The 137,207-nt window shown below is 44.5% G+C and overlaps 4 protein-coding genes across 6 annotated transcripts; 2 read left to right on the top strand and 2 right to left on the bottom strand.

Moving 5' to 3' along the window:
- Positions 1-38,204: 38,204 nt before the first annotated feature.
- CHRNB4 (cholinergic receptor nicotinic beta 4 subunit) lies at positions 38,205-58,301 on the top strand. The gene is made up of 6 exons (XM_019984060.2): positions 38,205-38,409; positions 43,362-43,510; positions 50,046-50,090; positions 50,194-50,303; positions 51,091-52,081; positions 57,056-58,301. The coding sequence occupies exons 1-6, from the start codon at positions 38,355-38,357 to the stop codon at positions 57,194-57,196; spliced, it is 1,491 nt and encodes a 496-aa protein (XP_019839619.2). The 5' UTR covers positions 38,205-38,354; the 3' UTR covers positions 57,197-58,301.
- A 2,960-nt stretch (positions 58,302-61,261) lies between these two features.
- Positions 61,262-80,530, top strand: CHRNA3 (cholinergic receptor nicotinic alpha 3 subunit). Of its 3 annotated transcripts, XM_070775316.1 has the most exons (7): positions 62,918-63,126; positions 63,196-63,335; positions 63,449-63,493; positions 64,596-64,705; positions 69,770-70,781; positions 75,881-76,005; positions 80,256-80,530. In XM_070775316.1, the coding sequence occupies exons 1-7, from the start codon at positions 63,009-63,011 to the stop codon at positions 80,257-80,259; spliced, it is 1,554 nt and encodes a 517-aa protein (XP_070631417.1). In that variant the 5' UTR covers positions 62,918-63,008; the 3' UTR covers positions 80,260-80,530. The 3 variants fall into 3 exon arrangements, with proteins under 3 accessions (XP_019839418.2, XP_070631418.1, XP_070631417.1); XM_019983859.2 differs by lacking the exon at positions 62,918-63,126 and adding an exon at positions 61,262-61,602 and having other exon boundaries at positions 75,881-80,530; XM_070775317.1 differs by lacking the exon at positions 62,918-63,126 and adding an exon at positions 62,362-62,484 and having other exon boundaries at positions 75,881-80,530.
- Positions 77,611-108,029, bottom strand: CHRNA5 (cholinergic receptor nicotinic alpha 5 subunit). Its single transcript, XM_019983860.2, has 6 exons — positions 107,743-108,029; positions 92,353-92,504; positions 88,015-88,059; positions 86,266-86,375; positions 83,520-84,351; positions 77,611-80,362 (listed from the first exon to the last, which is right to left on the bottom strand). Exons 1-6 carry the CDS (start codon positions 107,867-107,869, stop codon positions 80,201-80,203), a joined length of 1,428 nt encoding a protein of 475 aa, XP_019839419.2. The 5' UTR covers positions 107,870-108,029; the 3' UTR covers positions 77,611-80,200.
- Positions 108,030-125,194: 17,165 nt separating this feature from the next.
- Positions 125,195-133,586, bottom strand: PSMA4 (proteasome 20S subunit alpha 4). The gene is made up of 9 exons (XM_019983796.2): positions 133,451-133,586; positions 131,433-131,459; positions 130,889-130,931; positions 130,472-130,634; positions 129,135-129,212; positions 128,678-128,766; positions 128,081-128,211; positions 127,468-127,591; positions 125,195-126,078 (listed from the first exon to the last, which is right to left on the bottom strand). The coding sequence occupies exons 2-9, from the start codon at positions 131,433-131,435 to the stop codon at positions 125,924-125,926; spliced, it is 786 nt and encodes a 261-aa protein (XP_019839355.1). The 5' UTR covers positions 131,436-131,459; positions 133,451-133,586; the 3' UTR covers positions 125,195-125,923.
- Between the last annotated feature and the right edge of the window lie 3,621 nt (positions 133,587-137,207).

Raw genomic sequence — 137,207 nt, 5'->3', positions numbered from 1 at the left:
AATGGCCACCAACTGAGTGGCTCAAAGCAACAGAAATATACTCACAGTTCTGGAAGCCAGAAGTCTGAAACCAAGATGCCAGCAGGGTCATGTTCCCTCCTGAGATAATAGGGGGAAAAAAAATATATATATATATATTAGTTTCTGTTTCCAGCTCCTGACACTCTTGTAATTTCCTAAGTGATAATAGCACTAGAAACATCTTTCGTTCCAATATTTAGTCTCTTCCCCTGGTTCCTGACACAGAGATCCTGAAACCTTTGTAATTTCCTGGGTAATAGGAGCTTCTTTTGTTCCAGTGGGGCTCCTGGATGGCTTCCTGATGAGGGGTGGTCACAAGAAAGAACACGCCTTAATTAGAAGCTTGGAATTTTCAGCCCTGCCCCCTCCTCAGGAGAAGACAGACGGTGATGGATGTTGAACTCCATCCCACCTACGTGATGAAGGCTCCATACCAAATCCCCAAAGGGTGAGGTCTGGAGAGCTTGTGGGCTGGTGATCACACAGAGGTGCTGGGAGAGTGGTGCCCAGTGAGGGCATAGATGCTCTGTGCCCCTTCTCACATCCCCTGCCTGTGTATCCATCTACCTGGGGTGATGCCCCCAACTCCATGTGCTCAGTACCCAGGTGTCAAGCTATGAATCTCTTCACCTGGCTTTTCATCTGTGTTCTTTAACATATCCTTTGGTAAACTGGTAAAAGTACCTAAGGGGCTTCCCTGGTGGCTCAGCAATAAAGAATCTGCCTGCAGTGAAGGAGATGCAGAAGATGCTGGTTCGATCCCTAAGTCAGGAAGATTCCCCTGGAGGACGCATGGCAACCCACTCCAGTACTCTTGCCTGCAGAATCCCATGGACAGAGGAACCTGGTGGGCTGCAGTCCATGGGGTTGCAAAGAGTCAGACAAGACTGAAGTGACTGAGCACACTCACAAAGGTACTCAAATGTCTCCCAGAGCTCTGTGAGCCGCTCTAGGGAATCATCAAGTCCAACAGGGAGGAGGTCCCAGGGACCCCCGATTTGTAGCCATGTTGGACGGAAGTTGCAGGTAACTTATCACTGGCATCTGAAGTGAGGTGGAAGCAATCTCGCTCTCACCTCATTTGGTGAAGACCAAGATCTTAACCCATAGGAACTGAGTTAAACTGTAGGACACCCAGCTGGTGTTGCAAAGATTTGCTTGGTGTGGGAAAAACGCTAACCCTAATCCTAACAGATAACATTCACTGAAGGCTTACTAAGTACTGGGCACCATGATAAGCCCTAAATATGTATTAACTCATTTCATTGTCACCCCAACGCTTTGAGGTGTGTCCTCTGATCTCCAGGTTACAGGTGAGAAGCCTGAGGGTCACAAAGGAGCATGTTGTTGGTAACAGGTTGATACAGAGCTCAACTCCCAAACTCCCTGAGGCAAGAGCAGACCCCAAAACAGAGACAGAGAGGTTACCCCCAGGGCCGGAAATCATGAGGACCCCAGGGAGGTGATGGAGGGGTTCTGGCGGGCCCAGCTCTGCCCTTCTGGCTGTGTTACTCCCTGACGTCTCTGAGCCTCTGTTGAGCGAGGTGTGGAGTGGACTCTTCCTGGCTCAGCCAGCCATGGCTCAAGGACACTGGTCTTAACCCTGGATGCACAAGAAGGTCCTTGGGAGTTTTTAAAAGTCCTGATGTCTAGGCCACACCCCAGCCAAATAAAGCAGCATCTCTGGGGATGGGATCCAGGCCCAACTGACTTTTAAAGCTCCCCAGGTGATTCCTATGGAGAAGGCAATGGCACCCCACTCCAGCAGTCTTGCCTGGAAAATCCCATGGACAGAGGAGCCTGGTGGGCTGCAGTCCATGGGGTCGCTAATAGTCAGACAAGACTCAGCGACTTCCCTTTCACTTTTCACTTTCATGCATTGGAGAAGGAAATGGCAATCCACTCCAGCGTTCTTGGCTGAAGAATCCCAGGGATGGGGGAGCCTGGTGGGCTGCCGTCTATGGGGTCACACAGAGTCGGACCCAACTGAAGCGACTTAGCAGCAGCAGCAGCAGGTGATTCCACTGTGCCATCCAGGCTGAGAATGGCCATGCCAGGCTGTCCCTTCTCTCCCTGGTTCGTCGTGTCCAGCAGGGAAGTAGGGGCTACCTGCCCCCCAGCTCACTCACCTGATTGCTGCAGATGTGTGTGCAGTGCCAGGAGAATGGGAAATGGGTCCCTGAGGGTGGGGATGGCACTGCCAGACCACCGATGTGAGCTCAGCCTCTGCAGGCCTTCTGGGCCTCATGCCAGGAGGGGGCAGCCTGAAGTCTCATGCCCAACAAGTCTGAGGGCAGGATCCGGGGACACCTCCATGTGACCTCTGGGACAAAGGGCCAGCAGCAAACAGATGGAGGATTAATGCCAAACAGGTGCAGCTCTGGGGGAGCTGTCAGGACCACGGGGATGCCGGTGGGGGCATTGTCCTGCGGGGCCTGTGTACCATAGCCCTGGCAGCTGGGTGGTAGACCCACATCCAGGAAGGGCTGCTGAGGGGAGAGAGGGTCAGGCCAGCAGAGGTGGCTGATCAGCCAGTCAAAGCCTGGAATTCTGTGCCTGGTGATAGAGAAAGCAACTGAGAAGCAGCAAGGACAAAAACCCACGTTCCCTCTTTCCTAAGAATGAGGAGATGTGGGCATTCTCTGATCATTTGGGAACTGGGTTTTGAGCCCAGGTTAGGAACTCTACTGGATTAAAAATACAAAGCAAAACAAAACTCTAAGGTTGCTTGTCACTAACAGGTAATAAAATTCCAACGTTAAAAAAAGGTACTGCTTGTCTTCCTGCCTTAGGGTCTTTCTTCCATTTGTCCCCTGGAGAACATACTAGATCTTTCCATTTCCCATCCTTCTGAACCAAAATATCACTTCCTCTCCATCTGCGTCCATCCTCCCCTAATCTCTCTGATTGGCCTCCACCTTTCTGCGGCTCTGTCTGTCTGTCTGTCCATCTGACTCTCACGGGCCCTCTCTGCCTTCTGGGTGTGTGTGTCTGCCTCAGTTTCCCCTCTCCCCTCAGGATGCTCATTTGGGGCAGACACTACTTTGCAGTTAAATTTTGACTTCAGTCTCTTTCCCTCTCTCAATTTCTCTTCCTATCTCTTTCGGTTTTCTTCTCTCACTGTCTTGCTCTGTTTAAATGTCTTTGTCCTTTCTTTCTCTGCTATTCTTTTTCCATTTGTTTTCTTTTTCTAAACTAATTGTCACTGGAGTATCATTGCTTTACAATGTTGTGTTAGTTTCTACTGTACAACCAAGTGAATCAGCTATCTGCATACATATATCCCCTCTTTTTCTCTGGTCTTTTTCTCTTTTCCTGTTTCTCAGCATTTTTTTTTTTAATGTCTTATTGTGTTTCTCTGTTTCAGTCCCTCTCTCATTCTGAGTTTTCTGACTCTTTCTGTTCTTCCTAATCTATAAGACAGCCATAGAACAAGAATTAGTGTTGGAGACACACACACACACACTCAGGTCCACTCCTAGAGTAGCTGATACATATGTGGACACCAGAGGCCTGGACCTCTGGATGTCCAAGCTGTGCTTTTTCCCCTAACACTAAACCACCACCCATGACACTATGTGGACCGGTGATGCCCAGTTGCTGGCAGAGGACAGTGCCAGACACAGGGCCCACACTACACAGGGCCCTGCCCTCCCAGCCAGAGAAGAGCTCTCTAGGCCCACAACTCAGGCCTTGTAAGTCTTGTTTCTGGGAAGCCAGATTGAATTAGCTGTGGGCCCATCTGGCCAGCCCTTACCCTAATACCGTCTGGCAGCTCATGCCTCAATGCCAACCTCAGCCCTGTGGCCTCACAGCCAGAAATCCAATTTGCCACAGCCTAATTGAGCCCTGGACTCCCAGGGGCATTGGCCCTCGGGCCCTCCTGCCCAGCCAGCAGCAGATTTCCCGGTGATTAGGACAAGGAGGAAAAAACAGCAGGAGCCAAGTTAATTTCAATTACCCTCATTTTCTCCCTGGAGCAGCTCAACACTGCTCACTAAGTGCGGCTTTGTGTCAACTGCGGTGGACGCTGATAAGTATTAAGTATTTGGAGCACTGGGGGTACCCCAGACACCTTGCATTTATCTGCAAGACCTTGTATTTATCTGTGGGCCCTCAGCATTTAGTCCTATTTTACTGAGTCTGGAGAAGATGCTCAGAGAGGCTCTCAAAGCCATGTTGCCATAGATGGAATCAAAGATGGGCTCCAACAAGGTTTTATGAAGAGAGTCACCCATCTGTTCCCCATTGCCCACTCCCCACCATCCTGGAAGCTCAGCTGGAACAGCCGGCTCCACTGAGATGCTGGCCTTATAACTGTGGCCTCCTGCAGAGGACTAGCTCAGTAGGAGGCAGTCACCTTTCTCACACCTGGAGATGCTAGGTCCAGACTGTGTTTAGAGCCTCACCCCGTCCAGACCCAAAAAAATACCTGCATCAGTCCTTAGGGATGATCAAGTCCAACAGTAAGGCCCAGAGACAGGAGGACACGTGTTCAAGGCTACACAGCCCGTCAGTGCCGAGGCTGGAGCAGGTCTGCAGTCATATAAGCCTCAGTCTGGGGGCCTTTGCCATCTGACTGGGTGGGTCCCCCCACCCCCGACTGAGCACTCCCACTCACCAGTCTCTGGGAGGTGGGGTCTGAGCAGGGGCAGCTCTGGGTCAGGCGAGTCGAAACATCCAGGCACTTGGCTGGATTCACGAACTCACGAGCTAAAAGGAACCCCACATGTGGTTGTAGAGCCACAATTTCCACACAGGTGCTTGCTGTCTGCCAGGACCGCCCTCCTGGCTCTTGACGCAACGGCAATACCAGGAGCCCTCAGCAGGCCTTGGAGACAGTTCCCCAAGTGCTGCTCGTGTGACAGGGAGACGCCCTCAGGGCTGCAGCACAAGGGTCCAAGTCCCAGGGTCATCGGGGGTCCCCCTGGGGGTCCTCCAAGCTCCCCTTGCCTCCTTCCGGCCCCCAGAACTGCCCTGCTGGGAGGTTGGGGGGGCAGATGACTGTTCTGGGTGCTGCCTCCTGGGATGGGGAGGCGGCGGGGACTCAGGGAAGGAGCCTGAGGGAAGAAGGGCTCTGCTGGGAGCAGGCCCAAAGCTGCGGAAAGTGGTCAGACCTGGCAACAGCCTTGGGGCAGGAGAAGGAGATGACCTGCCCTTTTACCACAGGCATCTGTGGATTTCTCCCCACTGTGAGCTCTGGTGAGAGGCTGATGGGTTGGCATGAAATCTGTCCCATGTTTGAACCTTCCAGAACAGGATCAGGCTGCTCCCTGGTCTAGACAATAGGCCGGGGAGTCTCAAAGCACAAGCATCAGGTGGGCCCGGCTGGAGCCTCCTCCCCACAGCCGGGTGTCCTGACAGCCTCTGCTGAGAGCCCCGAGGCTATCTGTCACTCCCTCAGGAAGGAGGCCCTGGCCGTTTCATGCCGTCCTGGTGGACCCTGGCACAACAGACCAAAAGCCAAGCCTCCTGTCTGTGGTACCTTGGTGGCGGAAGTGCCATTTGCATCCACCCCACCCCACTGTCTCCATCCTCTACTGGACTTATGTAGGTTTGGGGGTTCACACCGGGCCTCGGGACCCTAAAGGTTCCCCTAGGTCAGCCCTTCACAAGCTCTTTGATCTTGGGGCCCCTTTGCACTTTTAAAAATTATCAAGAACCCCACGGATTCCTGGAGAAGGAAATGGCAACCCACTCCAGTATTCTTGCCTGGAAAATCCCATGGACAGGAGCCTGGCGGGCTACAGTGCATGGTATTACAAAGAGTCAGATGCAACTCAGCACACACACACAGCACAAGGATTCCGAGGGGTCTTTGTCTCTATATGAGTTATATCTAATTGCTATTTAGCATTTTAGAACTTAAAACTGAGAAATGTTTTAAAATATTTAGTTTGAAATAACAATAAGCCATGACATATTAACCGAAAATATATTTTTAGGTAAAATAGATGTGTTTTTCAAAATGAAGTTCAATGAGAAGGGTGGCATTGTTTCCACTTTGCAAGTCTCTTTGATGTCTGGCTTTAATAGAAGACATCTGGGTTCTCATAGCTGCTTCTGCAATCAATCTATTGCAATGTGTTGTTTGGCTGAAGCATATGAAGAAAAGATGACTTCACAGAGATGTGCAGTAGGAAAGGGGAGGAGTGTCTTGAAATTCTTTTCAGATGATTGTGGATATTCTTCTTAAGCAATGCATTAAGAATCAACAAGTGGTAGCTTTCTAAAACTTAGTTGCAACATGGAATCAGAAGCCCATCACTGAAAATTTGGTGCTCTGTTACATTAAAATCCATTAGTCTGTCTTGACTTTCAATGAATCTTTTACCCAGGCCTGATTTGTGTCAGACTCTTTGCAACCCCATGGAGTGTAGCCTCCCAGGTTCCTCTCTTTAAGGGATTCTCCAGGCAAGAATACTGGAGTGGGTAGATATTCCCTTCTCCAGGTGATCTTCCTGACCCAGGGATCAAACTCATGTCTCCTGCATTGGCAGGTGGATTCTTTACCATCTGAGCCACCAAGGAAGCCCTACATTAAAATCCATTAGTCTGTCTTGACTTTGAATGAATCTTTTACCCAGGCATGATTTTGTAACTTGCAAAATTGGTTGTGTAAACATTGGTTCCCTGCCACTGTCTTGATGTGCTGTAGGGCACAGCAGTTTTCCCCTAAAAGGAAAAACTCTCCATTTTCCTTCTCCTCACTTACTTCTGGCTGCCAAAATATATGGGGAGTTTTCTCACACCAGGCAGTTCCCGGACACCACCTGGGGGTCCTACAATTCAACTTGCTTCTGACATTTTCTGCCTGGGGGTAGTGTCAGATGCCATAGGGCTCATTCCCACAGGATTGTCCCCACTTCAGACACCCATCACAAGTTCAGATTGTTGCCTGTGCTTCTGTTGACCCTCCCCCTGTGTGTGTATGCTCAGTTGCTCAGTCATGTCTGACTCTTTGCAACCCCATGGAGTTTAGCACACCAGCCTCCTCTGTCCATGGAATTTTCCATGTAAGAATATTGGGGTGGGTTGCCATTTCCTACTCCAGGACATCTTCCTGTCCCAGGGGTCAAACCTTCATCTCTTGCATCTCCTGAACTGGCAGGGACAGCACCACCTGGCAAATTGGACCCTCTCCCTAGGTTTGATAATTTGCTACAGCAGATGGAAGAGACTCATATGGGAAAAGGATGTGGAGCCTCATACCCTCCCTGGTGTGTCCCAGCACCTCCGCATGTTCACCAACCCAAAGCTCTCTGAACCCCACACTTCAGAGATTTTTATGGAGGCTTCATTATATAGGCATAATTGATAAATCATTGACCATTGGTAATTAAGTTAATCCCACGCTCCTCTTTCCTCCCAGGAAGTTAGAAGTCAGGGATGAAAGTGCCAACCCTTTAATCACATGATTGATTCTCCTGGCAGCCAGCCCACCAACCTTAAGAGCTTTGAAAATGTCACTGCATTAATATAAACTCAGGTGTGGTTGAAAGGGGCTTGTTACAAATAACAAAGGCGCTCCTTTAGCCTCTGTCTTATCACTTAGGAAATGGTAAGGGTTTAGAAGCTGTGTGTCAGGAACTGTGAATGAAGAACAATATATCTGTTTCTTACATCACAATATCCCAACCCCCATTGCTTTTGCATTATCAGTGCAAAAGGCAAACATTATTGTATATTATGAAAATGATGTGGACCCTGTAGGTCTCCTAAGAAGATTGAGGAGACTGGAGTTTCATGGGCCCCACTTTGAACATCTGCCCTCAAGTGCTGCTGATTAAACTTCCACATGCATAACAGTCACCTGGAGAGCTTATAAATACTGATTCCTAGGCCTTCTCTCTCACATTCTGAATCTAGGATGGGGCCTAGGCTTCTGTATTTCACTTATTCATTCATTCATTTATATGACTGGATCGGGTCTTCACTGTAGCACACGGACTCAGTAGTCCTGGTGCGCGGGCTTGGTAGCTCCACAGCATGTGGGTTCTTGGTGCCCCAACCAGGGATTGAACCCACATCCCCTGCGTTGCAAAGTGGATTCTTAACTACTGGACCACCAGGGAAGTCCCACATCTGCATTTCTAATGAGCTCCCAAGTGATGCTGATGCTGCAGGACCACAAAGCAAGCTTGGAGGGAAAAAAACTCAAGAAGACAACAGCAAATATATTCAGAGGATCTTAGCAAGTGTTCCCCCTGAAAGCATTCTGTGGCCAAAGACATCTGGGAAATGCCAAGTTATTAAAAATAAACAAGTTTCTTTGCTATACGATGCGTTAGATCAGTCATTAATAATAAGCCAATGTATGTTGAAAATATCCACGAGATGTATGGTGTGCAGAGTTCCAAATTGTTTTTTCAGTGGGGGGGCCTTACTCACTGTGATCCTCTAAGCATGCCCTCCGGAGCGCTTTTGCAGTGGTTGGTTTGTGCATCACTTCCGGGGTGTGGGTGGAGACAGCCCCAAGCCTCTCTTCCTCCTCTCTCCATCCCCGGCCAGCTCCAAGCAGACCTCTTGCCTTATCCATTTCCCGGGAGAGGGTCTCCACTACAGCCGAGGGGGCTGCCGCCTCAGCGGCACTTGGCACGGGGTTTCATTTGTTTTTAATCTCTCACTCTGTGGCAGATCTATTTCAGACACAGATCACCACAATACAGGCGGATCTGTTCCCTATGAACCTGGTGTGTGTTCTTTCAGGGTGTTTTGTTTTTATGTTTCCACACAAATGAGTGCTCTACATCTCTTTACAAGGCATGTGTGTGGTTGCAGAGATCACAAAAACCTTTCTCTGAAGAAGATATGGGCTTGAAGGAGGAACAAACAGAAGTTCAGGGCTCACGCAGAACAATTCAGATGTGTTCTGGGACACGGGAGATTGGGAAGCCTTCCTCTGGTGATGTGACTCCAGGCATCCAGAGTCTTGGGGACAAAGTCCCATCTGAGCGAGGAAGCTGGTACGAGGGAGCCCTGCTGACCAGCCTTCCTTGGCCTTGCGTGGATGGGCAGGAAGGGAGAATGCCAAGAGGATTTAGGACTTGCCAGCCACCTGGGAACAGACACTGCTGCCTCCGAACCGAATGGCAAGGGATGAGCTACTTAGCTGGGAGGGAGCTGAATGTACAGGACATTGTACATGGAGGGGAAAAACTGAACCTAGCCTGGCAGTCACCAAGGCTTTCTGGACAAGGTGACCCTGGAGCGCCCAAGGGGCTGTGGGTAGTAAGGCGATAGCAGTCCAGGACTATTACAGTAACGTATGTCCTTCCATATGGAAGGAAGCAACAAGATGGGGCATAAAGGTCCCTCCCCCAGCAGATGGATTTGAACCATCTAGGAACAGAGGGGTGAAGGGGTGTTCCTGGAAGAGGGACCAGCATGGACCAAGGCTGGGATGCATCCAGTGGAGCGTGACTCACCAAGAAACTATAGATACATGTGACTGGAGACACAGTCCAGCTCAAAAAGAAGACTTGAATGTCATGCTAAGGATCCCGGTTTTGATCCTGCTAGCTCTAGAGGTCAAGCAGGGAAGTGCCATGCTCAGATCTCGGAATTTGGAAGGTGGCTCTGGCTATGGCCATATGTGCTGGGGAGGGGATGCTGGAGGCGGCAGTTCCATGATGAGCTGGCAGGACAGTGAGGCTGAGTTAGGGCAGCAGATGTGGCAGTGGAAGGGAGAGAGGCAAGGAGCTCCACAGGGGGAGTCCCAGGTGAGGAGCAGAACAGGGAGGCCAGGACCTCACCCAGGTATAAAGAACCCCGGAACAGCTGGGCATCTCTGTGTGTGTGTGTGTGTGTGTGTGTGTGTGTGTGCGTGCGCACGCGCACGCGCATGGTGCCGGGGTGTGCAGAGTGTCTCACAGAGTAGCCTGGAGATCGGGTATTCAAGGGCTCAAAGCCAAGGCTGGCATTGATTCCATCCCTGCGATGATTAGGCAAGTGGTTGGGCCTCAGGACAAGCAGAGTCCAGTTCAAGACAGGAACTAAGAGGCACTTTCGTATCCTCTGCTTCATTCAAGCGATGGATCAGTGAGCGAAAGGTCTAGAGTAGCACAGCAAAGACGACGGAAGGGGGTTCTGGAAGATGGAAAGGAGGAAGAGACCTTTGGAGGAGGGAGCAAAAGCCCAGAAAATATACGAAGGGGCTGGAGCCAGGGGGCTCACCCACTTGCCAGCGAAATCTCAGGGCACCTGCAGACATGAGGGCAGGTATCACGGAAGGCAGAGTGAGAAGTGGGGCTGGAACAGGCAGAGCCGGTGAAGCTCCACGTGCGAGTACTCCAGGCTCTTTCTGCCAAGTCATGAAAGCAGGCAGGCACCTACCTAACTGGGGAAAATCAGTTTCTCCTCTAAAGACAATTGTACGAGCAGCCTGGTGAGAGTGCGTGCTGCTAGCATGGTCGTCAGTACTCCTGAGTGAGTCCCCTTGTTCCAGAGCTTAGTGGCTCCCCATCTGTTCACTCTGAGCTCTGCCCATGTGCACATTTCCCCAGGTCAGCCTACTTAAATATGAAAAGATGCCAGGGAGCCCCACATATTTTGACAAGCGCTATCAACAAGGCTGTATATTGTCACCCTGCTTATTTAACTTATATGCAGAGTACATCATGAGAAATGCTGGACTGGAAGAAACACAAGCTGGAATCAAGATTGCCGGGAGAAATATCAATAACCTCAGATATGCAGATGACACCACCCTTATGGCAGAAAGTGAAGAGGAACTAAACAGCCTCTTGATGAAAGTGAAAGAGGAGAGTGAAAAAGTTGGCTTAAAGCTCAACATTCAGAAAACGAAGATCATGGCATCCGGTCCCATCACTTCATGGTAAATAGATGGGGAAACAGTGGAAACCGTGTCAGACTTTATTTTTCTGGGCTCCAAAATCACTGCAGATGGTGACTGCAGCCATGAAATTAAAAGACGCTTACTCTTTGGAAGAAAAGTTATGACCAACCTAGATAGCATATTCAAAAGCAGAGACATTACTTTGCCAACAAAGGTCTGTCTAGTCAAGGCTATGGTTTTTCCTGTGGTCATGTATGGATGTGAGAGTTGGACTGTGAAGAAGGCTGAGCGCTGAAGAATTGATGCTTTTGAACTGTGGTGTTGGAGAAGACTCTTGAGAGTCCCTTGGACTGAAAGGAGATCCAACAAGTCCATTCTGAAGGAGATCAGCCCTGGGATTTCTTTGGAAGGAATGATGCTGAAGCTGAAACTCCAGTACTTTGGCCACCTCATGCGAAGAGTAGACTCATTGGAAAAGACTCTGATGCTGAGAGGGATTGGGGGCAAGAGAAGGGGACGACAGAGGATGAGATGGCTGGATGGCATCACTGACTCGATGGACGTGAGTCTGAGCGAACTCTGGGAATTGGTGATGGACAGGGAGGCCTGGCGTGCTGCGGTTCATGGGGTCGCAAAGAGTCGGACATGACTGAGCGACTGATTTGATCTGATCTGATCTTATCAACATGAAGAGCAAAGGAAATCCTCAGAGAAAATTCAGAGAATAAAAGACAACTTTAAAAAGAAAGAGGGTAGAGAAAAGGGAACCATCATACACTGTGGATAGGAATGTAAACTGGTGCAGGCACTATGGAGAATAGTATGGAGGTTCCTTAAAAAACTAAAAGTAGAATTACCATATGACCCGGTAATCCCACTCCTGGGTGTATTATCTGGAAAAGATGAAAACTAACTCAGAAAGAGACATGTACCCAATGTTCACAGCAGTGGTATTTACAATAGCCAAGACATGGAGCCAAGCTAAATGCTCATCAACAGATGAACGGATAAAGAAGATGTGTGATATAGATAGATAGATAGATAGATGATATTACTCAGCCATAAAAAATAAAAATAATGCCATTTGCAGCAACATGGATGGACCTAGTGATTATCATACTCGTTGAAGTAAATAAGATAAAGACAAATATCATAAGATATTACTTGAATGCAGAATCTAAACAATGATATAGGGACTTTCCTAGCGGTCCAGTGGTGAAGAATCCACCTGCCGACGGACCCAGGATCGATCCCTGGTCTGGGAAGATTTCACATGCCGGCCACAGGTCAACTAAACCCGTACACCACAACTACTGAGCCTGCGCTGTAGAGACCATGATTCGCAACTACTGAGCTCACGTGCTGTGGGGCCTGCGCTCCTCAACAAGAGGAGCCGCCACAGTGAGAAGCCCGTGCACCACAGCTGGAGGGTAGCCCCTGCTCTCCGCAACCAGAGGAAGCCCTCGCTCAGGAAGGAAGGCTCAGCGCAGCCAAAAATAAATAAATAAATAATGATACAAATGACCTTACTTATAAATCAGAAACAGACTCACAGACTCAGAAAACAAATTTACCAAAGGGGAAAGGTGGGGGAGGGAAAAATTAAGAGTTTGAGAATAACAGATAAACACTGCTGCTGCTAAGTCGTTTCAGTCGTGTCCGACTCTGTGCAACCCCATAGACTCTGCCGTCCCTGGGATTCTCCAGGCAAGAACACTGGAGTGGGTTGCCATTTCCTTCTCCAATGCATGAAAGGGAAAAGTGAAAGAGAAGTCTCTCAGTCGTGTCCGACTCTTTGCGACCCCATGGACTGCAGCCTACCAGGCTCCTCCGTCCATGAGATTTTCCAGGCAAGAGTACTGGAGTGGGGTGCCATTGCCTTCTCTGAGATAAACGCTACTGTATATGAAATAGAAACACAACAAGGATTAACAGACACACACTACTGTATATAAAATATATAACAAGGATTAACAGATACACACTATTATATATGAAATAGATAAACAAGGACCTACTGTATAGCACAGGCAACTATTGATATATTCAATATATTTTAATAACCTATAATAGAAAAGCATCTGGAAAAATATATGCCTTTATACAACCCAATCACTGTATATCTGAAACTAACATGACCCTGTAAGTCTGGTGTATTTCAATAAAAAAAGAAATAAAGGAAGGAAATGAGTACCCTAAGAAATGTTCAAGAATATACTGTATCTTAAATAAAAAGACAAGATGTTAAGAAAAAAAGAACTAGAGAAAAAGAAATAAAAACTGTGGTGAAATACACACAATATAAAATTTACTGTTGTATCCATTTCTAAGCGCACGGTCCAGTGGCATTAAGTACTTTCACACTGTTACACACCCGTAGCCACTATCCATCCCCAGAAGTTTTTTTTGTCTTGTAAAACGGAACTCTGTGCCCATCAAACACTAAGTACCCACTCCTCCCTGCCCCCAGGGCCTGGCACCTCCCATTCTACTTTCTGAGTCTATGAATTTGACTAGGTACCTCATATAAGTGAAATCATACAGTATTAAGCCATTTTGTGAATGGCTTATTTCACTTAGCATAATGTCCTTAGGCTTTATCAATGAGACTGTCGGAATTTCCTTCCTTTCTAAGGCTGAAAATTATTCCATTGGATGCACACACATTAATGGGCATTTGGGTTGTTTCTACATTATGGCTGGGCTTCCCTGGTGGCTCAGGTGGTAAAGCGTCTGCCTGCAATGCAGGAGACCCAGGTTTGATCCCTGGGTCGGGAAGATCTCATGGAGAAGGAAATGGCAACCCCCTCCAGCACTCTTGCCTGGAAAATTTCATGGACTGAGGAGTCTGGTAGGCTACAGTCCATGGGGTCGCAAAGAGTTGGACACGACTGAGCAACTTCACTACCTTATGGCTATTGTGAACAATGCTGTTATGAACACAGGTATACAAATATTAAAAAAAAATTGAAAGTGAAAAGCAAGTTAAGTATAAAAAAGCTTTTAAGAAGTGCTCTGGAAAACAAAGTTAGTGAAACCTCCAGAATGTGGAACAAAATATCAGAAATAAAAATATACAAGAGAAAATACTTAGAGAAATAGTTCAAGAAGTCCAACATCCAACTGGTTGGCATTCTGATAAGAATACAGAAAAAACAAAGGGGTAGGGGTTATCAGAGAAATAATAAAAGATAATTTCCCAGAGCCCTGGTTGGCCATGTTGAGGCCCTACTATGTGTTAAGTACTGTGTGAATCCTGGGGTTACAACTGCCATAATCCTGCTACACATCACTGAAAGTCTTGGTGGAGGGGCACAGTTACATAAATCAATATAAAAATGCAACTATAATACACATCATAGAAAAAGTGAAAGTGTCAGTCGCTCAGTTGTGTCTGACTCCTTGCAACCCCATGGACTGTATAGTCCGCTAGGCTCCTCTGTCCATGGAATTCTCCAAGCAAGAATTCTGGAGTGGGCTGCCATTCCCTTCTCCAGGGAATCTTCCCGACCCAGGGATTGAACCCATGTCTCCTGCACTGCAGGCAGGTTCTTTACCGCCTGAGCCACCAGGGAAGCCCCATATCATAGAGGAGCTATGGAAATAGGAAAGGGCTTCTGAAGTGGGACCTTGAAGTCAGGTAGGAGAGGAAGGAAGGAGTGTTTGCAGCAAAGGGAACAGCATCTGCAGATGGCATGATGAGTTGGAAAAACTGAAAGTAGACTTGTGTGGCTGGACCTGCCAAGAGGCTTCCTGGGTGATGTGGGACTTGAGGGGTGGAGCAGACCACATGGGTCTTTGAGGGCCTAAGAGCAGTAAGAAGCCAAAGCAGGTCTTAGAAATAAAAGCAGATCCCTAGGGAGACAGAAATTAAAAGACGCTTACTCCTTGGAAGGAAAGTTATGACCAACCTAGATAACATATTCAAAAGCATATTAAAAAGCAGAGACATTACTTTGACAACAAAGGTCCATCTAGTCAAGGCTATGGTTTTTCCTGTGGTCATGTATGGATGTGAGAGTTGGACTGTGAAGAAAGCTGAGCGCCGAAGAATTGATGCTTTTGAACTGTGGTGTTGGAGAAGACTCTTGAGAGTCCCCTGGACTGCAAGGAGATCCAACCAGTCCATTCTGAAGGAGATCAGCCCTGGGATTTCTTTGGAAGGAATGATGCTAAAGCTGAAACTCCAGTACTTTGGTCACCTCATGTGAAGAATTGACTCATTGGAAAAGACTCTGATGCTGGGAGGGATTGGGGGCAGGAGGAGAAGGGGACGACAGAGGATGAGATGGCTGGATGGCATCACTGACTTGATGGACGTGAGTCTGTGTGAACTCCAGGAGTTGGTGATGGACAGGGAGGCCTGGTGTGCTTCGATTCATGGGGTCGCAAAGAGTCGGACACGACTGAGCGACTGAACTGAACTGAACTGAGGGAGACAGAAAATGCTTTCTATTCCTTCTGGACACCAGAACTAAGAATCAAAGCCCTAGTTAAATCCTCGGCAGCTACCCAGTCCCCCTGCACATCCAGCTCTGCCTGGATGCGTGCATGCTCAATCGTGTCTGACTCTTCACGAGCCTTTGGACCATAACCCGCCAGGCTCCTTTGTCCATGGGATTTTCAAGGCAAGAATACTGGATCTGGTTGCCATTTCTTCCTCCAGGGGATCTTCCTGACCCAGGGATCAAACCCATGGCTCTCGAGTCTCCTGCATTGGTAGGTGGATTCTTTACCACTAAGCCACCTGGGAAGCCCCACCACCTGGTTCAGTTCAGTTCAGTTCAGTCGCTCAGTCGTGTCCTATTCTTTGTGACCTCATAAACTGCAGCACGCCAGGCCTCCCTGTCCATCACCAACTGCCGGAGTCTACCCAAACCCATGTCCATTGAGTCGGGGATGCCATCCAACCATCTCATCCTCTGTCGTCCCCTTCTCCTCCTGCCCTCAATCTTTCCCAGCATGGAGCTAAATCCAGTCCTGCCTTGTAAGCCACGAGGGGGCGCTGTGAGGCTCAACCCAGAGAAAGGGTGGGAAATGCTTGCTCTTCAGGGGAAATGTAGACCTTGGGTTGGAGGCCTTGGGTGACTGTTGGAGTGAGCTGGAGGAGAAGAGTTCAGACTCGTGGATGCATATTTAAGCAGTTTCTATTTTCCATGAGTGAGTGCCACTGTGATGCATGCACATTACTGCATTCATTTCGTGCATATAATTATTTCTTTAGGATCAATTTCTAGAAATGGAATTTCTGGCGCAAACAGATGGAAAGCTTTAAGAGCTTTCGCCCTGTGGAGCAGTTGTACCAATATACAGCCCCAGCAGCAGTAAGTGAGAGTCTGTTTGTTCAAACTCTCCCCTGTCTGTCATTTTTCAAAAAATCTCCTGATCTATGCCCATTCAGCTGGCAGAAAGAGGTACCTCATGGTTTTAGTAGCATTTGTTTTATTACTGTTATCATTGCAAATGGTTTCACATGGTTCCTGGTCATTTGCGGTTGGTCTTTTTGGCCGTGCCACGTGGCCTGTGGGATCCCAGTTCCTGGATGGAACTGTGCCCCCTGCAGTGGAAGCACAGTCTTAACCACTAGACCACCAGGGAAGTCCCCATTCATACTTACTTTTAAATCACATGTTTGTTATGCTTGGTGCCCATTTCTGTTGGGCTGATGTCTTTTCCCTATTAATTTGTAATAATATTAACCCTTCATCAGGTATATATTGAATTCCCCAATTTATTACTTGCTTATTAATTTTGTTTGTGAGATTTTTAACATGTAAGAACTTTTGCTGTCACATTTTTCCATCTTTCCTTTAGGGTTTCTGCTTTCAGTGTGAAACTTAGAGTGGTCTCCTCTGCATTGACCTTATATAAATATTTTCCTCTATTCCATTATCTTTTTGGTATCACTGTTACATTTAACTCTTTATCCCATTTGGAATTTATGGGAGTATGTGGTTCAAGGAAAAATCAAATCCTTAATTTTCTCAGCCGTATTTATCCATTGCCAACCCATTTTGAAATGCCATGTTTGTCATATTCTGAATATCTAAAGCATGTGTGGGACTTCTGGGCTTTCTATTATATTACATTGGTATATCTTTTATAAGTATCATAGCCCCACACAATGGTCTTTTATTTTTTTCCGTATTTATTTGACCATCTCCTCTCATTTACCAGTGATATTCAGAATGGATTTATCAAGTTCACTACCACTCTGCTCCCCACAAAGTAATTCCTTTAGGATCTTGCTTGGAACTTACAAATTAACTTGAAGGTAACTTCCCATTCGCAGATATTCTCTCTCTGACTCTGACGCCCTGCATAGAACATGTTGACAATGAATGGGGTCAAAGGTGGTGCAGCTGGTGGACTCTTGGTCTTGCTGGGAAGTCCAGCTTCTCCCTCCCCCCTGTCCACAGAGCTTGAGAGGTCCATTTGGAGGAGGCCATCCTCTGTCTTCATTAACTCCTGTGCCCTGCAGGCTGCACACAAGTGCTAGGAAGTAGGAAGGGCCTCTCCTCAGCTCTCCCCACCCCTCTAAGTGATGGGCTTGTTGGTGAGCAGCGGCAGACTCACTGCACTCTGGTCCCCACCCCGCGCAGGCTCCTGGAGTTAGAGCCACAGGGCTGAAGGAAGAGGGAGGAAGCTTGCCTGCCAGCTCCCTGGGGTCCATGGCAGGACAAGAATGCAGATGTCCTGATGCTCAGCTATCTCTCTCTATACTATTGATGGGTGGAGTGGAAGAGAGATGAAGAGAGGCTTCTAACAACAATTTACAAGCCTAGAAGAGAAAGAGAGGAGTGAAGTTGAGCCACTTTCCCTGCAAAGACGCCACCCCACAGCTCCCCAGACCTCAGCGCCTCCATTTCGCTCCTCTCTGCCCACCCCACCCCACTCCCACCTCTACCACTCTCTATACAGTGCAGCAGACAGGCCAGCAGCATCCACATCACCTGGGAGCCTGTTAGAAATCAGAAACTTGGCCTCACAAGGGTCCCGTGGAATCAGAATCTTCAGTTTAGCAGAACCCCAGGTGATCCATGTGCAATCACAGTCTGAGAGCCGCTCTGAAGAACCAAAGGAGGTGTGCTGCCAGGAGACTGAGACTCCCCTGAGCCAGACAGAGCTCTCAGTGACCGCTGAGATGAGGATCCACCCTGCACTCTCTCTCCTGAGCCAAGTTCAACTTCAGGGTCAGTGCCTGGGCCTGCGTCACAGCAGACAGACAAAGCTTCTCTCAGACACCAGTTAAATCAGGAACCAGCTCATTTCTGCACTGACAGCCGTGTGGAGTGAGGGACGGGCTTCAGTGTGGCACACACTGGGGTTGCGGGTGCAGGGCCCCCCGTTATAGGGGCCAGGAAACGAGTCTCACCCTGAGTCTCAGGAACTCACCGCAAAAACTGGCAACAACCATGCCCACCTTGCACACTCAATGGGCAGACAGAGGGAATGCTCATCAAATGCCCAGTAGAATGCTATTTGCCCACTCTGTGTTTATCAGAAGAAATATTCTGAGTTTCTACAAATACTGCCAACAAGTGTTTTTCCAAGCCAGGAGGATACTGTGTTCACTTCAGTCCAGGATGTGGAGTAAGTCACTAATTCATTCAACAAATATTTATTCTCTATTTGTACTGTACAGAGTATTAAAAAGCAGAGATATCACTTTGCTGACAAAGGTCCATATAGTCAAAGCTGTGGTTTTTCCAGTAGTCATGTACAGATGTGAGAGTTGGACCATAAAGAAGGCTGAGCACCAAAGAACTGATACTTTGAAACTGTGGGGCTGGAGAAGACTCTTGAGAGTCTCTCGGACAGCAAGGAGATCAAACCAGTTAATCCTATAGGAAATCAACCCTGAATATTCATTGGAAGGACTGATGCTGAGAGCTTCAATACTTTGGCCACCTGATGTAAAGAACTGACTCATTGGAAAAGACCCTGATGCTGAGAAAGATTGAGGGCAGGAGGAGAAGGGGGTGACATAGGATGAGATGACTAGATGGCACCACTGACCTCAAGAGACATGAGTTTGAGCAAACTCTGGGAGATGGTGAAGGACAGGGAAGCCTGGTGTGCTGCAGTCCATGGGGTCACACAGAGTCAGACAGGACTTAGTGACTGAACAACAGCAACTATCTGGCACTGTGCTGGGTGCTGTGGATATACAGCGTGCTAACAAAACCTGTTTCTGCCAGTATTCGTTTCCTAGTGCTGTTATAACAAAGTACCAGAAGCCGGTTGGCTTTGCAACAAAGCAGGACCCTCTGGGGCCTCCCTAGGACACACCCCTCCCCATATCCTCTGCTTCAGCTCCTCTCTGAAGTACCCAGATGAGAGCTGATGCACACTCCTGAGTTGTTTTACAGAGGTTAAAGCCATCATCAAATGGAAGACATTCACTATGTGATGATCGTGAGCCTGTGGCCCCCAGACCTGCTGGGGCGTAAGGACTGGTACTGTAACCCCTGTGACACAGTCCCATACTTCACCACGGACCAGTCATACACCCTGCGACTCCCCTCTCTCACCTGGCCTTTAAAAATACTTTCCTGAAACCCATCTGATGTTTTGAGCATTAGCTGTATGGACTCCTTGCTTGGAATCCTGCAGTTAATGCTGCTGTTTCCTTCACCACCACCTGGTATTATTACATTGGCTTTCCTGTGCCTGGTGAGTGGATGGGAGTTTGGTTTGGTAATAGCTTAAAGCAACAGAAATGTATTCTCTTGAGAGAGGTAATTTAGGCAGGTTGATAAGGAATCCAAGCCTAAGGCCCCTTTAAGGAGGAGGTAAACATTGTTTCTTTTCCATATTCTTTTGTCTTAAACTGGTAGGGCTCCACCTCCGGGCAGTTGGTGGTGGGGGGGGGGGGGGGGCGCGGGGTAGCTCAAAGGCAGCAGTATCTCTTGTTCAAGGACATGTCTTTTTTTGAGCTCAGAAAGTATGTTATGGGAGAAGGTCTGGGGTAAAACTTCCATAGCCTTGAGCTCTGGGTTAACCCATTCCTTCTGGCTAATCTTGTGCTGATGTCGTTCCAAGATATATGTTATGGGAAAGGGTCTAGACAAAATTTTCACAGCCTTAAGGTTTTGTTTTGTTTTTTCTATCCTCAGCAGCTAGCAAAAAGGTATATAATGCCCTGTTTAAACTAGCAAGACAGGTAATCTTTCTACCCTTCTGATGTCTATGTCAGAAGCTTTTACTGTTACTATCACTTTAACAAAACTTCTGCTACACAAAACTCTGAGTGCCTGAGACTGTCTTTGATCCAGAAATTAAATCTTCTCTTTGGAGACCACAAATCTGGTGGAACACTGTAAGCTTTCATCTATCATCTTGGGGGCTTGTCTGGGATCCCAAGACAAAGTGTAAGCTATCATCTTGGGGGTTAAGCCAAAGCTTTCGCTCTCTCAGCTCTGGAGGCTAGAAGTTTAGAGTCAAACTATCATGAGGAACAACTTCCTTGAGGTTCAGAAGGAGAACTGGCTCCATGTCTCTTGCCCAGCTTCTGTGATGGCTCCACTCTCTGCCTCTATCATCACATGGAATTTTCCTCGTGCCTGTCTCTGTATCTCTAGTTCCTCTTCTTATCAGGACAGCTGTCATTGGATTAGGGTCCACTCTAATTCAGCATGACATCATCTTAACATGATGACACCTGCAAAGACTCCCTTTCCCAGACATTCACAGGTTCTGGGTGTTGTCAGACATAAAGCCAGACACAGGTTAGAGTGGGAAGTGTAGACCTTGTTCAGTGCTAATCACTGCAGTGGGGAAAATTGCCCACGAACTCAACTTTGATGCGTGATGAGGTAAGTAGTCTTGTTGACCGGTACTTCTCTGAAGGAGAAGCAAACCTCTCTCTCTCTTTTTAATGCATATTTTACTTTAGATTTTTTTCATGTGGACCATTTTTCAAGTCTTTATTGAATTTTTTACAGTATTGCTTCTGTTTTATCTTTTGTTTTTTTGGCAGCAGTGAAGCAGGTGGGATCTGAGCTCCCCCACCAGGGATCACACACCCGCTGCACTGGAAGACTTCATTGGAAGTCTTAGCCACTGTATCACCAGGGAAGTCCCCAAACCTCTTTATCTTTATGACAGGCAGTAGCAGTGCAAGTTAGAATAAAGTGTGCACTGGGCTGGGAGGGAGTTATTTTTCTGAATGTTTGCATTTTGAAGAGACAGCTCTTAGGTCCTTGAGAAGTCAGATTTGGGTGGTTGAAGAGCTGTGTTCAGAGAAAAAAGATGTATGACTTCAAATTTCTAAAGTAGCTGCTTTGGAAAGGGGTTGTTTAGGGACTCTATCTTGGTTTGTTTTTATTTTCTCTCTTTTGGCCAAGGCATGTGGGATCTTAGTCCTTGAGCAGGAACAAAACCTTGCCCCCTGCAGTACAAGTGTGTAGCCTTAATTACTGCCGCGCTCCAGGGAAGTCCCTAGAGGGGCCTATCTCTTACCAGGTCTTGACTAGGAACAGAGATTCTCCTGGCAGCATTGTACTAGCTCAGGCAGATACTTTATAAGGGGGCACTAGGGTCACCTAGGGATGCGGCCTTGAGCTGTTAGAACCTTTGATAGTGTTTCTTCCAGGCCGTTGGTATAGGGCTTGGGGAGTAGACAAACCATTGTGCTGAGTCTGCCATTTTTTACAGATCAAACTTGAGTCCTAGTTGCAGAGGGCTGAGAGAAACCTGTCTAAAACTCAACAAGAATAAAGCCTTTGTCAGTTAACATGAATTTGGGGGAGACATTTTTCAACCTAGCACACTCTCTCAGTTTTCCCATTTCAGTAAGTGGTTCATCATCTACCCAGTTACTCAAGTCCAGGAGCCATCCTTGATCCTCCCTGCCCTCGTTACCCTCCCCATGCATCCAATATTCAGCCCCACCAGCAAAGCCTCCTAGCTGTGTTTCTAGTTTGTCCATCTCTCTCCATCTGCATGTTCCTACCCAGGCCTGAGCTGCCATCATCTCTAGCTTGCATTCCCAACAGTCCCTACTTGGTCCCCTGCTATAACTCTGGACCCCAGCCAGAGCAAATCAATTAAATCAGTCCCATCAGGTCACTCCCTCTCAAAACCTTTTGGAAGAAAATCTAGATCTCCTGCTTAAATGATACGTGTCCATCTTGCTCTCACTGTCTAACCACATCTTCAGCTCTTCTCCCATTGCTTCCACCCTGCCAGCCACACATGCCAAACCTGCCCCTCTCTAAAGACTTTGCCATGTCCAGTTCCCTCTGCCTGGGTTCTGGAGCTCCGTTCAGTTGGCTTCTTTTGTCACTAAGGTATCAGCAAAAACGTCACCTTCTCAGGGGGCTGGAGGACTCCTTCTCAGTCCCTGCGCACCCCACCCCTCTGTTCTGCTTTCTCCAGGGCGCTCAGCACCGCAACCAGAGGGTACACTGTCCATTCATTTCCTTGCTTGCTCATCATCTCCCACTTAGTTTCTCCCCCTTCCTCACAAAACGGATGAGAACAGAACTTTGTTTTGTTCATTGCTGTTGCTGTTGTTCAGTCACTAAGTCGTGTCTCACTCCTTGTGACCCCATGAACTGCAGCACGCCAGGCTTCTCTGTCCATCGCCATCTCCCAGAGTTTGCACAAACTCATGTCCGTTGAGTTCAGTGATGCCATCCAACCATCTCATCCTCTGTCATCCCCTTCTCCTCTTGCCCTTTATCTTTCCCAGCATCAGGATCCTTTCTTTTTTAAAAAACAAATTTATTTATTTATCTTTTAATTGAAGGATAATTGCTTTACAGAATTTTGTTGTTTTCTGTCAAAGGGTCTTTTCTAATGAGTCAGCTCTTTGCATTAGGTGGCCAAAGTATTGGAGCTTCAGCATCAGTCCTTCCAATGAATATTCAAGGTTGATTTCCTTTTGGATTGACTGGTTTGATCTCCTTGCAGTCCAAGGGACTCTCAAGAGTCTTCTCCAGCACCACAGTTCAAAAACATCAATTCGATGCTCAGCCTGCTTTGTGGTTCAACTCTCACATCCATATGTGACTACTGGAAAAACCATAGCCTAGACTATGTGGACCTTTGTCAGCAGAGTGTTGTCTCTGCTTTTAAATATGCTGTCTAGGTTTGTCATAGCTTTTCTTCCAAGGAGCAAGCATCTTTTAATTTCATGGCTGCACTCACCATCCGCAGTGATTTTGGAGCCCAAGAAAATAAAATCTGTTACTGTTTCCACTTTTTTCCTACCTATTTTTGTTCATTACTATATCCCTAAGATTTAGATAGTGGCTGTGACATAACAAATGCTCAGTAAATGTTTGCAAACAAAAAAATGAAGACAGACTTACTCTCTGTCTTCATGAGGCTTCTGTGTGGAACCTTCCTGTTGGATCTTTCCCAAGACTATCTATATAACACATCAGGCCAAAGCAGTGGTTAAAATATTGATTCCCAGGCATCACCTGCTGATGAATGAATTAGAATTTCCAAGGGAAGGCCCCAGAAATCTTTATTTGGAGATCAATGCTTTAGTTGATCAAGAATTTATTCAAGTCATGGTCCTAGGAAAAAGGCTTTTGTGTGTGTTTGTGAGTCCAAATCTTGTGGCTAACCATATGAGCTCTCAAGAGAACTTTAATAGCTTCATCCAATCTTGATTCATCCGGTATCAATGCCTGGCATGCAGGAAGCACTTAAGAACTATTAGTTGGAAGGAAAATGAAATGAAACCTGCACTTGTTTGTCACAACTGTCTTGATGCAGTGGAAAGATCACTGCTCTGGGAACCAGGGTGACAGGGATTGCACCCCAATTTTTCTGCTTCCTAGCTGGGCAGCCTCTGAGATTCAATTTTCTCTCCTATACAAAGAGAAACAGTATTTACACCATGGAGCTGTTTCATTCACTCATTTATTCATTCCTTCAAAGCATTAAGTATCTTCTGCATTTCAGGATTGAGCCAAGGCACAGGTGATATAGAAATAAATGAGATGAAGTCCTTGCAATGAAAAATGATTTTTCTGTTCCCAGGACTAAAAATTCCAGAAAAACATCTACTTCTGCTTCATTGACTACACTAAAGCTTTTGACTGTGTGGATCACAACAAACTGGAGAATTCTTCAAAAGATGGGAATACCAGACCACCTTAACTGCCTCCTGAGAAACCTCTATGCAGGTCAAGAATCTACAGTTAGAACCACATATGGAACAATGGACTGGTTCCAAATTGGGAAATGAGTACATCAAGGATGTATATTGTCACCTTGCTTATTTAATTTCTATGCAGAGTACATCATGCAAAATGCCAGACTGGATAAAGCACAAGCTGGAATCAAGATGGCAGGGAGAAATATCAACAACATCAGATATGCAGATAATACCTCCCTAATGGCAGAAAGTAAAGAGGAACTAAAGAGCCTCTTGATGAAGGTGAAAGAGGAGAGTGAAAAAACTGGATTAAAACTCAACACTCAAAAAACTAAGATCATGGTATCTAGTCCCATCACTTCATGGCAAATGGATGAGGGGGGAAATGGAAACAGTGGCAGATTTAATTTTCTTGGGCTTCAAAATCACTACAGATGGTGACTACAGCCATGAAATTAAAAGATGCTTGCTCCTTGAAAGAAAAGCTATGACAAACCTAGACAGTGTATTTAAAAGCAGAGATAGCACTTCACCAACAAAGGTCCACATAATCAAATCTGTGGTTTTTCCAGTAGTCATGTATGAATGTGAGAGTTGGACCATAAAGAAGGCTGAGCACCAAAGAATTGATGCTTTTGAACTGTGGGGCTGGAGAAAACTCTTGAGAGTCCCTTGGACAGCAAGGAGATCAAATCAGTCAATCCTAAAGGAAATCAACCTGGAATATTCATTGGAAGGACTAATGCTGAAGCTCCAATACTTCGGCCACCTGATGCAAAGAGCTGACTCATTGGAAAAGACCCAGATGCTGGGAAAGATTGAAGGCAGGAGGAGAAGGGGGTGACAGAGGATGAGATAGTTGGATGGCATCACTGACTCAATGGACATGAGCTTGAGCAAACTCTGGGAGGTGGTGAAAGACAGGGAAGCCTGGCGTGCTGCAGTCCATGGGGTCCCAAAGAGTTGGACACAACTTTGCAACTAAACAACAAAAGACCAGAAATGTCCTGCCCTCATCCTGCTTGTAGCTATGGTCTTAGTGAGGCCCAGAGTAACACAGGAGGAAGAACCAACTCTGGCATGCAGAGTCTTTTTGTTTAAATCTGGAGGTTTCCAGCATTATGAGAATATGCATGGGACTTTCCAAACCAGCTCAAAGGTGGCAACTGTCCTCAAAAATTATTTAGGATAAGATGACTTTCTGTATTGCAAATCTTCATCCACTTATCCACATAACAAGTATTTATTGGGTATTTACTTATTGCTATCCCTATTGGATATGTGCAACTAGTGGAGACTGCTATTTGAAGCAAAAGAAATATTGAATAAGAAACTGGTTTGAGGAAAGATTGTGAATTCAGTTATGGAGATGCTGAGTTTAAGAGTCCTGTGAGTGGTACATGCCTGGAGCTTAGAGGAGATGCCTGGTTTACTGTGTGTAGAAGACCTTGAAAGCATGGACCCAGGTGGCACTAGAACAGAGTGTAGAACCAGAAGAGGGCTGAGGACCTCCCATCTCTTCCCACTGCAGGATCTCCCCAACTCTCATCACCATAACAACGCACACTCCATAATAAAAAATCAGAGGCAAAATCAAGGCAAACAGGAAGAGGAAGCTTTTTATGCATTTACTTGAAGCCCCATCAGTCATTCTGCTCTTCTTCTTTCAGACTTTTGACATCTTATCTACAGCACTTGACAGTGAGCACTGCAAGAATGCCCCCTATATCTGGGTTTTCCAACACCTCTGTTAGGAAAGGAAGAATACACCATGAAAGTTCTTAGCAGAGCAATTTGAAAGCAAAATTTTAGAAATCCCATTTAGAATAGCATCAACATTTATCAAATACTTAGGAATAAATTTATAAAACCTCAACACTGAAAATGATGAAACATTGCTGAGAGTAAAGATCAAATACACAGAGAAATATGCCAGTTTTTGCATTGAGATATATGAAATGCCTAATATAGTTTCCCTCTACCTAATATAAATTCAATGAAATTCCAACCAAAATTCCAGTAGTCACTTTTTTTCTAGATTTGAAAAATCTGATTTTAAAATGTATCTGGACATTCATAGGACCTAGGGGCTTCCCTGAGCTTCTGTGGTGGCTCAGATGGTAAAGAATCTGCCGGCAATGCAGGAGACCCAGGTTCGATCTCTGAGTCAGGAAGATCCCCTGGAGAAGTGAATGGCTACCCACTCCAGTATTCTTACTTGGAGAATTCCATGAACAGAGGAGTCTGGAGGGCTATAGTCCATGGGTCAAAGAGTCAGACACAACTGAGCAACTTTCACTTTCACTTTCCAGGACAAGTAAAGCAACTTTTAAAAATAAGAACAAAATTAAAGAACTTACCCTACCTGAGTTCAGTTCAGTTCAGTCGCTCAGTTGTGTCCAACTCTTTATGACCCCATGAATCACAGGACACCAGGCCTCCCTGTCCATCACCAACTCCCGGAGTTCGCTCAGACTCATGTCCATCGAGTCAGTGATGCCATCCAGCCATCTCATCCTCTGTCATCCCCTTCTCCTCCTGCCCCCAATCCCTCTCAGCATCAGAGTCTTTTCCAATGAGTCAACTCTTCACATGAGGTGACCAAAGTACTGGAGTTTCAGCTTTAGCATCATTCCTTCCAAAGAAATCCCAGGGCTGATCTCCTTCAGAATGGACTGGTTGGATCTCCTTGCAGTCCAAGGGACTCTCAAGAGTCTTCTCCAACACCACAGTTCAAAAGCATCAATTCTTCGGCACTCAGCCTTCTTCACAGTCCAACTCTCACATCAAGGCTTCCTTAAAACTACAGTAATCAAGACCATTTGGTACTGGTAAAAAGATAGACATATGGATCAATGGAATAGAATACAGCCCAGAAACAGACCCACATGTATACGGTCAACTGTTTTTTTGACCAAAATACGAATAAATTCAATGGAAGAAGGAAAGCTTTTTTTATTTCCAACAATTGTGCTAAAATTACTGGCTATCCAGTCGGGGAGGGGCGGGGTGGGGAATGAACAATAATGCCGTATACCACATTTTACTCAAAATAGAATCAGAGACCAAAATGTAAAATGTAAAAATAAAAACTTCTTGACAAAAAAAGAAAAAAGAGGAGAATATCTTTGTAACTTTGGGATAGGCAAAGATTTCTTAGATAGAATACAAAAAGCATTTTCTTTGATTAAAAGAAAAATTATATATTAGACTTGATCAAAATAAAAAACTGTTGCTCCAAGAAAATAAATAGGCAAGCCATGTTCTGAGAAAAAATATTCATAACATATATTAGACAAGACTTATATTCATAATATGTAAAGAACTCTTACAATTCAATAAGACATGCAGCTCAGTATGAAAATGGGCAAAGGATTTGAACAGACATTTCACAGGAGAAGGTATATAGATGTCTAATAAGCACATTTTTAAAAAGCTCAACATCATTAGTTATTAGGAAAATGCAAATTATGACACAATGAGACATTGCCATGCATCCAGTATTACAGGTTCAACTTTAAAAAGTTGACTACACCAAGTGTTGGTGAGATGTGGAGCAACTGAAACTCTCAAACACTATTGGTGGGAATGGAAAAGTGTACAATCACTTTGAAAATGACTTGATAGACATTTAAAATGAAACCAACACCTACCACATGACCCATCCATTCCATTCACAGATATTTACCCAGGAGAAGAAAAAACAACTTTCCACACAGATACTTGTGTAAGGATGTTCACAGTTTTATGTGTAATAGTAAAAGAATAAAAACAATTCAAATTTTCATCAACAAGTAAATAGCTGGACTGTGGTCTAGCCATACAATGGAATAAAGGCAATAAAAGGAAGCCAATTGCTGGACACACTTGACAAAACGGAATAACCTCAGGATCACTAGAGGCAAGCGCATAATGGGCAAATTCTCTCCCCATCCTCCCCAGAGCGCACATACTGTGTGATTCCATTTACATAAGATTCTAGAAAGTACAAACTAACCTATGGGACAGAAAGCAGATCAGTGTTTGCCTGGGGAAAGAGTGGAGGGAGTGATGGATTCCGAAGGGGCACAGGAAACTTTGGGGAGTTATGCAAATATCTGCCCTCTGAATGTTGGTTTCATGAGTACATATATAAATATCAAAACTGACCAAACTGCACATTTAAAATATTTGGACGTTACTGTACTTCAGTTGTCCATGGGGTCGATAAGAGTCAGACACGACTGAGCGACTTCCCTTTCACTTTTCACTTTCATGCATTGGAGAAGGAAATGGCAACCCACTCCAGTGTTCTTGCCTGGAGAATCCCAGGGACGGAGGAGCCTGGTGGGCTGCCGTCTATGGGGTCGCACAGAGTCGGACACGACTGAAGCGACTTAGGAGGAGGAGGAGGTACTTCAGTTGTTGTGTAGTTGTTAAGTCATGTCCAACTCTTGGCCATTCCATGGACTGTATCCTGAAGCTCCTCTGCCCATGGGATTTCCCAGGCAAAAATACTGGGGTGGGTTGCCATTTCCTTCTCCAGGGGATCATCTCAACCCAGGGATTGAACCCGTGTCTCCTGCATTGGCAGGCAGGTTCTTTATCACTGAGCCACCAGGGAAGTTTCACTGTACTTCAATCAAATCTCCATAAATTTGGAATTTTTAAAAAAATATGTAAAACTAATCTATATCATTAAAAGCCAAAACAGTGGCTTCGTTTAGGGAGGGTAGTGACACAAGGGATCTTTGGGGGGCACAATGTATCTTTGAGGGCCTGGAAATATGCTGTGTCTTGCATCTCTCCCAGTGCCACACCTTGCCAGTGCTCCATCGTTGGGCTGCATGGTTTACAGACATTATGTCATTTAATCATCAGGACAGCCTTATAGCAGAGGAAAAGGAGAAACTAACTTTTTAAAAAAGGTCATGTAGGTCCCAAGTGGCAAAGCAGGATGAGAACCCTGTGTATCAACCTCACAGTCCTAACTACCACCCTAGGCTGGAAGTAGGGTAGAGAAAACTCACTCTGACCTGCTTCGTAATGGAGGAGGATTCTTTGAGGCCAGGAAAGTGTTAGGCTGGCAGCAAGCACACAAGCAGGGAGACAGTAGCAGCCCAGATGGTGAACCCTCAGAAATGCTGGGTGTGGGGCCAGCCGGAGGGGAGGGGACCAGCTGTTCTCATCTCCATCCCCTCAGGTCGGGTGTCTGCACTTGCTAGGTTTTGGCTCTGAGTCAGCTTGGCCCTTGTCTCTGAACCCAGCTGCAGAGCCATCAAAGCTGCTGCCGCAGGACCCAGGTGCCAATTAGCACCGTGGAGAGTGGGGCTTGCCTGCAGGAGAGAGGGAGCAGGTGGAGCAGGAATGGGTGTGGGAGGGGCAAGACCAGCAGGGTCAGGGAGCAAGGAATCCAAGAGGCTGAACTGGATGGAAGTCACAGCCCCACTTCCTGCCCCAGCCGTGAGCAAGTGGAGGGACAGTAGGCCCTGGTGCCTGTAGTCCAGGGTTCAAACACCAACTCCACGACTGACTTTCTCTTCATTCATAAAATGAGGCAGTAAATTCTTGTGATGACAAAATGAGAGAATTAATCAGGAAGTATCTGGCACCTTTTAGAGGCCCGGAATACCGTGGCTTCCTCCCACTTGTCCTCAGAAATGAGAACCAAAGACCCCACCCAGTCCCTGGAGTCCTTTCAGAGTAGTAAGAGGCAGACCTTTTTAACAAACAATTCTATGAGGCTGAATGAAGCAGGTCTCACTGGAGCTGCCAAGGGGGTGTAGGGAAGGCTTCTTGGAGGAAGAGGAGGAGGAGGAGCATCCTGGTAGAGTGCTTACCACTTCAAGAAGGAACTGCCCAACAAGAAGGAACAGTCAGGGTCCAATCAGGGAAGAAGCAGAACCACCACGAGCAAGAGCTGAGGGATTTATTATAGGAATTAGATGCTGCTTGATGGTGGGAGGAGCTGGGGAAGCAGAGGTGCTGGAGGATCAGAGAAGGGGTCACCATTTGTTCAATCTGAGATGCCTTGGCTGGCCACTTATGTGGAACTGCCAAGGAGATGCTCCTGGAGAAGATACTGGGCAGCTGTGCCAACCTGGAGTTCCCACATCTGTGGGTCTGCAGCTCAGCGTTGAGTGGTGGGCTGGGGCTGCTGTTGGCCAGCACCAGGAAGAAGAGCTGGACGCAGGGCAGAGAGCTGGACCCCCCAGGCATCGCTGCATCTCTCACCGCATACAACCACAGCAGCCTTTGGACAGTAACAGCTGCCTCTTCACTTTTTCCAAGATTGTTTCCAAATCTCATAAAGGTTCTTCTTTTGGCTGACTCAACCCAAAACCAAAAATGGAGTGGGAATTCTGGAAAATATTTGTTGTTGTTTTAGTTGCTAAGTTGTGCACAGCTCTTTGTGACCCCATGGACTGTAGTCCACCAGGCTCCTCTGTCATGGGATTTTCCATGTAAGAATACTGGGGTGGGTTGCCATTTCCTTCTCTAGGGGATCTTCCCAACCCAGGGATGGAACCCACATCTCCTGCATTGGCAGGTGGGTTCTCTACCACTGAGCCATCAGGAAAGCCCTCTGGAAAATACAGTTCCAATTTAACCAAGTTAACACAGCTTAAACCACCAGGAAGGATGAGTGGGAAGCAAAGACAAGGAAAAGCATCCAGGCAGAGGGAACCACACTTGTAAAGGTTCAGAGGCATGAACACTCCAAACTCTTCCCACCTTGGTTTCATCCACATTCATATACATTCCCTGTTGTTCTCTCCTGGAGTATTCAGTAGTTTTCCTCATCATACTTTGCCAATCTTTTCTTTATGTGTTTAATGTGTGTTTCTTCTACTAGAGGGTCTTCCCTGGTGGCTCAGATGGTAAAGAATCTGCCTGCAGTGCAGGAGAACTGGGTTCAATCTCTGGGTCAGGAAAATCCCCTGGAGAAGGGAATGGCTACCCACTCCAGTATTCTTGCCTGGAGAATTCCATGGACAGACGAACCTGGCAGGCTACAGTCCATGGGGTTGCAAAGAGTCAGACAGGACTGAGTGACTAACACTTTCACTTCACTTTCTTCTACTAGAGTGTTAATTCCATGAGGGCAGAGACTTTGCTTACCTATCAATTCATTTCCAAGAACAGATCCTGGTACAAAGCAGATGCTTAGGGCATAGTCTGCTACTGTACCCTAATATCCATTTTCCCCTACTTCTACCATGGTAGAATCCCCAATTATCTACTGGATTATCACCACTCAGAATAAAGACTACATTTCCCAAGCTCCTTTGGAGCCAAGTGTGAGAAAGATCTGCTGAATGGGATATAAACAGAAATGTTAAGAGGCAGTTTTCCAAGACGTTTCCTTAAAAGACAGCTGGTCTATGCTCTTAGCTTTTTCTGCTGGATTTCTTACTCCTCTGGCTAACTGGAATGCACATGTGATGGATGGAGCTTTAGCAGCCATCTTGAAACATACAGATCAAGAAATATTGCCTTAGGATCATAGAGCAGAAAGCTAGAAGGATCATGTGTCACAGGAAGTTTGGGAAATAAAGTGACCATATTAGTCCTATATTGCCAACCTCCAGGTTTCTATGTGTGAGAGAAGTAGATATCTGTCTTATTTAAACCATTATGAACAAAGCTGGAGGCATAACCCTCCCAGACTTCAGACAATACTACAAAGCTACAGTAATCAAAGCAGCATCGTGTTGGCACAAAAACAGACACATGATCAATGGAACAGAACAGAGAACCCAAAAATAAACCCACACGCCTATGGACAACTCATCTTCAACAAAGGAGGCAACAGTATGCAAGGGGGAAAAGACAGTCTCTTTAGCAAGTGATGTTGGAAAAGCTGAACAGCCACAAGCAAATCAATGAAGTTAGAACAGTCCCTCACACCACATACAAAATAAAATGGCTTAAAGACTTAAACACAAGACACCATAAAACTCCTAGAAGAAAGCATAGCCAAAACATTCTCTGACATGAATCAAAACAATGTTTTCTTAGTTCAATCTCCTAAGGCAATAGAAATAAAAGCAAAAATAAACAGATGGGATTTAATTGAACTCATAAGTTTTCACCCAGCAAAAAAACCCCATAAACAAAATGAAAATACAACCAACAGATTGGTAGGAAATATTGGGTTGGCCAAAAGGTTCATTTGGGTTTTTTTGTGAACCTTTTGGCCAACTCAATATTTGCAAGCAATGCAACTGACAAGGGCTTAATTTCCAACATATACAAACAGCTCATATAACTCAATAACAAAAAGGGAACAATCCAATCCAAAAATGGGCAGAAGAACTAAACAGATATTTCTTCAAAGAAGATGTATAGATGGCAAATAGGCATATGGAAAGATGCTCAACATCTCTAATTATTAGATAAATGCAAATAAAAACTATAGGAGCTATCACCTCACACTGGTCAGAATGGCCATAATCAAAAAGTCTACAAATAATAAATGCTGGAGAGCATTTAGTAAAAAGGGGACCCTCCTACACTGTTGGTAGAATGTAAATTGGTGTAGACACTATGGAGAACAGTATAGAGGTTCCCTCAAAACCTAAAATTAGAGTTACTATATGACCCTGCAATCCCACTCCCTGGCATATACCCAGAGAAAATTCTAATTTGCATTGGCAGGGGGTTTCTTTACCACTAGTGCCACCTGGGAAGCCCCACCACCACCCCACAAGCAATTTGGGTTTCCCGAGAAGTAGAGTCTGAGACAAGGATTTGGGTGCAAGGATTTTCTTTAGCGAGCGGTCACAGGAAGAACAGGTAAGAGTGGGGAAGCGAGGTATAAGGGAAGAAAGTCAATGGGGGTGCATTAATGAACAAGCTGGAAGACCACCTGAGCTCAGTCTCAATGGGCACTTTAGAGTTCTTCCAACCCACAGGCAAAGAAACTGGGTTATTTATAGGCTAACTCTCATTCCTCATGGACTATTTTAAAAATGTATCCAGGATTTGTTTTGATTGGGCTGCCGTCTATGGGGTCGCACAGAATTGGACACGACTGAAGCGACTTAGCAGCAGTAAGACACACAGACATGGAAATGACTGTCATAAAGGAGGAAGTTTTCAACATCATACCCACAGCTGCCTAGACACAGGAGGCATGACGGGCCATGCAGGGCCACCCTGCAAAGTCCCAAGATCAGTCAGGAGGCAGAGAGAGTGAGGGGAAACGGCACGAGCCTTTATTGTGGTTTCTGCAGGGAAAGCAAGGCAAAGTAAGTAGGCTTAGGATTGGCAGCTGCTGCTACTGCTGCTAAGTCACTTCAGTTGTGTCCAACTCTGTGCGACCCCATAGACGGCAGTCCACCAGGCTCCCCCATCCCTGGGATTCTCCAGGCAAGAACACTGGAGTGGGTTGCTATTTCCTTCTCCAATGCATGAAAGTGAAAAGTGAAAGGGAAGTCACTCAGTCATGTCCGACTCTTTGCAACCCCATGGACTGCAGCCCACCAGGCTCCTCCGTCCGTGGGATTTTCTAGTTTGAATAATTTCAGTGGCCTCTGGGACATATCAGCTATCTGCAGTTGTCAAATACTTGGCCGTAGGATGATTAAGCCAGATGGATAGTGGGCTGGAGTATAAGAGCCTGATAAGGAGTTAGTTCAGGGCTATGGGCTTTAGATAGTTGGTATGCATATGAAAGTTGCACTGGCAGGTAAGTTCTTTATTATGTCTAGAAATTGACTAAGCCCTGGAAGGGGGAGTCTCTACAGGATCAGCAAAGCCTTAGATGTCACATGAAAAGGTATGATTAATATATTAATGCTGCTCTTGGACGCATCAACTTCCTGGCATGTATGGGGTTTGTGATGCTGAAGGGTAGAGGCAGGGCACCAGTGGTGTTCGCTATGCTCTTCTTGGTCCCTTGATTTCTACTTGGACCTTACAATGCACCCAGTAAGTTCCATGAAAAATTCTACTGGGATTTGTGTGAGAATCACATCAAATTTATAGTTTAATTTAGTAATAAGTAATATAATATACCAGGTTCCTCTGTCCATGAGGTCCTCCTGTTCATAAATATTAGTATTTCCATTTTATAATTTGAGTCCTTACATTCATAAACATGTTATATATTTCCATTTAGTCAATTCTTCAAGTCCTGGAATAATTTTTACAACATAATATTCTACATGAAAGTTCTTGTGTATCTTTTGCTTGATGCCTTTTCAGATTTTTGTTGCTGTTGTAAATAGAATTTCTTTTTCTATACTTGTTATAATTTGGTACACAAATGCTAATAATTTTTAAAAAGTTGATCTTGAATTTAGTAACCTTACTCTCTTACTAGTTTTAATAATTTCTCTGTATGTTCTCTTGGATTTTCTGCACAGACAATCACATTGTCTGCACATACGGGTAGTTTTCTTTTCCAATTCTTAAATGCTATTTATTTCTTCCTTTTATAGGTTGAATCATATAAGTTGCTACTGTTGGGCAGCCTGTGACCTAAAAAAATATGGCAATTTCACATAATTTAAGCTACCACAAGAAGGTGTAGGATCTCCAATATAGTGCTGAATAGAAACTATGATAGAAGACATCCTTGTGTAAGTCTTGACTTTGATGGAAATTGCTTTTAAAGTTTTACCATTAAGTCTGATCAGTGCTACATGTTTATTAGGTTAAGGAAGCTAGTTTGCTAATAGTTTGCATTGCATGAGTAATCTGTCAGGGTGGTTTATTACATTAGTGAGTTATCTAATGTTGACTCACTCTTGGTTCTTGGAATAAACTCTACTTTGCCATGACGCAATATTTTTGTGTGTGTACACTGCTGTTTTCAACTTGGTATTATCTTGTTTAGAATTTTTGCATCTACATTCATGAAAACTAATAGGAGCTAACATTTATTAGGTGCTTTCCATGTTCCAGGCACCATTAAGGCATTTTAAATAAATTATTTCATTTCATCCTAGAAGGCCTATTGTTTTGAATGTTATTTCCTCCTCTGAAATATGAGAGAACTGAGGCACAGAGAAGTTAAGTCACTTCCCCAAGTTCACAGAGAATATTAGTAGTGACACCAGAATATAAATCCAGACTGCTTGGCTCCAGAGGCCACGCACTAACCACTAGCCCATGCCATCTCCCTGTGAAAAATACCCATAAATCACATTGGCCTATAATTCTCTGTCTTTGTCTGATTTAGTACCACAATTATACTATCCTCAACAAATAAGTTGGATAGCTTTTCTTCTTTTTATTTTCTTCCTAAAAATGTATTTTATCTGGAGTCAATTCACCAATATATTTTATTGACTTTCTTAGCCTTTGATTGCTTAAGTTTTCAAATCTCGGTCTGCAAGCTCACTTTGCTTTTTTTTAAATCTCGAATTTAGAGAAAAGTTGCAAGTATCATACAAAGAACTTTTCCCCCTTGCATCATTTTGATTACATTTACAACATAAGCTTCTGACACTTTCGTGTGCATTAGTTACAAAGATATCTTTGTAGATATAGCCAACATATAGTCATCAATATCAAGAAATTAACATTGATATAGCATTATTATCTCATCCCCAGACCCCATTCATATTTTGCCAGTTGTTCCCATAAAGTCCTGTATAGCAAAAGGATCCATTTCAGAATCACATGTTGCATTTAGCTGTGATGTCACTTGAGTCTCCTTCTATCTGAAACAGTTCCTTAGTCTCTCCTTGACTTTCACAACCTTGATACTTCTGATGATTACAGACCAATTATTTTATAGAATATCCCTTAATCTGGGTTTGTCTGATGCATCCTCATGACTAGATTCAAGTCATACATCTTTGGCAGGAATATCACAGAAGCAATCCTGTGCATTGGAACCTATCAGGTAATGTACAATTTTGATTTGCTCCATTATTCATGATGTTAATTTTGATCACTTGGTTGAGGTACTATATTGGTTTCCTAAAATTACTGTAACAAATTACCACAAATGTAGTGGCTTGAAACACATAATTTTTTTTTTCTCTTATAGGTCTGAAGATCAGCAGTCCAATATCAGTCTTATGGGGCTAATATCAAGGTACTGGCAGAACTAATCAAGGTACACAAGAACTAATTCCTTGTGGTGTTTCCAAAGGAGAATCTGTGCCTTGCCTCTTCCAGTTCTGGAGGCTGCCTTGGCATTCATTAGCTCATATCTGCATCACTCCAATCTCTGCTTCCATTTTCACATACATTCTCTGATTCCCTGCTTCCCCTTATAAGGACCTCTGTGACTATATCAGTCCCACTAGGAGAATCTCCGCATCCCAAGACCTTAAATTTAATCACACAAGCAGTTTCTTCCACCATATAAAGTGATAACCGCAGATTCCAAAATAGGGATGTGGACGTCTTTGGGGGTCATTATTCAATCTACCACGGGTGGTATCTGCAAAATTTCTCCTCCGTCAACTCTTTTACCCCTTTATAATTAATAAAAGTTTTGTGGGGAGGTATTTTGAAACTATGTTAAGTTCCTCATTTATCATCAAACTTTCATCATTTATCTACTACAATATAGTCTTAAATTTTCTCATTTTACTCAATGAATATTCATCATTATCATTATTTATTTTAATGCTAAAATTGTCCCAGATCTGGTCAATGGAACCCTTTCCCCATCATTCTCTGAGCACTTCACTTATGTTTCAGCACAAGTTAGGCTAGTTTGAATGAATAATGTATCCTCTCCCTCTCTCTCTCCCTTCCCACCCTCCCACCGTTGCTCAGCTAACTTAAGGTTTTGCGATGCCTCCAAGTCCCATGGCATTTTCAAGCTCCTGTGCTATGGTGTATGAGAGGTAATACAGATACTATGAGCTAAGGCCTCAGACAACAGATCAGCAGCAGTATCCCTCTCTAGCATCTTTCAGGGATTGGGATACAATCAAGCCCCTAGCTTCCAGCCAAGAGTCTTTTAGTCTCCTTCTATCCCTAAGCACCTGCCACTGCCTTTGACTTCCAGAGCCCAGTCGGCTCCCAATTTCAGCCCCCCCCCCATTACTTTGCTTTCCCCCCACCAAAGTTGGTTCATGAAGATCTTATATTCAGCCTGGTTGTCTTTTTGTTTGCTTTATACACTGACTTGGCCAAAAAGTTTGTTCAGCTCTTCCCATAATAGCTTACAGAAAAACCCAAATAAACTTTTTGGCCAACCCAATATTTCATTTATTTATTGCTACAGTTTGGAGAAGAGAATGCACTCAATCCTACATTCTCCAAGCCATCTTAAAAGGAAAATCAGCTCCATTTCAACAGTGTTCTTTTAAAAAGAATATATGCCAACATGTCAAATTATAGCAAAAAAGACACTGGGGAAATCCATATGATAGCAAGCCTGAGTCCTGGAGAGAAAGTGGCAAAGTTACTATCTTTAGGTGACCACTCCCCCAGACCCTGCCCTGTCCCTCCAGTTGCTAGGTCTGCCTGGTGGGGCTCAGGGAGGGGAGGAGGTGGAAAGCTTGGAATGAGGGCTACAGGAATATGCCAAACGCCCTTTAGGATCCTGGGTCGAGGCGCCACTTCTGGTCAGGTCCAAAAGTAGGGCTGCCCTGGTGTTGATGCCTGTCCTGTAAGGTCCCCCAACTCCCAAAGGAATGATACTGATTCCAACTCTAAGCAAGGATCACTTAGCTGGAGGAGGGGGTGCTTGCTCCCTTGAAGCACCAGAGCCGTCTGCGGTCAGCACAGGTTGTAAGGCTCAAGTGGGAGGACACAGTCAGTCCACTCCGGCCCTATCCTGTCCCTTCCCCAGTCACTCAATCTATTAGTATGTAAGGGGACTCTGAACCATTTAACCCTCCCCAAATCCACACACTTGCCCTAGGCACCCTTTCCCCAATGTCTGCAGATAGCTGTGCCGCACACCACCAGTCTTATTCCCCACTTCTTGCAGTGCTCCTTGCTTTCAGCAAATCCCATGGGCACAGACTGGAGATCTTTTTCTGTAAGACCTCCTGAGTCCTGACAGCAGGCAAATCCTAGAGAACTGCCGGCTAGAGTACAAGCACTTTTCGAAAAGGTAAGAGAGCGAGAGCCAGGGTCCGCCTCAGTCTCCCCAGTTGTACAAAGGGTGCAGGCGCTGTTCTGCCAGCCTCCCTTTAGGGAAAGTGGGAGGCCTGAGGAGGTCTGGAAGTACCAAGGTCAGCCCGGGGTGACGACCCTAGGAGGTTGGCTCAGAAGAGCCAGTAGCGCCCCATTGGTGCTGGCCCCGCCCATTCCCGAGTGGGTGTAGCTCACAGCTGCTGCCCCCAGCGGGGTTCAGCTGGGCTCTCCGCGGGGTCCTAGTGCCCTCCGCACCGCCACTTCATACCTCCGAGGCCGTGGGCATCCGCTCTCACTAGCCTGCTCGAGGCTGCCTGTGCCCGGGCGGTCCGACCGCTGAACTCGCTTCGGCTACCTCTCCAGCCCCTTCCCGTCATGAGAAGCGCTCTCCCTCTGGTCCTTTTCTCACTGGTTGCCCTTTGCGGGCGAGGTGAGTTCTTTTCGGGGAAGGAGGGAGGGGCGACTGAGTCTGGCATAGCCGGGCTGAACTGGCTATAGGTGGGAGGGAAGGGGGGGTGCTTATCACCCGGGGGAGTGGCCCGAGATGGTCCCCGACGAGTGGGGGCGTGGGCGGGGCTAAGCCCACTCTCCAGCAGTAGGGGAGGGGCAGGATGAATGGGTCTGCGAGTTTGGGGTGGGGACCGCGTGTCCTCTGCGTGGCCACCAGGGCCACCCTCCGAATCGAGCGCCTTTGGGCTGGGTAGCGGGGCTGAGTGGACAGGAAGGTGTGCTCAACCCCAGCGCTATTGTAGAGACAGCGAAATTTAGCTTGGGGTGGGGAGGTGGGGGTGGTACTCAACTTGCCAATCCAGGTGTGTTTGGGGGTGGATCTCCTAGGAAACACACTTCGTTGGCACCTCTGGCTCTGGTCACCCACCCCCTAGGGGTTGGCCGTCGGGACAGCCAGCTTGGCTGAGTGCAGGGCTGGTGAAGTTGGGCCTGCCACTCAGGAACCTGCAGCCTCTACCTCGAAGGGAAACCCAGTCAGCCCTGCCCAAGCAGAGTCAGGTATGGTGAGGATTGCCTGCTCTGGGCCTCAGTCTCCCCATCTGTGTTCCAAGGACTCTCAGTCCCTACCCTCCAGCCCAAGCTTATCTTTCAGGCTCTAGTCAGCCCACTAGAGGACCAGGGCTGTATCTTTCTTGGACAGAGACATACCAGGGGGTGATGGAAGAGGATGGGGGGACATGCAATTTCCTACTGGGAAGTGGAGCTCTCCCCAGAGATGATGTCTGCACTCCATGTGTGTGTCCTGGCTCTGTCACCACTTGCTCATTGACCCTCTCTGGGCCTCCGTTTCCCTGTCTGTTCTATGGGTATGATATGCCCTGACTACATACTTGGGGACTCATGTGTCAGTTGCTGCTGCTGCTGCTAAGTCACTTCAGTTGGGTCCGACTCTGTGTGACCCCATAGACGGCAGCCCACCAGGCTCCGCCATCCCTGGGATTCTCCAGGCAAGAATGGGTTGCCATTTCCTTCTCCAATGCATGAAAGCGAAAAGGGAAAGTGAAGTCGCTCAGTCGTGTCCGACTCTTAGCGACCCCATGGACTGCAGCCCACCAGCCTCCTCTGTCCATGGGATTTTCCAGGCAAGAGTACTGGAGTGGGGTGCCATCGCCTTCTCCGGTGTGTCAGTTGCAGTGTTTCTTAAATATGGTCCTAGGGCCACCTGCATCAGAAACACCCAGTACACATCCCTGGGCCCCATCCTAGGCTCACAGGGTCAGAATTTCTGGAAATGGAGCCCAGGAGTCTGCATTTATACAAGCATCCTGGTGATTCTTACACATGATTGGAGAAGCTACTGGTAATATATCATGAGCTCTTTGTAAAAGCTAAAACCCTCAACTTTTGGGGGAAAAAATCCGTAGCTGCCTTTTAATAAATGCAAATCTCTTGTTCACTTCCTCTGTTAAGGACAAACATCCTCAACTGAAAATCATTCTGCCTTTCAGATGCCCACTTGCCAAGATTCCATAAAAGTGACCCTTCACTTTCTGTGATTTGTGAAAAGAAGAAAGTGTTAGCGACCCATGGACTGTAGACTGCTAGGATTCTCTGTCCATGGGATTCTCCAGGCAAGCTTACTGGAGTGGGTTGCCATTCCCTTCTCCAGGGGCTCTTCCTGACCCAGGGATGGAACCTGCACTGCAGGCAGATTCTTTACCATCTGAGCCACCAGGGAAGCCCCAATAGCTGTGGGGCTCATATTACAAACCAATAGCTATTGCCTTTCCGTTTTTCCAATATAGCTTTTATGATAAGCTCTGCTTTTTCAAACTGTTCACACACTCACCCAGTTTAGAATTCCAGCCATGGCTTCCTCGCAGACTGTCACCCCTCTCAGACTATTAACACCTGCAGGGAAGGCCTAGGAAGACAAGGCGCTGGACCTAGGCAGGTGGGGCCCACTCCTCCTCAGAATCACTGGGTCATGACTGACCCCTAGTGGTGGCCTCTTTGTGTATCTCTGCTGGCCTCAGGGTTCCAAGGTGACCCACCCCCTCACTGTGTCTGTGAAGCTTTCACCTCTTCTGGGCCACCCCTATCATCTGGGAGTGAGAGGCCTGTTCCTTGTCTTTTAAACCTGGCAGGCCTCACAGGCATAAAGCAGCAGATTGAAAAGCCTAAACATGTATTGTTTGAAGCCCCCCTCACCTTTGCTGCCCCCCTCCCGCCCCGCCCTCTGCACGTACACAAGTACAAATGCAGGCACAGGCATGAGTACACACTCGGCCCTGGACCCCTGCATGGCTTCCGCAGGGACAGGCTCCTTAAGGGTGTGATAGAAGACCCAGGGGCTGGGGATTGGCGTGGGAGCGAGGCTCTACCTGAAAGAGCTTCCTAAACCTGGCTCTGCCTCTGACTTGCTGGGGTTCCTTGAGTAAGTTCCTCCCCCTCTTTGGTCTCAGTTTCCCCAGATAAGAAATAGAGAGTGGGATAAGTGGTCTAAGGTTTTTGGAACCGCTTTCTCTGGAACCCACAGTTGGTCCTCAAAATGGGAAGGGGTCCCTGGGGGCCAAATGAATGCCTGAGAGAAAGGACAGCCCCAAAGGTGAGCAATCTGAGCCTCCCAGGGGGCTCAGAGCTGGAATACGGGCTCCCACAGCCTGCAGAGCAGCCCTGGCCTCTTAGATACCCAGGTAAACCAGCCTCCTGGGGCTGCAGAGATGTGGGATCCAGCCCTTCAGGGGTGGGGGCCAGGAGCTACAGATTCTGACCTGAGCTGTCCCAGACATGCCAGATGGACCTGGGCAAGTCATACCCTGCTGAAATGGTGTGTCAACTTGGGGGGCTACAGACTGGCTTCCAGCAGCTGGCCTCTGGGAGGGGGTCCAGGCTGTGAGAGGCAGAGCTCAGAATGTAGGCCAGGCATCCACAGGACCCTCTGGGCAGCCTGGAGCAGTTTGGGGGAGGGAGAGTGGGCAGCAGGTGCGCCGGGAGCATCTTTCACAGGCACTAAATATTGCATCTGCTCCAGATAGGCAACGAGTTGGAAAGTGTGTGGAGCAGGCAGGGTAGTAGCTGCCCTCCGTGGCCTTGCATCCAGCCCAGCTCCCACCCAGGAGTCCACCTCAGACTTGCTCTGTTGGGCAGTTCACATTCAGGGTCCTCTGGCCACATCCAGAGATGTAATCCCAGTGCGGGGCCTGCTGAGCTAGCAGACCCACCCCCACCTCCTCAGCCTTCCTTATTCCCTCATCCTTTCCCCCTCTTTCTTGCTGCCCCACTATTTCCTCTGTACACCCTCATCTCTTCCCTTATCCCTGGGATCTCCCGCTCAGGTGTTCTTGACCTTCCTTGGAGGGTCCTTCTTTCCAAGGCCCTTTCCCCACCTACCCCTAACTGAAGTCACCAGAATGAACATGATGGAGTTCCTGAACCTCACCTTCACTTCCAGACGTGTGAGGGAGACAGGACAAAGGCACAGATGCCACGTGGCAAGAGATCTGGGGTGTGAGAAAGGGGAGCTCTGGGGCTGTGAGCGTTCAGTGGGGCTCACGACCACATCAGGCTCCTTGCAGAAGGCTGCCTTTGCTGGGTCTCAAATATGGTTGAGCCTAGACCCCTCGTTTAAGCTCCAGACCAGGAGCCAACTGCCAGTTGGACCCCTTCATTTGGTATTTCAAAGACACTTTGCTCTCTGTAGGGCAGAGTCTGAGCCCAGGAAACTGCCCCCTGGGCCAGGCCTTTTCTCTTTTAGTGAAAGCATCACCATCTCCCCAGCTCTGAACACAAATTCACGTTTGAGTAATGTCTCTCCTCCAATACACGGGAGGCTCTCTGAGGGCAGGAGCCATTTCTGGGTCTTTGCTGGCTGTTATACCCAGCACATAACGCAGTGCCTGGCATAAGAAAGACACTCAGATATTTGACGGCTGGTGGCTATTCTGGCAGAAGAGTACACTGGAAGACTTAGAAGTGAGAAGTGAAGGGCACATGGGGAAATGAAAACAGTATATATGGGTGAAATATAGAGCACCTAGGCACAGAGGTGGAGAGGTAAGGAAAGATCAGGTTGAGGAAGTGATGCTGGTGCCAGGAGCAAAGGACTCTGGATGCCAAGCTGAAACATGTGATGTGAACTCTGCCTACAGCTCTGAGAGGTTATGGGCAGGGATGGGGTCTGATCCAGTAGCTGTAGGAAGACCACTCTGGCACTGATGGGACATGGCAGCAGGGGCAGAGTTAGGGAGGGAAGACCAGCAAAGAGGCCTCCCTGGAAGAGCCCAGGGGCAGGGTAGTGAGCCAGGATCAGGGCTGGAGGGATGGAGAGAGGAGGACGGACTGAGTGACTTGGAAAGTAGAAGAGACAGAACTGGGTGGCCACTTGGATGAACCAAGAGAGGGGTCAGAAATAGATGCCCAGGTGCCATTCACTGTCAGAGTGGACAGAAGGAGGAAGATGTAGGGCAAGGGGGGAGAGAGCTGAGCTCTGTCTTAGACAGATATAATTGGAAGACCCCAAGGAGAGGCAATGGCACCCCACTCCAGTACTCTTGCCTGGAAAATCCCATGGATGGAGGAGCCTGGTAGGCTGCAGTCCATGGGGTCGCTAAGAGTTGGACCCGACTCAGCGACTTCACTTTCACTTTTCACTTTCATGCATTGGAGAAGGAAATGGCAGCCCACTCCAGTGTTCTTGCCTGGAGAATCCCGGGGACAGGGGAGCCTGGTGGGCTGCCGTCTATGGGGTCGCACAGAGTCGGACCCAACTGAAGTGACTTAGCAGTAGCAGCAAGGAGAGGCAGGCCTGGCAGCATCTTAGCTGCTCCGACCGGCCCTGAGGGCACCTGTGTTCCCTGGCCTTTGCAGCTCTCCCTTTCCTTGCCATCAGTTGGATGAGGATCCTGCAGATCTGACTGTGTGCTTTCCCAGGGGACTGCCGTGTGGCCAATGCAGAGGAGAAGCTCATGGACGACCTTCTGAACAAAACCCGCTACAACAACTTGATCCGCCCAGCCACCAGCTCCTCCCAGCTCATCTCCATCCAGCTGCAGCTCTCCCTGGCCCAGCTCATCAGCGTGGTAGGTACTGGGGGCAGACGTGCCCCAAGGTTATTCATCTGATCTTTTTCTGTGTGTGAAAATTAAGGAATTTGCCTAAACTTTGAGACCCCTGACTCGGCCTCTAAGTTACTATTTTTCTTTCCCAAACTGCCGTCTGTGTCTTTGCGCTCGCTCTTTTCTTTGCTAGAGAGGTCTTGCCCACTTTGTGCACTCTGTTCCACACTTTGGAGCCGCCTGCACGTCCATGACCCTGATACCAATTACAGTGCTTTGGCTTCAAGCATAGTTGGATGATCAACAAAGCATCCAACTATGAGTGGCTAAAACAATAAGGACATCTGTTATATCGCATAACAGGAGAGCAGGCCAGTCGTTTCAGTGTTGTCGTTAAATGTTTCAATTAATGCAGTAATTCAGTGATGTCAGGATTCTAGGTTGTTGGCAATGATGTCAGGACTGTTATTCTCTTGTTTTCTGCGCCGCCCCTCCCACCGACCCCCACCTTGATCATAAGATGGTGGCCATGGTTGCAAACATAAAATCTTCACATGACAATGTCTGTGGCAGGAAATGGCAAATCTTTTTTTTGGTACCCTTTTGAGTATGAGGAAGACTTTCCCAGAAACTTCCCCACCTCTGGGCATCCCAGTGGCCAGGGCTGCAGCTCATGCCTAAGCTTTCACTGATTGTTGGCTGGAGGAATGGAATTACCACGGTTAGCTAAGACTTAAATAATATGAGGTGGGACTTGCCTGGTGGTCCAGTGGCTAAGACTCCATGCTCCCAATGCAGGGGGCCTGAGTTCCATCCCAGGACAGGGAACTAGATCCTGCATGCTGCAACTAAAGATCTCGCATGTTGCAATGAAGACGAAGATCCTGCGTGATGAAACTAAGATCCGGCACAGCTAAATATATAATAAAGTACGTGGCGAGGAGGCCAGAGAAGGGCCCATGAAGTTCATGAGTATGCAGTATCTAACAAAGTCATAGTTTTATTAACAAAGAAGTTATAAGGGTGGAATGACCACTGAGCAGGCAGCCAACAGGCCTGCCACAGACAGATGGGCCTCCAACATGGCCATAAGCATCTCCTCCTTTTATCCTATCATCTCCCCTCTCTGTTGAACAGATGACCTCACATATCCCCTACCTATCGAGGGGAAATAGGAATCAGGGTACAGAAACCGATGGCTACAGAGGCTCAGGTGTAGGGACAGGGCCAGAGTCAGCTGCTGCCTTGGTCTAGCCAACTGGGTGAGGGTCTGGATAAATGAGGGTAGTCACTGTGGGTATGGAAATGAAGAATGGATTGTAGAGTCCACAAGTAGGGTTGTCATGTGTAGGTGCGGAACCTGGGTAGGGGTGCTGAGGTACAAGGAGCTCCCTCTCTCCCCTCTACTGTCTCTGACTTGGGGGTGCCTGAGAAAACCATGGCCCATTGTTAATCTTCCCTGTGGCCCTTTCCACATCCCCATGCACAGGTTTGGAACCCTGCCTCTGAAAGCGGCTCTGAGAAGAGCATTCACATGGGGAGTGTGTGGGGTACTGTGTCCAAGCAAGGGGAAGGAGCCGGCCAAGATGGCTGAACCTCCTCTGGTCCAGCGGCTGCCTTCTTATCCCCAGCCTCTCTCCCTAGCCCAGTCGGGCCCCACAAAGCCAGCCCCTCCAACCTATGGCCCTGGCAAAGGCTTTGGCCAAATTACTGGCTGGCTTCCTCCCCTGGGAGGAAGCACAGCTCCCAAATGGGGGAGGGGTGAAAAGCCTGTGCGCTCTGCCCATCTCCTCTCCGCAGGCCAACTGGAAGGAATAAGCGCTTCCGGCCAGGCCACTCCCAGGCTGATGTCTGAGTGTTATTGTCCAGCCAAGGGCTTTTTGCTTAATGGGGTGAGCCCAGCTGCTGCCCTAGTGAGGAAAGACAGGCAGGCAACTCTTGCCATGCTTCCAGGGTCAGGCTGCCCCTCCCAGATCTACTCTGTGGGATAACAGAAGTTACCAGAAAGAGGAGGGCACACAGCCTCCAGCTCCCACACCTGTGAGCCATCATAATCCTGAAAGCTGTGTATGGAACAGATGTGAGGTTTGGGGGCTTACTTTCCCTACTCTATTTCAGGGTTTGGTTTTCGAGAAGGGAGGATTAGGGCATAACCAGCTTAAAGATGGAAGTTTCTAGGGCGCAAACAGGGAGTTTGTGCCATGCGAAGGCCCACAGGCCTTCAGAGATTGCACTCTGGAAATGCTGGGGCTGTCTTTGGGAAGGCAGCTGCTGGGGAAGTAGAGAGGACTAAGACGTGGGACTAAAGAAGAAGAGGCCTTTCTGAGTGATAGCATTGTTCTACCTTGAAAGGAGATGGGCTACCTGGATAATGCATTGTTAAAACTGATCAAATTGTACCTCTTAAGAACTATGCCTTTCACAGTATGTAAATTGTACCTCCACTTAAAAATAATTTTTAAGGCAGATGAAGGTTTTCAGCTTCCATTATTGACAGAGTTGCTTGTTGCAGATTAACTTTCTCACAAGAATATTTAGAAAAGCCAGACAAAAATGCCTGTCCTCCCCACACTTAGTTTGAAGGTCTTGGAGAACTTCTAGGTCTAGGATTTGAGGGACCAGGACCCAGGAGGTGGCCCTGACAGTCTCTGGTGCTTTCCCCCTTATTTGATGATTGGTAAACACTGGGCTGGAGAAGGCAATGGCACCCCACTCCAATACTCTTGCCTGGAAAATCCCATGGACGGAGGAGCCTGGTGGGCTGCAGTCCATGGAGTCGCTAAGAGTCAGACACGACTGAGCGACTTCACTTTCACTTTTCACTTTCCACTTTCATGCATTGGAGAAGGAAATGGCAACCCACTCCAGTGTTCTTGCCTGGAGAATCCCAGGGATGGGGGACCCTGGTGGGCTGCTGTCTATGGGGTCGCACAGAGCCAGACACGACTGAAGCGACTTAGCAGCAGCAGCAGCAAACACTGGGCCAAGAGGCAGGGAGCTGAATCCAAAGTGGTGGCTAAGAGGTTGGGAAGCCTAGCTGAATCATTGCCACTCTTGCAGGGCTGAGATGACACAAATTGGAATTGGAGCCCCACCAAGGAGATGGGGCCTTGGTGAGAACCTTGAAAGGACCATCCCTAAGAATCAAAAGGAGTCAAGCACAGACCAGCCCTCACAAAAACTAAACCCTGCTTTGAGCCAGCTCAGTCACAGACAATGAAAATGATTTGCCCTTCCTCTGACTGCCTGCCATAAAGCCAAAGTTGGTCCTCCCTGGAGGCGGATAAAGTCAGATAAAAACCTACTAAGAAAGCAATAAGACAAGATGAAATAAGAAAAGAAAAAACAGATAAAAGAAGGGAAATACACACAGATGATTCAGATATTGAAGTCATCATACATAGACTTTAAAATAACTTGCATTATGATGGTAAAAATTGTGTTATATGTATTTTATCACTACTAAAAATAAACAAAATAAATTTCCTTAAAAAGGAAATAACATGCATTAATATGTGTAGGAAACTTAAAGTGATAGAGAATTTAAAATGTATTAGATGAGTTTAATAGAAGATTGGTCATAGCAGAAGAGAAAATAAACAGCAAGAAAGGTCAATCGAAAATATCTAGACAAATGATAGAAAAAAGGAAGGAAAACATGCAAATGAAGATAATATGGTATGTGATAAAAATGTCGGGTCTAACATGTGCATCTAGAGTTCCTGAAAGAGTGCATATCAAAATAAGACAGAAGCAATATTTGAAGTGATACTGAGAATTTTCCAAAACTGACTAAAGATATTAAGATACAGGTGCAAGAGGCTCTATGAACTCTATGTGGGATAAATACAAAGAAAATCTTACCGAGGTACATCATAGACGAACTCCTGACCACCAAAGACAAAGAAAATCTTAAAAGCAGTCAGGAAGAAACAAGTCAGAAGGAACAATAAAACTAACAGCTGAAATGGAAGCCAAAAAATTAAATGACATTTTTTAAATGCTGTAAGAAAAACCTGCAAACCTAGATGTATGCAACCAGTAAAAAAAAAAATAATTAAAACTGAAGGTTAAATAAAGATGTTTTCAGACAAAAAGAGAGAGAGAATTTAATAAAAGAAGACTCAATACCAAAAGATGTTCTTCAACCATAAGGAAAAATGATCCCAGATGGAAATACAGAAATGTAGGAAAGAATGAAGCATAACAGAAAGGGTAAATATATGGGTGAATTTGAACTGATATTGACAGTATAAAACAAAAAATATATCATGCAAGATTTTTATTATATGTAGAATTAAATACATAACAATAGCCCCAAAGTAAGGAGGGTGTGGGAGAAAGCAATGGCACCCCACTCCAGTACTCTTGCCTGGAAAATCCCATGGATGGAGTAGCCTGGTGGGCTGCAGTCCATGGGGTTGTGAAGAGTCAGACACGACTGAGCGACTTCACTTTCACTTTTCACTTTTCACTTTCATGCATTGGAGAAGGAAATGGCAACCCACTCCAGTGTTCTTGCCTGGAGAATCCCAGGGACGGGGGAGCCTGGTGGGCTGCCATCTATGGGGTCGCACAGAGTCAGACACGACTGAAGCGACTTAGCAGAAGCAGCAGCAGCAGAAGGAGGGTGTAGACGAAATGTTCTAAAGTTCTTGCCTTGTTCTAGAAGTGATAAAAGTACTAATTTATATTAGGTGCTAAAAGGTTAGGATTATGCATCTTGCAGTCTCCAGAGTAACTACTAAAAGAAGAGTCACATTAATAAGGGGAGAAATGGATAATAAAATATCCATTTTATTTAATTTTTTTTAATTTTGTTTATTTTATTTAATCCAAAATAAGGCAAGAAAAGAGAGAAAGGGAATAAACAGAAAGCAGGTAGATGGTAGGTTTAAACCCAAATATATCAGTATCTACACTAAATGTAAATGGTCTAAATACTCTAATTAAAACAAGACATTTGAGGGAAAAAGACAACTGACATGCATCTTCTCTCTCCTCTTTCCGTCTACCCTTCAAGAGCCTAGAATGTGGGTATAATGGCTGTAGCTGCAGTGGTCATTGTGGACCATGCATATGAGGACCACATTCTAGGTGTGGAAGAGAAGAAATCTGGAAGGTCCCTATTGACTTTGTAGAGCATAACTGCCATATTATGTTGGAGATACTTCAGGTTTGGTTTCAGACCGCCACAATATAGTGAATATTAAGTCACATGATTTTTTTGGTTTCCCAATACATATAAAAGGTATGTTTACACTATGCTGTATTAAGTGTGCAATAGTATTAAGCGCTAACCATCGTCTGAGTTGTAATTTTTTTGTAGTAGTAACATCAAAGATCATTGATCACAGATCACCAGAACAAATATAATAATGAAAAAGTTTTAAATGTTGCAATAATTACCAAAATGTGACATAGACACACAAAGTGAGCAACTGCGGTTGGAAAAACTGTCAATAAGATGCTCCACACAGAGTTGCCACAAACCTTGAATTCAGAAAAGATGCAGTATCTATGAAGCAAGAGATGATAGTGGCAGAGGAGATGGGCAGATCAAATCAGATCAGATCAGTCGCTCAGTCGTGTACAACTCTTTGCGACCCCATGAATCACAGCTCGCCAGTCCTCCCTGTCCATCACCAACTCCCAGAGTTCACCCAGACTCACGTCCATCGAGTCACTGATGCCATCCAGCCATCTCATCCTCTGTCGTCCCCTTTTCCTCCTGCCCTCAATCCCTCCCAGCATCAGGGTCTTTTCCAATGACTCAACTCTTTGCATGAGGTGGCCAAAGTACTGGAGTTTCAGCTTTAGCATCATTCCTTCCAAAGAAATCCCAGGGCTGATCTCAAGCAGGCAAATCTGAGACTTGTGTAGGGTCCCCAACCCCCCGGGCTGGCACTGTGGCCTGTTAGGAACTGGGCTGAACAGCAGGTGAATGGTGAGCGAGCGATCAAAGCTTCATCCATATTTACAGCTGTTCCCCATCATTCCCATGACCACCTGAGCTGTGCCTCAGGTCAGATCAGCAGGAGCATTAGATTCTCAGAGGAGCACAAATCCTAACCCTAAAGTCAAGGTGGAATATCCTGAGATTGCCACAAAATAGAAATAAAGTGCACGATAAATGTAATGTTCTTGATCATCCTGAAACCACCACCCCCACCCCGCCCCCGCCACCTCAGTCCATGGAAAAATTGTCTTCCACAAAACTGGTCCTTGGTGCCAAAATGGTTGGGAACCTGTTGATCTACAGGACTTACTGATGAATCAGAGAGCCAGGGATCAGGGACATCTGCCAGGTTTACTGGCTTGTGGAATTGTATGGCTGGGGTGCCATTCACTGAGATGGCAATGCCAGTGGAAGCCCAGGTCTGGGTGAAGATAAGGAGCTCTGTCTCAGGCACGCTGGTTATGAAATACCTCTGAGCCTTTTGCAGATGTTAGGTCAGCGGTTGGTCACATGGCCCTGAAGCTCACAGCCTTTTGCTTGATAAAGTGGGATCTGTTCACCTCCTACTTGGTGAACTGATAGCTGCATTTCCCTCCCCAGAATGAGCGAGAACAGATCATGACCACCAACATCTGGCTGAAACAGGTAAGTGCCCTGCAGGGTCCCCAGCCCAAGGAGACGTTTTCTCCAGGGCTGCCCCTTGGCAGCGAGGGACCTACAAGTGACCGGGCCTTGCCTGTCTGCTCAGGAATGGACAGACTACCGCCTGGCCTGGAACAGCTCTCGCTATGAGGGTGTGAACATCCTGAGGATCCCCGCAAATCGCGTCTGGCTGCCTGACATCGTGCTTTACAACAAGTAAGTGAAAGGTTTGGCCACGGTGGTGAGGGCCAAGCCTGGGGGTCCTCCAGTCCTGGGCTTCACCCAGACCTCCCAGCTGTCATGCTACAAGAGGAATTAGAGAAGCACAGAGCCAGCACCCTCAGTTACAGAGAGGAATTGGAGACCAAGAGATGGGAAGGATCTTAGGACTCAGGCACTGCTGGCACCAGGGCCAGCCTTCTGACCCCGAGTCCGGGGCTCTTTCTGTCCTCCATACCATCTTTTTGACTGTCAGTTGCACTGACTTGATATGCATATATATTTCTTTGTCTGTGTAGCACTGACTTGATATGCATACATATTTCAGGTAGGTGGAGGGGGCTAACAGACTTCCCAGGTCATAATTGTACTAGCAAAAGCATGAAATGATTATGAGTAGGTGGTGTAAAAACAGAAAGACCAGACTTCAAATCTTAGAGGTACTGCTTACTAGTTTTCTGAACTTGAAGACAGCTGACTTCTCTGAACCTTGGTTTTCCCGTCTGTAAAATGGGGACAATAATATTAATAATACCTACTTCATTGGACCGTTGTGAGCCTTAAATGAGCTCATCTACATAAAGCCTTTAAGCTGTTCATGGAAGGGTCTCTCTCTGCTGTGCAATTGCCAATTAAAGCAGGCCTTTCCACTGAGAGCATGGGGGGTTGGAAGAGTGACTAGTGAGAAATAATCCCACAGGGCTCTTTGGCCAGTTCTAAGAACAGCCGGACGTCATCTATGGGTTTCATGATGTTCTCCTCCGTGCCTTGCCCCTGCCTCCAGCGCCGACGGGACCTACGAGGTGTCTCTCTATACCAACGTGGTGGTCCGCTCCAATGGCAGTGTCATGTGGCTGCCCCCTGCCATCTGCAAGAGCGCCTGCAAGATCGAGGTGAAGCACTTCCCCTTCGACCAGCAGAACTGCTCCCTCAAGTTCCGCTCCTGGACATACGACCACACGGAGATTGACATGGTCCTCAAGATGCCCTCGGCCAGCATGGATGACTTCACCCCCAGTGGCGAATGGGACATTGTCGCCCTCCCTGGGCGAAGGACAGTGAACCCACAGGACCCCAGTTATGTGGACGTGACTTATGACTTCATCATCAAGCGCAAGCCGCTCTTCTATACCATCAACCTCATCATCCCCTGCGTGCTTATCACCTCCCTGGCCATCCTCGTCTTCTACCTGCCGTCCGACTGTGGCGAGAAGATGACGCTGTGCATCTCCGTGCTGCTGGCGCTCACCGTCTTCCTGCTGCTCATCTCCAAGATTGTGCCGCCCACCTCCCTCAACGTGCCGCTCATCGGCAAGTACCTCATGTTCACCATGGTGCTGGTCACCTTCTCCATCGTCACCAGCGTCTGCGTGCTCAACGTGCACCACCGCTCACCTAGCACGCACACCATGGCACCCTGGGTCAAGCGCTGCTTCCTACACAAGCTCCCCACCTTCCTCTTCATGAAGCGTCCCGACAGCAGCCCCTCTAGGGCCCCCGAGTCCAGCCTGGCTCGCCTGACCAAGTCTGAGGCTACCACCACCACCACCTTGGCCATGGGCCCCACCAGCTCATCCAATCTCTATGGGAACTCCATGTACTTTGTGAACCCTGGCTTGGCAGCTCCCAAGTCTCCAGTGGCCTCAGACTCAGCGGGTATCCCCAGAGATTTCCGGCTGAGGTCTTCTGGGAGGTTCAGGCAGGATGTGCAGGAGGCTTTAGAGGGCGTCAGCTTCATTGCCCAGCACATGAAGAGTGATGATCTGGACCAGAGTGTAAGTTGCTAGCCCAGCCCCCAACAGCCCAATGGAAGAGCTTTGGACTCTACAGTCAGTTTCCCATTTCCTGAAGTTAATTCAGGAGACAAAGGCTCTCAGATTCTTTGCTTGAATAAGAAATCCAAGAGTAAAATGAGTTTTATTTTAGTTTTGTGCATCCAGGGAGAGGAAGGAAGTACCAATGATCCTTTTTAGTTTGTTTTGGGTTCCCCAAAAGCAGAGCTCTATATAAGGACCTAGGCAGAGGTAGTTTTTTTTCTGAGAAGTGATCCCACGAAGCACATTAAGAAGTGGAGAAAGTGAGACAGGGAAAGGAGGATTGCCAGTGTGGGTATCAGTGAGCAGGATGCTGCTATGGGGTCTGGGGCATCAGAGACTCCCTGCAGAAGTGTGGGAGCATGCCTCAGAATCATCCCCTGGGAGAGAAAAGGGCATTTGCCCATCACTCCCATCCCCCACTGCTCGAGTAGCCCTGGGGCACGAACTCCCCTGCACTTCCTGGTGACACCAGCTGGCTGTGGAGCAAGCAGCTTTGGTGCGGGAGGAAGCCTGGGGGCAGAGCAGAGAGGAGAAGCAGGCAGGAAGTGGGAGGCTGTCCGTGGGCTGGAAAATGATTTTGGAGCCTTTAAGGACACAGGTGGGCCAGGGCACCCAGGATCTCCACTCCCATGCTTGTCAGGCTTGTGAAGAAGCCACGCAAACATTTATAGCTTTTAGGAGGGTAGAACTATCCATTCAAATATTATTGCTACCGGGGTAATAAATTATCAACTTGGATGACTACAATTACAGATTGCCAAAAAAGAGGTTAAGCTTACTTTCATAGGACAGAGCAATGAGTTCTAGAGCTCAGGCATCTCAATGATTCCACTGAACAAGTAATGCCTCAGAGAACAATTTTATGACAGCTAAACACAGAATGTAATGGTAACAATTAGAAATTTTCCAAACCCGGCAGGAGAACAAGTTTCAGAGTCTTGTGAATGTTCGCATCTTAACACCTTATCGGATAAGATTCTTTGAACAGATTTTTTTTTTTTAACACAACATGCAGCTTCCCCGGGGAAAAAGAGGGCATCTCCATGTTCTTACCTTCCTGCAATTCCTTTTCACCAGCCTTATTCTCAAGGGATGGTTCCGGGATTCCATTAGTTAGTGCCGAGAGAAAAGAACAGGGTGGAAAAGCTCCAAAATTACCCTGTGAGAAAGCTTTGCTAACAAGCGGAATATAGGACACAAGCTCTTCTCCACCCTTGTCCTGGGAGTGTGGTCCTTGGACCAGCTGCACCAGCCTGGCCTGGGAGCTGGTTAGAGAGCCTGCGTCTCAACTGCCTGCCCCCAGTCTTCCCACCGCCACCCTAGACCTGGTGGCTTAGCAGCTGCATTTTCACCAGATCCCCAGTGGATCCCTAGGCTCAGTCCAGTTTGAGAATCACAAAGCTCTACAGAATGATCAGATTTCACTTTCTAAAAAGTAGATTGAATTACGCTTGCTTTAGTTCAGAACCATTCAGTAGCTCAGTTCAGTTCAGTTCAGTCGCTCAGTCGTGTCCGACTCTTTTCGACCCCATGAATCGCAGCACGCCAGGCCTCCCTGTCCATCACCACCTCCTGGAGTTCACTTAAACTCAAGTCCATCGAGTTGGTGATGCCATCCAGCCATCTCATCTTCTGTCGTCCCCTTCTCCTACCCCCAATCCCTCCCAGCATCAGGGTTTTTTCCAATGAGTCAACTCTTCGCATGAGGTGGCCAAAGTACTGGAGATTCAGCTTCAGCATCAGTCCTTCCAAAGAACACCCAGGGCTGAACTCCTCTAGGATGGACTGGTTGGATCTCCTTGCAGTCCAAGGGACTCTCAAGAGTCTTCTCCAACACCACAGTTCAAAAGCATCAATTCTTCAGCGCTCAGCCTTCTTCACAGTCCAACTCTTACATCCATACATGACCACAGGAAAAACCATAGCCTTGACTAGATGGACCTTTGTTGGCAAAGTAATGTCTCTGCTTTTGAATATGCTATCTAGGTTGGTCATAACTTTCCTTCCAAGGAGTAAGCGTCTTTTAATTTCATGGCTGCAGTCACCATCTGCAGTGACTTTGGAGCCCAAAAAAATAGTCTGACACTGTTTCCACTGTTTCCCCATCTATTTCCCATGAAGTGATGGGACCGGATGCCATGATCTTCGTTTTCTGAATGTTGAGCTTTAAGCCGACTTTTTCACTCTCCTCTTTCACTTTCATCAAGAGGCTTTTTAGTCCCTCTTCACTTTTTGCCATAAGGGTGGTGTCATCTGCATATCTGAGGTTATTGATATTTCTCCCGGCAATCTTGATTCCAGCTTGTGCTTCTTCCAGCCCAGAGTTTCTCATGATGTACTCTGCATATAAGTTAAATAAGCAGGGTGACAATATACAGCCTTGACGTACTCCTTTTCCTATTTGGAACCAGTCTGTTGTTCCATGTCCAGTTCTAACTGTTGCTTCCTGACCTGCCTACAGGTTTCTCAAGAGGCAGGTCAGGTGGTCTGGTATTCCCATCGCTTTCAGAATTTTCCACAGTTTATTGTGATCCACACAGTCAAAGGCTTTGGCATAGTCAATAAAGCAGAAATAGATGTTTTTCTGGAACTCTCTTGGTTTTTCCATGATCCAGCAGATGTTGGCAATTTGATCTCTGGTTCCTCTGCCTTTTCTAAAACCAACTTGAACATCTGGAAGTTCATGTTTCCTGTATTGCTGAAGCCTGGCTTGGAGAATTTTGAGCATTACTTTACTAGCATGTGAGATGAGTGCAATTGTGCGGTAGTTTGAGCATTCTTTGGCATTGCCTTTCTTTGGGACTGGAATGAAACTGACCTATTTCAGTCCTGTGGCCCCTGCTGAGTTTTCCAAATTTGCTGGCATATTGAGTGTAGCACTTTCACAGCATCATCTTTCAGGATTTGAAATAGCTTAACTGGAATTCCATCACCTCCACTAGCTTTGTTCATAGTGATGCTTTCTAAGGCCCACTTGATTTCACATTCCAGGATGTCTGGCTCTAGGTGAGTGATCAGTAGCTGAGCATCACCTAATTCATTGACTCCCAAATGTTCATATGCAGCCTGGGGCCCTGCTGGCTAATTAGGAACCACTTGGGCAACTTTTCAAAATACAGCTTTTGGGGCCACCTGTTCTGACTGAGCCAGGACCGCTATGGGCGGCAGTCCAAGGGCCACATTTTTAACCAGATCCCTGCCAGTTCCTGTGCAGACGCAGGGTAAGAAGCTATTCTCCTGCACCCTTGGCTGAGCCGGACCCCTACCCTGAGCTCTCTCTTCTAAAGGTCTCACCACCCTCTAGCCCTTCCTGTAGACCTCCTCCAGTTTCTAACTCAATTAATTAAAAGCATCTTGTGGGAAGGAGCTAGGCATGACCCACGGTTACCATAATATAATGGCCTGTGTTCGTTGAGCTCCAACCACACATCAGGCGCTCTGCCAGGACCTGACAGACGTTACTGCTAACTCTCCCAGGAACCTATGATGTGGCATTTACTCAAACTCCCATTTTACAATAGAGAAAACTAGGTCCAGAGAGGCTCACTGACTTGCCCAAGGTCACACAGCTGGCATGGAGCAGAGCCCAGCTCCACACTCAGATCTTTCTGATGTCATTAACATTTCTTGCCCTTCCCAGTGCCTTACCCTGAACTGACACATGGTGGCCTTATTTGTTGATCAACTTTCTCGTGCCTAGCTGGAGAAAAGAGGCTTTCTTCCCTTCCAGAGCGTGCTCGCTTGCCCCTAAGCCAGCCCGGGCTGCTTCTCATCTTCAGCACTGTCACCCTCCCTGGTGATTAACGGGTCACTATAAATAGTGCAGAAATATAAAAAGAGGGGGAGAGGCATGTACACACACACAGAGTCGTTGGCAGTTAGGGCTGTCAAAAAGAAACCCAAGAGCCCCATGTGAAGAGTGTGAGGTTTCTGCAGCGGTTGTGTTTGGCTGGGGGTGTGGGACTGGGTGACCAGCTGTCCTCCTGGAGGGTAGATGCCCACTGCTGACCAGGGCTCTGAAAAATTGGGTCACTGACACCAGCCTGCCCATTGCTGCCCGAATTTCCAGCTCCAGAGCCTCTGCTGAATTTTGCTGATCCAGCCACTCTCCACCAGAGCAAGTTCACATGCAGAAGGATCCAGACAGGCTGGGCTGTGAAAGCGGAGGTGGGGGAGGAAGACCAGGAGGCTGGGGCTCTCTGGGGGCATCTCTCCCAGGCCAGGGAGGCAGGCACATCTGCAGTGGCACCTCAGGAGGCCAGCCAGGTTCTTGCCAATCCTTTATCCCACAGCTGACTCTGAGAAGAACCACATGGAGTATAGGGGTGGGGTCGGGGAGCTGGGGGAAGGGCAGCAGAGTGGAAGAGAGAAACCTAGATGATGTAGAAGAGTGGGTCTTGATTAGAGAACTAGCAGACAATCTGCTGTTAACAGAATTGAGCAAATTAAACAGCAGGATTTCCAGCTGTCCTGCAGGCCCCACTGCCCAGCCCCCATTCAGCTCGGTGTACCCCAAGTCTTCCTTTGGGTGAAGCCAGCTCAGATAGGGGGCTTGGGGTAGAAATGAGAGCAGGGGCCTTGTGATCCTCAGGTCCTGCCCCGCTTATGTGTAATCAAGTTTGGTTTTGAATCGCATATGTGGCATCAATAACCCCTTCCTCCTAACCTTTGTGTACAGCCCAGCTCCCAGTGGCTCCGTGATGCCATGGAGGAGGGGTGGATTGAGATAGGGGTGTGTAGGGGTGGGCTGAGGACCCGAGAGGCACACAGGTTCCCGGCTGAAAGACCGGCCCCAGACTCAGAACTTGCCCTCCAAGTACTAAGTGGCCTGCAGGGTCCCTGGCCAGAGAGTGGGGCCCCGACTCAGGGGGAAGAGGGAAAACAGGACCCCCCTCACTCGCACCTGTAACCGGCCCCTCTGTCTGCCCACAGGTCATCGAGGACTGGAAGTACGTGGCCATGGTGGTGGACCGGCTGTTCCTGTGGGTGTTCGTGGTGGTGTGTGTGCTCGGCACTGTGGGGCTCTTCCTACCTCCCCTTTTCCAGACTCACACGCCTTCTGAAGAACCCTAGGCTGCCCGTGTGTCTGAGGCCCCCAGGGTGTGGGCTGAGATGCTGTGAGGGCCAGGTGGGCAGTGTGCCACTTCCTTCTGGGTCACGGCAGATGAGGCCCTAAAGAAATGAGTCTATCAGCCATCAGCCCCATCCAACAGCCATAGCCATGGAGGGAGGCGGGAGAGGGGGCACGGCAAGGCTGAGGGGCCTGGACTGTCCTCTCTGAAGGCCTTGGGAAACCCCCAGCAGGAAGGTCTTTGGACACCTTAATTCTGGCCTGTCTTCCTTCCCCAGCAGACAATGCAGATAAAGATGAGCATAACACTGTCATCCAAGGTGCCACCAGGCATCTTACCTGCATCCCGGCCTACCTCTCACTCCATCTCTCTCCACTGCACCTGTCCACGAGGTCCACTGGCTTTCTTTTAGTCCCTCACGTGCTTCAGTATCTTCCCAGCTTAGAGCCCCTGCCTTTGCTGTACGTTCTACCAATATCTGCTTCTCTGGATGCCTCGAAAGCTCTCCAAACGGCTGCATCATTCAGGACTCTGCTCCACCCCATCATTTGTCCAAGGTCACCTCCCCCAGAGGCCTCCCTCAGCCCTTCATTCCAAAGCATTCTCCCCCACAGCCGTGTTACCCCACCACCTTCCTCCAGTGCTCCTCGGCACCCAAGGCTCTCATTAGAGCGTTTATTGTCCACCTCTCACCCACTAGAGTGTGAACTCCGTGAGAGCGGGGACCTAGACCTTTGTGTTTACTGCGATATCCCCACAGGACAGAGCTCAGCACACAGTAGGGGCTCAATAAATGTTTGTTGAATGAATACAAGGCTCCTATTCCTCCTTCCTGCACCCTCCTCTGAGCATTTCTGCAGTTCCCCACCTGAAAGGAATGGCTGTCTCCTCCACGCTCCCCAGCCCTGGTCACGTTGTTTTTCATCCTGCCTGGGTCAAGTGTGTCTCCTTCACTGATGCTCTGATTGGCTTCCCCCACATATTATCTTTTGCACAGTGCCTGGCATGTAGTAGGCACTCGAAATATTTGTGGAATGGAGGAGGAGCTTTTTTAAAAAAATCTATTTTAAAAACTGTACAATAAAACTGACTTTTATGTACTGTTCTGTTAATTTTAACACATGTATAGATTCATGTCTGGTGGTTCAGATGGTAAAGAATCTACCTGCAATGCAGGAGACCAGGGTTCAATCCCTGAGTCAGAAAGATCCCCTTGAGAAGGAAATGACTACCCACCCCAGTATTCTTGCCTGGAGAATTCCATGGACAGAGGAGCCTGGCAAGCTACAGTCCATGGGGTCACAAAGAATCAGACACGACTGAGCGACTAGTGCACAGAAGTCACTTCAGTCGTGGATTCAGGAATCGAACCTGCATCTCCTGCGGCTCCTGCATGGCAGGCAGGTGGCTCTTTACCACTGAGCTACCGGGGAAGCCCAACACACACACAGATTTATGTAATCAGGATACAGGAGATACTCATCACCCAAAATAGTTCCCACCTGCTACTCCTTTATGGTCATGTGTCCCTGCACCCCAACCCCCAGCAACCACTGAGCTCTTCTCCAGTACAGTTTAGTCTCTTCAAGAATCCCTTCGTCTGGAGAGTGAATTCTTTCATTCAGCATAATGCCTTTGAGATTCATCTAAGTTGGTGAAGGTACCAATAATTTGTTCTTTGCATCCATCATATGGATGTTGAAGCACATTTTAGGTTGTTATCAGTTTGGGGCAATTATCAACATCGTTACTATAAACATTCACTTATAGGATTTTGTGTGATCAAAAGTTTTCCTTTCTCTAGATAAATACTCAGGAATGTGATTCGTGGGTTACATGGGGTTGTTGTTGTTCAGTCACTAAGTTGTGTCCGACTCTTTGTGACCTCAAGGACTGTAGTACATCAGGCTCCTCTGTCCTCCACTATCTCCCAGAGTTTGGGCAAATTCATGTCCAATGAGTCGGTGATGCCATCTAACCATTTCATCCTCTGCCACCCTCTTCTCCTTCTGCCTTCGATCTTTCCCAGCAACAGGGTCTGTTCCAATGAGTCGGCTATCTTATCTAACCATTTCATCCTCTGCCACCCTCTTCTCCTTCTGCCTTCAATCTTTCCCAGCAACAGGGTCTGTTCCAATGAGTTGGCTCTTTGAATTAGGTGGCCAGAATATTGGAGCTTCAGCTTCAGCATCAGTCCTTCCAATGACTATTCAGGGCTGATTTCCTTTAGGATTGAGTGGTTTGATCTCCTTGGAGTCCAAGGGACTCTCAAGAGTCTTCTCTAGCACCAGAGTTTGAAAGCATTAGTTCTTCAGTGCTCAGCCTTCTTTATAGTTCAACTTTCGCATATGGGGAGAGTATGTTTAACTTTTACTTTGCCAATGCTAGTGATGTTTGACATCTTTTTATGAGTTTTTTGCCTTTTTTGGTCAAGTGTCTGTTTAACTCTTTTGCTCATTTTTAACACTGCATTTTAGTTTTCTTACTCCTGAGATCTTACAACTATTTAGGTATAATTTATGTATTGGGTATTCCTGGTGGCTCAGACAGTAAAGAATCTGCCTATAATGCAGGTGATCTGGGTTCAATCCCCGGGTCAGGAAGATCCCAAGGAGGAGGAAATGGCAACCCACTCTAGTATTCTTGCCTGGAGAATCCCCTGAACAGAGGAGCCTGGCGGGCTACAGTCTAAGAGTTGGAGACGACTAAGTGACTAACACTTTTACTTTACATTTTATGTATCACAAAATCCACCCATTTTAAGTGTACAATTCAATGAGTTTAATAAGTTTATCACTATAACTCAGTTTTAGAACACTGGCATCACTCTAATAAGATCCCTCATACCCGTCCATTCCTGCTTTTGAGGTTTTTTTTTTTTTTTTAATAAGGAAGATAATCTTTTTTTTTTTTTTTAAGTATTTATTGGGCTGTATCAAGTCTTAGTTGCAACACATGGGATCTTTCACTGCAGTGCACAGACTCTGATTGTGGTGCCCCGCTTAGTTGCTCCCTGATGTGGAATCTTAGTTCCCTGACCAGGGATTGAACGGCATCCCCGCATCTCAAGGTGGCTTTTTAACCACTGGACCACCAGAGAAGTCCCTCTTTTGAGTTTTGAGGCTATTTTAGATGTTCTGGATACAAGTCCTTTGTTGGATATGTGATTTGCAATATTTTTCAGATAAAGGGCTTCTTGCCAGGACAAGGAGGATGCTCTAAATGGGGGCCTCAAAGTAAGTCCCAATTCTTACAAACATTTTCTCAGTCTTGCAAAATGTTTCCTTTGGTTTGGTTTTAATGTGGGTAGGTGGACCATTGTAGAAATAATAAAGGTGACTCACCTGTCCTGTGCTAAAGCGACTGCAAGCAAGCCCGCAGCTACCCCACCGCACTGCCAGTGGGTGGTCAGACAGGCCAAGGGGCCCCAGGGCTGTCTCTTGATCACACAACCGTCCTGGAGCACTCAGGGTGCAGATGGGCCGGTGGGCAGTGGAGATTCTGCAGGGTTCCAGGGCAGGAAAGCACACTGCTCTCTATGCTGGCTCCATCTCCAAGCCTCGTTTTTGTTATTTCTTTCTCTTATTTTACTTTTTCATCAAGGGACATTGTAAACATACTCAATAGTAGAATAGGATAACAAACCCCCAGCTCAGGGCCAAAACTGTTTCAACGGACTCACACCCTCTCCCTCGTGGTAAACTATAAGGATTCTTTAAAAACACAATTACCATTATCACTCCTAAAATATTGAACAATTACTTAATAGTTTCAAAATTCTGAGCCCTCGTCTTGAAGGTACGTTAGAGTCTTCCAGGCAGACAGACGATCGTCCGTCTAGCCCGATGGTCCCCAACCCCGGGGATGGGGAAGACTCCCATTCACCCAGGAAGCCAGGGACAGAGATGCGGCCCCTATTCTTCCCCGCGGTCGGTCAAGACCTGCTCCGATTGGCCCGGCGCGGAGCCGTCTGTCCGTGGGCGGCACCGACCACAGAGCGAGGGGAGAGAGCGCTCAGCACAGCGCACTGGCGCCCTGGGGCCCATCTTCCAGGAGCGAGCGCACCTCTCTCGGGTTAGAGGCTCCGGAACCGCGCGGGGGCGGGCGGGGCGGCGCTAAGGTTGTGGGTGGGGCAGTCGGGGCTCAGCGCGCCGGGCCCCGGTCGGACTCTGAGCGGGGCGGCTGCGCTGCGCGCCTGGCCGCGCGAGTCTGTCTCCGCCACCGCCCCGCTGGCTCCGGATTGTTCGGCCCCGCTGCGCCCCGCCCGCCGCCGGCCGCCCGCCCCGTCCGCGCGGAGCCTCCGGCCCGCGGGCCGACCCGCTATGGGCGCCCACCCGCGCGGTGTTCGCTCCGCGAAGCTCTCGCCGCTCCCGGCTGCGCCGCTGCTGCTTCTGCTTCTGCTGCCAGGTACGGGCGCGGGGCAACGGAGACCCGGAGGACCGAGCCGGGACCCAGGGTCCGTAGGGGTTGCGGCCCCGAGCGCAGCGCGGAGAGGCGGGGACAAGGGCGTCGTGGCCGGGGCCCTGCACCCTGTGTGGTCTGGCTCCGACCCGGCGGCGAGGTGGGTGGGTGCGTGCGTGTTTCCCCCTCGAATCCCCCATTCTTGAGAGTCTTCTGGGCGCGGCCCGGAGGCGCGGGGAGGGCCCGCACCGGGGGCCTTTCTTCCCCAGCCCGGGGTTACAGTTTCGAGTCCCAGCCCTGCCTGTCGTCCTGCTTGGCGCACTGGCGCGCCCAGGCCGCGGGTTCCACTCTCCGCATCCCGCCCACCTCCTCGTTTTACGAATAGATGGGGAAGCTGAGGGCTAAAGGCTTGACCAAGGCCACCTGGGGGCGGAGGGGAGTCGTTTCGGGGCGCCAGCCTCTCCTCTTTGTCCTCGCCTCTCAGGCGCTGCTGGCGCCTCCCCGCCTTCCGCCAGGTTGCTTAGAGGAGCCTGTTAGGGAAACACCGGCCCAGACCCGACGACGCCAGAAAACTTTTTGAGTGTCCTGCGAGGGGTGGTAAATACGAGGGGGCGAGGGATTTGGCAGGGCTGACGGCAGTCCCTGCAGCTGGGCTGGATGTCGGTTGGGAGACGACGTTGCGACCATGCACTCAGAGCGCTGATCCTGCCTTCCGGGGCTGAGGCCCCCACTACACAGAGCGCCGTCCGCTCCACACGGAGCTCCTGACTGTGGCCCAGTCTTTATCTGCGGGGCGGAGCGGGGAGGGCAGTCAAAATCCCTGGAGAAGTTGAGCTGAACTTCACCAAGGATTCCCCTCATCCCCATCCCCAGATTTCTCCCAGAACTGTAAGCGAGAAGCAAAAGACAGCTGACTCAGAATGCCTGGGGTGTGGCCTATAAACAAAGGGGGTCGCCAGGGGTTTCAGAGAGAGAAGAGTCTTTGATCAAGATGTGAAGACATCATTCGCAGGGACCGTGGGTCACACTCTGAGATCATGGGAGCCATGTAGGCACCCGGCTTCTAAGACGTTTGGTGGCCAAACCCCTGCAAGGTCCTGGGTGGGAAGGAGGAGAGTCCCAGTCCTGGGCTGCAGTCTCCCTCTGACCCTGGGGTGCCCCTGCCTTGGGAGTGGACTGGTCATCTCTCCATTGTGGCTGTGCCCTGGCAGACTTCACTTGTATCGCCCCTGCCCTGTAATAACAGAGATGATGGTTCTTGAGCTCTTACCACATGCCAGCACTGAGAGGTCAAGCCACTTGCCTCAGTTCACATCACTGCCAGGCAGTCTGTCAGGATTTGCACCAGATCTATCCGAATTCAGAGCCTGTGCTTGTAACCTCTGTGCTTCTCACCGAATGTGTGTGATCTGATGGAATCCCTTCTGTCTTGGGCCTCAGTTTTCTCGTCTGTAAACTTGAAGGAGCGGGACTGGTCTGAAAGTCTGGAGTTCCAGAGAGTACCGCCAGCAGGTGGAGGGGAGGCTGTGGGTACGTGATGTTCCTGGGGAGGGGGAAAGTGATGACTACCCCAGGATCTGACGGGGCTACTTCCCTCAGTGGCCAGCACCTCCGACGCCGAGCATCGCCTGTTTGAGCGCCTGTTTGAAGATTACAACGAGATCATCCGGCCAGTGGCCAACGTGTCTGACCCGGTCATCATCCAGTTTGAGGTGTCCATGTCTCAGCTGGTGAAGGTGGTGAGTGTCAGAGCCACAAGCCGTGGCCGTGGGGGATGGAGCTTCTGGAAGAGCCTTTCCCAGAACCAGCCTTGTTTTTGTAATTCACCATCTACTTTAATCTCTCTTTCTAGGATGAAGTAAACCAGATCATGGAGACTAACCTGTGGCTCAAGCAAGTAAGTGACCAGACCCTGAGCACTGCTGCCCCCTGGTGGTGACTATTTTATTTGCTATCCCTGAACGAGAACAAAGGGCCTAGATGTGGACCTAGATGGGGTCCACTGACTAGCTGGTCTGTCTCTTCCTGGGCTTGGGGTCACATGCAGTGCCCTACACCCTCCTGGAAGGACTGCAGGGTCCAGCCCCTCAAGTCACAGACAAGAGACTGAAGCCTGGAAAGAGAGAGAGACCCTGCCCCGCCCCACATGCTCACACAAAATGGCGCAGACCCAGGCCTAGAGCCCTGACCTCTGACTCTAGGGTGCTGCCTGAGACACCTCTTTCCCTTTCTCTTGCTAAAAACTCATGCTTAAGTCAGAATCATATGCCGTTGTAGTTGGGAGGGTGGGAGCTGGGGTTCTGGATTTTCTTGTTCAGGTTGAGACCAAAGAAATCGGCTCCCACATGTCCTCCCCAGGGAGCTCTGTGCAGACATGGACAGATAACCCACTGACCTAAGGCTGATTCTTCCACCAGTCCAGCCAACTGGCCGGTCAGCTGAGCAGCCTTCTGTGAGCGCTCTGTGGCACAGATGCCCCTTGACCACAGCCTACGGTCCTTTCTCTCCTTAGGCACTCAGGACTCAGCTCTCCCAGCCTCTGCACCCAGATACTTCTTGGGTCCTGGTGGGATTATGGTTCCTTCCCCAGAACCCTTCAGAGGCCAACCCTGCTCAACTTGGAGATAGAAAGGGGATTCTATGTGTCATTAGCACTCTGTTATTAGGGCTTCATGGCATATCTGAGCCATTTCAGGAATGTAAACAGCAGGAGCATAAGGCATGGACCTGGGCCTAGCGCTGGAAGTGACTGGAGAAAGCCCTAATGGTCCTAACTCATTGTTGGGGGCTGAGCTTGCCCCAACCATGGAGGCAGTGGCTCCCGGCAGCCAGCACCAGCCCAGTGCTATCCCCGTGACTAGCACCCACAGGAGGAACTGGGCCAGTGTGGTCTTCACGGAGATGGCTCTGTGATGTGTGGCAGAGGTGGGAGGTCACCAAGATGGGTGGTGTCAAGAGAAGTAAAACCACGCTGGTCCTTCTCCACCTCCTCCCCCCAGATCTGGAACGACTACAAGCTGAAGTGGAACCCATCCGACTACGATGGGGCCGAGTTCATGCGCGTCCCTGCGCAGAAGATCTGGAAGCCAGACATTGTACTGTACAACAAGTAAGGTGCCGGGTGGCCCCGACCCTCTCGGGGCTGTCAGCCTGGACCGGGGTCCTTGGCCTTCTGTGCTTTACAGCCTAGGCGTCCTGAGACCTTTGCCAAGAGGGCTTCATTCATCTGATTCATTCCACAGGTGTTTATTGGGCATCTCCTATATGCCAGGTGTTACGTGGTGCCTGAGAGCCCTCTTCCCTTTCCTCATGCTAAAAACTCATCTTTAAGTCAGAATCATATCCCGTTGTTGTTGAGATAAGGTGGCACAAAACATTAATAACCACCACTCCTCTTGCCTCTAGGAGTTTGCCAGACATCAGGGAAGCCAGGCATGAGTTATAATATCAAAACATACAGTGAGAGAGAGGAAGGGCAAAGAAGGAGATACATGGGAGTGGGCATTGGTCACCAAGGCAGGAGCTGAACCTCCCTGAAAGTCAGGTCCCACCAGGCCCTATGGTTAGGGCATGGGAAAGCTTCATTCTTCTACTCAACTAACTGATGCTCCCCTCCCAGCCTGATGCTGTACGTACGCCTTTGCCCACCAGTGGCAGGAAGCCCTGCTTCTTTCTCACTTTCAAAGGTTCTTTTCCAGCTGGTCTGAACCTGTACATCCTGGCACCTCCAAAACCAGCCTCTCTTTACATGCCAACCTGACACTTTGCGCATTTAACCTCTGTTCAGTTCAGTTCAGTCGCTCAGTCGTGTCTGACTCGTTGCGACCCCATGAATCACAGCACGCCAGGTCTCCCTGTCCATCACCTACTCCCAGAGTTCACTCAGACTCATGTCCGTCCAGTCAGTGATGCCATCCAGCCATCTCAGACACACAGAATTTTAATGGATATTTTACAGTATGTACTAGTTTATTCTCTGGGTATTGCAAAACTTCATGTTTGCACCTGTGCTTATCTCTGGAGTTATAGTGTCTTGAAAAAAGCAGTGAGCATTTTTCAGCAAAACACTTGATATAGAATTAGTCGAATCTGATTTTAAAGTGTTCTATGTTTAGGTATGTCTGCCAGATTAGTACAAATTAATATGTTTTACTATTAGTATTGGGACTAGAGGAGCTGAATCCCACTTTCTAGTCATGGGCTAAAAGAACTAAAAGAAGGAGTCCTTTATCCATTCCAAAGATGCTCCATGTTTTATTTATTGCTTTCCCAAGAAAAGACAGCATTCATATTTCTTTCATGCAACTTGTAAATTGGCACTTAAAGAACTGGGACAGGGGATAAATTAACTGGTTTGCAGAATGTGAGGCATCCTACGAATCTCCTGGTCCAGAGGCTCTTAGGGAGCTGGGCAGGGTGGTGAGAATTTTTCCTGAGATAGAATTAAAGTGGGCACAGCTTTTAATCTTATGATTTGAAAGTCATAGCTGTTTTCTTGCTGGCAGTCTTGGGTGAACAGCTGGGGTGCTTTAGGGATGTATGCTTTTAACAGTAATGAGAGATGTAGTGAAATGTTTCAAAGCAGATGTGGAGAGGAACAAATATCAAAAGGAATTTCCTTGGAATCTGAAGCTGAAAATAACATTTAGAGAAAATCATCCAGCTCCTCTCTCCTAACTAAAACTTCAGTTTCTCTAAACCTCAGGTGAAAGTTTCATCTCAACACACTAGAAACACCTTTTACCTTCTTATGCCAGTTTCTTCTATGGTTTTTTGTTTTCTGAAGTTCGTTCTCTAGTAGAATCCTCAGAAATTGTTCATGGACACCATATACCCTAAGTTCTCACACGTTCAGAACTCACAGTACCCTTTTTAGGTAATATTTTTGTCATTTTGCTGATATAAAATCCTTGGTTCACATTTTCCTTCCATGAAAATCTTAAAAATGCTGACTCATGTTCTAGTATGAAGTATTGCTGTCAAAAACGATTGCCAATCTAATTTTCTTTTTCTTGTATAATCTGGTGACTTTGGGGAGAGAAAAGGGACTCTATTAATAAGTGTGCCTGGACCACAGAAATAAACCAGGGCTATCCTGAAACATTAGGATGCATAGTCAGCTGGGATGCATACCCAGCTTTTTCTTGAGTAACCCAAAGATATTTTTCATTTACCTTTAAAATCTAGTTGTTTCACTCTGTATCATATACATAATAAGACTTCTTTTATTCCAGTAAATTTTTTATGAATTAGAGTTTTTAAGATTGTTTTGTTCTATTGCTTTATCTCTCCAGGAACTCCTTTTTCACATAAATTACAACTTCTTTACCTATATTCTCTGTTATTTTTTCTCAAATTCTTTTATCTCTTTTTGATTTACATTTTTCTCCTTTCTCTTTTTGTTTCAATCACTACACTGTCCATGGTGTCTGCTTGTTGTTATGTTTTAGTCTTTATTTCTGAAATGATTTTTAAAATTTCTTTTTTCCTATTCTTTCCTGCGTTTCATCTGTTCTTTATTGAACTCCTGTCGCTTACCCAGATTCTTACCTTTTCTGTCTCTAATTTACGCTGCTCTTTCAAAGTCTCTAAAGGTTGCTTTTATAGGTTAATTTGTAATGTCAGGTTATCCGTTTCATCTGTTCTGTGGCTGTATTTTTGTGTGCTTGCATGTTATTCAATTACTTTTCATATTTTTCTTACAGTATGTTAATAAGGGGTCCAATCTATCCGTCTTTGCTGTCTTTGTTTACAGCCTTTGTGGGTAAGAGCGCAACTCTGTGTCACCCGCTTGGGAGTTCCCTCCTCCAGTAGTCCCCTTGAAGCATTAAAATGCTCTGTGTAGGGACTTCCCTGGTGGTCCAGTGGCTGAGACTCTGCAGTCCCAATGCAGGGGGCCTGAGTTCGATCCCTGGTCAGGGAACTAGATCCCACACGCCACAATCATGAGTTCACATGCAGCCCATGCAGGAACCACTGGTGGCGGTGTTTGACCCCACACTCTCACATCTGAGCTTCATAGGGTTCCACGTAACCTAGTTCTGCTGGTGATGTGGGCAGTGAGTCCTCAAGTGTGTGTCCAAAAGGCCAGACTCAAGTTCCGAGCGTTCAAGGCTCTGCCACAAACTCTGTGGGACCCTGAGCAAGCAGTCCTGCTCTCTGACCTTCCGTTTCCTTTTCAAGGAAATGAGGGGCTTAGACCGGAGCAGGGATCATCAAGATTTTCTCTGAAAGACCAGGTAGTATTTTAGGCTTTGGAGGCCTTACAGCCTCTGTCATGGCGATATAGCCCTGTCCTTGTCACTTAATATTTGCAGACAATAGGCCACAAATGTGTATGGGTGTGTGCACCAATAAAAATTTATTCACAGAAATAGGGGCCAAGCCAGTGGGCCATAGCTTGCCAACTCTCGGACTAGTGCCTGGGCTCTGAAGGTCCATTTTGTTGATCCAGGATGCCTTAAGGAAAGTTGTTCCGGAGGCTTCTGCCTTCCCAGGGGTCCTTTCAGCCCTCCATGGAGTGTAGGCCAGCCTCCCAGAGCTCCTCCCTGCCCCACGTGGTCAAGTCCACTTGGGATTGCGTGGGTCCCTACCCCCCCACTTCTCATACCCCTCCTCCTTTCTTCCTGGGGTCAGGAATCATCTTCTGGGGAATCGAGGGCCCAGTATGATAAAGTGGGGCTGAGAACATATAAACGCAGGGCACCTTTGGGACAGTCCAGCTGGAGTAAAGGGCTTAATGGATTTGACATCAAGTTCCACATGTAATGACTGTCCTGCTCAACAGAACATGGGAGGGTGGGAGGGCCAGAGACCAGCAAGGAGACAGGCCGCAGACACTTCCCTTCTGTCTTCACACAATGGTATCCAATAACAACCGGACAGGATATCTCTAAATGTTTAGGTTTGTCTTTTTTTTCCCCCCCCCAGCTTTTTGGGCAAATTGGTATGGTAGTTGTTGCCTTTAGAAGGACATGCACGCCTTCAAATGCACAACTCTAAGAAACCAGTCAAAGGCTGGCTGACCCAGGGAAACATCAAGAGCCTTCACTGGGCAAAGCCATTGTTTTGAGGACTGGCTGGCTTCACTCTCAGATGCGAGACTGGACAGGGTATTGAGTTGGTCGACAGCAAATCTTCCACTGCACAAGCCAGCTGATAAATGCCAGCAAGCCAACTCTAAGAATAATATATATCTCTGCCTAGAGAGGAAGTCAGGGTGGATGTAGCTAAGGGAGAAGGAGTGTGGGGGAGAAATGGGGAAGGATAGGGACACAGAAGGCAAAGGAACCTGCTGTGCTGGGTTTAAAAGACAAGGAATCAGAAAATGTGATTATTCTTTCTAGAACAGTGCAGGGAAGAATGGGGGAGTGTGGTGAACCGGAGAACCAGAATCCAGAGACAGGGCCTGGTAATAGACCCATCTAACAGGGCTCAGTTTAATGGGAGTGGGTGCCCACGGTGGACTCCACAGCCCTTGGAGGTCGAGGGTGTGCTCTGCATGCATGGGTGTACACATATTGCACACCCAATTGAGGACAGAAGGAGGCGGCATTACAAGGACTAAACTATAGGGACCTGAACACCTGCCTCCAAACGGCCACGTTCATTAATTTCTTTTATTAATTAAAGGAGAAAACTCCCTCGCATTTGGAGTATCTCAGTAAATATCAGGGCTTCCCAGGTGGCTCAGTGGGTAAAGAATCCACCTGTGATGCACGAGATGTGGGTTGGATCCCTGGGTCGGGAAGATCTCCAAGAGGAGGGAATGGCAACCCACTCCAGTATTCTTGCCCGGAGAATTCCATGGACAGAAGAGCCTGGCGGGCTACAGTGCACAGGGTTGCAGAGTCGAACACAACTGAAGCGACTGAGCATGCACACACTCGATAAGTTTCAAGTAGGGAGTTGTATGGTGTGGAATGAACCAGTGACATGGCCTGGGTTGGGGAGAATGATGATGAGTGTGTCAGACTGTCTGTGGGTGGGGGGTCCTGGGCCTCAGTATCCCCATTGGTAAATGGAATGGTGGCCTGGGAGACTTTTTATAGCCCTTTGAACACTTACATTCTGCAGTTTTACAAGTCGCCACTTGCTGTTTACCAGCTGGCAGTGTGAGAGGCTGGACTAGATGACCACATGTGTGCCACACACCTCCCGTTTGTTTTCACAGTGCTGTTGGGGATTTCCAAGTGGACGACAAGACCAAAGCTTTACTCAAGTACACGGGGGAAGTGACTTGGATCCCCCCAGCCATCTTTAAGAGCTCATGCAAAATCGACGTGACCTACTTCCCGTTTGATTACCAGAACTGCACCATGAAGTTCGGTTCCTGGTCCTACGACAAGGCAAAAATCGACCTGGTCCTGATCGGCTCCTCCATGAACCTCAAGGACTACTGGGAGAGCGGCGAGTGGGCCATCATCAAAGCCCCTGGCTACAAGCACGACATCAAGTACAACTGCTGCGAGGAGATCTACCCGGACATCACCTACTCGCTCTACATCCGGCGCCTGCCCCTGTTCTACACCATCAACCTCATCATCCCCTGCCTGCTCATCTCCTTCCTGACTGTGCTCGTCTTCTACCTGCCTTCCGACTGCGGTGAGAAGGTGACCCTCTGCATCTCAGTGCTCCTCTCCTTGACCGTGTTTCTCCTGGTGATCACCGAGACCATCCCGTCCACCTCACTGGTGATTCCCCTGATCGGCGAGTACCTGCTCTTCACCATGATCTTTGTAACCTTGTCCATCGTCATCACCGTCTTCGTGCTCAACGTGCACTACAGGACCCCGACCACCCACACGATGCCCGCATGGGTGAAGACCATATTCTTGAACTTGCTTCCCAGGGTCATGTTCATGACCAGGCCAGCAAGCAACGAGGGCAACACTCAGAGGCCAAGACCCTTCTATAGCGCTGAGCTCTCAAACCTGAATTGCTTCAGCCGCATAGAGTCCAAGGTCTGCAAGGAAGGCTACCCCTGCCAGGACGGGCTGTGCGGCTACTGCCACCATCGCAGGGCAAAAATCTCCAATTTCAGTGCCAACCTCACGAGAAGCTCCAGTTCTGAGTCTGTTGACGCTGTGCTGTCCCTCTCTGCTCTGTCACCGGAAATCAAAGAAGCTATCCAAAGTGTCAAGTATATTGCTGAAAATATGAAAGCACAAAATGAAGCCAAAGAGGTAAGGCTGTGTCTGTTATTACATTAGCATTCACTCATTCAACAGACATTTATTGGTTCTTTGTGGACAAGGCTTAGGGTGGGGTTAAGGAATTAGACTTAACTCACTGGCATCAGTGAGCTGTTTTCAGACCTGCTCTTCCATGTACCAGTTACATATCCCTGGATGTGTTGCCTCACTTGTGTGAGCCTGTCTTGTCTTCTGTAAAATGGGATGATAAAGGTTGTATGTAGTGCCTTGCATTTAGCTCCTGGGCTGCCAGCCGTTTAGGCCATAGGAACTCCTAATGCCAAGAGAGAATGGATTAGGAGGTAGGCTGGAAGAGGGAGTGAGACCAGATGATCTCCAATTAGTATTGATTAGCTGAGCTGACGTTTTAAACTTGACTGATTGTGTCCCCCCATCCCCCTGTAGGTGTAATTTACATAAGGTACACGTGTCTTAAGTGTGCATACAGTTCAGTGAATTATTACATTATGTGTACACTCGTGGAACCATGATCTAGATAAAGACATAGAACATTTCCAGTGCCCAGAAAGCTCCCTTGTGCCCCTCGCTCGCAGTCAGTACCCCACTCCCTCCCTCCTTAGTAGCCGCTGAGCCTGGCCTCTTTTCCATTAATTTTACCTATTCTTTAGAAAATGTTTTAAAACTTATTGGCTGCACTAGCTTTTAGTTGTGGCATACAGGATCTAGTTCCCTGACCAAGGATTGAACCTGGGCCCCCTGCATTGGGAGAGTGGACTCTTAGTCACTGGACTACCAGGCAAGTCCCTGATTTTACTTACTCTTGAAATTCATATAAGTAGCATTGCATAACCTCTTTCATATTTGACTTATTTCTTTCAACAAAATGTACAAAACGTCTGAGGTTCATCCTTTGGGCTTGTTACTGCTGTGTAGTATTCTGCAATAAGACAACACCACCTTCTGTTTATTAATTCCATCTACAATTGTTGGGTGTTTCCAGGTTGGGGCTATTGTGAATAAAGCGGCTCTAAATGTTCTTATACATATCTTTGGTGAATACATACGTTCGTTTCTCCTGGATACACACCTAAGGACGGCACTGCTGGCTCACTGCAGAGATGTATTTTCCACTTAAGTGGATACTGTCAGGTTTCCAAAATGTTTAAGCCGATTGACACACCCACTGGCGACGTTTGCGAGTCCCCAGCTGCCGCCTCTCCTCGCCAGCGGGGTGAAGTGGCATCACTTGATGTTTTAATTAGCATGTCCTGGTTGAGTAATGAATGGGTCTCCTTTTCATATGCTTATGGGCCATTTGGATATCTTCTTTTGTGAAATATCTATTCACACGCTTGCCCATGGTTTTTTCATTGGGTGGACTTCTATTTTGTCCAAAAATCTTATTTTAGAACTAGTGATAGGTATTAATGATGGGGAAGCGTTACGTGTTTGGCTGCTCCCACTCTGTTTACCCCCAAGGTTATTATGCTCTGCCTTAAGTTGCTTATTAGCAGAGAGCTAATTACTAGATAATTTCATTTCCTGATGCCCTGGAGGTAATTAATGTTGGTAGGGAATGTCTAGATCCCCTCTTTCAGCTGTGAATGGCATATTAATAGGAGTGGATGAGACAGGAGGGAGACAGAGACAGTAGCCCTATCTCCTCACCCCACCCATCCGAGCAACTCTGTGCCCATCTTGTGACTGTAACAATGCACAGCCGCCCGATGATGTCAGAAATTTAGCCAAAAGGCCAGGCCTGCCTTCAGATTCTGTTGAAGCAATTGTTGGACATTGAGTACATGATTAGTGAAAACCTCTTGTTGGTCTAACACTAAGCACTTTTGCAGATACTCTCTAACATTTATCTACTTTTAAAATCATCACTTCTTTGGAGTGATAATTGGGTGGACTTCTATTTCCTCCAAAAATCTTCGGTTAGAAATAGTGATAGGTATTAATGATGGGGAAGCTTTACACTTATGTGTTTGGCTGCTCGCAACTAGAGGCACATGGTTCATTTCATGAGGCAGCCACTGCTCACCTCTGGTCATCTGGTGATGTGGTCCCATTGTTTTTCCAGAGAATGCAGAAATCTGGACCACAGGGCAGTGGATTGCTGTTTGTGAAAGGGTGGCAGGTGTTAGAATAAAGATGCCTACTCAGTGCTCTGGGGAGTTGGGCTGTCGGAAGGATTCCTTTTTCTATCTTACTGTGTGACTGACACACTGCTGTGTACATAATTTCCCAGAGATGTTTTAATTTCCTAATTCCCCGGCTCCAACTTGGCTGGTTTTACCTGTCCTGACCTCCTAGGAATTCAAACCAAACAGGCCCAGTTCTCCCAGAGCCATCTCATGAGGGTGCTGGGAGCCCGTGAATGACTGTCCCTGGACACACCAGGCCCCACAGGGACAGGAGTGTCACCGTGTCTCCTGCCTTGGCTCTTCTCGAGCTGTGTTGGTGCCCCTTACTTGCTCACACTTGTGAGGAGTTTAACTAACACTCTAAATTCAGAGTTAAGGTAGGATTGGGTTACAAATTAGAAAACTAGTCAGGGAGCTTGTGGGTCTCCTGTTAATACTTTCGTTTGACGGTTTTGACAGCTGATCCTTCAAGACTGGTTCCATTGCATGAGTTGCTCTTGAGGTCTTGGAGGCGTGCACAGATCAGAGCCATGATCTTCTGAGCTAATAAGCCTGAGACACTTGTTTGGTTGAGATATAGATACAGAGATATATCTATAGATGTATGTATATCTGTTACTTCATTCATTCCAACCAGAGTCTGACTTTTGATCAACGATTTATTTATATGTATTGTAATTACTGATTTCCGAGGGTTAAATTTCGGGCATCTTATTTCATGTTTTGCATTTACTTTTTTTTTTGCCCCGGTTCTTGTCGTGCTTTAGAAACATGAAACTTCTTTTGCTGATTGAAAGCCGTGTGCTTTCTTTTTATTCTTCTGTCACCTTGTCCCTCAAGATCTCCTCCTCGTCCCTTTCACTCCGCTGTGGTGGTTTCATCTTTGATGTGGGGAGTGAGGCGGGACGTCTCAGGCCCCGCCAGTCAGTGGGCACCTTTTCTCCTCTCTCTTCCCAGCTCCACTTTGCTCACAAGTGGCCCCACCTGCCTGTCTGGGCCAGGAGTAGCAGGCTGGAAGGAGGCACAGGGTTGGGGGAGAAGAGCACAATCAATCCCTCTCCAGTTCTTCCTTCTAACAAGACCCTCCTCCTCCAACCCCACGCTCATGCTCACACTCACCAAGCCACACCCGTGCGTGTTTCTGACCGTCTTTACTGCAGTCTCTTTTCTGGGATATCTCCGGGGTTGGGCTGAGGGATGACACCAGGCACTTGGGCCAGGTTACCATTCTGCCTAACACGCATCTACCTGTTCACGCATCATCGGTGCCAAAGTTTCCAGAGAACAGCCAATAGCATTGTGCCGAAATACCCAGAGTCAGACATACAGTTAATTTTCCCCCAGATCTCTTTGCAGCACTATTTGTATTATGTGTAAGACCCGAGTTCACTCTTTCTTCACCAGGCTAAACCATGTGAAATGCTGTCAGAGGGAGATTTATAATGCCTCATTTTTAAAATCAGCATTAATATCAATTGGTATTATTCATTAAGGACCCTGTGCCAGGCACGTATTTCATTTAATCTTCATAACAACTCTCTGAAGTAGGTACTGTTCTTATCCCTGATTTACCAATGAGGAAACCGAGGCTAAGCGAGGTCACATATTTGAACCAGATTCTCACACCTAGAAAGCAGCAGAGCTGGGAATTGTAACAAGTCTTGCTTTTTCCACCCCACTGCTTCCTAGAGCCTTAGGAGGTTTAGCCAGTAGCGGGGTTAGTAGAAATTACAGGGTCTATTTTATACTTGAAGCTTTTACAAACCAGTCTTAGGGATTTGAATAAAGTACCTTGTGGCAAACAGGGCATTATAGTTCTAATCCTTTGACTTCTCAGTGTCATCGAGAGGATGCATTGACTCAAGTTCCTAATGGTGAAATAGAATCTTGGTCTCCCAGCCCCATCTCAGTCCACTTAATTAAATTACAAAATCACATGCTGCCTCTTTATTATGTGATTATTTCTTAAAAAATCAGTTGATTCATGGGTTCTCTTTTTCTCAATCCAATTATGGTTTCCTTGCTTTCTGAGTTGTCTAGGAGTATAATTAATGTGCAATTCTCCTTCCTATTTCAAGCCAGAATTTGAAGCTCTATTATATACAATTAGACTCGCTCTTTCTTCCATCTTTTACTTTATTGTCAGCAATTGTTTCTGACTTTGAACCTGTCCTATAATTATACAGAATTCCCTGATACTTTGGCCTTATAATTGAAGATGATAGTTGGCTAGTTGGGTATTGTGGACAGGGGGACTGTGTGAGAGAAAGAGTGATGAGGGGCTTGCCCTGGTGTGCTTGTTTCATTTTTGAAACAGATGTTAAAAGGAAATTAGAATCTAAAACTGGATAAGAGCTAGTACTTTGAAATAATGGTAAATGATGTTGGATTGCTTTAGCTATTCTAACAAGGGCCCAGAATCCTCCCACAGAAGTATAAGTCAAATAACTGGTTTAACTAACTTTATAAATTAGAATTCAATTTTGGGGGGTGGGGGAAATGGGTTATGTATATATTAAGAAATTTCTTATTTATGGGAGTTCCCTGGCGGTCCAGTGGTTAAGGCTTCACCTTCCAGGGCAGGGGGTGCAGGTTCGATCTCTGGTCAGGGACCTAAGACCCCACATGCCTCCCGGCCAGAAAACCAAAACATAAAACGGAAGCAATATTGTAACAAATCCAATAAAAACTTTAAAAATGGTTCCCATCAAAAAAAATCTTTAAAAAAAGAAATTTCTGATTTTAAAGCATTTAATATGACACTTTATTCTTGTTTCTCTAGTACATAAAGAGAAATGTGAGAAGGGAGATTTCCTCAGACTACATTAATTAGGAAAAAAAAGTTTTCTTGCATGTTGGCAGCAGAATGGTTTCTTCTCCTCTTGAAACCCATTTATTAAATATTTGTTGAAAATATGTTCAGTTTGCCTTTTCCTTCCTGCTTTATTTTTTCCTCTCATGATTTTTGTTTTTGTCTTTCAGATTCAAGACGATTGGAAATATGTTGCCATGGTGATTGATCGTATTTTTCTGTGGGTTTTTATCCTGGTGTGCATTTTAGGGACGGCAGGATTGTTTCTACAACCCTTGATGACCAGGGACGACGCGTAAGAACTAAACTGTGTGTTATTTATGAGGTTATTTGTGGGCGTTGAGGGAGAGGGGGCTCACTTTTTAGTTTTCATTGTAAAGTACACAGCATAAAATTTATCATCTAAACCACGTTTAAGTCCACAGTTCAGTGGTAAATATATTCACATTGTTATGTAACCATCACCACCATCCCACCCAACTCTAGACCAGTTAAACAATCACCCCCCATTCTCCCCTCTCCCCAGCAACCATCATAATACTTTGTCTTTATGATTTTGACTAAGCTAAGTACTCATGTAAGTGCAATCACACAATATTTGTCTTTTTGTGACTGGCCTGTTTCATGTTGCAGAATGTCCCTAAAGGTTCATCCGTGTTGTAGCATATTGCAGAATTTCCTTACTTTTTAAGGCTAAATAATACTCAGTTGCAAGTATACACATTTTATTGTCCATTTATCTGTTGATGGACACTTGGGTTGCTCCCAGGTTTTACCGGTTGTGGATAATGCTGCTACGAACATGGGTGTACAAATCTCTCTTCTGTACCTTGCTTTCAGTTCTTTTAGGGACATACCGAGAAGTGGAATTGTTCGATCATTTGTTAATTCTATTTTTAATTTTTTGAGGAACTGCCATTCTGTTTTCCACCAGGGCTGTGCCGTTTTACATTCCTATCAACAACGCACGAGTTTCTCTACATCCTCATCGTACTTATCGTTTTCTGGGTTTTTTTTTGACAATAGCAAACCTACCGGTTGTGAAGCGGTATCTTATTGTAGTTTTGATTTGCATTTCTCTAATTATTAGTAATTTTGAGCATTCTTCATGTGTTTAGTGGCCATTCTTGTGTCTGCTTCGGAGGAATGTCTCTTCAAGATCTTTGCCCATTTTTGAATTGGGTTGTTTTTTAAGTTTTAGGAGTTCTCTTTATATTCTGGATATTAATCCTTTATCAGATACATGATTTGCAAATATTTTCTCCCATTCTGTGGGTTGTCTTCATTACTGTTGATAGTATCTTCTGATGCACAAATTTTTAAAATTTTCAAGAAGTCCAATTTGTCTGTTTTTTTCATTTCTTACCTGTGCTTTTTTGTGTCATATCCAAGAAACCACTGCCAAATCTAATGTCATAAAGCATTTGTCCTGTTTTCTTCTGAGAGCTTAATTGTTTTAGGTCTTAACATGTAAGCTTTTTCTTAATAGAGGTTCCTATCATCACACTACTGGCTTTGCTTTTGGCATTTCAAAGCTTACTTATTATCCAGTTGTCTTGACTTTTGTTAAAAAAAAAAAGATTCACGCAAGAAAAATGTCAAGAGTATTATAGGTAAATGAACATTTAACCAGCCTTTGGATTAGGTAAAAAAAATGTCAAAGTATAATTCTTCTACAGTGATAAGTAGCATGCTGTGCTGTGGACCATGTAAAACTGGACTAATTACAGAAACTGTAGGGTTTTTTTTAGTGGTGGAGACATAGCTGGATGAGAAAAAAGAAAAACCTTGCTGTTCAGAAATGGGAAGAATTGTCTGGTTCAGTATCACAACAGATTTCACAATGGTTTTCTTATTTAGCTCATGATCTCCTTGAAGTTTATATCATTTCAGCAAGACCTCACTACTATCATTTCTTACCATGCACTTTTTTTTTTTATTTTTACTGTTTTTCAAGAGTCCTAGGACCATGCCCTCATTTTGGATAGCCTTATTTATCTTGCATAATTCTAAATGATTAAGAGAGATTATATCCATCCATTCCATCCTAAAGGAGATCAGTCCTGGGTGTTCATTGGAAAGGCTGATGCTGAGGCTGAAACTCCAATACTTTGGCCACCTCATGTGAAGAGTCGACTCACTGGAAAAGACCCTGATGCTGGGAGGGATTGGGGGCAGGAGGAAAAGGGGACGACAGAGGATGAGATGGCTGGATGGCATCACTGACTCGATGCACATGAGTTTGGGTGAACTCTGGGAATTGGTGATGGACAGGGAGGCCTGGCGTGCTGCGATTCATGGGGTCACAAAGAGTCGGACACGACTGAGTGACTGAACTAAACTGAACTGGAGAGAGATTATTCTTAGCCACACATTCGTTGTTAATGAGCCTTCAGAACAGGATTTCTCACCCTTAGGACTGGTAACATTTGGGGCCAGATTAATTCTGTGTTGAGGGGCAGATCTGTCCTGTACACTGTAGGATCTTTAGTAGCACGCTGGCCCCTACCCACTAGATGCCAATAACATAACCCCACCCCTTGCCAGGTACAATGACCAAAGATGTCTCCAAGGATTTTAAGTGTCCCCTCAGAGACAAAACTGCCCCTGGTTGAGAACCATTGCTTTAGATAAATTATTAAACAGAGCATATCCCATACTCTACTTCTGAATCTGAGTACTGGCAAAAGATGATGATTTACAGAGACTGTTTTAATCTTCTCACTAGTCATTATGATGTTTTTCCTATGCAAAAACAAAACTGACAAAATTGCAGCCCACCGTGACTCATGTTTCAATAAGCTAAAAGAGATTTCTATAAAATGTATTTACATGTAAATTTTTTAAGTAAGGCTTCCACGGTGGCTCAGCTGGTAAAGAATCCACCTGCAATGCAGGAGACCCCAGTTCGATTCCTGGGTCAGGAATATCCACTGGAGAAGGGATAGGGTACCACTCCAGTATTCCTGGGCTTCCTTGGTGGCTCAGCTGGTAAAGAATTCACCTGCAATGCAGGAGACCTGAGTTTGGGAAGATCCCCTGGAGAAGGGAAAGGCTACCCACTCCAGTATTCTGGCATGGAGAATCTCATGGACTGTATAGTCAGTCCACAGGGTCCCAAAGAGTCGGACACGACTGGATGACTTTCACTTTTTAAAGTAAGGGTAGTGGGGATATAAGAAGAAGGATCGGGGATATAGACAAGCTGTGACAACCAGCAGACTTATTTAAACTCATCAAATCAGGAGACTGTCACTCATTAAATAGCACTAAACACCTGCCTACAATAAAATGCAAATTAGATAGGATCCCCTCTGCCTTCCAAAGAGTGTTGACTTGAACTTAGACCTGTTGCTTACTAAAAATAAATAAGGTATCTGTTGTGTCGAGAGCTAAGAACTCTAAATTGAATGCAAGATTTCTATCAGTATTTTCCTCCTGGTCATAGCTGAATCAGGAAAAGTTAGAGATGAAATTTTAACTTGTCTACCTGCGATACATGATACTATACTGAATAAGTAGTAATAGGCTAAGACTAGATTACATCTAAAGGCCCTCACAACTCTAATATTCTACTACTGTACTGTAATTTTTGGAAGGAAAGAGGTAAAACTGAAACATCACAGGTATGTAACAGTGTGCTTATACATAATTAGAATATCACCTTTAATATTAGAAGATGGTTTTCTCACAGAACAATTCAGTACTATACACAGACGAGTTCTTAAAATGGGATTCACTTAGTTGTAGTGGACACTTCTAAGGTCAAGGATCAAAAGATGCTACCAGAATTTATATAAAAAGGTGGTCCTATTAATTGTGCAAAAAGTAGACAAGAGAATTGAAATAATGTTAGGGATATGCTATACTGCACGTCCATAGGAATTGTCTATTGTATGACCTGATAATGGAAGGTAAGCTGTAAAAATAGTTAATAATTGTTTAGTTTAAGCATCTACAAAATAAAGTAAGCCTTAAAGGAATTCCCAATTCCCATTTTTCATTTTTTAAAAATACTGGTTATAAAAAAGCTGCATCATATTCAATCATTATCATACCAAGTAGCCAGCTTACTTAAAACAACAGTATACTGTAGCTGTTATGCAGTAAATACAGGACAGAGAGAATTTTTAAATGTGTACTTTTACCAAATGAAATCAGTCTTCAAATACAACAGGATTTTCCAGCACAGTCAAAAGATGAACTTCACTGCTGATTACAAAGTAGAATTATTTGCCAGGATACAAACATTAGATTTTTATTAGTTCAGTTTAGATAATATTTTGTGCTATTATTTTTAGAAGATCAAATATTATTCACTCAGTTACTACTTCAGTCATGCAGCTAAATATTTTAATGGGCGATCTATTGAGATAAACTGATGCTGGTTGCATCAAATTTTAAACACAATTTACATTTTTGTAATTCATAGGTGCCATAAGAAATATGTGCCTTTTAACTAAATTCCTACTACAACCCCTTGGAAAGTGTCACTTATTTTCATTTCCAATATGAATTGGTACTATTATATTTGCCCATTTATAGATAACAGGAACAAAAAGCCCAAGAGATCCAACAACTGAAACCAGAAGAAAAGTCCACAGAAACATCCGATCAAGAACCTGGGCTATGAATTTCCAATCTTCAACAACCTGTACCAAAAAAAAAAAACAAAAACCAATGTTAAATAATTAAGACACAATTTGTAAATTTACACGTCAACTTATAATACAAGTGGCTTATTTTAATCGATTTTTAATAAAATATAGTACTTGCATATCTTACAATAAACTTTAAAAATATTTTTAATTCTTACTATATATAGTTATTTCTATTAATTATTCTGGCCCAGGAGTGTTTGTTTTAATTTTTAAAGACAATCCAGCCTGAAGTTAATCTCATGACAAATGAAAAGTTGGTTCAGAATAATATACATTCAACAGCTGTTAATCTTCTTCCTCGCCTCACTTGCTTTATTTAGTTCTGGATTTCCTAGGGACCATTTTAACCTAAGCTCATGAGTTCAGATCAAACCGGTCAATCCTAAAGGAAATCAACCCCGAATATTCATTGGAAGGACTGATGCTGAAGCTGAAACTACAATACTTTGGCCACCTGATGCGAAGAACTGACTCATTAGAAAAGATCCTGATACTGGGAAAGACTAAAGGCAAAAGGAGAAGGGGATGGCAGAGGATGAGATGATTGGATGGCATCACCAACTCAATGGACATGAATTTGAGCAAACTCCAGGAGATAGTGGAGGACAGAGGAGCCTGGCATTCTGCAGTCCATGGAGTCACCAAGAGTCAGACATGACTTAGCAACCGAACAACAATAACATGAGTTCAGATCTGCCAGCAGAGAGCGCATTCCCTCCCCGTTTTTGCAGCCCAAGCAGAGAGCTGGCTCAGCAGGTGTGAGTGACCTCAAGGAAAGCGCAGGCTGAGACCAGGCCCTGAGCACCAGAGGGTCCTACTCAACAGGCCATGTCCTTGACCATGGGCTTCCTTAGCCCCTGCTATGAAGCACAGAGTCTTCTATAGGAACTGTGCACCGAAGTTTCAGGATAATGTAAAATTTAGAGGATTATAAAACCCTACAGCTTCTCTACTTTCAAGTTTTTTCCTTGAAAATAAACCCCCTTTACTGGTCTCATGGAAGGTGCCCTGACCCTGCTGTACAACACTTTGCAGACACTCATTAAATACAGTCGAGGGACTTCCCTGGTGGTCCAGTGGTGAAGACTCTGAACTTCCAATGCAGGGAGTGTGGGTTTGAGTCCTGGTCGGGGATTTAAGGTCCCCCATGCTGCACTGATTGGCCAAATAAATAAATCCTATCTCAATCCATACTATTACCTAATATCTGTATTTTTTAAGACTCCTTTGATGGCTTCACCTTATAAACTAATTTAACTAGATACTTACATCAAATAGAAACTTTATGTTTCACAAGTATTAAAAGTTTATAGATTAATACAACATTGTAAATCAACTAGAGTAAAATTTTTTTTAAAGTTTATTAGAAACATATATCAATGTCCCTTTGACGGAGAGGGCTGGTATTTTACCAGATTAATTCCATCTGCTTACCACACCTGCTAGAAATTTTTCCATTTAACAAAGTTTTCGAGATTAGAATTCATATACATATTTTATGTTAGGTACTATTTTATTTTCTTTTTATTTACAATATAATATTAGTTTCAGGTGTACAATAGTCATTCAAAATTTTTATAGATTATACTCCATTTAAGTTATTGTAAAATATCAGCTAGGGACTTCTCTGGTGGCACAGTGGATAGGAATCCGTCTGCTGATGCAGGGGACAGGGGTTCAATCCCCAGTCCGGGAAGATTCACTTTCTGAGGAGCAACCAAGCCCATGCTCCACAGCTACTGAGGCAGCATGCCCTGGAGCCTGTGCTCCACAACAAAGAGCACCCCTGCTCTCCGAAACTAAGAAAGTAATGAAGACCTGGCACAGCCAAAAAGATACACATTTAAAAAAATATTTCCTGTGCTGTACAATATATCCTGATAGCATTTTTACATATAGTAACCTGTACCTCTTAATCCCCTGGCCTGCCTTGCCCCCTTTTTCCCTTTCACCACTGGTAACCTCTAGTTTGTTTTCTGTACCTGTGAGAAAATTCATATAATTTTAATGCAACTATTAAAAGTAAATTCAATTATAAAAAATTGTTATTATAGTCATACCTTTAAAAATATTACACAAGAGAAATAAAGAATAGTGACAAGACTGAAATATTTTGAAAAGAACACCAGTTCAATAACACATTAATAAAATGTATTCATAGTTTAATTCTTGCATTTTAAAAATTAAATAAGGACCTAGTGAGTTATTTTTCTATAACAATGTTTGGAGCAAATTTTGTTTTTAAGGAATTAAGCATATTATTAAATACTAGACATATATCTGATGTATAATGCATAACACCTGAGACATTATTGCTGTTAAGTTCACTAACATTCTCTTGTAAGCGAACAACAAGAGGATTCTAGAAAAATATCTTGGGTGTATTTATAAAGCCTACATTAGAGTCATTCTTTAAAAAACTAAATTCACTTTTGATAAATTACAATGCAGTTGTGCCTGCAGATGACCATAGAATTCAGAAACAAAGTTACTGAAGATCAAATTCAAACAGTTAATCCTGTTAGCCAAAGCTAACTATGCCTTAGAAAAACAGAACACCAAAAAAATAAAAAAAAGGAAAAAAAAAGAAAAACAGAACACCAGAATCACACAGCGTTACTAAAAGCATTCCAGCACAGACTTCAGGAACAGACTTGTGGACATGGTGTGGGAAGGGGAGGGTGGGGCGAATTGACAGAGTAGCATGGAAGCATATACACACCGTATGTAAAATAGAGAGCCAGTGGGAATCTGCTGTGTGACACCGGGAGCTCAGCCCAGTGCTCCGTGACAACCTGGAGGGGTGGGATGGGGTGGGAGATGGGAGGGAGGTTCAAGAGGGAGGGGACATATGTGTACCTGCGGCTGATTCATGTTGATATATGGCAGAAACCAGCACAATATTGTAAAGTAATTATCCTCCAATAAAAAAAGTCATCCAAGATGCGAATGGGGGAAAAGGAGATGTGAGATTTGTGTATATGCCACATTTTGCAGATGTTTTCACTGAAATTTTAGTAACAGTCTTTTACAAAACAGTCTGTAAATATCTCTGGCCCTCAATCTATACTTAGTCTTAAGGGTCATGCCAGGGGCCTGACTTTGAATCAAAACAGACATGGATTTGTAAATACATGTGGTCACAGACCTCACGGACATCGGTCTCCTTCATGACGTGTCTTGTGATATAGCGAACGGAATCCAGTGCAGCTTCCAGGGCGTTTATAGAAGATCTGGGTCCACGGCTGCTCCGAGCTTCCTCCTTCTGACTGAAGTACCTGTCTACGTGACTTCGCATGCAAAGCAGTTTCGGTAGCTTGTGAAGAAATATCTTGCGGACCCACGGAGCCATAGCGTCGTGCGTTGAGGAAGAACGGTGATGAATGTTGATGGCAAAGACAGTGACCATGATAGACAGTGTCACAAAAATCATCGTGAACACCAGGTACTCTCCAATCAGAGGTATGACTTTGGAAGATGAGGGTATGATCTCTTCAATAACGAGAAGGAAGACAGTCAGAGACACAAGTACTGAAGTGCAGAGACAGATCTTTTCACCTTCATTTGAAGGAAGATAGAAGACAAGTACAGTTAAAAATGAGAGCCCAATACAGGGTATAATGAGGAACAAGGTATAAAAGAGAGGCAGACGCTTAATTACAAACGAGTAAGTGATGTAAGGATACCAGCAACAGCTGTCGGTTCTGTTTCCTTTGCTCCCTGTTGCGCTGACAATTTCCCATTCTCCATTATCAAAAAAATCTCTCTTGTCTACATCTTGGTCCTCCAAAATTATATCAACCTGTGATCCATCGTAAGTCCAAGACCCAAATTTCATGGAACAGTTTTGGAGATCAAATGGGAAAAATGTGACGTCGATGGTACATGAACTTTTGTAGTTTGCCGGTGGAGTCCAGGTCACCGTGCCGTCGTACCTGACGACGGTTTTGGTACTGGCCCCTTCAAAACGTCCATCTGCACTGAAATACACACACACACAGTAACAAGGCAGAGAGTGAACAACCCGGGCGTATGTTTTACAAGCCTAATGTCTATAAGAAAGCTTACATTATAGCATGAAATATTCTTAAAATTATTACACTTGAGATATACCTACAACATGTAGGGGAATCTAGAGTCCTTAAATATCTAACTCTACTGAAGTCGAACCACTGTTTCCATGTCTACTCCAGGACCAACAGATCTGTATTTACAGAATCTAGAGATTCATGTAGTTGAAATGATTTCACTTTGATTACACACAAAAGGTAATTGGCGCTAGTGGTAAAAAACCAATGCAGGAGATGCAAGAGACACGGGTTTGAGCTCTGGGTCAGGAAGATTCCCCTGGGGAAGGAAATGGTGACCCACTCCAGCATTCTTGCCTGGAAAATCTCACGGACAGGGGAGCCTGGGGGGCTACAGTCCATGGGGTCGCAAAGAGTCAGACACGACTGAAGCGACTTAGCATGCATGCACACACAAAATATAACTAGGCTGTTTATAACAGTGGACATGCATAGAGCCAGAACCTGAATCCATATTCCTAGACCCACTCCCTCCAGTGATTGTCCCCCTCCATGACAGATACTGGACACTTCCTACAGTCATGGGGAAAGAACAACAGTCCCAAGCTGGGCAGAGCCCTGGAAAACAGCTGTCCCTCTCGAAGTCTGTTACCACGTGAACTCACACACTGGAGAAGTCTAGCGGGAAACACCACCACCAACATGAGCTATCTTTATTGTTCTCTATGTTAAAATTCATGTAGCTTTTGCACGCTCCTCTGCAATATATCCATGTTAAATATAAAACTGCAGTGACTTCGAGTAAAATGATGCTTCAGGAAGCTGCATCATGCTACCTTGCAGCTCCGTTCACTCCTTCCATGTTGAAAAGCATGGAGGTAAAGGTTTGAAAAGTGAGAAACATTTTTGCTCAGCCTTTGCTCTGTCCTCAAGCCAATGCCTTTTTGCAAATAAGATAAAGTACATTAGGATGAGCACAGATTCCCCAGTGTCCTGGAGTGGTTGGTCCTAGAAAAAAATGAAACTGGCATCCAGAAATACCCTCTCCCCTAAGTCAAAAACCATAATTGAAACACATTTAGGTAGAATACTCATTAATACGAGCTAATAATCAACCCAACATTCCTCACTGTGGGAAAATTATGACAACATAATTTTCCAAATTATTGAAACATCAAGCAAACATCTAAACATCTAAGCAAATTAAAAGGATGCGCATTTAAACATAAAGTATGACCTTAACTATTTAAAAAAAATAATACCAAAAAATCTGGAAGGCAGTCAGCAAATATGTAGGCTTGAAAATAGGAGGTAAACAGGAATGTCAGGCTGCTTTACTATGAACACCTCCACCCCCACCACCACATGTGAGCTGTGATCTTAGACAAAACATAACTACCCTTGGCCTCCATTTTCTCATCTGGCACATAAATGTAGTCATCCCTAGTTCGTGAGGTTATCTTGAGACTCAGATGGCTAAAGCACGCACGGCACTGAGCGCACTGCCAGGCAGAGTAAGCTCACTGTGCAGGTAAGCCAGCAGCTGTGGCTGGCTCCATGTGGTGGGCTCACGGGACTGATTATGTTTCCCCCAACTTCTTCATACCTTCCTGGACTTTCCAAATGGATTACAAATTTTTAAAATCCAAGGACACTTTTATGATCAGAAAATAATTCACAAGAAAAATGGAGAGAATCCACAGAACATATTTGTAGGCTCATGAAACAAAAGAACACAAGATTAAGTCATGGGACTTTACGTAGGCAAACAATGTTCAAAGGGAATAAAAAAAAAATACTGGTGCCTAATGGTGATATGATTTCTTTATTAAGAAAACATAAAATGGTATTTTGACTATAACTTACTTATCAAACAAAACGATATCTGGAGTCCAGAGAGAGTCTGAAGGGACACGTATAAGTTTTATTCCACCGTAGTCATCAGGGTTCCATCTCAACTTCACATCTATCCACTCCTTTAAAACAAAGAAACCTGAATCAATTTCAATAAAAGCAATAGCCAAAAACAGTGAAAACTCTACTCTTTTTGCCAAACTCAGATATTTTAGACACGAAGTCACCTCTACTCCCAGCAGAGAAAACTCACCTCCACATCCTTCTTATGGGCACTGGGGGACAGCCCTGTCCCCTCTTGAGGTGGCTGTAACTATGGCCCTCATGAGACAGGTGAGGACCAGAGCTGGGTGCGTTCATTGCTCTGCTCGACACCTCTTCTACCAGCTAACCATACCCAGGAGCTACAGCCTGGTCCAGGCCAGGCAAAGGTCCAGGTTCAAGGAAAACATTCTCTTTTCTAGCCGTTTTGTCATTGACTTAGCTGGACTAGGCCATGCAAAGAGCAGACAGATTTATGACACATTCCACATAGTTAAACACACCATCCCATCTCCACATCGTAATAATTCTGTGATCAGGTAAAGACTTGCACCCCAAGGAAAGCACATACGCCTTTAAAGAGTTTGGGGCTAGAGAACTGGTAGTAAGTATTAAAAATCAGGGACAGGACTTCCCTGGTAATCCAGTGGTTAAGAGTCCACCTACCAATGCAGGGGACATGGGTTCCATCTCTGGCCTGGGAAGATTCCATATTCTGCAGGGCAACTAAACCCCTGCACCATAACCACTGAAGCCCCGTGCCCCAGAGCCCATGCTCCACAACAAGAGATGCCATGACAATGGGTCTGTGCACCGCAACAAAGAGTAGCCCCCGCTCTCTGCAACTAGAGAAAGCCTGTGCGCAGTAATGAAGACCCAGTGCAATCAAAGATAAATAAAATCAGGGGTAATAAAGAACAAACAAAGGGAAGCGCTCAACAGCACTTGGGCACATATGACGGTCCAGAAACAGAAAGAAAAACTCCTTTATATAAAAGGGACAATGAAAATAAAAATAAATCATCACATTCTTGCCTGCTCCCATCTCACTCAGAGTAAAAACCAAAATCCTACAGTGGCCTAGAAGCCACTACTCATAACCTATGCTAGGAGTACCCATCGGCCTCTGGTAGCTTCACTGACCTCATCTCCCACTCCCATCCCATGGCCACTCACCCCTAGCAGCTGGCTTCTTTGCTACTCCCTCAACACACCAGGCACCTTCCAACCTCAGGGCCTTTGCACGTTTGTGTCCCTCTGCCTGGACACTCCTCCCCCAGATACTTGCATGGCTTGCTTCTTCTTCAAGTCTTTGTTCAAATCTTACCTTCTCAGTGGCACTTCTCCTGCCATCCAATTTAAAAGTCCAGTCCCCAACACTTCCTGTCTGCCTTTTCAGTATTTTTCTCCAAGCTTATCAGCTTGAAAAGTACTATACAACTTCCTATTTATCCCACTGCCCCCCATTGGAATGACGTTCCTTGAGGGCTAGACTTCTGTCTGTTTTGTTCACTGCTGCTTCCCCAGTGCCCAGAACAGTGCCTGCCAAATGCTAGGCACTCAGTATTAACTGCATGAATACAAGACTCCATCTACCTCACTTTTCTGCCTCCTGCTTGTCCACCGAGACCAAATATTCATGTCCCTTCTGTGCTACAAACTCTGTAATAACAATGGCACCAGTTAACAGTTACATGGCCCTTCAAATTCAATACATACCTGTTTCAACCAGACATTGGTTGTCATTAACTGATTTTTCTCATCCTATAAAATAAAAAAATTTAAAAGGTTGATTATTTCAATTACAGAAATGATAATTCTTTAAGAATTTTATCAGATTTTATATAAGCACTCCTCTCTATAGAATAGTACATTCTGTTCATCAATCCGGTTCTCTAGAAAAGCAGGATCTTTTTTTCCAGCCTAATCTCACATTATTCCTTCCAACATACTCTGTATTTCAGATAACCTGCCATAAAGGCCACCATTGGCATTTTCCCATTTAACGTTAATAGTCTCAAAGACTACATTTCCTTAAATCTAAGATGCAATCGAAGAAGCACAGCATTATTTTATGTACTTAGCACTAAGGAAGAAAGAAAAAGGCTGATAATGAATTGTAAGCTGTCGTTAATTATAAGACATCTTGATTTCAGAAGTACTAAAACGTGGGGAAATGTACATCCTACAATTGGTGAGATACAGTGTATGCATTCTTGAGGGGCTATAACTTGTCATTTGCTTCTGCAAAGGCACAAATGTCAATCTCTCTATGGAGCTGTTATGTAGAAAAAGTATGGAGGTCAGAGACTTGGATGTTAAATTCATAAAGCTTTTACATCCGACTTTTCTAGAGAACCAGGGGTCCTTGCCACTTAGACCTTCCTATTGTCTCATCTTTGCTTATGCCAGTCCTTCACTGAATTTTCAAGGCCTAATTAAAGTGGCAGCTCTTCCATTAAATTTTACTGAAATGTCATAGAGCCAACTGCACCACTAAAAGATCATCATGGTCATCAACCACAAACGGACCTTGTATAGGATACAATGCTCAGAGCACAGAGACCCACAGAAGCCAAGGCAGTCGCTACAGTTGGGGAAACAGGATGGGGTATAAATAGCTTAGGTGACTAGAGTATCCCCATTGCCTATCCCATCCAAACAACACATGAAAGTCCTAGGAGAAAGGAGCAGGACAGAAAAAAGCATACCCCTAGGCACAAAGGCAGCTGTTAGTCCCTACATGGAGAATGGGTCCTAGGAAACAGCATGACCATCCCGCTTATGGTGTGTTTTCCAAAGAGCAATTTTCCTCGATTAAAATACTAGCGCTGGAAAGGAACTAGAGATTTTTTCTATCATAATCCCTTCATTTTGCAAACGTGGAAACTGGCCCAATGGAAACTTGCTTAAAATCACACCACCAGTTTGTGGGTAAAATCTACTCTAGAACTCAAAACTCCCAAATTTAAACCCTACACCACCAGCTCTACTGCCCACCCCAAAGTCACACACCATCCAGAATAACTGCTGAGCCCTCTATTAGAATATGCCTTTCAGGCAGAAGTTCTAAACAGAGGCATCAAAAATTAGGGGAGTTTTGGTAAACACATAATAGGCATGCTGCATGCCAGTAGGTCATCTGTGAGACTCTGATGAAAATTATAGACCATTTCCCCAGAAAATGTGAACACACATCAATTTTACCCTGTGAGGTAGGACCTAGTCAGTACTTAGTATCTTCAACAGTAACATAGATAAAAGAATAATCCATAAATTCACAACTGCCTCAAAAGATGTGGAAGTAGCCATTGACTCAGGGGATATAGCTTATTTCAATCTCAAGTGTCTCTCGAGCATCTGTCGTGTGTTTAACCCAGTGGAGGATGCAACTGAGGAAAGAAAAGTGTAAGATGACACTCAGGAAGAAACCACAAATAAATGAAATGTTAATACTCATAAGCAAAGCAGAAAAGTTTTAGGATTAGTAGATTGATTTTAACCTGACCATAAAAATAAAATCCAAACAAGCCAACACTGAGGTTTTAAAAAGAGAGCGAGAACACAATGGAACGGGAATCTGAGGAAACTTCCAGAGCCACTAAACATGACCACAAGGTTGCAGGGCAAAGACTTCAGCGATGGAAAGGAACATAAACCTACTGAGAAGCAATTCAGTGAAATTCTGGTCTCAATGTCCAGGACCCTTGGCCCTCATCTTCCTTCACTACAGCCCCCCTACCCTCCCACTGCCATGACTGTACATTTTCTGGGCTCTTCTCTTAAGAGGCCACCCTTCCTCAACTTCTCTGCTTGGCTAACCCACCCACTTTCTATGAATGTTTTTGAAGGATCAGGCTCCTGCTCTCTCTGCTTTAAAAACGCACCAATTCAAAGCTTTTAACAATCACCCCTAGGCCAGTAATTCCAAAATGACATCCTCAGCCTTGTCTCTCACTTCAGACCCAGACTTGACCTTCCAGGGGCCTCGCCAACATTTTCTTTTGAATGCACCATGATGGCCTCATAGCAAAAGCAAATCCATCATCTTCTCTGTCCTGCCTCCATCACAACTAGGTTTTACTTTCCAATTGGTTACCCTTCTAACCATCCAGGCTTCAGAATCAGACGCCTCCCCCCATACTCAGTGGTCAAGTCCTGTTCCTTCTTATATGTGGTCTTCTAACTTGCCTCTCAAGCTTCTAATCTTTCCCTCCTCAAAGCCATGTATTTGTATTAATCTTCCTAAAGTTCTGCTTTTACCATGTCTGTTACCCATCAGATCTCTCATTCACTCAGCATTTACTCTGTGCCAGACACCATGTTAGAAGAGACACAAGGACTAAGGCTCACTCTGCCTTAGTGAGGAGGCAGCACATGAGTGCCAGTCAGTGTAACTGGATCAGAGGAGAGACTGTCTTCAGAAGTTTGGATTTCAGAGTCTGACAGACGAATTTGGCCTTGCAGGAAAAATGGCTTGTGCTGAGAAGGAAAGTCCCCCAAACAGCGACGGCGGGAGCAAAGGCACGGTGGCAGCCAGGTATCACTCGCCACCTCCTCTCCTGTCCAGTCACACCACTGATCTGAACCGCTCAACAAAAAGGCTTAGCATCACTTACGTAATCATACTGTTCCTTGTTATTAAAGTGCTTTCTTCTCTGCGTGCCAGATCCTATGCTTAGCACAAGGCCAGCTCAAGCACTCTGCCTTCTTTGATAGTCTCAGTCACCAAGATCTGAATAGCCAGATTTCTGTGACATCACGCTTTAGTACTGCAGTGTTCTACCCTTACTCCATTTACATGCTCACGATCCCAACTGGAAAGAAAGGTTGAAAGCAAGTCCTAGTAACTACATCCTACTTCCCTATTTTTAATTTATATTTAAAATCTCCCTGGATTGCCCTGCAAAGGATCAAGCACAGAATCCATATTGATTGATCTTTCTGGAAGGAATGAGGTGACCTATATTAATCAACAGACTTCAAAAACTGTATATCTTTTGATTCACCACCTTCCTTGCTTATTATGTACAAATATATTCATCATTGTCATTTATAATAGGAAAAATTGGGAACAATTTTACAAAAGTTTCTGCTATTATAAAAGAATGTTTAAAATAAATTATAAATTAAATATAGCCATTAAAAATTAATTTAAAGATTATGTATTAACATAAAAAATGTTCATCACATAACAATAGGGGAAAAAGTAGTAATCAAAATTATATCTAAAATAATATCACAATTTTATAACATACTCATAAAGAAAAAACTGGCAAGAAATACAACAAAACATGACCAGTGGTCACCTCTGGGTGGTAGAATTACAGTCAATTTTTGTTTTCTTATTTGTATTTTTTTGAACTTTCAAAACTCTTTCCAAAAACTATGCACTGCTTCTATAATCAGAAAATAAAGGCACACTTACATTATACACACCAACACACACACACACACATACTTGTCAACTATTCTGGGAACACAACAGGGAAATATTGATTAATATGATCAGAACAAGAAGAAACTAGTTTGAAAATTAGTGTGAACCTTTTAGTTTAAAATAGAAAGAATCTCTTGACAACAAAAACAAGTTTATGAAGAGAATTTACTTCCTGGTAAATCTCACATGAAACGATCTCAGAAACGTTGTAAGTGTGATACTGAAGCAATAATCTGTTGAGATCCTTTTTGGTTCTAAAAATCTACAACTCTAACTCTTGGATTTTTTCTTTTAAAATTTTGATCTTTTGGTCATATTTTTAAAACACATTTAAGGAGAAACTTCCATATAAAATATTTAATCACTTCGAATTTATTAAGAATAGGCCTATTTTAATCACCAAATGAGATAAAATGATTTCTAAACTCTACCAGATTACATAAACATACAGTATTCCTGTGTCTGCGGTGTAATCATTGTTTTTCCCTGGTGAGCTCCTTGAGGACAACGGCCGTGTTCATTCACCCGTTATCTCTGTGGCCTGGCACGGGCTTGCGTGCACAAGACGCTCTGCATAAACCTGTGTGAGACGAATACATAATGACGTGCACACCTACCACATCCACTAACTGAGATATTGCGAGGCCGAACTTTATTTTTATTCTGTCATTCAGGTGTTCCACAGGACGAACCCATCTTTCGTAGTCTTGAAATAAATCCTTAAACAAACTATCTTCGTGTTTGGCAACAACGGATGGTTCAGCTAATCCTGTACAACAAATTTTTAGAAGTTAGTGGATTGGCTTCTCACCCACGAAACACATAGACTTTTAAAAAGTTCAGCGTTACGAATGAACCAAAGGGGGCGACAGAGGATGAGATGGTTGGATGGCATCATCGACTCAAAGGACATGAGTTTGAGCAAACTCTGGGAGATAGTGAAGGACAGGGAAGCCTGCATGCTGCAGTCCATGGGGTCACAAAGAGTTGGACACGACTGAGCGACTGAACAACAACAAAGTATTATTTAGGCTATTGACATAGGAGATTTTAATATAAAATATTAATATAAATGTTTGTGATCCAGGAGGGACACTCTGGCTCAGATATATTTCTTAGTTAAATCAGATTATTCACATGGAAATATGCTGAGTTCCATAAGAAGCATTCAGTACTTAACACAGAGTAATTTAAAATCTAAGTAACAAAAGCTTTTAAATTACCAGGGCTGGGGGGTTGCTTGTCATAAAATTCCAAACCTAGAAAACAGATGTATTAAAATGTATTGGTAAACTGGTGCCAGTGGTAAAGAACCCACCTGCCAATGCAGAAGACATAAGAGACGTGCTTCAATCCCTGAGTCTGGAAGATCCCTGGAAAAGGAAATGGCAACCCACTCCAGTATTCTTGCCTGCAGAAACCCATGGACAAAGGAGCCTGGCAGGCTATAGTCCACTTGGTTGCAAAGAGTCCGATACGACTAAGCAACTTAGCATGCAGCATAAATACAAAATAAACGTGCTTTAATTTGTGGTGTTGTTCAGTCACTATATCGTATCCAACTCCTTGAGACCCCATGAACTGCATGCTTTAATTTACATGCATTTAATATATACGGACACAAAAATATTGAGTAAATTATTCAGCTTTGTCATATCTTTGCTACACATTGTATACAATTACCTTAGGGTTCAAGACTTAAAAAAAAAGACAAAATTTTAAAAGTGTGAGATGCCATAGCCAAAGATTAATTAGATTTATGGATCATAGTAATGTTTACACTTCTACTGAGTTTAAATATGTCTCTTTAAAGAAATGGGTTTTTAGTGTTTTATGGACACTGGAGTGTATCTGTTAGGAAATGTGGAATCCGTGAAATTCAAGGATGATATTTACTCAAAACTCATGATTTTACAAAGAAAAAACACTTATTTAAAACAAAATGTCAATGGCTTATTTATCATAAAGTATATATTGCAGGTTTGGAGTAGCTAGTGTTGATCTTTCTCTAACCTGAAAAAATGATTTGACAGAAAATTAGCACTTTCACAAAATCTCTTTTTGTTATGAGAGACCATGTTTTCTATGTAGAGCTATTAAAAAGTATCTAGTTATTTTAGCTAGAGGAAATCCATCCTCTGATTTTCTCTCACTGCCTATTCCTTAATTAATAGAGCAGCTCAGTCTTCAGAGTTTATGTCTTGCTTCCCTAGGCTATTTAAGATCTTTGATTTAACCTATAAATACCATAAGTTTGTGCCACGCCTCTGTAAAAGTCTCCTGCTGAAATGCACACTATTGGAGCTACTGCAATTCAATTAGAATATTATACACGAAGGAGTCATTCTCTGTAATGTTTAAAAGCTGTTAATTTCAGAGGTTAAAGTTAAAATAGCATTATTGACCAGTTTCTCCTATTCTAATTCTATTTTAAAATGTTATAGTCTCTGAAACACCAAAACTTTAAGGTTGTTTAAAAGACAGCGATAACACTCTGATGGGATTGGGTAAATATTGGATGGTCATGTATATCATGTGTATAGTGAAAACATCTATGCCAGGCACTGAATTTCTGAGAGACTTTTCAGAACCATGAGGTTTGTGTCCAGAAATGCTGTTGAGGGAAGTTCCTTTTCCATTTTAGGTTATTACAAGATACCGTGTCTAGTTCCCTGTGCTATACAGTAGGTCCTAAAAAAATTTTTTTTAATGTTTTTTAATAGCATCTAAGAAAACTTTTCTCCTTTGCTTTTCGCTTCTCTTCTTTTCACAGCTATTTGTAAGGCCTCCCCAGACAGCCATCTTGCTTTTTTGCATTTCTTTTCCATGGGGATGGTCTTGATCCCTGTCTCCTGTACAATGTCACGAACCTCATTCCATAGTTCGTCAGGCACTCTATCTATCAGATCTAGGCCCTTAAATCTATTTCTCACTTCCACTGTATAATCATAAGGGATCTGATTTAGGTCATACCTGAATGGTCTAGTGGTTTTCTCTACTTTCTTCAATTTAAGTCTGAATTTGGTAATAAGGAGTTCATGATCTGAGCCACAGTCAGCTCCTGGTCTTGTTTTGGCTGACTGTATAGAGCTTCTCCATCTTTGGCTGCAAAGAAAATAATCAATCTGATTTTGGTGTTGACCATCTGGTGATGTCCATGTGTAGAGCCTTCTCTCGTGTTGTTGGAAGAGGGTGTTTGTTATGACCAGTGCATTTTCTTGGCAAAACTCTACTAGTCTTTGTCCTGCTTCATTCCGTATTCCAAGGCCAAATTTGCCTGTCACTCCAGGTGTTTCTTGACTTCCTACTTTTGCATTCCAGTCCCCTATAATGAAAAGGACATCTTTTTTGGGTGTTAGTTCTAAAAGGTCTTGTAGGTCTTCATAGAACCGTTCAACTTCAGCTTCTTCAGCGTTACTGGTTGGGGCATAGACTTGGATTGCTGTGATATTGAATGGTTTGCCTTGGAAACGAACAGAGATCATTCTGTCATTTTTGAGATTGCATCCAAGTACTTTGTTTCGGACTCTTCTGTTGACCATGATGGCTACTCCATTTCTTCTGAGGGATTCCTGCCCACAGTAGTAGATATAATGGTCATCTGAGTTAAATTCACCCATTCCAGTCCATTTAGTTTGCTGATTCCTAGAATGTCGACATTCACTCTTGCCATCTCTTGTTTGACCACTTCCAATTTGCCTTGATTCATGGACCTGACATTCCAGGTTCCTACGCAATATTGCTCTTTACAGCATCGGACCTTGCTTCTATCACCAGTCACATCCACAGCTGGGTATTGTTTTTGCTTTGGCTCCATCCCTTCATTCTTTCTGGAGTTATTTCTCCACTGATCTCCAGTAGCATATTGGGCACCTACTGACCTGGGGAGTTCCTCTTTCAGTATCCTATCATTTTGCCTTTTCATACTGTTCATGGGGTTCTCAAGGCAAGAATACTGAAGTGTTTGCCATTCCCTTCTCCAGTGGACCACATTCTGTCCGAGTTCCAAAGAACAGCAAGAAGAGATAAGAAAGCCTTCCTCAGCGATCAATGCAAAGAAATAGAGGAAAACAACAGAATGGGAAAGACTAGAGATCTCTTCAAGAAAATTAGAGATACCAAGGGAACATTTCATGCAAAGATGGGCTCCATAAAGGACAGAAATGGTATGGACCTAACAGAAGCAGAAGATATTAAGAAGAGGTGGCAAGAATACACAGAAGAACTGTACAAAAAAGATCTACATGACCCAGATAATCATGATGGTGTGATCACTGACCTAGAGCCAGACATCCTGGAATGTGAAGTCAAGTGGGCCTTAGAAAGCATCACTACAACCAAAGCTAGTGGAGGTGATGGAATTCCAGTTGAGCTATTTCAAATACTGAAAGATGATGCTGTGAAAGTGCTGCACTCAATATGCCAGCAAATTTGGAAAACTCAGCAGTGGCCACAGGACTGGAAAAGGTCAGTTTTCATTCCAATCCCAAAGAAAGGCAATGCCAAAGAATGCTCAAACTACCGCACAATTGCACTCATCTCACATGCTAGTAAAGTAATGCTCAAAATTTCCAAGCCAGGCTTCAGCAATACATGAACCGTGAACTTCCTGACGTTCAAGCTGGTTTTAGAAAAGGCAGAGGAACTAGAGGTCAAATTGCCAACATCCGCTGGATCATGGAAAAAGCAAGAGAGTTCCATAAAAACATCTATTTCTGCTTTATTGACTATGCCAAAGCCTTTGACTGTGTGGCTCACAATAAACTGTGGAAAATTCTGAAAGAGATGGGCATACCAGACCACCTGACCTGCCTCTTGAGAAATTTGTAGGCAGGTCAGGAAGCAACAGTTAGAACTGTACATGGAACAACAGACTGGTTCCAAATAGGAAAGGGAGTACGTCAAGGCTGTATATTGCCACCGTGCTTATTTAACTTATATGCTGAGTACATCATGAGAAATGCTGGACAGGAAGAAACACAAGCTGGAATCAAGATTGCCGGGAGAAATATCAATAACCTCAGATATGCAGATGACACCACCCTTATGGCAGAAAGTGAAGAGGAACTAAAAAGCCTCTTGATGAAAGTGAAAGTGGAGAGTGAAAAAGTTGGCTTAAAGCTCAACATTCAGAAAACGAAGATCATGGCATCCGGTCCCATCACTTCATGGGAAATAGATGGGGAAACAGTGGAAACAGTGTCAGACTGTATTTTTGGGGGCTCCAAAATCACTGCAGATGGTGATTGCAGCCATGAAATTAAAAGACGCTTACTCCTCGGATGGAAGGTTATGACCAACCTAGATAGCATATTCAAAAGCAGAGACATTACTTTGCCAACAAAGGTCTGTCTGGTCAAGGCTATGGTTTTTCCTGTGGTCATGTATGGATGTGAGAGTTGGACTGTGAAGAAGGCTGAGCACTGAAGAATTGATGCTTTTGAACTGTGGTGTTGGAGAAGACTCGTGAGAGTCCCTTGGACTGCAAGGAGATCCAACTAGTCCATTCTGAAGGAGATCAGCCCTGGGATATCTTTGGAAGGAATGATGCTAAAGCTGAAACTCCACTACTTTGGTCACCTCATGTGAAGAGTTGACTCATTGGAAAAGACTCTGATGATGGGAGGGATTGGGGGCAAGAGGAGAAGGGGACGACAGAGGATGAGATGGCTGGATGGCATCACTGACTCGATGGACGTGAGTCTGGGTGAACTCCGGGAGTTGGTGATGGACAGGGAGGCCTGGTGTGCTGCGATTCATGGGGTCGCAAAGAGTTGGACACGACTGAGCAACTGGACTGAACTGAACTGAAGGAAACTTTGTCTTAGGGGAAAAAAAATACTAACTCGAATTGCCACCTTAAATTTTGTTTGAAAGAAAGTAGATAGGGTATAAATAAATAAAATGATAATCATTCTACTTAATGGGAACCCTTAAGGTGCTACCTTGTGAACACCTTCTCAGTACATCCAATACTAGCAATAACAGTTTCCTAGTTCAATGTTACAGAAATGATAGGTGCAAAGGTCCATGGTATTTTAGCACAGAAACTTAATGGTGCACTCACACTCTACTTAGAGGCTATGTTTCTTCATCTGGTTCTAAGTGTTTTCAGTTTATACTGCTCATAAACCCCAAAATATTAAGAAGGAGATGATCCAGCACATCCCCTTACTTAACAAATGAGGATATAGACCAGAAAGGCCAGCGCTACAGAGCTCATCAGCGGCAGAGCTCAGCTCCCCGCAGCCTCTTCCTCTTTCCACATTAACTTCTTCCACCTCATGACAACTGGAAAAGAGGTTTAAGGTTATATCCCCTGACAGCTCAAGCCCCACCAATGTTTGCTCATTCATTCAACAAACATTTAACAGAATATGCCTTGTATCAGGCACTATGCCAAATGCTGGAAATGCACTAGTACTCAAAGACAGGTAAATCCACATTTACCATCTAGTAGTAAGGACTGATTCAGAAAATGTGATACTATATATAAGCTAACTTCTATAGAAACTGAATCAAACTAAAAAATTATTTTTAAAAATTTGTTGTGAATAATTAACATTTGCTCATCCTACTCAAAATAAATACTTTAAAGCAATCGCTTTCAACCTAGGTTCCTAGGAATCCTGTGGCATTACTATACAGAAAGTACCCTACATATGAATGAGTTCTGTTCTGAGGGTGTACTCATAAGTCAAATTTGTTCGTAAGTCTAACAAAGTTAGCCTAGATATCCAACTAACACAGCTGAATAGTACTGTACTGAGTAGGTTTATAATACTTTGCACACAAATAATACATAAGAAACAAACACAAAAAATAAAATATTTTTCATCTTAGAGTACCTTGAAAATATAGAAGTACAGTACAACAGTTGGCATACAGGGGCATGTTCACATCTTAAAAGTTCACAACCTGAAGGTTCATATGTAAGGGACTTACTGTATTGCTCTGCACTATTTTTCAATTATGTCACATAAGTCATGGGTCTCCAGGAAACCAATGTCCTGGAATGCAGGAATCATTTCTTTAGTTTGGCATTCCTACAGCATTATACTTAGTGCTGATCACAGTACTAAGTTAAGAGTAGCTTTTCTTCCCTTACTACTTAAAGAGAGAAACAGGAGAAATAATTTGTAAATTATACATCTGACAAGGGACTTGAATAATAAAAGACTCAATAACCTAATCAATTTAAAAACAGATAGTTCAGTTCAGTTCAGTCACTCAGTCGTGTCCAACTCTTTGCAATCCTATGGACTGCAGCACGCCAGACTTTCCTGTCCGATACCAACTCCTGGAGCTTGCTCAAACTCATGTCCATCGAGTCAGTGATGCCATCTAACCATCTCATCCTGTGTTGTCCCTTTCTCCTCCTGACTTCAATCTTTCCCAGCATTAGGGTCTTTTCCAATCAATTGGCTCTTTACATCAGGTGGCCAAAGTATTGGAGTTTCATCTTCAGCATCAGTCCTTCCTTTTCCTGAATATTCAGGACTGATTTGCTTTAGGATTGACTGGTTTGATCTCCTTGCAGTCCAAGGGACTCTCAAGAGTCAATTCTTCAGCTTTCTTCATAGTTCAACTCTCACATCCATACATGACTACTGGAAAAACCATAGCTTTGACTAGATGGACCTTTGTTGGCAAAGTAATGTCTCTGTTTTTTAATATGCTGTCTAGTTTGGTCATTGCTTTTCCTCCAAGGAGCAAGTGAAAGAAGGGCCAATAATTACACGAAAAGATGTTCAAAACCTTTAGCTATGAGATACCATGTCATACCCCCTAAGATGGCTATAATAAGTAATACAGATAATAACATGTTTTTTGGTTAAAATGTGGAGAAATTGGGACCCTTAAAGCTATGCTTTTTCTAGTAGTCATTTACAAATGTGAGAGCTGGACAATAAAAAAGGCTGAGTACCAAAGAACTGATGCCTTTGAACAGTGGTGCTGGGTAAGACTCTTGAGAGTCTCCTGGACAGCAAGGAGATCAAACCAGTCAATCCTAAAGCAAATCAGTCCTGAATATTCAGGAAAAGGAAGGACTGATGCTGAAGCTGAAGCTCCAATACTTTGGCCACCTGGTGTAAAGAGCCAATTGATTGGAAAAGACCCTAATGCTGGGAAAGATTGAAGGCAGGAGGAGAAGGGGCTGACAGAGGATGAGATGGTTGGATGGCATCACCAACTCAATGGACATGAGTTTGAGCAAACTCTGGGAGGTGGTGAAGGACAGGGAAGCCTGGTGTGATGCAGTCCATGGAGTTGCAAAGAGTCAGACACGACTGAGCGACTGAACAACAACCCCAGGTCCTAACAACATACTGGCACAGAGCAGATGGTCTGTGTGTTGAATGCATACCTGAACAGATGAAGAAGTTAATACCATCTGACAATTTCCATTTATTTCTAGTAATTCAGAATTTCATCCTTGGTTGTGAAAGCAACTGTCACAAGAGCTACAGAAGTTCACTATTAAGGATTAAGAGTCCCACTAGACATCTTTTTAAAGGTAGAGAGGCCTTGTGCTACTCAGATTTGAGTATGAAGAGAGGCAATATAACATGCTGGCTAAGAACTAGTAGATTTTAAGTCCACGAGTTGGGTTCTATCTATCTTCTAATACTTATTGTCTGACCTGGAGATATAACTTCTTTGCATATTAGTTTTATCATCTGTAAAACTGGTCTAAAACAACACCAACCTAATAAGGTTATTGTGAGGATTAAGTAAAACTGTGCCTGTAAGTACCAGCACAGTCATTCTTATTCGCCTATAAATGACTGCTAAAGTAAGGATAACTGATAGACCTCAAAAGGCAAATACACCAAAGTACTATCACAAAGCAATTACTGCCTGTAGAGCTCTGATTTCTACATAAAACTTTCCTGATAGCCTAACAAAGATCATCTCCCTATAGAATACCACAGAAAATGGAAACTTGCACAAAAAAAAAATAATAATAATGAAGGAATAACATATCTGTGGCACTGGGCACCCTCAACACTGCAATGACAGTTCAGTGAAAAGCTCTCCTCAAGTCTCTACCCTTTACAGCTAATAATAATAATTAGAATACCAACCTACTAATAGCACATGAATCACATTATCTCAGAAAAACAAAGAGAACCTAGCAGTGAAACACACTAAAAGTAGGACAAGAATAAGAACAAAAAACTAATGGACAATTCTTCTGAAGTAGTTAAAAATATAATGACAGAAAAAACTAAATTGAATACATAAAAGGTACAATATGTATATTGTTATTAACTCTGTGAGATTGAAATTTGGGTTTCACAAATCCATCTGTAACTCCTCAAGTAGCATTACTCTGGTATCGTCTCAAGTTTGAGGAATTAAAAGAATGACTTATCAAAAAAGTTTCACTTTTAAGTTACTTACTGAAACCACACATATTTTCAAAGAAATGTCAGCTTGATCCTTAATTTTAGTATGGTGATTAAGAAAGGATGCAAAACTGCAAAGCTGAAAACTGTGATTTGAATACTTGGCACCAGTAATTAGGTATTAAATTCATGTGTCCCCACTTTCTAACTTACTTAAATAAAACAAGACTATCTGTTGGAAAAATGTTGAAAATGTTTGGTGATGTTTTGAACTGTCACATGGAGGGGGCGGTGTGAGCAGTGGATGGAAGCCAGGGATGCTACCAAACATCCTGTTGGGCACGGTGTGTCTGTTGGTCACTTAGTCATGTACGACTCTGCGATCCCATGGGTTATAGCCTGCCAGGCTCCTCTGTCCATAGAATTCTCCAGGCAAGAATACTGGAGTGTGTTGCCATATCCATCTCCAGGGGATCTTCCTTACCCAGGAATTGAACCTGGGTCTCCCATGTTGCAGGCAGATTCTTTTCTATCTGAGCCACCAGTAGTGCACAGGACAGCCCCTATGACAAAGATTTATCCAGCCCAAACTCAATAGTGTTGAGTAACGCTGTGTCAGACTTCAGGGCTGCAGCCATATTCTCATTTGCAGGGAGTGCCCTTCACATTGTGGGGTGTTCTCTGCACAGCCATACTGTTTAATAGTATGATCTGATGAAAGTAAATAAATATGCAAATTTGTCTTCAGTATGTCCCCCAGGAAGCCAGGCACCAGAGTTTTCTGCTCTACCTCTGGCACCAAGACTGACACAGGAAGCAGCCACTCAACATTTGCTGAATGAATGAAAGAATAAACTAAACTGGGTATCACATGTTAGGCTCTAATATACCAGAGTTGTAGCAGATGCTAAAGATTTAAGAAGAATCTTTAAGAATCACTGGTCTAACAGTAGCTAGAAGGCAGCAGAGGTAGAACTAGGACCCAGATTTGTCTCTGTTCTTCTCAAAATAATACTTTCATTACAAAAGTCACGTATGATCACTGTCAAGATTCCAACCAAAAGCACATGAAAAGTAGAAACTGTCCATTTCCTCCTCTTTATCTCCCTTCCTCCAAGGCTAACCACTTTTAAGTTTGTTGTGTGGCCATCTTAAAATGCACTCACACACAGAGGAAGAACAAATGTTTTCTTTTTTAAGTTTTGCGACTTGCTTTTTTTTTCATTCAATTCTCTATGTCAATGTACATCCATCCATCTCCATGCTTTCCTCATAAGACATGAAGTGGTCTGGGTTATGGCTGTATCATAATTTATGTAAGCTCTCACCACTGGTAGGCATTTATACTGTTGTTAGCTTTTGATTATTTCTTACAGTGCTACAGTGAAAAAATGCTGTAGTTAACATACAAGTTAAATCCTTGTATTAATACAAGGACTTCCATGACACCTACTCTCAGAAGTAGAAGTGCTGAGTCAAGGGTACACGTTTTCAATTTTGCTGGTTACTGCCAATAGCTTTCCATTTCTTCTTTACAGGTCATCATAGAATGAAATAATATATCTAAAAAGTTTGTAAGAGTGATATATATTATATACCCTCAATTCATAATTAAGACATTCCTGGAGTAATCTTCCCCTACAAGTCTCCTTGTATTTTTTTAAGTTAACAAAAAGTGTCTTATATACTTTTTAAAAGATCCTCTCTGCTGCAGTCCAAAGAGGTCTATTTTAAGCAATAGCAAGGTAAAAAAGTGAACATAATCAACCATTTTGTAAATGAGAAGAAATGCATACTATATCCAACATTGTCAATGTGGCAAGTAGGCATGCTTACCAATCATTATTTTAAGTGTTATAAATGAAATGCAGAGGTTTTTTTTTTTTCACTCAAGGATTTTCATTATATTTTCTATTGATTTTTATCACAGAAGTATTGGATAAAGTTTCTCTGTAACTGATATGCTTTAGTAAACCTAATTTAACATCTTGCCCTGACTCTCAGAACACTGGCTGTAAGAAAATGACCTTAGGTGGTGTTAAATTTAGGTCTAGTCAATAGTTTTCAAAAAGAGACAACTTGCACACTTTAAAAGTTTAAGCATCATCATATTGAATAAATGCAGGGTTCACTATCGTAATTTGACACCACAAACCTCTCAACAGGCAATAAATATGTATTATGAGCTAATATATTTCCAGTGTCATGAACTAAAACAGCCGCCAGAACATGAAGTTGCCTCAGCTCACTATAGCCTGTGTGACCTTGATAAGACTCTTGCAAAATTCCTCCTTAGGACTGACCAAATATGAATGAGTAGTGGGGCCTGGGAGAAACATGAAAAAGGAAAATGGCTCTATTTGTTAGGCTGGTGGGATGGAGCTTACTTCTTATTAGTCTTCTCCTGTTTGGGCTACAGTTCATTGTAAATCCTCTATTTTCATAATTACTATCATTGCATCCTCTTGAGAATCCACCCACTTTCTATGAATGGGAAACTGTCTGCAACGTTGCTACGCAGTGTGTGGTACTCTGACCAGGAGCATTCACCACCCAGGCGCTTGTTAGAAATGCAGAAGCTCAGCCCATGTCTCTGAATCAGTGCTGCAATTCTAACATCCCCAGAGGATTCTTGTGTGCATTAAAGTTTGAGAAGCCCTGGTATATAAGACTAAGAGCAGTGATTCTCAAGGGTGGGGAAAAAGGGAGACAATTTTGCTCCAAAGAACCATTTGACAATATCTGGAGATATTTTTCAGCCGGTACTACAGGCATCTTGTGGTCTGGGAAGATTCCACATGGCCGTGAGGCTCAGCCCATGTGCCATGAGCACTCTAGAGCCCATGCCCCACAATGAGAAGCTACAGCGATGAGAAGCACTGCAATTGCAGAGAAGCCCCTGCTCGCCCCAACTAGGGACAACCCACGAGCAGCAATGAAGACCCAGCAGAGCCAAAAATAATTCATTAACTTTAAAAGGTTATATTGTTCTTTTTGTCAGAATTCAAATATTCATATTTAATTCCTATTTTTATTGGCAAAAGACTATAATTCTCCTTTAGAAGAAAGGAGCATGTGGTCACTGAATCAAACACCGTTAGAAGAAATGATATCAGGCGTCCCCAAAGCGGAAACAAAACATTTAAATTAAAATTTTAGTCACCAAGCAGAAAAAGACCGTTAAAAAGAATCTCTTCTGTCTTGTTGCCATTATAAAACCACACCTTTGCCACTTGGGAGAGCAGTTTTATAGACGCATTTTGTAAACTTTTTTCCAAAAGGAATATTCACCAACTCTCATTGTCAAGACATGCTTATTTAATATTAAATTTAAAATTACATCTGAAAGAATTTAATTCCAATTTTTTAGGGAAGAAATGTAATGCTATTAGAGAAAAATGTTCTGTAGTGAAATTACGTATTAAAAAACTCATATCCTAATTATAAAAAATTACTTACTAGATCTAATTTGTACATTATAGGTCGAAAAAGCCTTATTCTGACAAATGATTGAAAACCTTTTTAAGGTTCCATCAACAGGCTACATTTACAAACTCAGGTACTGAAATGTATCAGGAGATACACAAATAAAACCCTATCTTCCAGGTGCTCAGTCTAATCAGAGCATATTTAGCATTTGCAAGAAAACAAAAATAATTTTTATTTTCAATTAAACTGTGTGAAGAGTCTGTGTCCTTACATAATGCATCTCGACCTTCTTTTGGATATAATCATAATAATGCAGGAGCCTGGTAGGCTGCAGTCCATGGGGTCGCTAAGAGTCGGACATGACTGAGCGACTTCACTTTCACTTTTCACTTTCATGCATTGGAGAAGGAAATGGCAACCCACTCCAGTATTCCTGCCTGGAGAATCCCAGGGACGGGGGAGCCTGGTGGGCTGCCATCTATGAGGTTGCACAGAGTTGGACACAACTGAAGCGATTTAGCAGCAGCAGCAGCAGCAATCATAATAAGAGTAAAGAGGACAGTCACTATATGTGTATTTTATTAGCTTCTTAATATGTTAATGAAAATGACTAAAGGTGAGGAGAAAAAAATCTTTCATAGCTCTCATTTTCCACAATATAATTATTTTATTTCCCTTTGAATGAAACAGAACTCAGTCACTACAAATAAAGTTTCAACCATTGAAAATGTCTCACAACTATACAGCTAAGAAATATAACTGACCAATGACTAATTTCCATAAATCCCTCTCCTAATCAGGGTCGGGTCGGTTTAAAAGGTTTATATTCTTTTAATGTACTAGGTTAATTATCTACTCTTTAATATAGACAAAATTGCCTCCTGAGACTCTTTCATAGCTCCGTGACCTTCCACCAGTTCAATAAGTATGGCAGCTGGCAGACCAGACATTTTCTTTTCCTAGAGACTGGCTCTCAGGAAACCACAAGGAAGAGTTATTAAGGTCCTAGGATGAATATGAAAACAATAAAATGTAAATGTAAAATTAATTATGATTGGAAGCACCTGAAATCTATTATCACTTTCTAATTTTAAAGATGGAGAAATAATGGTTCAGTAAGGTCAAGCAATATGCCCAAGGAAACACAGCAAATTAATGGAGTACTTCTGGGGCTTCTGTGGTGGCTCAGCTGGTAAACAATCCACCTGCAATGTGGGAGACCTGAGTTTGATCCCTGGGTTGGGAAGATCCCCTGGAGAAGGAAATAATGGCTGCCCACTCCAGTATTCTAGTATCCTGGCCTGGAGAATTCCATGGACTGTATGGGGTCGCAAAGAGTCGGACACGACTGAGTGACTTTCACTTTCTGCAGTTTTACACAAAAGCATATAAATTAGCCAGTGTGCAATTCCATTGTCTTTTCAACATTACTCTTCAAATGATCACGTGCTAAAAGCAACAGTTTCTTGGAATTTTAGAGCTAGAGAGGGAAGCCTTTAATGCTCACTCATCTTACAGATGAGGAAACTGATATCCAGAGAGATCTTACTGTTCCATCATTCATCCACCAACATTTACTGGACTGCTACAATAAGCTAGGTCTTAAGAGATACAAAGATACACAGGATAAGATCACAGTTCTTAAGAAGCTCATGTGGGACCAAGAGAAAAAATATATATATAAATGTAATATAACATGATAGTTATCCACTTTCTCCAAAAGGCATAGAGACTACTATTTTCTAGTGTCAGGCACAGTGCTTGGCATTTCACGTGTATTATTTAATCCTGAAAACAACTGAGAGGTAAGCAGTATCATCCGTTTTTCAAAGGAGGACAGCTGAGACAAGATTGTCCAAGTGAAGATACACAAGTGTCATAATTTGAACCCAGGTTTGCCTGTCTCCAAAATCACAATCCTTTCTTTCTGTTAAATTATGACACCTTCTGCACCAGATTTTATTTGTTTAAATCATCCTTCACCTAATTATTTCTCTACAGTCACTGTAAAGCAACACAAGCTGCAATAAATAATTCTAGTCTTCAAGATTATCACTTCCTAGAATCAGGAATCAGAGTTTAAAAACCTTAAGGAAGGAAAGACAAGAAAAGGTTCTGCTTATACCCAAATAAAGTTTCCTTACTCATAAAAACTGAAATACTGGCGTAGTGAACTTCAGCTTTTATCTCCTGCTTAACGGAACATGTGTGTGTTAGTCGCTCAGTCGTGTCTGACTCTGCCACCCCATGGACTGTAGACTGCCAGGGTCCTGTCCATGGAATTCTCAAGGCAAGAATACTGGAGTGGGTAGCCATTCCCTTCTCCAGGCGATCACACTACAGGCACTCCATAAGCGGTAGTATTTTTTCTTCAAGGTATTGAGAGGGCTGACAAACTTTCTAAAGCTTTCAATTTGAAAAAGTACTAAGCATTTTCTTTTGTTTCTATTCCTGTCCCAAACATTTTAAACTAGAGAAGGCTAGAAGAAAAAACTCTATTCCAAGATGCTAAGGAAGAATTCAGGATGGATATAGCTCTGCAGCCAAGTTAGTCCGCTCCCCAGTCTTACACAATTCACACTTTTCATCATCGGCAAAAGGAAAGATTTGAAACGCCAAGGGTCAAGTTAGAGGACAGGGACAAGCGGTAAATCAAATCAGATCAAATCCTAATCCCTAGTATTAAACCCAAGGAGCCTTGATGTGTGTGCGAGCGCAACGCTCAGTCGTGTTCGACTCTTTATTCACCCCACTTTATTCACAGTGGGGTGTTCAACCCCCCCTTTATTCACAGGCAAGTATGAAGGAGCCTCCATACTCGTCTGAGAATAAAGTAACAACGTGGGAAACCCAGTTGAAACCAAGAAAGTAAAGCCCTGATGGATAACGAGGGCATCTTTTATTGAAAAAGTTGTATCGAAGTATATATATACTAAGTCACCCAGACTGATGAGAGTCATGGAACAAAAGTCAAAGTGGCCTTTTCTCTACATTTAAATAAACACATCTGAGCATTTAGGCTGAAACCTCACTCCAAGCCCCCAGGAGAAGAATATAACCGCCCTCGGTTACAAGGTTTTCCGTGACGGCTGCAACCTCCGGGTACCGGCGTGGAGCTGCCCCGGCCGCCCCGAGGTCCCAGCCAGCCGCACTCCGCCCGCTCCGAGCCCCTCCGCCCGCTCCGAGGGCGAACGCCCCAGACCGCCCTCCGCCGCCCAGGCTCACCTCGGCGCACGCCGCCCCCCGCGCCCTCCGGACCCCAGCGCCCTGCGACCAGCTGGAAAGGGAGGAAGACCTGGAGCAGGAGGGGCCCGAGGCCGAGGACCCAGCGCCCCCACCCCGGCGCAGCCATCGACCAGGACCCTTGCGTCAACGCAGGGAGCCGCCACACGACGGTCGCGCGGGGAACGCGGACCCGAGAAACAGAACCGGGAGTGTGAGCTGGAGCCAAGTGCCAGCAGCTGCAGCAGACCCGGTGCTCCGCTCCTCGCTGGCGCCAGGGTAACCTCCAGTCCCGGGCAGGTTTGGGCGGGCTCAGGGAGCGTGAGGAGACTCGGGAGCCTGGCCCCGCCCAAACCCCGCCCCACTACCTCTTGTCCCGCCCAAGCCCCGCCTCGTCCTGTCTGGCCCCGCCCCTCCTAGCCCCGCCTCCATCCTGCCCAGTTGATCCCCAGACCCCGGGTTTTGGCCCCACCCTGCCTGTTCCTCTTTCAACAACACAAGCGAAGACTACACCAGACGGTGAATACTGAAGTCGGATTGATTATATTCTTTGCAGCCAAAGATGGAGAAGCTCTATACAGTCAGCAAAAACAAGACCGGGAGCTGACAGTGGCTCAGATTATGAACTCCTTATTGTGAAATTCAGACTTAAATGGAAGGAAGTAGGGAAAACCACTAGACCATTCAGGTATGACCTAAATCAAATCCCTTATGATTATACAGTGGAAGTGACAAATAGATTCAAGGGATTAGACCTGATAGATAGTACCTGAAGAACTATGGACCGAGGTTCGTGACACTGTACAAGAGGCAGTGATCAAGACAATCCCCAAGAAAAAAAAAAAATGCAAAAAGGCAAAATGGTTGTCTGAGGAGGCCTTACAAATAGCTGAGAAAAGAAAAGACGCAAAAGGCAAAGGAGAAAAGGAAAGATATACCCATTTGAATGCACAGTACCAAAGAATAGCAAGGAGAGTAAGAAAGCCTTTCTCAGCGATCAATGCAAAGAAATAGAGGAAAGCAATAGAATGGGAAAGACTAGAGATCTCCTCAAGAAAATTAGAGATACCAAGGGAACATTTCATGCAAAGATGGACACATTAAAGGATAGAAATGGTATGGACCTAACAGAAGCAGAAGATATTAAGCCGTGGCAAGAATACACAGAAAAACTATACAAAAAAGATCTTCACAACCATAGTTCTTCAGATAACCACAATGGTGTGATCACTCACCTAGAGCCAGACATCCTGGAATTCGAAGTCAGGTGGACCTTATGAAGCATCACTATGAACAAAGCTAGTGGAGGAAATAGCACTCCAGTTGAGCTATTTCAAATCCTAAAAGATGATGCTGTGAAAGTGCTGCACTCAATATGCAGCAAATTTGGAAAACTCAGCAGTGACTACAGGACTGGAAAATATCTGTCATTCCAATCCCAAGAAAGGCAATGCCAAAAAATTCTCAAACTACCACACAATTGCACTCATCTCACACGCTAGTGAAGTAATGCTCAAAATTCTCCAAGCCAGGCTTCAACAGTTCATGAACCTTGGACTTCCAGATGTTCAAGCTGGATTTAGAAAAGACAGAGGAAGCAGAGATCAAATTGCCAACATCCGTTGGATCACCAAAAAAGCAAAAGAGTTCCAGAAAAACATCTACTTCCGCTGTATTGACTACACAAAAGCCTTTGACTGTGTGGATCACAACACAAACTATGGAAAATTCTTCAATAGATGGGAATACCAGACTGCCTGACCTGCCTCCTGAGAAATCTGTATGCAGGTCAAGAAGCAACAGTTAGAACTGGACATGGAAAAACAGACTGGTTCCAAGTCTTAAAAGGAGTACATCAAGGCTATATATTGTCACCCTGCTTATTTAACTTATATGCAGAGTACATAATGAGAAAGGCTGGGCTGGAAGAAGCACAAGCTGGAATCAAGATTGCTGGGAGAAATATCAATAACCTCAGATATGCAGATAACATCACCCTTATGGCAGAAAGTGAAGAAGAACTAAAGAGCCTCTTGATGAAAGTGAAAGAGGGGAGTGAAAAAGTTGGCTTAAAATTCAACATTCAGAAAAGTAAGTTCATGACATCTGGTCCCATCACTTCATGGCAAATAGATGGGGAAACAATGGAAACAGTGGCAGATTTTATTTTAGGGGGCTCCAAAATCACTGCAGCCATGAAATTAAAAGACACTTGCTCCTTGAAAGAAAAGCTATGACCAACCTAGACAGCATATTAAAAAGCAGAGACATTACTTTGCCAGCAAAGGTCCGTCTAGTCAAGGCTCTGGTTTTTCCAGTAGTCGTGTATGGATGTGAGAGTTGGGCTATGAAGAGAGCTGAGCACTGAAGAATTGATGCTTTTGAACTGTGGTGTTGGAGAAGACTCTTGAGAGTCCCTTGGACTGCAAGGAGATCCAACCAGTCCATTCTAAAGGAAATCAGTCCTGAATATCCATTGGAAGGACTGATGCTGAAGCTGAAACTCCAATACTTTGGCCACCTGATGCGAAGAACTGACTCATTGGGGAAGATTGAAGGCGGGAGGAGAAGGGGACAACAGAGGATGAGATGGGTGGATGGCATCACCGACTCTATAGACATGAGTTTGAGTAAGCTCCTGGAGTTGGTGATGGACAGGGAAGCCTGGCATGTTGCAGTCCATGGGGTCGCAAGTAGTCAGACCTGACTGAGTGACTGTACTGAACTGCCTGTTCTAGGGTCTCCCTGGTGGCTCAGTGGTAAAGAATCCGCTTGTAATGCAGGAGATGCGGGTTCGATCCCTGGATCAGGAAAATCCCTTCGAGAAGGAAACAGCAACCCATTCCAGCCTGGAGAATCGCAAAGAGTCTGACACGACTTAGATTTAGCAACTGAACAGCAGCAGTATCTTTTCTAGCTTCACCTTTTTCACACCTGGCCCGCCTCACTACCTGGGAGCTCAGAGTCCCAGGAAGCACAAGGCCAGAAGACAGCATCACAGGCGGGTTCTCAATCCAACCACCAAGTGACCTTGGGCAAGCCACTGCATACCTATGATAACTATCATCAATTAACATCTACTCTGGGCCCCGCACCAAGAGGGGAACCAGACAGACAGACGGCTCTCAGCAAACAGAAAACCATTAATCATAAATAAAGCTACTGAGTTGTGATGAGAGATGCAAAGGAAACACAAGGGAGCCTGAAACATAGTGGGAGGGGACTTTCTCCCGTGCTCCTGGCTAAAACTCTCTCCGCTCAGCCCCGCTACCCACTGTATTCTTCCTTGTCAAGTAAATACCAAAGGCAGTTTACATGCCTCAAAAGTCTGTTATGGGAGCCAAGTGATCCCCAATAGGTGGCCAGCAGGCAACCCTTGGCAAATCACCCGCCTTCTCTGGGCCTCTTTCTTCATCCTTAGAAGTAGGGGGATCAAATAGAGGACTCGGAAGGTCCAGTTCTGACACTTATTCAAGCCATCCACAGAAATGATATGCTGGCACCTCAGAGTGGACATCAATTAACATTAGTGCTGCCATCAATTAATATTAGTAAATATTAATGACTCTATCTGCCACAGACACTTAGCAGCTCAGGTGGTGACTGATGATGGCTGCTAGAATCCCATCTCAAATCCCACTAGACCCTACATTTCATCCCTTCTGTTCATAATTGATTAGAAAGCTTCATTTGGCTGAAGAGATTTAGGCAAATCATCTTTAAACTTCAGTGGCAGTGTGTTTCGCTGATTCTTCACAGAAAGCTTTATGGAGTTGACACCTCTAAGGCTCCTTGTGAGCAGAAATACCACTCCAAGCTCCAGACTCTGTGAATCTGTTTAAAAACTAAACCTGGCTGCAAAGAATCCAAACGGTGAAAATAGAGACTTTTCCCCTCCATCTAAGTACAATCAGGAAATTGGGAACAATACCCGTAGAAGCTAGTCTGCTTAAGCTGGACTTAAGGAAAGAAAAGAGCCACAGAAAATGATAACCAGGTTAGTCATTAATTACACTTCTACATAGGAAGAAACGGAGAAGGCAATGGCACCCCACTCCAGTGTTCTTGCCTGGAGAATCCCAGGGACGGGGGAGCCTGGTGGGCTGCTGTCTATGGGGTCACACAGAGTCGTACACGACTGAAGTGACTTAGCATAGCATAGCATAGGAAGAAAAGACAGTATTTATTGTCCCTTATTTGTATTTTGCTCTGAAGAATTTATGGAACATGTAGACACTTATGCAATTCACTCTAACTGTATTTGGAGAAAGTAAAAGTGTTATTGCACTTCAACAGCTAGAGGATTTAAAACAGAATGGTTGAATAACTGTTGAAGGTCACAGCACCTGTCAGTAGCAAACTAGAATTATATGGTTGTTAACTCAGCCACAGCAAGCATGATTGGAACTCCTAGGTCTCCCCAGAGTCTTATATATCAATAACCATGAAAACAATAGTTATTTAAATAATCTGTGGTGATGGGGGTGGAAAACTAGTTGTCATTACTGTTTTTAAGTGAAAGGTAAAGTGTGTAATTTGTTGGGCACTTTGAAATCCAAGCAAATAAATTCAGAATATAATGTATGCCTCTTGGATGGTTTTTCCTAGACGGATATACCAATTACTCTCGGTTGTTGGCTGTGGTGGCAGCACCTGCCTCTGATAAGAGGTGTTTTCACACTGCTAGGAGACGCTGGCGGATCGAATGACAGTGCACACTGCAGCTGTTGCTGTGGCCACCGCTTACAAAGGTCCCCTAAAGCAGCATCTGTCTACCAACTTTCTGAGATTTGACCAAAGGGACTGGCATACAGTCTACAGAGCACCCACATCCCAGACACCATATTTCCTCTGAAGATCGTGGAATTTTTATTATACTTCCTCACCTTCACCGATCCGACTTTCCCTGAATATCCAAACCCACCCCTTCTTCAAATGTCACGTGACTCCCTGACCAGCCACAGCCATCTCCCTTCTCCGAACCTCCAGGACACTTTTACTTCTCTCGCTGCATTTGCCACCTTCCATTTTCGGACCCATTTCTCTATAAACCTTATGTCACCTAGTAGATAATGAGCTCCTAGGATTAGAGTCTAGGTCTTATCCATCTTTGTAATACCCACTAGCCAGTCAGAGTTAGACACCACTGAGTGGCTTACACTTCCACTTTCTTGCCATAGAAAGTGGAGTTTAATAACTATCATATTACCCTTGCTACATAGTGGGAGAATGTACTAATCGAATCATTATTTAATGTACTAGCACATTTAAACTCCAGCAGTATTAGGAGGGTTGCACTTTTATTGTTGTTCAGTTCCTTAAGTTGTGTCTGACTCTTTTGCGACCCCATGGACTCTACCCTGCCAGGCTGCTCTGTCCATGGGATTTCCCAGGCAAGAATACCGGAGTGGGTTGCCATTTCCTTCTCCAGGGGATCTACCCGACCCAGAAATTCAAAGTGCATCCCCTTCACTGCAGGTGGGTCTTTACCACTGAGCAACCAGGGAAGCACTTTAATTACCCTTATTTTATTTTTACCTTGCCCATGGACACAGAAGCCTGGTGGGCTACAGTCCATAGGGTCTCATCGAGTCAGACCTGCCCGAAGTGACTGAGCATGCATGCACTTCTTCTCACTGTTCTTGGCAGGTTCCTCTTCTCCCACCCAGATGCTGCATGTTGGGAATTCCACAGGCTCAATCTCGGAACTATTTCTTGTACACTGTGCCCCCGCCTCCACCCACCCCTCCCTCTGTGATCTTATCTATTTCCCTGGCTTTAAATATCTGCTGCACACTGGCAATGACCAGATTCACACTTGGGTGGTCATCTCAACTCTGCGTCTCTGTATATGTGACTTTGTTGGAATATCAGTTAATATGTTGCAAAGCACTTTGGCCTTTTAGTTTTCCCATCTCAACTAATTACGCAAGTGAAAAACCTGGAGGTCATCCTTTGTTCTTCCCTCTGCTTCACCCACCAAGTCTAATTTAGCCTTAAGTGCTGCTTGTTGTTGTTGTTCAGTCGCGTCTGACTCTTTGCAGCCCCATGGGCTGCAGCATGCCAGGCCTCTCTGTCCCTCACCATCTTGCAAAGTTTGCCCAAGTTCATGTCCATTGCATGAGTGATGCCATCCTGCCTCTGCTACCCTCTCATCCTCTGAGGCCCTCTTCTCCTTCTGCCGTCAATCTTTTCCAGCATCAGGGACTTTTCCAGTCAGTCAGTTGTCAGTTGTTTGCATCAGATGACCAAAATACTGGAGTTTCAACTTCAGCATCAGTCCTTTCAACAGAGTATTCAGGGTTGATTTCCCTTAAGATTGACTGGTTTGATCTCCTTGAAGCCCAAGGGACTCTCAGAAGTCTTCCCCCACAGTTCAAAGGCATCAATTTGATTCAAACTGTACAATCTCAGGGAGAAGGCAATGGCACCCCACTCCAGTACTCTTGCCTGGAAAATCCCATGGATGGAGGAGCCTGGTAGGCTGCAGTCCATGGGGTCGCTAAGAGTCGGACACGACTAAGCGACTTCACTTTCACTTTTCCCTTTCATGCATTGGAGAAGGAAATGGCACCCCACTCCAGTGTTCTTGCCTGGAGAATCCCATGGACGGAGAAGCCTGGTAGGCTGCAGTCCATGGGGTCGCACAGAGTCGGACACGACTGAAGCAACTTAGCAGCAGCAGCAGCAGTACAATCTCAGTTTGTACAGAGATTCAAACTGAATCCCTCTCTGTATACGCCATCCCCAATCTGTAAACTAGAGCCTTAAAACCTGCCTTGCAGGACATAAAGCTGGTAAAGCAAGTGTTCAGCTGCAGGGCCCACGTATTCAATAGGTGACAGCTATTATTATTTGTGTGGCAGTTATTCGCTACTGTGCTTCTGCACTTACAAAACCCTCAAGCAAAGGGCAGCTGGTGCTTTGGAGTTAAAGGAGAGGGTATGAGAAGGGAATTAGGAGACCAAATAAATAGGAGGAATCAAAAATAGACATTGTCATTTGCAAGTGGTATGACCTAATGAATTGTCTTTTATATCAATGTTGTTGTTGACTTTTCTTTTTTCTAATGGGGTCAACTGAGAGCTAAATTAAGAGCTAGGCAGATTCTCTGAATCTTCCATTCAGCATTTCCATTATGGCTTGGTGATATATTCTGCTGTAAGTCTTGAAGATGAGAGCCAAACTGAAAAGTTAATTAAAGATAAAAATGGATGCTGTCAATTTGCTGTTGAAATTAAATGCGTTTTTCACACATTAAAGGGAAAAAAGCAAATATTGATAGAATATTAAAATCCAATCCTTCAAAAGAAATGATATCAAAATAAAAGCTTCCTTTCAGGGCTATTTCAATGGCTGTAATCAAAATGTAAAAGTGCAGACATATTTTAATGCAGAGAGCTTTAAAAGAAAATCAGTTGACCACATTTTTATTAGATTGTAATAACTAAATAGTAGCACATAAATCACATATCCCAAAAATATAAAACTGAGCTATTGCACTAGAATTTTATAATAGAATATATATATACCACAATGTCACAGACCCAATTACAATAGAAAAACACGAGAGAAAAGGAAATGACAGTTTACTACAAACCAGAGTAAATTATAATGTGTCCTGAACAAACCCCAACTCTTTTTATAAATGAAGATATTGTTTTCCATCTTAAGAAAGAACACTGCAATATTCCATGTCCTCTGAATGTTGAAAACCTTTACATCTGGAAGAGATGAATCATATGATGAAAGATTTTTTTAAAGACAAATATAAACAATCTCTATTGTGCACTTGTAACTTGCAAAAGGATAGATCTTAAACCTTTTCCAAACAAATAAAATGGTAACCATGTGGAGGTAGTGGATATGTTAATTAGCTTGATGGTGGTGATCATTTTGCAATTTATATGTATAATAAACATCAAGTTTGTACACATCAATGATAGCTCCATAAAGCTGCTAAAAATAAAAATAATTTCTATGGTGAAAAAATGCCAAATATGGATTTCAGTAAGTAAATTCCTTTAGCAGATTTGCAATCACTATACAAAAACTCAACATTTGTATACTAAATCAACACAATTTCTTCGAAATATAAAAATATTTATTGTATTATGTGAAATGTTCTTCATAAATGGCATACTATTATAAATTTTAGAAAGAAACTCATGCCCTTATTTAATGACCACAAAACACAGCTGCAAATATGCGAACACAATTGTTTTCTACAAAAGGTAGAATTTAAATATTCTTATAAAATATACAGCCTATATCTTGGTCACTTTCTATTCTAGAAATGAAAGGTATTTATAGACACTCCCACATATACCAAAAATAAATCCAAAGGACAAATTATACTGCAGGTATACAGATGCTCCAGAAATTTGTGGCTATGCACCAGAACTGCCCTCTTAGAATTCATTCATTGATTGCCAATTTAATTGTTCCCAGACTATTCCCACTATTCCCACTTCAATCAAAGGATATTAAGAAATTATGAACCTCAAAAGCGGTCAAAAATTCAAAATTAAATATAATTCACTTCCATGTGTAATTTGTAAGCTGCCAAATAATGCTTTTAGGATGTGAGGATAAATTAAAACCAAAATGGAGCTATTTCTCTACCATGTTTGGGAATCTGCTCTAATGATCTGCTCCTCTATTTAGCAATAAAAAGCTTTCATCTAGCCAACGAATGCTAATTGATGTCAAGTTTCCTTTATGGATAAGAAGCAAGACCAAATGAGCAACCTTTTAGTAACACAGAAAACTCCCTCTGAAGGTTAATGTATGGCATTGATTGTTCCAGAGCATCTATTATCTTGAGCCTAATTCTAAGCCAGCTGATCCAAGTCTCTCAAAATCGGAAATCATTTGGTAATTTCCAGTTCCACAGCTGTCTCACACAAGGCCTAATCATTCCTTGCTCTTCTATAACACACCTGACTAATAATGTTTCCTGCCTTCATCCCCTAGGCAGTTAGTTCCATGAAAGCAGAGACACTGTCTATCTTGTTCATTGCATCAGCCTGAGAACTTGACAGGTATTGATTCTCAATTGTTGAACGAATAGCTAGGTAACAGAGCAAGGATACACACCGGTTTTTATCTGACATCAAAGACCCAAGACTGCACTTCCCAATATGTCAAGAACTTTCTGCATTTCCCAATCTATCACTTTACAGAGTGTTGGAAAGATCAGATGAGCATCAAAAGCACAATGAGGAATTTCAACTCTGCTTTACTGGTGACTGAGAAGATCCGATGTAATCAAAGATCAAATATAGCCTTTTCCTTACAGGTGATTTCAAGTATTCTGTAGTTTTCAACAAATTGAAAACATTCTAGCAGTAAAGGGGAAAGGAGATAGAGAGGGACACGTGTGGGAGGCTCCCATGGAACCCCAGGCACGGGATGATAGCAATGGCTTGCACTACAGTGGTGGTACTAGAGCTGTGTCTCTTGGCACAAGTGACTCACCTTTTCTGAGCTTTGTTTTTCTCAACTACATAATTGAAAGTTTGCCTCTAAATCATTTATACTAAATGTTTTACAAGGCTATGGTGAGAATTAGCACTAACAAATATAATGTAACTGACACACTTGTGTGCTCAACAAATGATAGCTTCTACTCTGTTGTATCGAGACACAGGGCTTTCTAAGGCTGCACAATGCGTTAGAAAAGCAATGATAAGGGAAAAAAACGTTATTTTAAATTATCCTCTAAGATTCTTTAATAATACCTTTCGTATAATTTTAGGGCTTCCCTGGTGGCCCAGCTGGTAAAAAATCCGCCTGCAACGTGGAAGACCTGGGATCGATCCCTGGGTTGGGAAGATCCCCCAGAGAAGGGAAAGATCCCCCACTCCAGTGTTCTGACCTGGAGAATCCCATGGACTGTATAATCCATGGGGCCTCAAAGAGTCGGACATGAGTGAGTGACTTTCACTTTTCACTTTGTATAATTTGCCAGAGTCTACCACATACACAAATTCAGCAGCTAAACTGGGCCAGTGCAGTAAGAGTGGCTAACTCTAAGGGCAATTTTTATTTAATTTGTTGTATATTTTCCAAAGTGAGCATATACTGCTTTTTGAATCAAAGAATACGCTGTTAGATTGTTTTGGACTCAGAAGACAATTTACCCTGGATTCTCTCATTCCATATGATTATGATGTTATTATATAAGGTTCTTGGGTGCAGAATCAAAGACGTGGCCTTTCCTAGTGTTAGGCATAAAGGAATTTAGAGAAGAGATTCTTCCTGCTGGGATGAAAGGAAGCCAAAATCCTCTCCAACTGTGAGACCTACTTCAAGGATAACTAACATTCATATACGTGCATTTACTCAGAGTCAATCCAGTTCCCATTTTTATTGGGATCTTAATAGGAAAGCAGGCTTCTTTTATAATGTAATAAAATCTGTATTGATAATATGAATGAATAGTATAAAGATGGATTAAAAATAAACCAAGATGTGACCCATCAATTACACTACTACATATATAAAGAGAAATTAAAACATATGTCCACACAAAAATGGGCTTCCGGGGTGGCACAGTGGTAAAGAATCTGCCTGTCAATACAGGAGATGCAAGAAAAACGCTGTTTTAATACCTGGGTTGGGAAGATTCCCTGGAGTAGGAAATGGCAACCCATTCCAGCATCCTTGCCCAGAGAATTCCATGGATGCGGGCGCCAGTCCTTGGGGTCACAAAGAACCAGAGATGATTGAGCACACACACACACACACCCCCCACACACAAATGTATACATGAGTATACAAAGCAGCAATACTCATAATAACCAAAAAATGGGAAAAAACCTATGATCCCAAAACTGATGAATAGATAAAATGTGATACAGTCACACAATGGAGTATTATTCAGTAATAAAAAGAAATGAATTCTTGCTATTTTTCTCACCTAGTAAACAAAGAAATGAATTACCAATACACTCTAAAATGTGGATGAACCTCAAAAACATTACAATTAGTGAAAGAGGTCAGTCACAAAGGACCACAGAGTGTATGATTCCATTTATATGAAATCTCCAGAATAGGCAACTCTGTATAGACAGGAAGTAGATTAGTGGTTGCGTAGGGCCGAGGAGGAACCTGGGCGTGAATGGTAAATTGGTATAGAATTTCTTTCCAGGTGATAAAAGTGTTCTAAGATTGTGGTGATAGTTGTACAACTCTGTTAATATATTAAAAGTCATTAAAGTATAATCTTCAAATGAACTGTATGCTCTATGAGTTATATCTCAATAAAGCTGTTACCAAAAAATAAATTAGTAAACCAAGAAAGGCAAATAACTATGTTGTTTCATGTAATTCTGAACTGATTCATTTTCTTTTCTCCCATTAATCAGTTCATTAGAAATATTTTAGGACTTCTATGGTGGCGCAGTGGAGAATCTGTTTGCCAATACAGGAAACATGGTTCGATCCTTGATCCGGGAAGATTCCATATGCTGCAGGGCAACTAAGCCTGTGGGCCACAACTACTGAGCCCTCGCTCTAGAGCCCAGGAACCACAACCACTGAAGCCCACGTCCCTAGAGCCCATGCTCTGCAACAAGAAAAGCCACTGCAGTGAGAAGCCCACGCACTGCAATGAAACGGAGCCCCAACTCATTGCAACTAGAGAAAGCCCACACGCAGCAACAAAGACCCAGCGTAGCCAGAAATAAATAGAGAAATATTTTAAATTCAACTATTTAGTGAAGATATGAGTTCTGGAAAGGAAAGGTAACATTGGAAGAATGATCAGAAACCACTTAAAGCAGCTATAAGATGGTCTCTCTCTCTGTGTCTTTTTTTCTCCAGTTGTCATAAACTTTTTGTTTGAAAGGTTAGGAAAAACTCATTTTTTTTTTAAATACTGGGGAAAAAATCAGGCTCTCCACCCACCCCCCCCCAAATAACTTGAACAAATCACATATATTTAAAATTTGTTCTTGTATTTATTGGCTTTGCAAAACAAGGCAAAGATGTACTATGTACATCTTACAAAGTATTTGTAATGATTTCCAAATCATTTGTTTAAAAAAAAAAAGGGTAGTTTGCAAAAAAATGGTTTTGGTTGTTTATAATTCTCATTAAAACAATATCTGGCCAAAGGAAAAAAAAAGACTGGACCATTCCCAATTAGCGTGAACAACGGAATTAAAGTTGCATGATTTAAATAGTGCCTTTTAAAAATAGATGCCAATTACATATTTTAAATTATGCATGATAAAAGTGACAAAACCACAAATTTATTCAAGAATGTTCTATACTTTGGTTATGGAATATCTTTACATGCACGATACTAACAACAAGAACTAAAAATGAACGATAGATTTGCCTGCATAAACACAAAAAGCATTCACTATACCCACATCAGGGCTTCCCAGGTGGCGCAGTGGTAAAGAGTCCGCCTGCTAACAGAGGAGACGGAGGGACGGGTTTGATCCCAGGGTTGGGAAGATTCCCTGGAGGAGGAAATGGCAATCCGCTCCAGCATTCTTGCCTGGAAAACCCCATGGACAAAGGAGCCTGGCAAGTTACAGTCCACAGGGCTGCAAAGAGTTGGACACACACATCAAAACTGAATATTTTAGAAGCTAAGTGCTCTGATAGAAAACTGAGCTAAGGAGATGAACAGTGCACAAAAATATATAAAAGAACAATATTTGGAAGAAAAAGAAAAATAAAGCCTATGACATGGTTTTGCTGTGTAATGTGTGATAGTGTTCACTGAACTCTTCCCTCCCAAGGATATTATTAGTCTCCACTTGGCTTCAGCCCAAAACAGCAATAAGAAAAAAAGAGGGTAGGATATTTTAAGAATAGTTCATCACATTCACTTAACGTCTTTTGAAATTAGATTGTAACCCTTTATCTGAGTTAGAGACCCTAGTCATCCCCTACTTCCTCTCTCATCCCTCACTGTATGGAGCCTCCTTCCTCTCTGTTCCCTTTACTGCTGCTAAGCCACTTTAGTCGTGTCCATCTCTGTGCGACCTCATAGACAGCAGCCCACCAGGCTCCGCCGTCCCTGGGATTCTCCAGGCAAGAACAGTGGAGTGGGTTGCCATTTCCTTCTCCAGTGCATGAAAGGGAAAAGTGAAAGTGAAGTCGCTCAGTCGTGTCCGACTCTTCCCGACCCCATGGACTGCAGCCCACCAGGCTCCTCCGTCCATGGGATTTTCCAGGCAAGCGTGCTGGAGTGGGGTGCCATCGCCTTCTCCGTCTGTTCCCTTTACCACGGTCTTACAGACACTCATCCTTCCTTGCCTGACTATTTCAATGGCCTCCTGACTGGTCTCCCTGCCTTATGTTTCTTCCCACTTAATCCATCTTCTGGACTCCAAGAATTAAGAGTGTAATAGTTTCTCTCTTAATCTCAGCAGCCTCTGCATTGTATTGAGCACAGACTCCAAGATCTGTGAAGCTGTCTTCTCTCCTCATCTCTTGTGGTTACTCTTCTTCCCCTGACAAGCTGTGCTCTAGCTCAGCTCAGAGGCTGACTTTCCACAAAAAAGTGAAGCTTTCCCACTGCCAGACCTTTACACAAGCGGTTCCTTCTGCCTTCACTCCCTAGTGTACAGCCACCTGGAGTCTAGCATCTTCCTCACATTGTTAAGTAGTTGATGACAGCCCTGCTGTTCCTGCAAGACTGAACATTGAAAACCGAGGACAGGAGGAGGGGTAAACTGCGAATTTGAGATTAACATATACATATGATTGTATATAAAACTGATGAACAAGCACCTAGTATATAGCACAAGGAATTAGAGTCAATATTTTGTAATAACCTATAATGGAAAATAATCTGAAATAGAATATATGTGTATATATACATATATGTAACTGAATCACTTTGCTGTACACCTTAATCATTATAAAAATCAACTATACTTCAACTTAAAAAAAAAGAAGAGGACATGTCTTACTCACCCACGAGTCCCCATCACCTAAACTTACTAAGAACATGGTAAATATGAAGAAATAAAGAAATGAATCCCCTTTCTGATTATTTTTCAGGATGCAGAATATTTTTGCACTGCTAACACAAATACTTTCATGAAACTTTCAAAGTGCTAGACTGTAGCGATTTCAGAGTCTTATTTTTTGATTAAGAAAAGCACCAGCGGTAAGATTATATGCAGGAACATATGATTTTTTTCCCACGAGTTATTTTTAAAAGTGATTTGTAAGTCACCAAAGTGAAACAACTCAAGATTTTAAACTGACTCAGGATTGAACACTTTTAGCTTTTTGGTTCCTTGTTTCCATCTAAGGTGCTCCTGCACCAGCAGTGCCCCTGTGAGAACCCATGAATTCTGCCCAGTTGAGAGGATGAAACGCCTGCTGTTGTGGAGCATCTCTATTCAGATGAGGATTGCTAGGCTTACATTTGGGATGCATCATCAGGAACCAGAGGACTCTGCAACCTAGGGCTAAAAATAGGCCACATAACAAAGGAAAAAGAGGCTGGGAGAGAATCTAGGCTAGCAGTTGGCCTGAGAACAGGAAAAAAATTCAGTTATAGAATAGTCCCTGCTGCCCAGCCCACAACCAAAGTAGGAAATGATTTCAACAAAAGGGTGAATATGTAGAAGTTTCTCCATCATTTGGGTGACGTTCTGAAGACTTGCTCCTAATGTGGTGATAAAATGTGCTAGGCTCTCTTATCCACTACAGTCTTTGCAGTTGTCACAACTTTAAGCAACAGTGTTGAAGAGGTGGTCAGAATATAGAAAACACACCATTTCTACTGAGTTGCATGGAAAAGAGGTGTATTTCAGGATTTCATTCTACCGTGTCAAGAGCCACTATTCACTTCCTTCATCAATATTTATTTGTTGCCTACTATGTGCCAGTTTCTGTTGTAGGTCCTGGAACAGAGCTGTTGAATTAAAGTTCCACTCTGGAAGCTAATATTCCAGCGGGTAGACAGACAGTAAACAGGCCAGACAGTGTTGAGTGCTATGGAGAAAACTCAGCAAGGAGAGGGAGAACGTGAGTGGGTGGGGTGTAGACCGGTCTTCTGTAGCATGTGCCATCACGTCAGTCATGTCCGACTCTCTGCAACCCCATGGACTGCAGCCCGCCAGGCTCCTCTGTCCGGGGATTCTCCAGGCAAGACTACTGGAGTGGGTTGCCATGCCCTCCTCCAGGGGATCTTCCCGACCCAGGGACTAAATGCATGTCTCTCACATCTCCTTTGTTGGCAGGCAGGTTCTTTACCATTAACGCCACTTGGCAAGCCCTTCTTGCTCTTCTGTATGAAGTAGCCAAATAAGGCTATATTTGAAGCGAGACCTACACGAAGGAGTGGGCCATACTAATGCCCCCAGAGGAAGAGCAGACCCAAGCCAGAGGGAATGGCAAGAGGCCCGGGGATGGAAGAGGGCTTGGTACTTCAAGGAACAAGGGGGCTCATCTAATGAACAGAGTGAGGAAGGGAGTGCAAGGTGCAAGACCAGGCAGTGGAGGGGCCAGGGTATGCGGTACCTTGTAAACCAGTGTAGAGAACCTGGCTTTTACTGAGCAAGAAAAGCAGCCATTGGAGAGTTTGAACAAAGCAGCAGCACAATCACATTTTCAAAGGATCACTCTGGCTGCTGTGCTGAGAACTGATTGAAGCAGCAGAGACTGTAGTGATAGTCCAAGTAGAGAGAGAATGGTGGTGTGGACCAGAGTCCCTGCAGGGGTAAATGGTTGGATTCTGGATATATTCTGGAGATAAAGACAACAACATTTATCAGGTCACATCTCCATCTACCTCTACTTCTGTGCATAGCAAGACTGAAAGGTCACTTTATAACAGCCCACCCTCATTATTTATGGATTCTGCATTTGTTTGCAAGTTTCTCCGTAACCCCAAAACCAATACAATGGTGCTCTCCTGGTCACTGTGGACACACACAGAGCCACAGAAATATTTGTTGCCTGACATGCATCTTCCCAGCTGAAGTCAAACAAGGGGCCACTCTCTGCCTTCTTGCTTCAGCTCACACTGTACAACTGGTCTCCTTGTGGTCTATTTTGTGCTATGCTTTCTGAATTCTTATGCTTTTCATTGATTTCACTTTTTAAAATGTCCCCTCAGTGTATGCTGGCTAGTGTTCCTAAGCGTAAGAAGGCCGTGATGTGCCTTATGAAGAAAGTGTGTTAGATAAGCGTCACTTAGATATGAATTGAACTGCTGTCAGTCATAAGTTCAATATTAATGAATTACCAATATATATTAAATGTCTTTAAACAGAAACGCACATAAAACAAGGTTATGTATTGATGTGTTGACAAAAATGTTGTGACCAGAGGCTCAAAGGAACCCAACCTGTTATTTCACTAGGAGCGAGGCCTCAGAATTTGCTAATTCAGTATTCATGTTGACTTCACAGAACATGGCTACCATGAATAACAAGAACCAACTGTATAAATTAAGAGTAAATAGAAAACAACAGAATTCTGTAAAGCAATTATCCTTCAGTTAAAAAGAAAAGGGGCTTGGAAATTAGCTTAGCAAACAGAAATTTCCAAGGCACTGCTACTCCTTAAGGCTTCCCGTGGTGCTAGTGCTAAGAACCCACCTGCCAATGCAAAGAACAGCGGGCTCAGTCCCTGGGCTGGGAAGATTCCCTGGAGGAGGGCATGGCAACCCACTCCAGTATTCTTGCCTGGAGAATCCCAGGGACAGAGAAACCTGGTAGGCTACTGTTTATAGGGTACCAAAGAGTAGGACATGACTGAAGTGACTTTGCATGCACATGCATAGCCTGGGTATAAAGGTGATTCCAATATGCAGCAAAGCACTTCTCAAACTTCGGTATGCGTTTGAAACACATGCAAGCTTGTTAAAAGATTGCTGGGCTCTATACCAAGATTTTGAATCAGGCTTGGGATAGGACGCCAGAATCTGCATTTCTAGCCAACTCCCAGGCGATGCTTGTTGATCCACAGACCACTTTAAGTAGCACTGCCTTTCAGCACTTCCATCAGAGAACTCTAAGTGACAGCATCCTCAGTGTACCTGAATTGAGCAAATCTCAGCAGTGGAGCACCCCTTGGATAAAACTGAACTATTCTCATCTCTTGGTCACGCTTTTCCTCTGTAGCCTTCGTTCCTCCTTCAGCCTTCCACGTGGCTTGTGCTGCCATCTGTGGGCAGCTGGTCTACTGCACAATCCTCAGCATCGTTTCCTTATATCCACATCACATCTGGCCTGGCTCAGTCCACATGTTCATTCTCAAACCCATTCCTACAGACTGAGGTAGGTGCTCACCTTTGTGACAGGAGTGGGGTTCTCTGACTGACAGACCCACCAGGACCACCTGGAGTAGAGGGGTGGAAAACCAGAGTGGAAGACCCATAGCTTACAGGAACGATGGGCTCACGGTAGTGGTCACCTCTTGGGCAAGAGGAGAGAAGAATGAGACCTGAAATGAATACACAGGGGACTTCAAAAGTACTGATTAATTTGCTTCTGGAGCTGGGCAGTTGGTACATAGGGCTTTCATTTTAATTATGCCTTTCATGTTTTACAATGTTTGCATGTATGTATGGGTGTATACACACACACAATTTTTAAGTCCAGTAAGAATATCCATCAGTATCAAAGGCTGGCAAACCTAGAAGAGGAATGTGACTTATTTCACTGGACAAGCCTCTGATAGGGTAATATCAGATGAGGCCTAGAAGGACAGCTCTCTGTTTTGCTCAGATTGGGCTACAGGTTCTCCAAGTTGGTAGGGGAACAAAATAGGAAATCTCCACTGCACAGTTCCCATCTTTCTCTATTTATGCTGTTTACATTTCTGTCCATTTTTTAAAGGTTACTGCAAAGGTGGCCATACTACATTCATGAAAAAAACCACAGCCCTATTAATCCTGGTATCTTCAACAGTTATTGCTAGAGAATTTTTCCCTTCACCATTTCCATTCTTTCCAAATTTTATTCAAAAAAAAAAAAAAGAGGGAGAGGGTGATTAAGATGTCCATAAAGAGTAATCATTATTACAATATTCACCTGGACAGAAATAACAAGGACCCAATTCAGTTGGTACCGTCCTATTTTCCCACTAGACAAGTTAAAAAAGTTTGTCAAAGCTTTCTCAAAGTGGAAGAGTAGGACAGCCTTTACACTGAAATGGTGCCCCAAATGAGTTATAAAATCCCTGATTTTGTCTTCTATTTATCCTTTTCTTTCTGTTCTTTTTCTTTCTTCTCACGCTCAGCTTTAGCTTCTTCTTCCTCATGTTTTTTGATCAACTGTTCCACTTCTTTTTGTTTGAGAACTCTGATGACAGTCTTTCCATTCTCTCTTGTTAGTGTGGCAATTTCCACTAGAAGCAAACACACACACATGTATTACAGGCAGCCATACTTAGCCAACACACTTAACGGGCAACTACAGTTTAATCTCTTCATACCCTTTGAGCTTTACTACACTTTTCCAAGTTTTCTGTCTAATACAATTAATTCATAGATACTTTTAAGGAAACAAAAATACTTTCCATCTGGTAATGCTTTTATGAATATTTTTATTTTAATATCTTCCTTATCTTCACCCATACTAACCTCTGAGCTGCTGTTCTGTTAATTTTAGGAAAAAGTTTTCAATACAACCAGCCAATTGCTCTAGCTAGCCTGACCAGAAGAAATCATAATCTCCTTGTTGGAATCTCTGCAGGCTCAGCCAGTATCTTTAACCACTATTTACATTTATTTTTCACAAACTTCTCAAAGGAAAAGTAGCCCCTATGACTACAGATGAGAAAAAGCAGACTAATACCAAAAGGAGAAGAGCTTCTGAGTAGGGGAAATCGAGTACTGCCTCCTGAAATTAAGTAGAAGTAGACAAGAGATAACAATCTGCAAGTAAATGGCATTTTTAAAGGAACACCAGAAGCTAAGTCATCCCAAATTAAATCAATATATTAATTTACCATAAGTTTTCAAACACATTATTTAGAAATATTGTTTTATGTGGTCATATTGCTATTGCTACTGCTAAGTCACTTCAGTCGTGTCCGACTCTGTGTGACCCCATAGACGGCAGCCCACCAGGCTCCCCCGTCCCTGGGATTCTCCAGGCAAGAACACTGGAGTGGGTTGCCATTTCCTTCTCCAATGCGTGAAAGTGAAGTCGCTCAGTCATGTTCGACCCTCAGCGACCCCGTGGACTGCAGCCTTCCAGGCTTCTCCATCCATGGGATTTTCCAGGCAAGAGTACTGGAGTGGGGTGCCATATGTGGTCATATAACTTTAGCTAAATATAGCATTTACAACTGCAAACATGGGCTTAACATAAAAGATCAGTAGATGCAGAACTTTTTAAAATGTTATACCTCTGATAAAGTACACCAAACATATATATATACACACACACACATATAAATATGTAACTTTCTTTCATATTCTTTAGTTTGTATATACATGAGCATAGATATTATCATTAAGAAGTCGATGAGATAAAATAGGATGGCTTAGATTTAATTACAGATTGAGAACATTCAGGCTCAAATCCTTAAGCTTGGAATGTAATGTGGAGTTGTAGCTCCAGAACTTGTCAATGTTGACCCTGGTCAAGTCTAGGAAATGGTTATAAGGCCACCTAACTTAAAAAGGCTGCTGTTTCAATGAACTACATAACATGTTAAAGGCCTAACACAAGAGCCACTCAATTACTTCTCTCACTAAACAAACAAGTTATAGGAGCGCACATAAATTACCTTTTTCAGCAGACAGCTTACTAACATCCATGGTCTTATTTAGGACTTTGATAGCTAAAGCAAGTGCTGACTTCAAAGTCATTTCTCCTTCTTTGTAGTCTTGTTTTAACATTGATACAGCTGCCTATAAAACATAAAGAAGAATCAACATAGAGAATTTCCTTTAAAACTGTACATTTTTAGGAACACGAATAATGCCAAATTATTATTGGCATTATAACCAATATAAACAATTTCGATGGCAGGGAGGGTAGACATGGGATAGGGGTGTGAAGGAGGGAGGGTGATGATCTATGAATGGACCCCAGGGATCCGTGACAGAATTCAGGGAGTCTGTGACTATTCTGTGGGAAAAACCCAAAAAAACTAGATCTTATTTTCACAACTTCTAACTGAAAACTGGTACTTCCTTTCGTTATTATTGTAGGTAATAAATCCTAGCAGTATTAGTACTACCTGTGACTTTATCACCAATAGAAATCACGGAGATTTTCATATCATGTTAAGTTTGTTGCAGCTACTTTAAAATGTTGTTTACACTCATCACTACTTTGTAATTATGGCAGTGATTAGACCTTTTGCTAGATTTTTATAGCAACACAAAAATACTCACAGCACTATTGTTTCCAATGCATGTGGCTTTCCAACCTCCATAATTTCCACTAGGATCGCTCTGATAGAGCTGAAAGCCATAGTGCTTATCCCAGCCAATGTAAAGCAATGAAACACCAAAAGGACGTTTTCCTTTAACAGAGAAAACAAAGTCACACATATCAACACTCTAAATTTAACATCACTATGGTTACTTGAGCTCAGTGAATGTGGCTAACCCCTCTCCTGTGAAGTTAAGCATTCATAAACTGCTCATGTTCTGGCCACCACAGATAAGCTCCATCAGAAATTCCACTTTTGTTTCTAGGATTTGGATGCGGTGAGGAGAGGGAATACACAGATGACCAGTGCTGAATACCATTACTATTACGTAAAAAGTCATTTGTTTTCTGATTTTAACATGTTATTTTGGCCTTTCAGTAGTCTATTAATAAAATGTTTGATAGTCTACATAGTAGAAGCCAGTTAGTTCATGAAGCTGGAATGTATGAAAAGTGTCTACTTATTTCATTTTCAATTTCTTTTTACTGTTTCAAAAAGGTTATTACTCATAAAACGTTTTAACTCTTGGGAATAAAATTTCCAAAGGTTTCAGTACCTCCAAACTGTGTATAAGCTTGTTTGATATCACACAGTGCTGTGACCAACTGCTCACAAGGAATTGGCTCCTGATACTGTAATAAATACCTAGGATAAAGAAACTGGCATATTAATAGTTTTCTCTGAAACACTACACACACTAAGCAAAATATCCTTTTAAAAATATCTCTGCCATGGGGACAACATAATAGTTGTAATCTGAAGGGGGAAGGCAGAGGGTATGGCAACGCTTAATAACCTTACCGTAAACAATACTGGGTTGGCCAAAAAGTTCGTTCAGGTTTTCCATAAGATGAATGATCTTTTTGGCCAACCAAATATTTTACAAGTTTGGTTAAAGAAATAAACTGTAATTTTCAGTTAATAGGTTTTTAATTACTTTAATCTTTAAAAAAAATGCATTCTTCTTAGAAACATCAAAATTAACTTTACATATCAATTATTTATGACCATACCTTTGCGCAATGAGCCTCAGTTCATTGGTCAGAACATTAGCATCAGAAGTTATGCCTGCCACGCTACAGGCCATATCCCTTGCAGAAAAGAAAGACATTTATCTGTAATTAGGGAGGATGCTTGCCAGAGGTATTTTACAAGTTTTACAATACACTAAATTCTATTAGAAATTCACCATGCTTACTCACAGGTGCTACACCCTTCAGGCAAAAACTACATGAATTTTATCTTTGTTGGAAACTTTCAACTTGTTGTCATTCAACACATAAGATAAAAAATGCACCCTTGAGTTCTTCACAACAGATGCATTTACCATCACCACCCTGTGAACAGGGCAAGAGAATAAACACTAGGAAGCTAGGGTAAATCCCAAGAAGATTCAACCGCAAGGAAGAAAAATGTTTAGCCAGACAGGAAGACAGACTACTTCACATTCTTGGGAATAAGTATTCTTACTTTCAAAGGCTTCACTTGATGGGGGTGAAGATGAAGGGACCCGAAGGGCAGGATATTTTTGAGCCTGACAAGGAAGCCCAGGGCTAGGCTCACTGGGAGAGTGCATTTTCTTTATCTACCCTCCGTTTCCTGAAGGCTGCCCCGGCTGTCCTACAGCCTTGACTCCTCTGGCACTGTGCCCAATCAAGCCTGCAGGCTGCTTGAGAGGGCCCGACAGTGACTGTGGAGGGATGACACTTTCCAGGGTGGGTGTATCAAAAAGGCCCTACAGCCAACATTCACATGGGGCACCACAGAAGGGAGGGTCTCCAATCAGCAAATCCACTCTGCTAGCTGCAGTCCTGTACACCCAAGTATAGCAGAAATTTCACTAGTGTACAGGCCCTGTCTAAACTTTTCTAAGACCTCCAGGAGGCATGGTCTTTGTTAAGATTCAGTATAATTAAAACTAATTCCTCCTAACCATTCTAAACAATACCTCGAGGTCCTCCTATATTCCTAACACTGTGCTAGCTTATTTCACTCATTCATTTTATTTCACTGAACTGCCACAATGACTCCAGTAGGCTCTACTGGAGGCCCAGAGAAGTTAAACAATGGGTGTGAAGTCACAGCTTGTATTGGTGGAACCTAGATTAAACCCAAAGCTGAGTGACCGCCATGCCTGTACTCTCATCACTGTACAACGTTTCTCCACTGAGTACCTGGCCCTGCATTTATGGTCGTGGGCTTCAAGGAGGTTTCAAGCAGGTTACGTTAAAACCAGGAATTTTCAAAAGTAAAAACACAACAAACTGTTCAATTGTACCGTGTCATAGTGCATAGCCCTCCCAAAATATGATGAGATGTTTTCAACTCTCTTCCCTAAGATTGCACTTACTCATTCAGTTTATAAATTTTTTCAGAAAAAAAGACTTCATCAAGAAGCTTGTGGATGTTGCGTCTCTCTGCTGCAAGCAGAACACCATCGTTTGCTAAAATTCCCAAACAGGTGCCTGCGTGTCCAATAGCTTCCATGGCATATTCAACTTGGTACAAGCGACCTACAAGACACAAGCAGAAAGAAACCAAGACTCTCCTCCTTGTTCTCGCACCACTGGTTCAAGAGCAATCAGCAACAACACTAGAGAGCTACAAACAACTGTCCCATTTTTACTAATAGTCCTATGAAGCCTAGTGACCATAACTATTAACCTAGTGACCATAACTACCTCAAAGTACAAAAAGGATGAACAACTTAACACTTAAAAATTTTTTTTTTTTTTTTTTGAGACAGATCAAATAATTTATATTTTACCTTCTGGAGAAAATATAGTGGTCCTGGAGTCATATCTTCGAGACTGCAAAGGAAAAACATACAAATGATTTCTACCCACTAAAAAAAGTCAACCCCTGCTGCTGCTAAGTCGCTTCAGTCATGTTCGACTCTGTGCGACCCCATAAACGGCAGCCCACCAGGCTCCCCTGTCCCTGGGATTCTCCAGGCAAGAACACTGGAGTGGGTTGCCATTTCCTTCTCCAATGCGTAAAAGTGAAAGTGAAGTCGCTCAGTCGTGTCCGACCCCTAGCGACCCCGTGGACTGCAGCCTACCAGGCTCCTCCGTCCATGGGATTTTCCAGGCAAAAGTACTGGAGTGGGATGCCATCGTGTTCTCTGAGTCAACCCCTGCAAACCCACAAATCATTTTACAGAACACATCCTGGCATGCAAAATTCAGCATATGGGAGGAAACTGATACGAAGACATCATTCCATTTCAATTTTCTCATGCAAGTTGGTAAGATGAGTACAAGCAATTTGATTTATCAGGCAACAGTTTATTGTCATGTATATTAACTCACCATGTTTTCTTAAGTTTATGATAATTCCTGTAAAAAGAAAATAAGGTAATTATTAAATGAAACCTACAGTTTAAAAAGCATTTCTTGACTTGAAAAAAATCTGTTTTGTCCACTGTCTTCATTCAGCCAACATTATGGTGCACCCAGGCACTATGCTAAATGCTGAAATACCAAGATCCTACCTATGTACGACCAATCCCTTTCCTGAAGAGTTTACAGTGAGGGAAGCAGACACAGAAGGACAATTATAAAGCAGTGTGGAAACAGAGGCACCAAGGGTAGAGTGGGAACAGGTTGGAGAAAATCCAGGAAGTAGTTTTTGTGAAACAAATACAGAATATGAGCCCATATTAGAGGCAGGAAAGGCAGAAATAAGGCTGAGAACATTCAGGTCTAAGAGGAAGAATGGGGGAAGAAAGAAGGAAAAGGCATTCCAGGCAGAGGAGAAAGCATGAACAAAGGGCACTGAGGCAGGATAGCTCAATGGGTAAGACAAGTTGCTGAAGTTAAAAAAAAATACATATGACATGGAAGCAACCTAGATGTCCATCTACAGATGAATGAGTAAAGAAGCTGTATTCATAGACACAATGAACTATTAGTCGGTCATAGTAAGGAACTAATTGGAGTAGGTTGAACCCAGGTGGATGAATCTAGAGCCTGTTATACAGAGTGAAGTGAGTCACAAAGTGAAAAACAAATATTGTATATTAACACATATACAGGAATCCAGGAAAATGGTACAGATGAACCTATTTGCAGGGCAGGGATAGACACAGATGTAGAGAAGGGACTTGTGGGCACAGTGAGGGGCAGGAGGAAGAGGTTGGGACGAATTGAGAGTAGCACTGAAATACACACACCATCATGTGTAAAACAGGTAACTAGTGGGAAGCTGCTGTATAGCACAGGGAGCTCAGCCTAGTGCTCTGTCAACCTAGAAAGGTGGGATGGGAGTAGGTGGGATGGGAGTGAAGGGCTCAAGAGGGAGGGGATATATGCATACTTATGGCTGATTCACAACTTGTAGAGAAGAAACCAATACAACATTGTTAAGCAATTATCCTCCAATTAAAATTTTTTTAAAATATACAGATATATGAAAAAACTAAAGAACTAAACAAGTATCTAGATCATGTAGAGCTTTGAATGCCAAGCTAAGAGACTTAGGCTTTCTCCACAGGATGATACCGGGGTCCTGAACCATGAAAGGGAGAAGCGGGACAGCAATCTTGGGCATTATTACTATTTCTACAGAAGACAACATTGGGGCTCTGCGTGACTTGGTTGAAAAGCCAAACTTCGGCTTCCAGAGCCAATTTTCCCAAATCCTGGAATATTGAGAATTAAGAATGGAAAAATAAGCAGGGATCAGGCCCCGAAGGCCCGCATGCCCAGGTAAAAACTGTGAATTTTATCTCTTAAGCAATGGGGCTCCAAAGAATAATGCTGGGCCAAAGAGCCACAGAAGCTGACTGGCATTTTAGAAAGATCGCTCTGGCTGGTGAAGACTGGGGCAGAATAACCAGTTATGAGGGTACTGCAACAGGCAGCTGAAAGGTAAGTGTGGCCCTGAGCAAAGAGCCAGGAGGGCACAGAGAGGAGACCCGCCGGGCTTCTGATTCGCGCGAGAACACAACTTTCTCATCTCCACGCCGGTCAACCGCCCGAGGCGAGTCACCCGCACCTCCTCTCCCGCAGCTTCATTTTCGCATACGAACTCTTCCTGGGACCGAGGCAGCCCTACCACTCTGTCCTGCCCACCAGGCCCGCGCCCGCCCCGCCGCCCGAGCGTCCCCGGCCCCGCGATGCCCGCTCAGCGCAGGGAAGCCCGGTGGAGGCCGGCCGGGACCAGTTCCCCGGCGGGTCCGTCACTGACGAGCCGGTGCAGAGTCATCGTGCCCACGGCTCCTCGGCGGCCGCTGCAGGCCGGGACCCGCTCTGCCGCGAGGCTCACGGCTCCGGCCTGCAGGGAGAGCGGCCAAGCTTCCGAGGATGCGCAACGGGTAAAGGCTCACCGGAGGGAAGACGCTGAAGAGTGGAGACCGACACCGAGCACCTTTCTCCACGGGAAAGACACTACTGTGCCCGAGTATCCGCTGCTAATATGGCCCCCGCGCGTGCGCAGAACCGCCGGGGGTGGGGCAGCCGAGGACGCGGAAGTTCTTCTGGCGGGGCGGAGCGAGAGTCTATTGCCCTAACGGGCGCTGGGGAATTGGGGTACGAAGGCACTGGTAGGGGTCTCAGCCCAACGAAGGGGCACTAGAACATGAGGAGGAGGGCAGGAAGACGCTGGCCAAGGAGGAAGTGGAATTATGGCTCATGACCCTTTCCCACGCTTTGCGTTCTATTTTCACTTTCACTTTCGGTTCAGCACTAAGTCATAACCTCCAGCAAAGCAATGGTATTCAGTTCAGTCAGTTCAGTCAGATCAGTCGCTCAGTCGTGTCCGACTCTTCGCCCCCATGGACTGCAGCACGCCGGGCTTCCCTGTCCATCACCAACTCCAGGAGCTTACTCAAACTCATGTCCATTGAATCGGTGATGCCATCCAACCATCTTATCCTCTGTCATCGCCTTTTCCTCCCGCCTTCAGTCTTTCCCAGCATCAGGGTCTTTCCCAATGAGTCAGTTCTTCGCATCAGGTGGTCAAAGTATTGGAGTTTCAGCTTCAGCATCAGTCCTTCCAGTGGATATTCAGGACTGATTTCCTTTAGGATGGACTGGTTGGATCTCCTTGCAGTCCAAGGGACTCTCAAGAGTCTTCTCCAACACCACAGTTCAAAATTATCAATTCTTCAGTACTCAGCTTTCTTTATAGTCCAACTCTCACATCCATACATGACTACTGGAAAAACCATAGCTTTGACTAGACGGACCTTTGTTGGCAAAGTAATGTCTCTGTTTCTTAATATGCTGTCTAGGTTGGTCATAACTTTTCTTCTCAGATGGTAAAGAATCTTCCTGCAATGCAATGCAGGAGACCTGGGTTTAATCCCTGGGTTAGGAAGATCCCCTGGAGACGGGAATATGAACCCACCCCAGTATTCTTGCCTGGAGAATTCCCTGGACAGAGGAGCCTGGTGGCCATAGACTTTGGGGTCGCAGAGAGTCGGACAAAACGACTGAGCAACTTAACACTTTTACTTTGCCTTCCCTGGTGGCAATGGTGTGGGATTGCCTGTTAATTGCTTGCTTTTCCTGCCCTGTTCTCAAAACGGGCCCAAGCACCTCAGATTTTACCCTTCACCCTCCCTCTTATCATCTCCCTTCTTGAATATACCTTCCACTTTCATTGCTAATACATGTGTTTTTATACATATAAAGCAAATTATCATGAGGTTTACATCTTTGGGAGAACTTTCACCTTAGTATCCTCCTCTGCCTTTGACGTCATTGGAAAGGATTCCTCTGACCAATCTAGTTAAAGCAATAACCTACCATAAGCATACACACCTGTTATGTTCTGTACAGAAACTATGTTTATTTGCGTTTTCATTATCCATCTCTCTGTTCCACCACTTTTTAAAATATGGCTTCAGTCCCTATGTAAACTATCTACTATTTATGTTTTAAGTTTCTTCAAGGGAGACGATTGACTAGGTCTGGATTAACGTGTAGTCATTTGCTCAGTCTCCTCCAAGAAAAGGTCCACAGGGTAGGGACTTTGTCCTCTTCATGTAGGTAAAAAATTTATTATTCAGAGTTCTGGGCTTTGAAAAGGAGGTAGCTTGAGAATGAGTTGTGGTTTGAGGTCTCTCCATTTCTGCTTCCCAGGCACATAGGAAGGAGAGCCAAGGCAAGATGGCAAGAGCCACATCCAGACGGTGTTCTGAAAGCATGCTTAGGTGGCAGCGTAACTTTTGCGATCTCTGAGGATCCCTGCCACCTTAGTTCATCCTGCAGAATTAAGCATTAAGAATTTTAAGTGAGAGGTAGAATTTATTAGGTCAAAAGAAGAGGGAGCCATTGAGATAAAAGGGCAGAAGTAAAAACGAGTTTAACAAGTGGCTGACAGAGTAGTTCGGTCTGGCCAGAGTGAAGCAGGCAATAAACGAAGGAAAAGAGGAAAGGTATTTTAGGCCAAATTTAGAACACTCTCAATGATATAATTTTTTCTCTATAGGTAGTGGGAAAAGAGGATTAAATTGATGTTTTAGGATGATGAAGCCTCATGATCTTCCATCCCACATGTTCCTCCTACAATGTGGCATGGATGCTTCCCACTGAGAGGTGCTGTGTCCCCTTGCCCTGAATCTGGGTGGGCGTGTGACTTCAATGGAAGTAATATCATATGACTTTCAAAGGCAGGTCATAAAATATATATTCCTGTCTTGTTCTCTTGGGCAGGTGTTTCTTGGAACCCCAGCACCATGCTGTGAGGGAGCAGAGACCAAACGGAGAGATGTTCCACCAACAGCCCAGATGAGGTTCCAGCGTGTCCCGCAGATTTGTGAGTGAGGATTCCTCCAGATGATTTTAGTCCTCTGTCACTGAATCTCCCCCAGCCATGAAACCTTCCCCAGCATTCAGGTTTTCCCAGCTAAGGCCTCCGACATCGTGGAGCAGAGACAAGCTGTCCTAATGCTTGTCTGAATTCATGACCTGAAGACACCATAAGATTAAAAAACATTATTGAGCTTTTAAGCCACTAAGTTTTTGGTTAAATTGTCACACAGCAATATAATGTAATTACAGTTTTTATCTGCCCCTACCTAATATGAAGGATATAGCCCGCCAGGCTCTTCTGTCCACGGAATTCTCCAGGCAAGAAGACTGGAGTGGGTGGACATTCCCTTCTCCAGGGGATCTTCCCGACCCAAGAATCGAACCCAGGTCTCTTGCAATGCAGGCAGATTCTTTACTGTCTGAGCCAACCAGGAAACCTTAATATGAAGGATGTAGGTTGGATAATAAGACCAGAAACTAAAGCCCTGTTGCAGTCGAGAGGGGCTAAAAGCCTGGACAGGAAAAGATACTTGTAAGAGTAGAGTCTTTGCTGGACAAATGGTATTAATTCCCAAACCTAGAACTGGATTTTCTCCTCATTGGTGGAAAGAACCAAAGACTGGCACCTGTAGATGTGCGTTCATTCTAACAGTTCATCAGAGAGACCTTTATTAAGGGTGTGCTAGGGGCTGGGCAGGGAACTTGGTTCTGAAGATAATGAAATAAATATTATTCAGTTTATGCCACCAAAGAGTTTATAAGCCACATTGAACTGATTGACTGGAGATAAGCTGCAGCAAACCCCAAATAGTAAAATAGCAATGCAAGGCAGCACGTATTTAATTGAAAGGGTGGTCAGTAATATTTGTATACATAATTCAAGGAAAGAGAACCCATGTTAACTGGAGGACCAAACAAGTAGGAAATCTCGAACTCTCAGAAACCTAAGAGTTTCACGGTGTAAGAAAATGAATAGTGGTCTGGGAGTGAAATACAAGTTTTAGTTCAGTTTTCTAGTCCCCAGTTTCCTGAATGGTCAAACCAGATAAAAATCACAACCCCTTAAATTTGGGAAGCATAAGTATTTTTCTGTAAATCATCTCATTTGATTGTTCTAACACAGGGTGTGTGTTAGGTGAGCCCACAGGGAGGAGAGGAAGGGGGAGAGAAGAAGTGGTGTGGGTACCTGGTTCTCTTGGAGTAAACTCCTTCAACTTTTTAAGCATCTATTTCCTCATCTGAAAATGGGAATTAATCATAAGAGTACTTCTCTCATGGGTTTATAGTGGAGATTAAGTGAGATAATGCATGTAAAGTACTGTGATA

The sequence above is a fragment of the Bos indicus genome, chromosome 21 (assembly GCF_029378745.1).
Source record: "Bos indicus isolate NIAB-ARS_2022 breed Sahiwal x Tharparkar chromosome 21, NIAB-ARS_B.indTharparkar_mat_pri_1.0, whole genome shotgun sequence".
NCBI classification, from domain to species: domain Eukaryota; kingdom Metazoa; phylum Chordata; class Mammalia; order Artiodactyla; family Bovidae; genus Bos; species Bos indicus.
This window is presented reverse-complemented; position numbering and strand designations above follow the sequence as displayed.

Excerpts from the sequence above, each read along its gene's own strand:
- CHRNA3 (XM_070775316.1), top strand. The coding sequence starts at position 63,009 with ATGGAATCCCTTCTGTCTTGGGCCTCAGTTTTCTCGTCTGTAAACTTG. Across the intron at positions 63,336-63,448 it reads TGTCTCAGCTGGTGAAGGTG|GATGAAGTAAACCAGATCAT; the intron begins GTGAGTGTCAGA and ends CTCTCTTTCTAG. Across the intron at positions 64,706-69,769 it reads GACATTGTACTGTACAACAA|TGCTGTTGGGGATTTCCAAG; the intron begins GTAAGGTGCCGG and ends TTGTTTTCACAG.
- CHRNB4 (XM_019984060.2), top strand. The coding sequence starts at position 38,355 with ATGAGAAGCGCTCTCCCTCTGGTCCTTTTCTCACTGGTTGCCCTTTGC. Across the intron at positions 43,511-50,045 it reads TGGCCCAGCTCATCAGCGTG|AATGAGCGAGAACAGATCAT; the intron begins GTAGGTACTGGG and ends TTCCCTCCCCAG. Across the intron at positions 52,082-57,055 it reads GTGATGATCTGGACCAGAGT|GTCATCGAGGACTGGAAGTA; the intron begins GTAAGTTGCTAG and ends GTCTGCCCACAG.
- PSMA4 (XM_019983796.2), bottom strand. Across the intron at positions 128,767-129,134 it reads CTGAGGCTCATTGCGCAAAG|GTATTTATTACAGTATCAGG; the intron begins GTATGGTCATAA and ends TCTTTATCCTAG. Across the intron at positions 128,212-128,677 it reads AGCTTATACACAGTTTGGAG|GAAAACGTCCTTTTGGTGTT; the intron begins GTACTGAAACCT and ends TCTCTGTTAAAG.
- CHRNA5 (XM_019983860.2), bottom strand. The coding sequence starts at position 107,869 with ATGGCTGCGCCGGGGTGGGGGCGCTGGGTCCTCGGCCTCGGGCCCCTC. Across the intron at positions 88,060-92,352 it reads TATCTCAGTTAGTGGATGTG|GATGAGAAAAATCAGTTAAT; the intron begins GTAGGTGTGCAC and ends TTTATTTTATAG. Across the intron at positions 84,352-86,265 it reads GATATCGTTTTGTTTGATAA|TGCAGATGGACGTTTTGAAG; the intron begins GTAAGTTATAGT and ends TGTGTATTTCAG.